Below are 129,498 nucleotides of genomic sequence, written 5' to 3' on the forward strand. Positions count from 1 at the left end.
TGAGCCCTCAGAACCAGCACTAAGGTGGACAGTAGTAGAGGGGGAAGCCTCTAGTGTGCCCAGGTGCTTCCTACGAAGGAACAAAGTGTGCTCTGAGCCAGACTGGCAAACCCTGGTGCTTCATCTCCCATGAACTCAGGGGTTTTCCAGCTGCAGCGAACACTGCTGCATCACACAGACCTTGAGTTTGTAAGAAGACGACTGCTGGTTGACATGAGGCCTAACCCATGAAGGCTGGGAAGAGGCGGCAGGCGTTTGCTGAAGGCAGTTATTCCAGGCTCTTCCGTGTTTTTGCTGGCCAAGAAGTAAACTATTTTGAGCCCTACAGTGGAAGAAATCTGGTCAGCCAACTGCAGAGCACAGCCTTCACTAAGGGCTTGTTTTTCTTCAGCTTTTACTTGAAGGTTAATGTAGGATGGACTCCCAGATGGAGAACTCTTGGCTGTCCTACCATCAGCTCTGCCTTGCTCTGTGACAATCAACTTTCTCCAGATCAAGAGTAGGCAGGTACAAGTAATGGGCCCACAACGTTTGACCTCAACTGGTTTTTCTAAGTTATTTTGTACATTTTCAGCAGCGAAACCAAACTGGGTCCATATATTTTTCTCCACTCTCCCTCATTTCTGTCACCTTTTGGCTTCCTGGTTACTAGCTCAGATGCCCATCCACCTGGCTCGTAATCTTATCCATGCCCATGGTTTCAACTCTCACCTAAAGCTAGTGAGTCCCAAGTCTATACATTCAGCTCAAATCTTCCTCTTAAGCTCCATATCTAATTGCCTCCTGGGCATAGTCCTCTGATGGTGCTTAAGCATTCCTAACTCAACACGTGGAAAAGTGAAAAAACAGAAACATGGGAGTCTCCTTTGATTTCTTCCCTCCTTCGCCCTTCCTCTTGGTTCTATTGTCCTAATATCTCTGACCAGTTTTTTGCTCTTCCTTTATTACTATTTATTTCAGGTCTCCCATTTTTTAAAACCTGAATTATGAAAACAATCTCCTAACTGTTCTTTCCAGCCCAAGCCATTCTCCGTAATCCTGCAAGCAGCAGCCTAAAAATGCAATTTAATTATGTCATTCCCTAAATGGTTTCCTTTATAACCCGATTAAAGTTCAACACTCTTATCATAGTGTACAAGTACCACTCCCCAACTCTCATGTTCCAGCTATAATAAATTTCTGGGTTATCCTAAACTGGTCGAATCTTCCTCTTCTGAAGCTAGTTAATTATTTTTGTCATTTAAGTTATCTTAGGACTTCCTCCTTCAGGATCCCTCAATTTGAGAATAACTGACACTCCTTGTTCTCTTAATACCCTGTTCATCCCTCTATCATAATGTTTATCACACTGTAAGCTGTAAGTTACTTCTCTGAATTCTTTTCATATTTCCATGACTTAGCACAGTGCTGGATGTTCAGTAAATATTAGCTGTGAATAGATTTTGTGCTGCATTTCAAGGCTAAGGTTTACTTTGTAGCACTTGCTGAAGTATGGTTATGAAAGGAAAAGGAAGATGGAATAATATTGCATCTGGGGGGAAACTGAGTCCGCTGAAGTTGCTTTCAGAATTGTGGGGATTCAGTACATGTTTGTAGGCTGAGGCAAAGGGGGCAGTGGAAAGAGTGAGCTTGAGGATGTAGGAGAGGGGATAGAAATAAGGTCACTTGGAAAGGAGAAAACGTTTTCACCAAGTTTTCCTTAAAATAATTTTAATAATTTCCACAAGGTATTCATCTCATCAGGGCTGAGCTCAATTTATCTCAAAATAACGTTCCTGATCAGTCATACATGGTACATGTTTACTTATTAAACAGGACCTTCATCTTTCTCTGGGTCCTGGAGGGAGATGAATAAGATGTATACTTGGTAGAAGTTAAGAATTAAAAGTTTACTAGCAAAAACCTGGAACTGTATCACAATCAATGCTACTAGAATGGCTTCTTTGTTTTCAAAGTACACACCTGGGATATGATGAATTTTGGAAAGGGCTTGACGCTTAAGATGAATGTTTTAAATATATATACGCACTAAGCAGTGAATTGCTGTTTTTCATGATTTTTAAATGTAGCATTCTATTAGTCAAATATTCTGGTTTTAATAGCTATTTAATTATACAATCTGATTTATTAATTAAAATAATAGGGACTTCCCTGGTGGTCCAGTGGTTAAGACTCTGCACTCCCCATGCAGGGGTCCCGGGTTCGATCCCTGGTCAGGGAACTAGAACCCACATGCAACAGTGAAAAGATCCCGCACGTGGCAACGAAGATCCCGTGTATGGCAACTAAGACCCGGGGCAGCCAAATAAATAAATAAATATTAAAAAAAATAATAAAGCACGGGTGTTAAAAATAGCTTATGTATGAATAAGAAGGGAGTTTTCAGGGCCTCAGTCATCACCATGAACTCCCACAAGCACTGATGGAGAACTAATTACTCTGTACAAAGTACGGTGCTTAGAGCTGAGCGGGACACAGATGTTTAAGATGTAGCTCCTGTGTTTTAGAAAGCATATTCACTACTAAAGAGTTCCAGTTAAATAAATGCATAAGTGATTATTGAAAGTTGATGTTGAAGGTAGTTTCTAAATACTTAGAACGCTATCTGGTTCAAATATAGTAGCATATTTTTCACTAATTGTATTATTGATATTATTTAGGTACTTTCTAAAAATAGGGTTATAGTTTATTTTTAAAACTTTCAACACCCTGAATAAAATTTTACCTTCAAAAAATATTTTAGGGCTTCCCTGGTGGCGCAGTGGTTGGGAGTCCGCCTGCCGATGCAGGGGACACGGGTTCATGCCCCGGTCCGGGAAGATCCCACATGCTGCGGAGCGGCTGGGCCCGTGAGCCATGGGCGCTGAGCCTGCGCGTCCGGAGCCTGTTCTCTGCAATGGGAGAGGCCACAACAGTGAGAGGCCCGCGTACAGCTTAAAAAAAAAAAAAAAAAAAAAAAAAAAAAAAAAATATATATATATATATATATATATATATATATATATATATATATATAATGTGCCAAGCCCTGTTCTAAATACTTTATGGTGGCTTTTATTATCATCCTATTGTACAGTTGAGGAAACTGAAACACAGAGAGAAGAGTAATTTGCCCAAGTGTAGAGCTGTGACCCTTACACAGGTATTTCACTGCAAAGGTCTTTTAATTTTTAATTAAAATTTTTTTTGACTAGGTAAGACATTCACACGTTTAAAAATAAAAGTGTGTATATAAAGGAAGTTGATGTTACACATATTTTACTTTCTGTTTTCCATTCTGATAAAGCTCTCTTATCTTCTTTTCACTTCCTTTTAATTCTTTCTTAATTATCAAAACTGTATGTGCTTCAAAAAAGACTATAGTGCCTACGCAGAGTGCTTTGCCCCTAGCAGCACTTATCATGTATTTGTTGAACCGAAATGAACATCTTGTCCAGTTTTGACTCTGTGTGGTTGGCAATTGGCTGAATTGCAAAGTCAAAGACACATGAGGAGAGAATATTGCTGAGTACTGCAGCTGCAAGAATCTCTTTTAAAAACCTGAAGTCTGTTACATAAATTATGTACTCTTTAGACTCTTTCCCACATTCATTTATACAATTGATCATTGAAACCACTTTAGAAATATGTGTATCAAATATTTAGCACATTTTAAAGCTTCCTTAATAACAACCCTAATAAGTGGATCCAATTACGTGTTTATTTACTACAAACACCTATGAATAACAGATAACCTAATTATAGTTTATTACTACCTCTGAATCATTCCAATGAAAATATTTTCTCTCACAGAGTTCATATTGCTTTGGTGTATGAGTATCGAAAGCAGCAGATTGTTTTCCATGATCGTAGGTTTTAAATATTTACCTGCTTGTGCTGCATAATTTAGCACACTGGAGTTGGAAAGCAGTTTGTATGGCAGCTGATGCCATGCCAATGTTAGAGAATATAATTTCCCTGTGTGACTTCTACGTGAAGTTGTAAAAATGGAAATTATTCTACTGTTTTACTAACCAATTAAAATTTGTTTTTACTGTAAATCCATAGGCTACCAATGTTTGTGGTATACATACAGTTTTATTTTGTATAATTACCATGTAGTTTATTTAAAGAACCAAAGCATTGTTTCTCGCATCCTGTTAATGTATGATATTAAAAATAAAATACATTCATTCTTGTAATCCGAGTCTTTATGAAAGTAACAAAAAAGCATCCAGACAGCTTGTTAAATGCATATTATCTGTCCTAAGAAATCAAAACGGAGTTCTGTATTTTAAAATATGGAACCACTGGCTATCCAATCAGGCAAGAAAACAGTTATTTTGTTTGCTCACCCTAAAAAGTGTTACATCTTGCTATATCCTTTGTGTGATAGGTTACTTGGTGGCCCTACTGCATAACAGAAAATAAATACTTGCAGTTACCTGTTTTTGTGAGAATAATAATAAAAATAAGATAATTCAAACCATTAAACACATAAAAAAATTGAAAACCCTTTTCAAATCTACTTTTCAACTTTTCAACTCTGCATTCTGAAAGATTTTCTTTCCCTTGTGGTTTCATAGTCTGCTACTACAGACTGTTAATTTTTCTCTTCTCGTTTTTATTGTAATTTCCTATTCAATTCGGGAGCACATTTGGTAGCCCTTGTTCCAGCACAACCTTGCAGTACTGCAAAAACGACGCAGGATTACACTTTGCAATAATTTAGTATTTCTCTCAACACCCCTTATGAATGAGGATAAAAATTTTCATTTCATAAAAAGCCTTTGCAGACTGTCCTGTTTCAATTCTGGGAAATAATCTGAACGTGGAAAATGAACTCACATATTCCTTGATATTTAATACCTTCACAAAAGGAAAGGAGGGAATACTGGTATTTTTACCAAAGTGGGTCTTGGTAGAAAGGTCTACATTAATCTAAAGGATTTAATGAATCCTCTGAAATCGCCTTTGAGGTCTGCAGGTGTCAGGGGCAGAGTGAAGAATAAGGGGGGCAGTGCATGCTGGATCTTGTAGTTCCCGCGCTGGAGGAGAGGGAGTGTTGCATGGCAAGATGGGAGTTGAAGTCCAATTGTTCAGCAGGAAGTCATGGCAGGAATAATGTAGTTTGTCTATCGGAGACACCGCTTATAGATGGATACTTTCTCTTGGTTCTGCTCTTGCTATATTGGTGACTTACAGTCTGAGGCGGCAAACAGGACGAAAAAAAGGAAAAAAGGATGAAGTAAACGGACCGGGGGCTTGTAGGCCGCTACTACTGCTGCTGCCAATCAATAGGCGTTAGTGCCCCGGAAGTGGCTGACCTACTGGGTTTGAAGGGGGGTGGGGCGTTTCTCTTACTACGGTGGCCGGGGAGCTCGAGGTGCGTGTAGCTGCGGCGCTGAGGTCGGGGTGTCTGCGTGTGTGTCGGCTGCTTTTGTGGCGGCTGCTGGTGGAGCTGGAACATTTCCCGGTTGGTGGCTCCTGCACATTGTTTACATTTCTCCAGTTCTGTTTTCGGTTTTTCGGTGAGGGGTCGACTTGAGGTTCCTCTGACTCCGCTAGCTTCAGAGAAGGTTGGGACTTAGTGTCTCTGGTCCTTCCAAATGACCGGGTTTCTTGGCGGGCCCCTGCCCTCAGTGGAGACCCAGTAGCCAACCGTTTAGGCTCTCTGAGGGTTTTGGCGCCTCCCTCATCTCTGTTTCTGGTGTAATTTGTTTTCTGACTCCTTGCCCTTCCTGGGCTCCAGAGCTAACGAACTGTAAGCCTTCCTGTGGGCAGCTGTTCCCCCTCTCCTAGAGGCTTTTCTTACGTGTTTCAGGCAGGATCTCTCGTCCCCTAAGTTATTGCATCCATTTAACTCCTTCCCTATTTCTCTCCGTTAAAAAAATAACAGAAAAGAGAAAAAAAAAATCCCCCCAAATCAGATTCTCAAGGTCTCTATCTTCTCATTCTTAACTCCTTTATCCCTTTTTAGGCCTTTGTTACTGCTTCAGACTCTTAACACATTTGCCTGAATATCTTAATGCTTTTCCATTCAGACATTAACGTTTAATCACTTTATTTGTTTCTTACTCATCCTCAACTCTTCGACTTCCATCCACATGTCCGGGCTTTTTAGGTTGGATGTTCAAACACATTCTTATGATGACTGGTGAATACGAGAGACGTCAACGAACAGCCAAGCATGACTCTGCTTATGAAGTTTATACTTAAGATCTATTTGGCTTACATTTTTGTTTTGTATTGATTATTTTCCCACAAGGGGTTCACTGCTACCCTGTGGTTAGAGGAGAATACCTCGTCCTACAGCTCTTCGTATCTGAATTACTTAGATGGGATTTTTTTCCCTTCTCCTACTCGAAACATATGTCCCCAGTAGAATTTTTGCAATGATTTTGTGTCAGTTAATAGCAGATAGACACAAGGGAATGCTCTTTCGTCCTTGGTTGTTTATGATTTGTAATTAGATTGTGAGTCATTGAAAGTACACAGAGGGATTAGAAAAGCTTTGAAAGGTAAAGTCTGTGTGTGTACCAATTTACAAGTAAATAAAGTGTCTTCCCTGAACAAGGGAGAGTTTCTAATTAGTCGAATAATCTGATGGTGTATTAAATTAATTCTCAGTTCTTTCACTGTAAAATTTTGGGACGTGTTTAAAGTTAAAAAGTAGCCAACATGAGAACTTTTATAGTTTAGTAAAAAGAGTTTAAAAACCATTTAAGTGATGCTCCTTTTTCTGTAAAATGGAATACAAATATATTGAAAAGTTTATTTGTTGTGATTGTTTATGAGATATTTCTATATATATTTTAATTTATTTTATTTATTTAGTTTTGGCTGCGTTGGGTGTTCGTTTCTGTGTGCCGGCTTTCTCTAGTTGCGGTGAGCGGGGGCTACTCTTTGTTGCGGTGCGCGGGCTTCTCATTGCGGTGGCTTCTTGTTGCAGAGCATGGGCTCTAGGCACGCGGGCTTCAGTAGTTGTGGCTCGCGGGCTCTAGAGCACAGGCTCAGTAGTTGTGGCGCATGGGCTTATTTGCTCTGCGGCATGTGGGATCTTCCCGGACCAGGGCTCGAACCCGTGTCCCCTGCATTGGCAGGCGGATTCTTAACCACTGCGCTGCCAGGGAAGCCCCTTCTACATAATTTGATAGATCTGGTAAAATAGCATTGTTTACTATTCAGTAATGTTTTGTAGCCAGAAATTTTTGTACTTCTTGTCTTTCTGGGGACCATGTAACTTAAATAACTTGGCAGCTTTCTTCTATTCTGAGTATTTTACTATTCTAATAGCAAAATTATTGTTCTTCTTTAGGAGTCAAATATAATCTCTATGTCAGTAAAATATAAATATTAATACATGTACCCAGTCTAAATTAGGTTATTCCTAATTAGTCAGAAATGGTTTTAGCCATGTTTAAGAGTGGGGCTAAATGTATAATATTTCAGAATTAATTCACTCATGAAATTCTTTATTGGATAAATGATATGAGGCTAAACATTACTCAAATTTTTTATATTTTTCCTGAGATTTTATTCATTTAGTAGGCATTTATTAAATCCTTTTTACTATTTAACTTTTGTCACAGTATCATCAAAACATTTATTGAGAACATCCTCTTGTCCTCAGCTCTGTACCAGATGCTTTAAAGCAAGGGTCCCCAACCCCCGAGCCACGGACTGGTACTGGTCTTCGGCCTGTTAGGAACGGGGCTGCCCAGCAGGAGGTGAGTGGTGGGCGAGCGAAGCTTCATCTGCCACTTCTCATCACTTGCATTACCACCTGAACCATATTCCCCTCCTCACGAAACTGGTTCCTGGTGCCAAAAAGTTTGGGGACCGCTGCTTTAAAGCATTATTGCATTAAATCATTATACCAACTCATTGAGCTGCTGAGTATTATTTACATTTAGCAGATGAAGAAACTGAAGCTCAAAGAATTCAAGTAATTTAGTCCAGTTCCTTTTGACTCTTCCCACTTACTACAGTTGCAAAGATTTGTTCACTACTCTGGAATATATAAAGAGCATTAATTCAATAAATACTTGCTAAGCAGCTATTACATAGCAGATAGTCTTCTAGGTGCTGGGAATATAACAGTGAACAAGAGACAAAAGTCCCTGCTCTTAGGGAGCTTACACTCTATCAGAATGTTTGACATGTAGACCTTGCCTTCAAGAAACAAAATATAGCCAGTATGCGTTTGGTTTTATGTGTTTTAGAATGTTAAGGTTGAAAAGAGAGATTATTAACCAGGGACTATTTCATGAAGAAGATGAGATTTGATCTAGAACTAAAATAGTATAAATTTGGTAGGTAGAAATTGGGAGGAAAGTAATTCCAGTTTGAGGCATAAAATGAGCAAAATTCTAAATTGTAGGAGAGAGAGATTAGTGGGAGGGACAGTTAACTGGATTGCTTTGTATCTTCATTTCTTTGCATATAGGTGGGCAGTGTCGGCTGAATTTGAAACAAATGTTTAAATGAATGAAGCTGTGGCAAGAGCTCAGATACCAGGCGATGAGGAATTAGACAGATCTAGTGTTATTATTGTGGGATTTAAAGAAAAGAATTAATTGGATAACTGTTGGTGAAAGAACCAGTAAGCAGTTAATTATTGAATGTTGGGAGTGGCGTGGTGGCCAAAGGAGAAGGGAGGCTAGCCTACCATGTTTGAACTGAGTGGGTCAGTTGTATTGTAGATTTACCTGTGATGAGGGTTTTTTGTTTGTTTGTTTATTTTATTCCAAGATGCGCCATTATTTTATGAACTGCCGTGAAAGAAAAAAAATATTGCCCATTAAACATAAAAAGATTGTCAACTGTAAGGTGTATTCAGTTTCAGAGTTTAAAATGTAAAAATGTGTGATCTAGAAATGATGAAATAAGGTACTCCTTATGATGGTTCGTGAGCCTTGTAACTACTTAATTTTTTTGGACTGTTTATAAATGTTTGTAATCTTTGACATGCATTCAATCATTTAGCGTTTATTTATTTACTAGGCACGCTTCTAGGCCACAGTGATATAGTGATGAGTAAATGCAGTCTCTACCTCATAGAACTTATGAGGGGAGGCAGACATAAATCAAATATTCCATCAAAGAAATGTAAAGTTGCAACTATTGTAAGTTCTATGAAAAAGGACTTGATGTTATACAGAAGAAAAACTGTTTACAGAGGAGATAAGAGTGTGGATGAGGAGAGGCCAGATGAGAGATGGTGATATCTTAGACAAGGTGGTGGTGAAGACAGGTAAAAGTGGATGGGTTTTAGAGATGTTTAGGAGGTAGAACTGGGTGATGAATTGGATATGAGGAATGAGGGAGAGAAAGGTGCCATCAGCCACCACTAGCATTTTGGCTTATGTAACTGGATGGATTGTGGTACAGTTCATTGAGGTAGAGAACATTGTAAGATGACTGGGTTTGGGGGGACATGCTTTGTTTGTTAATATTTTTTCACCGTGGCATCAGTGTTCAAGGTTTATGTCTTAATTATTCTTTTTTTCCTTTTATGTCATTGTTTAAGTTAAGTATGTTTGAGGAATGCTGTACCTGAAATAAGTTTTTTCAGTATTTTTTCCCTTGAGTGGGCAGGGATAAGGGTCTAGATGAAGGCTTTTGGAAATATGTTGGTATTTGTTTTGAATTTATATGTAACATATTCAACCATATATATGAATAGGTAACTGAGTAATACAGCTCTATATCATTTTTATTTGCACTTGGGATTTGGCAGTAAATTGGGCATCTGGTTAAATTCTAACTTCATTCAGTTGGTGTATGTGTAGATATAAATGTGTATTAGGGAAAAAAGACATGCTTATGATTTTCTTTGAAATAACTCCATTGTGTAGTTTTTGGTAGATATTGAATTAATACAGTCAGTTATTATTTAAATTTTACATTTCAAAGTAAAGCAGTAGAGGGTACAGAGCAAAAGACTTGGGCTTGGAGTCAAATTGCCTGGATTCAAGGTGTGTTTTGCTATTTAGTAGCAGTATGGTCTTGCAAAAGTTATTTAGCCTTTGTTATTTTTTAAATCTATAAAATGAGGATAATAATAGTACCTGCCTTATAGAGTTGTTGTGAGGATTAAATGAGATGGTACGTGTTCATAGGTTTACAAAATTCCTGGTACAGAGTTTGTTTATTATTATTGTTATCATTATTATTATTATAGTGATGTGGTGTCTGGGATCATCTGTACTTCTGTAACAACATTTTAATTTAGAGTTCCTTTTAACTAATAGATCTTGATTGGGGAAAAAATCATTTGGCAGTCATATTTGGATTTGGAGAAAATATTATACAAGACAGCTTTTGTTTATTCACAATTGTCCTAGGTGAGTCAGCACATGTCATCTTTCACAGAATTCTCATCAGAGATTATGGTTAGTCTACAGCTATAATTGGAAGTTAATGATGGATTGGCTTATAATTACTTATTATTTGTTAGGATTATTACTTTTATTTTTAGTCCAACCTGTCTGAACTTTGTACTGGCTTTTAGGTCTTATGGATAGGGTGAAGAAGTAGTTAAACGTTATAAAGTCTGATCAGCTGCTCTAAAGTCGATTTAATTTCCATCCTACTTTTTTCCCCAACTTTTTTTCTTTTGAAAGTTTCAAACCTATACAAAAAAGTTTAAAGAGTAGTACAACAAATACCTGTATATCCTTTACCTAGACTCACTAGTTGTTAACATTATGCTTCTTTTGCTTTTTTGCTTTTTCTCTAACACACACACACACACACACACACAAATGCACACATTTTTTTTTCCTTGCTGAAGCATTTGAAAGTAAGGGGAGACATCATGGTACTTTATTCTAAATACTTCATCATGCATCGCCTAAGAACTAGGACATCCTCCTACATAAACATAATGCCATTAGCATACCCAAATAATTTAATTTTGATATGATAATATTATCTAATGTATAGGCCATATGAAAAAATTCAGATATACGCAGATGTTCCAGTAATGTCTCTTGTAGCTTTTTAGGAAAAAAACACTGAATTGAGTAAGAGATTTCATTGAATTGTATTTGGTTGTCCTGTCTCTCTGTTTTCTTTTATCTAGAACAATCCTCACCTTTTCTTTTTCCTCCTATCTTCCTTCCTTTTTTTTTTTCTTGGTGTTTCAAGACATTGACATTTTTGAAAAGTTTAGGCCAGTTGTTTTGTAGAATGCCTCACAAAATGAATTTGATTGTTTCTTCACAGTTTCAGGCTAAATAGTTTTTTTTCAAGACTGTTACATGGTAGTTATTGTAAACTTTCCATTTGATCACATCAAGAGTAATGTAATGATAATTTGTCCATTTATTGGTGATGTTAAGGTTGATCACTTAGGTTAACCAGACTCCTACATTTTAAAGGTGTCTTTTCCCTTTTATACTTAACTATTAATCTGTGGAGGTGATACTTTATCATTAGATTTTCTGTTTTCCAACAATTTTTTTTCTATACGGTGGTTTTAGTAGCCATTGATGAACCTTGCTTGAATCAATCATTGCATTGGTTGTTGCCAAATAATGGTTTTCCAGTTCTCTCAATCCTTCTACATATGTTTGCTGGCTATTTTCTTTAAAGAAGAGATATTCCTCCTCTCTCTTTTTATTTTATTTTAAAGGAAGATACAAAAAAATATATATATTTATTTATTTGGCTGCATTGGGTCTTAGTTGCGGTGTGTGGGCTCTTTGTTGAGACATGTGCGCTTCTCTCTAGTTGTGGCGCGTGGGCTCCAGAGCGCACGGGCTTAGCTGCCCGGCGGCCTCTGGGATCTTAGTTCCCTGACCAGGGATTGAACCCTCGTCCCCTGCACTGGAAGGCAGATTCTTAACCACTGGAACACCAAGGAAGTCCCTCTCCTTTTATTTTAGTACCTCTATGTACCCAAGGATTCCTTTTTAAAAAATGTATCCAATGTGATGATCTGTTACCATTATTCTTTTTTTTTTTTTTTTTTGTGGTACGCGGGCCTCTTACTGTTGTGGCCTCTCCCGTTGCGGAGCACAGGCTCCGGACGTGCAGGCTCAGCGGCCATGGCTCAGGGGCCCAGCTGCTCCGCGGCACGTGGGATCTCCCCAGACCGGGGCTCGAACCCCTGTCCCCTGCATCGGCAGGCGGACTCTCAACCACTGCGCCACCAGGGAAGCCCCCATTATTCTTTTTGATGACTGAATTATCTCAGACTTGTTTAGTCCCTTCAAACTAGTTCCTGTGGCCTTTGCATATGTTCACATTGGTATTTGGGCACCTTCTTACTTCTTTGTACAATAAGGTGTTCCAGGCTCACCTTGTATATTCTACTTGGAATCAACTATTTTACAGTGGAGCCCTCGTTCATTTTAGTGGAAAATGGTACTTAGAAACCAAAATTTGGGCATTGAATATACTCACTACTACTACTGTTGTTGCTTCTAGGCCCTTTAAGTGGTTACACACATACACACACATTTTTTAAAAGAAATCATGAATTTATAGGATACCTTCAATTCAAGTTCAGAACCACAGAGTTCAATTTTACCTTTCCTCAGTTCATATTTGTATCTCCCTTTTCCTACAGGGAGAATTCTGATTCTCAACCATATTAATATATTTACTCATTTAATCTGCCCTACACACACATATGATAGTTTTGGAATTGCTATATACTGATACTCCCTCCTGCAACAGATTTACCAAGTAAAGATTTCTTTGCCACTTTATGTCCTTATAATATATCCCACTAAAGATATATAGTCAAAGAAAGCAGGTGTTCAAAGGTATTTGAATTATTTCTTCTGTGATTATGTTATCAATTTAAAATATAGTTAAGTTCCTACTAAACTACTTTTTAATAGACTTTCTGTAAAATCGGTTATCTGTAAAACTACTAAAGTAGACATAATAATTTAAAACTTTATCATAATATATAGTAATAGGGAGCTCTAGGATAGTTATATCAGATAGAGAATATGCAGTTTTTATCTTTATAAGGCTTTAAATTTGTAGCTCTTTTTTCAAATTGATATAATTTTTTATTATTTAAAATTAGAAATGATGAGATAAATGACATCAAACAATTCCATTTGTAAGCCAAAACAATTATGTTTGTGAACATTTTAAACAGTGCTCTTCTTTTGACTGATGATACAATTCAAGCATTCATCTTTAACAATAGACATAATTGTTTAGGGTACTTTAACTCATTCCTAAAAAATATGGCTAGTGTTTTCCTGTTTTGACACCCAGAATAGAAAGATTTATGTTATTTGTATGTCCTTGTCCTTTGTATTTGAAGAATGCCAGTTATGACTGTGTTACCCTGTGATTTTTTTTCATGTGTGAATGTTCTCATTGGAAATGGAAAAATATTTCTCTTAATTATTATAGCATTTTTTATTTTTGTTGTGAGACATAACCACATTCAATCTTGAGTTCTGGTTAGTTATAAACATATTGCTTATTAGAATGCAAGGTTAATGGGGACAGGAACCGGGTTTCATGGCTTATTATATTTCCCATAGTGCCTTATAGAAGTAAGTACTCCAATACTTGATGAATGAATAAATGTGATACTTTGTGTTTAAATGACATATAATACTAGTCTCAATAATATGGATGCACCTTTTTGTTGACAAAAGTATCTAATGGAATGGAACTTGGAAAAGGTCTTATTGGTATTTACTTGTTACAAATCTTAAAGTCACTGTGTCTCACACTGAATTCCTCATCTTCCCTGAGCCTTTTCCTCTTGGGTTCCCTTTTTCTGTTAAAGGTATCATTATCCTCTGAGACATCAGACCTGAAATTTCAGTCACTTTATTCTGTCTCCTGTATGTGGGCATATGAGCATTCATATATTTATATGATGTTGCTATCGTCTCAGCTTGTTGCTTATATCTCCTTATTCCTTACTCCCTTACCAGCACTCTGATTGAGGCACTCATTACCACTCATAACAATCTTCTGACTAATTGAAAGAATTAAGAATATTTAATGTGGAAAAGAGATGATGGGATGGGGTGAAGAGCAGGAAATATGTCTTTGAATATCTGATGGACTATCAAATGGAAGAGGGATTGATTTCAGAGAGCACAGCCAGGACCAGCTACTAGAAATTAGAAGGACATAGACTTTTGGTTCCATATGTCTTTCAAGCACGTGTAGGTGTTTAAAATTAGCTGATAACATGCAGTTGTATGGATACTCTAGAGCAGTTATGTTAGTAGAAAAAAAATAGTTTAAGTATTATCAGGCTTTTAAACTTGTAGCTGTATATTCAGCTCAATACAAAGCTCATTATATACTGAGCTCCCTGTTTTAGGAGTGTTCACTCAGAGGCTGGGTAAATGCACTTGGCTAAGATGTTGTAAAGGAAATCTTGCTGCTATATGGGTGGATGAACTGATTAGCGATTAGTGAGCCTGAACCAGAGAGCAGATCATATTCCTAGGGATAGGAGTGATTTTTTGTTTTTGTCTTTTGCTTTTTAAACTTAACACATTTTCTTTCACTGCTCCTCCCCATCCAAGCAGTGCAAGTTAGGAGAGATTACTGGTAGATTGGAGTGTATTGTGTAGGAAGATGGTCAAGAACTATTAATAGTACTACTTAATAGTTACTAGATGCTTTTAAGTTCCCTTTTTATCCTAAGATTCTGACATCCTTCAGTTCTTAGAGAGGTTAAGTTTATATTATTGATTAAATGATTTAACTCACTATGTTATTTCTTATATGTAGACTGTGTACTTAATAGCTTGCAAAGTTGCACTTTAAAGTATGGAGGCTGCAAACATTCATATTTATCTTGGCCTCATCAGAGGTTACTAAAGTACTGACAGAGTTCTAGAGTATCCATACAACTACATGATTAAAATTTATTTATCAAACTATAGTCAATATTATGTTCTTCTTAGAGGTAAGATCAAGGAATGTTTAAGACAGCCTAGATAACATTAATAGTTCCTATTGTACCCTTGAACCATTTAGGTTGGTTATGGTGATGACTTTACAGTCTATGAACATGTAATACTCAGTGCTGCATATGTGGAGATGTTTGCCTGTAGGAACTTGATACAAGTCATATGTCAGGATAAGTGTCTATTCAGTACTTAGGTTTTTCCATATAAGTTTCATTTTAGATTTAAGAGAACACCACCTAAGTAGTATCTTTTATTTATGTCATCATTATGAAGTAGCTCTGCATTGATTTAGTGTCTTTAACTGGAGGATGCAATCCTAAAGAGTTCTAAGAATGTTTATAAGATGTATCCTTTAGGCAAAACTACCAAGCCAGTTTCTGGATGTGCGTGTCTTACCCTTATTATGTTGCTTGTCCCTTTTTTCAATCTTTTTGTCTTTATCTCTTACTGCCATCTACGTTGCCTAACTGTTAGCTCTGAAAGAGGGCAATCCAAGTAAATATTTCTAGTGCTCTCCCTATCTTCATATTTGCTACTTAAAAAAAGCATGCTGGGTTTACAAACTGAACATTTTTAGACAAGTTCAGGGCACGAAGATAGAAGACTGGCAAGTATAGGAAAAGCAAAGGAATAGAAATGGATACAATAGTTGACGTTTCTGTAAACAAAAAACTGAGATGGAGAAAAGAAATAAGAGAGCAGAAATGACAGACCAACATATTGAGAGACATTCAAGGTCAGACAAGAGATTGATATTTGTTACTAAAAATGCAAGCAGGTAGAAAAGGTTACAGTAGATGAAAAACTTCCTCACAGTTCAATTTATTTGATGGCGTAGCTAAAAGCACATCAAATATTCGAAATCAATATCTATATTTCTTTTGCTGCAGAATACCATTTGGGGAAGATGCCCAACGATACACAAATCCTGGAATTCTGCAGTGTTTTTACTGGTTGTGCTGCGTGACTGAGATATATTCTGTAGAATCAGTCCCCTATAGTTCTGTCAGGAGTTTTTACTGGCTTTAAATCCTCAGTGGATAAAATATTCTATTTATTGCCATATGGGGGAGGCTGATTATCCTTATCTGCTCTTCAAGGACATCGATTTGAGTACCTTTTACATTTATCAATTTATAATTTATCGACTATCTTAATGTGTGGTTGTGGTTAGAAAAGTGACTCTCTAAAAATGACATTTGGGTCTCAACCGATGATTTTCATATCAAATGTTGTAGTTCTGTCTTCCAAAACAGCTCTGTTTAGTCTTCACTCTGCACTTAAAATCATTAACAATAAAGTTGAGGAATGAACCTCATCTAGTGGCTTTATCTATGTTTACTGAGGTAAAGAGTTTTCTCCTCTTTAATGCTATTATTTTTAAATTAAAAATGGAATCGTCAGAATGTAAACAGCAAACAGAAATATGGAAATGGTGGATGATAAAATTTGTTGTAGTATGCGTTAGTGAAGAATGTCTACTTGAAAAAGTGTTACCAATTTCTCTAAAGTTTTCAGAAATAAACCATAAATCCCTTCTAAAAAGTATTTGGAAATTGTGGAGAATGTTATTTGGGTGGTTTTTTAGACTGAGGCTCTGACAACACTACATAAAATAACCAAGAGTTTTGGTGTATCTTTTTTTTTTTTTTCCTGGAGCAGTCAAACCATGTATTTTAGGTATCACAGGAGATTGAAATATACTGGATAATGGGTAAATCATCTCTTCACTTTATAATTGATAGACTAGCGAATTTTAATTCATTTTTAATTTTTTTTAAATCAGGAAAGCTTTTGGAAAGGAAATTTGTAGGTGAGGATAGTTTAGAATTGTGGTTTCTTCATTTGTATTTTTTTTTTATAGTTAAACTAAAAGTACTGTTTGTCTTGCCTTTCCCTGACTTTTCTCACACAAACAAAAAGGAAAAATTTTTTTCTTCATTGATTTTTTAAATTATTATATACATTTTCTTCGAGCTTTATTGAGATATAATTGACACACAGCACTGTATAAGTTTAAGATGTACAGCATAATGATTTGACTTACATACATCATGAAATGATTATCACAATAAGTTGAGCGATCATCTGTCATCTCATATAGATACAAAATTAAAGAAATAGAAAAAAAATTTTTTTTCTTGTGAAGAGAGCTCAGGAGTCACTCTCTTAAGTTTCATATATAACATACAGCAGTGCTAATTATATTTATCATGTTAATTACATCTCTAGTACTTATTTATCTTACAACTGGAAGTTTGCAACTTTTTTTTTTTTAAATAACTGGAAGTTTGTACCTTTTGACTACCTTCATCCAACTCCCCCTCTGCCAACCAGAAATCTGATGTCTTTTTCTATGAGTTTGTTTGTTTTTGAAGTATAATTGACCTAAACACTGTTAGTTCCTATTAACATAGTGATTTGGTATTTTTATACATTTTAAAATGATCACCACAATTAGTCTAGTTACAGTATGTCACCATCCAAAGATATTATGTAATTATTAACTATATTCCCTATTCATACCTGAGACTTATCTAAAGAAAATATTTTAGTAGACTGAATGGATGCAAGTATTAATTTATGCTTTTTCCTCTTTCCAGATCTCACCACATTTATTTTTAGGAGAAAAAAAAATTATGAGTTAATAAGGGGTAGCCTCCAAGTCATTTTACTCAGCTAAAGCTGTTCTGGGGAATTACATTGAGGAAGTTAAGTTTTGTAAATGACTAAATAGCTGAATCTGATGTCTTTGAGAAACACAAGAATAATGTTGTTTATCTTAAAAAGGAAAAAAGCACTTTGTCTCAGCATTTTTATCTTTCTCATAGGCTGTTTAGGAACTTTGTAATAGAATGTCTTCTCTGTAGATTTCTTAGTTGAGCAGTTTAAGTTGTTTTTGTTAGAATTTAACATAACCTGGACACATTTGTAATTTCCTGTGTTAAGCTTTTCATTTGAGTGATTTATTTTTGAATAATTCTGTTATTATTTTAAAAGAGGCTCAATGTAAACAATTTAATAAAGAGAAGTACAAACAAGAAACTAGAAATGACATTGCATAATGTCAGCATAGAGTCTCAACATAAATCATACCTTGTTAAATAAAGCTTCTCCTAATGTTAAAAAAAATGATATTGCATCTCTTAGAGATTTCCACTTTTAACATTATGGGCTTCTTTTTTTTAGAATATTTATTGGAGTATAATTTTTTTATATTGCTGTGTTAATTTCTGCTGTATAACCAAGTGAATCAGCTATACGTATACTTATATCCCCATATACCCTCCCTCTTGTGCCTCCCTCCCAGCCTCCCTATCCCACCCCTCTAGGTGAACACAAAGCACCGAGCTGATCTCCCTGTGCTATGCAGCTGCTTCCCACTAGCTATCTATTTTACATTTGGTAGTGTATATATGTCAGTGCTACTCTCTCACTTTGTCCCAGCTTACCCTTCCCCCTCCCATGTCCTTAAGTCCATTCTCTATGTCTGCGTCTTTATTCCTGTCCTGCCCCTAGGTTCTTCAGAACCATTTTTTTTTTAAGATTCCATATATATGTGTTAGCATACGGTATTTGTTTGTTTCTTTCTGACTTACTTCACTCTGTATGACAGACTTTAGGTCCATCCACCTCACTACAAATAACTCAATTTCGTTTCCTTTTATGGCTGAGTAATATTCCATTGTATATATGTGCCACATCTTCTTTATCCATTCATCTGTTAATGGACACTTAGGTTGCTTCCATGTCCTGGTTATTGTAAATAGTACTGCAGTGAACATTGTGGTACATGACCCTTTTTGAGTTATGGTTTTCTCAGGGTATATGCCCAGTAGTGGGATTGCTGGGTTATGTGATAGTTCTATTTTTAGTTTTTTAGGGAACCTCCATACTGTTCTCCATGGTGGCTGTATCAATTTACATTCCCACCAACAGTGCAAGAGGGTTCCCTTTTCTCCACACCTCTCCAGCATTTATTGTTTGTAGATTTTTTTATGATGGCCATTCTGACTGGTGTGAGGTGATACCTCATTGTGGTTTTGATTTGCATTTCTCTAATGATTAGTGATGTTGAGCATCCTTTCATGTGTTTGTTGGCAATCTGTATATCTTCTTTGGAGAAATGTCTATTTAGGTCTTCTGCCCATTTTTGGATTGGGTTGTTTGTTTTTTTGATATTGAGCTGCATGAGCTGCTTGTATATTTTGGATATTAGTCCTTTGTCCATTGCTTCGTTTGCAAATATTTTCTCCCATTCTGAGGGTTGTCTTTTTGTCTTGTTTATGGTGTCCTTTGCTGTGCAAAAGCTTCTAAGTTTCATTAGGTCCCATTTGTTTATTTTTGTTTTTATTGTCCTATAGATTTTGGATTGTCGTGTTTTTGTTTCCATTTGTCTCCAGGTATTTTTTGATTTTTTCAGTGACCTCAAAGTCATGCTAGTAAACATTGGTTGTTTACTAGCATATTGCTTAGCTTCCATGTGTTTGTGCTTTTTTGCAGTATTTTTCTTGTAGTTGATTTCTAGTCTCATAGCATTCTGGTCAGAAAGGATTCATGATATAATTTGGATTTTATTAAATTTACTGAGACTTGTTTTGTGGCCTAGCGTTTGATCTATCCTGGAGAAAGTTCCATGTGCTTTTGTAAAGAATGTGTATTTGGCTGTTTTTGAATGGTATGTTCTCTATGTATCTCTGAAATGCATTTGATCTAATGTGTCATTTAAACCCCTTTTTCCAAATTGATTTTCTGTCTGGATGATTTTCAGTTCATGTAAGTAGGGTGTTAAAGTTCCCTACTATTGATGTTATTGTGTTACTTTCAGTTTCTTCATGTCTGTTAATATTTGCTTTATGTATTTAGGTGCTCATATGTTGTGTGCTTATATATTTACAACAGTTATATCTACTTCTTGGACTGATTCCTTGATCATTATGCAAGCTCCTTCTTTGTCTCTTGTAGTCTTTGTTAAAGTCTATTTTGTTTGATATAAGTGTTGCTATCCTGGCTTCCATGTCCATTTGCATAGAATACCTTTTTCCATCCCCTCATTTTCAGTCTGTGTCTTTAGATCTGAAGTGAGTTTCATGTAGGCTGCGTATGTATGGGTCTTGTTTTTGTATCCATTCAGCCACTCTCTGCCCTTGTTTGGAGTATTTAGTCCATTTACATTTAAAGTAATTATTGATAGCTATGTAATTTTTGCCATTGTGTTAACTGTTTTGGGTTGTTTGTGTAGTTCTTTTTGTTCCTTTCTTCTTCTTTTGCTCTTTTCCCTTGTAATTTGATGACTAGCTTTAGTGTTGTATTTGGATATATTTTTTTCTGTGTATCTATTGTAGTTTTTTGCTTGGTTATTACCATGAGGTTTATATATAGCAATCTCTATATATTTATATGATTGTTTTAAGTTGCTGATTTCTTAAGTTCAAACACATTTTAACAACCCTGAATTTTTTCTCCCCCCACCACATTTACTGTTTTTGACATCATATTTTACATCTTTTTGTTTTGTATATCCCTAACTAGTTATTGTGGATGTAGGTGGTTTTACTACTTTTGTCTTTTAACCTTCCTACTAACTTTGTACTTGGTTGGTTTACTACCTTTATTGTATATTTGGCTTTACCAATGAGACTTTCCTTTTGTAATTTTTATGTTTCTAGTTGTGGCCTTTCTTTTTCATTTAGAGAAGTCCCTTTAACAATTCCTGTAAAGCTGGTTTGGTTGAGCTGAGCTCTTTTGGCTTTTGCTTGTCTGTGAATCTTGATCTCTCCATCAAATCTGAGTGAAAGCCTTGCTGGGTAGAGTCTTCTTGGTTGTGGGTTTTTCCCTTTCATTACTTTAAATGTATTATGCTACTCCCTTTTGGCCTGCTGAGTTTCTGCTGAGAAGTCAGCTGATAGCCTAATGGGAGTTCCTTTGTAGCTTGTTGCTTCTTCCTTGGCTGTTTTTAATGTTCTCTTTATCTTTAATTTTTGCCAATTTAGTTACTATGTGTCTTGTTGTAGTCTTTTTTGGGTTGGTCTCATTTGGGACTCTCTCTGCTTCCTGGACCTGGACGTCTGTGTCTGTTTCATTTCCCAGTTTAGGCAAGTTTTCAACTGTTATGCCTTTCATACATTCTCTGCTTTTTATCTCTCTCTTCTTCTTCTGGGACTCCTGTAATGTGAATGTGAGTCATTGTGCAGAGGTCTCTTAAACTGTCCTTGTTTCTTTTTCCATTCAGGTTTAGTGATTTTCACTACTTTGTCTTCCAGTTCACTGATCCATTGCTTATATCATGCAGTCTTCTGTTGATTTCTTCTGTTGTATTTTTTATTTCAGTTACTGTATTTACCTCTGTTCGTTCTTCTTTGTATTTTCTTTTTTTTATTTGCATTATTTTTTTATTTATTTTTTTTTTACATCTTTATTGGAGTATAATTGCTTTACAATGGTGTGTTAGTTTCTGCTTTATAACAAAGTGAATCAGTTATACATATACATATGTTCCCATATCTCTTCCTTCTTGCGTCTCCCTCCCTCCCACCCTCACTATCCCACCCCTCTAGGTGGTCACAAAGCACCGAGCTGATCTCCCTGTGCTGTGCGGCTGCTTCCCACTAGCTATCTATTTTACATTTGGTAGTGTATATATGTCCATTTCTTTGTATTTTCTAACTCTTTGTTACAAACTTCTAACTTCTCTCTCTGTTCATCCAATCTTCTTCTGAGTTCTTTGAATATCTTTATGATCATTACCTTGACCACTTTATTGGTTAGATTGCTTATCTCTGCTTCCTTTAGTTCTTCTAAATTTTATCTTGTTACTTTATTTGCAAAATATTTCTCTGTTTTCTCATTTTGCCTAATTTGCTATTTTTATTTTTATGTATTTGGTAGGTTGGTTATGTTTCCAGCCTTGGAGAAGTGGCCTTGTGTAGGAGACATCCTATGCGTCCCAGCAGTGCACTCCCCTGTAGTTACTGGAGCTATATGGTCTAAGGGTGCCCCCTTTGTGGGCTGCATGGGTCCTTCTGTTGCAGTGAGCTGGCTACTGTGGTTGGTCTGGTAGGCATGACTGGTCCCCAATCTGTTTCTTTGTCAGGCCCTGTCTTGTGCAGAGGCTGTTGGCTCCTGGTTGGTGGGGCTGGGTCATGAGGCACCTGACTGCAGAGCCCCAGTGGGTCCTGGGGCTAGTGCTGTCCCACTGATGGGTGGGAACTGGGTTCTGCTGTGGGGCTGGGGGGTCCTGGATCTATTGTCAGCCTGCTGGTGGTCAGGTCCATTTTCTGGCATGGCTGGCTGCAGGGTCTGGGGTGTCCCAAAGCTGATTTTTTACCCACTTGTGTGTTGGGCCAGATCCTGGGGAGGCTGGCTCAGGGGCCCAGAGTATCCTAGAGCTGGTGTTGGCTTGCTGGTTGGCAGGGCCAGGACCCAGTGTGTCCTGTGGGTGGTGCTTTTCTGCTGGTTGGTGGGCTGTGTCCTGACATGACAGGCTGTGGGGCTGTGGTGGTCCTGGGTCTGGTATCTGCCCTCTGATGGGTGGGTCCATAGCCCATGGGATTCTGGTGCTGGTGCCCACCCACTAGTGTCTGAGGTCCTGGGGCTAGTGCCAGCCCACTGGTTGGTAGAGCTGAATCCTGGAATCTCTGGCTGTAGAGCCTGGGGATTACAGAGCTGGTAGCAGCCTGTTGGTGTGGGGGGTGGGGCGAGGCCCAGGTGGTCCTGGGGCTAGTGCCTGCTCATTGGTGGGTGAAGCTGGGTCTCAGGGTCTTTGGTTGTAGGGCCCTGGAGGTCCTGGAGTTGAGGTGTTGGCACACTCGTGGGTAAGGCCTGGGCCCAGGGAGTTCTGGGGCTGGTGACTGCCCACTAGTGGGTGGGGCCAGGCCCTGGGTTCTCTGGCTGCAAGGCCTGGTGGTTCCGAGGCTAGTGCCAGTGCACTGGTATGTGGGGCCAGGTCCTGGGCCCTCTTCTGTACAGCACGGGTCCTGTGGCAGCTGTGGGCTCGGGGGAGGGGGGTCTTAAGGTAGCTGGCCTGCTGGTGTGTGAGGCTGTGTCTCTGCCTGGCTAGTTGCATGGCCTTAGGAATCCCATTACAGGTGGTGACATGCTGGTGGGAGGGGCTTGGTTCCAGAGATAATAAGCGAGAGGGAGGAGTCCAAAATGGTACTTGACAGCACTGGGGTCCTCGCGGTAGAACAAGCTCCCCAAAATGGCTGCTGCCAGTGTGTATGTCCCCAGGGTGAGCTCCAGTTGCCTCCTGCCTCTGTGCCAAGATCAGCAGGTAGGTCTGACACAGACTCCTTTCAAATTACTGCTTTTGTTCTGGATCCCAGAGAGTGTGAGGTTTTGAGTGCGTCCTTTAAGAGTGGAGTCTCTATTTTGCACAGTCCTCTTTCTCTCCCGAAAGTAAGCCCTACTGGCTTCCCAAGCCAAATCTTTTTGGGGGCTTGTTTTCCTGGTGCAGGACCCCTGGGCTGGGGACCGCAGTGTGGGGCTTGGACCCCCTTGCTCCTTGGGGAGAAACCTCTACAACTGTAATTATCATTTTGTTCGTGGGTCACCCACCTTGGGGAATGGGTCTTTAGTGTACTAAGTCTCTGCCCCTCCTATCCATCTTGTATGTTTACTTCTTTATACCTTTAGTTGTAGAAGATCTTTTCTGTTGGTCTTCTGGTCTATAATCAATAGTTGCTCTGTAAATATTTGTAATTTTGGTATGCCTGTGGGAGGAGGTGAGCTCGGGGGTCTTCCTACTCCACTAAAGAGGCCGCCCAGATGCATCTCCTATGCATTGCTGAATTTGACTTACTAATATTTAGTTGAGGATTTTGCAGCTATGTTCATGAGAAATACTGGTCAGTAGTTTTCTTTTCTTGTAATGTCTTTGGTTTTGGTTTTAGGGTAATGCTGACTTCATAGAATGAGTTTGGAAGTATTCCCTTTGCTTCTATGTTCTGGAAGAAATTGTAGAGAATGGACATAACTTCTTTCTTAAATGTATGGTAGAACTCAGTGATGCCATCTGGGCTTGATGCTTTGTGTTTTAAAGGTTATGAATTATTGATTCACTTTAAAAAATAGATATAGCTGTATTCAGATTGTCTGTGTCTTCTTGTGTGACTTTTGGCAGACTGTCTTTCAAGGATTTGGTCCATTTCATCTGGGTTATCAAATTTGTGAGCATAGAGTTGTTGATAATATTTCTTATTGTTATTTTAATTTCTGTGGGAGCTGTGCTGATGCCTTCTCTCAGTTCTGGTATTAGTAATTTGTGTCTTCTCTCTTTTTTCTTAGCCTGGCTAGAGGCTTATAGGTTTTATTGATCTTTTCAAAGAAGCAGCTTTTGGTTTCATTGACTGGTTTCATTCAATCTCTATTGATTTTTTTTTCTGCCCTAATTTTTATTATTTCCTTTTTTCTGCTTACTTTAGATTTAATTTGCTCTTATTTTTCTGGTTTTCTAAGGTGGAAGCTTATGTTATTAATTTTATCTTTCTTTTCTAATATATGCATTCAGTGCTATAAATTTCTCTGTAGCCATGCATTTGTTGCATCCCACAAATTTTGATACTACTTTTTCATTTTCATTTAATTTAAAATACTTTTCAATTTCCCTTCTTTGACCCATGAGATTTGAGATTTCTTCTTTGACCCATGAGAGGTATGTTGTTTAAGCTCCAAGTATTTGGGGATTTTTAGGCTATCTTTTCATTTTTGATTTCTAGTTCAACTCCACCATGATAAGAGCAAACATTGTATGATTTTGATCCTTTTAAATTTGTTAAGGGGTGTTTTATGGCCCAGAATGTGGTCTATTTTGGTGAATATTCTATGTGAACCTGAGAAGAATGTGTAATCTGCTGTTGTTAGGTGAAGTAGTCTGTAGCTGTCTAGTCTGTAGCTGTTTTCCACCACCCCCCCCGACAAAGACCCCTTGGAGGGGTAGTCTGTAGCTGTTGATTGATGCTGCTTTTGAGCTCAGTTATGTCTTTACTGATTTTCTGCCTGCTGAATGTGTCCATTTCTGATAGAGAGGTGTTAAAGTCTCCAATTATAACAGTGGATTAATCTATTTCTTCTTACAGTTTGGCCTCACATATTTTGATGCTCTCTGGATATCTTTTTTTTAAAACTTTTTATTGGATATCTCTTTATGGTGATAAATATAGGTCATAATATGTATCATCAACAGATATTTGTGTCTACTAGCACTCCTGTGTGCTAGGTGTGAGGATACAGTAGTGAACAAGACACATTCTCTGCCCTCAAGGAATTTATTATCTGAGAAATAATTTTGTAAAATGCTTGTTACCTCAGGCTTTCCAATATCTCTTGTGAATATGAAAAAAATATTAAATTCCTTTAATGTGCATTACTTTGATCTAGTAAGGTTGAAAATATTTTCATATGTTTATTGGTCCTTTTCTTTCAGAATGCTTGTCTTTTTTTTCCATTTAGTTTTTTTTTTCTGATTGATTTTTAAGAGCTCTTTGTATATTATGGACATTAACGTTTTGTCTATACAATATGAATTGGATTTTTTTCTTAATTTATGAATTGCAAGTCAACCTTGTTAATGCTTTCTTTTTCTTCTTCCTGTACAGAAGTTTTCTTTTTTATGTGATTACATTTTCCTTTCTGATTTCTAGTATTGCATACCATGCTTAGAAAGGTCTTTTCTACAAGACTGTTAAAAACATTTAAATCAATACTTCCCTGTAGTATGTGCAAACATGCCATGTGTTTGCATTTGCATTTACTTCTGTGATTGGTCTAGAATTCATAATGTGTGAGGTAGCTTTATTTTAAAACTGGCTAGCTTATTATTCCAGTACTATTTACTAAATCAGCTATCTTTTCTCACTGATGTGAAATATCTCTTGTATCAGTGAATAAATTCTCAAATATATTTGGATTTATTTCTGTACTCCCTGTTATGTTTTACTCAGTGTCATCCTTTGCTAATAAGATCAATAAATTTAAGTATTACTAAACTTAATTACTGTAGTTTATAATGTGTTTTAATATGCAGTAAGGAAAATCCTTTCCTCATTAGGAATTTTTGGTTCCTTTTTAAAGTGTTTTAATTTATAGTACTTTCTAATATGGTTCGAGGGATCACCTTTCAAAATCATCTCTGCTCTAAAAAGTTAGGATTTTTAGAAACAGCCATTTAAATTTTCGATATGGAAATAAAGTGGGTTTCTATCTTTATAGAAGATTGGAATTCAATTTTAGTTATATGGAAAGTAACTATACTGAATTGTTAAACTAATAACAGCTGAGTTAATTTGACCTTATGATAATTTTATTCTTTTCGTGTACTCTATATAACAATGGCAATAAATGCATTCTTATAAAATAGTTGAGATGTTCCAAAAACATTTCAAATGTTTCAAGTTTGGGGTAAAATTACTCTGAGTAAATAACCTATAAGTAGCAGGAGTTTGAAGTAAAAATAACAGTAAAAGAATAATTTAACAATTTATTCCACTCTCAGTTCCTTGAGGTTAGTATATTTGTCTTATTAATTTCTGTATCTGTCACAGCATCTTACCTTGGTTATTTATTTAATTATTTATTTAGGAGTCTTTATCTAACACACAGACTTTCCCCATAGAAAATGTCTCATTTTGTCTTCATTTTCCCCCAGCACACTTGAAAGGCATGTTGACTTTCACACTGTTGCTAAGGGCTGTCCAGAGTGTTCCTGGTAGCTGGTATTGGGAACTCTTTGAACCAAGGTCCTCCCTGTGGCCTACTTTCTTTCTGACTTAGAAAGAAAATACATGCATGTACATTCTCTTATTTTATTTTTATTTTTTAATTTATTCATTTTTATTGAAGTATAGTTGATTTACAATGTTGTGTTATTTCAAGTTTACAGCAAAGTGATTCAGTTATACATACATACATAGGTCTATTTTTTTCAGATTGTTTTCCCTTATAGGTTATTACAAAATATTGAGTATAGTTCTCTGTGCTATATAGTAGGTCCTTGTTGGTTATCTCTTTTTTATAGACTGGTGTGTATATGTTAATTCCAAACTCCTACTTTATCCCTCCCCTGCCCCTTTCCTCTTTGGTAACCATAAGTTTGTTTTCTTTGTCTGTGGGTCTGTTTCTGTTCTTTATGTAAGTTCATTTGTATCATTTTTGTTTACATTGCACATATAAACAATATCATATGATGTTTGTTGGCTTGCTTCACTTCATATGATAATCTCTAGGTCCATCTATGTTGCTGCAAATGGCATTATTTCATTCTTTTTTATGGCTGAGTAATATTCCATTGTATATATGTATCACATCTTCTTTATCCATTTATCTGTCGATGGACATTTAGGTTGCTTCCATGTCTTGGCTATTGTAAATAGTGCTGCAGTAAACATTAGGGTGAATGTATCTTTCGAATTATTTTTGTCCCTATATATGCCCAAGAGTGATATTGCAGAATCATATGGTAGTTCTATTTTTGGTTTTAAAGAACCTCCAATCTCTTCAGTAAGTGGTGCTGGGAAAACTGGACAGCTACATGTAAAAGAATGAAATTAGAACACTCTCTAGCACCACACACAAAAGTAAACTCAAAATGGATTAAAGACCTAAATGTAGGACCGGATGCTATAAAACTCCTAGAGAAAAACATAGGCAGAGGGACTTCTCTGGTGGCGCAGCGGTTAAGAATCTGCCTGCCAATGCAGGGGACACAGGTTTGATCTTTCCAGGTCTGGGAAGATCCCACGTGCTGTGGAGCAACTAAACCCGTGTGCCACAACTACTGAGCCTGTGCTCTAGAGCCCGTAAGGCACAACTACTGAGCCCGCCTGCCACAACTACTGAAGTCTGCACGCTCTAGGGCCTGCGTGCTGCAACTACTGAAACCCATGTGCCTAGAGCCCGTGTTCTGCAACACGAGAAGCCACTACAATGAGAAGTCCGCGCACCACAAGGAAGAGTAGCCCCCACTTGCCAGAACTAGAGAAAGCCCATGTGCAGCAACAAAGACCCAATGCAGCCAAAAAATAAAGCAAAACAAAACAAAACAAACCCCCCCCCAAAAACATAGGCAGAACACTTTTTGACATAAATCGCAGCAATATCTTTTTGGATTTGTCTCCTAGAGTAATGGAGATAAAAACAAAAAGAAACAAATGGGATCTAATTAAATCAAAGTATTTGCATGCAAAGGAAACCATAAACAAAATGAAAAAACAACCTACAGATTGGGAGAAAATATTTGCAAATGATGTGACCGACAAGGGATTAATCTCTAAAATATACAAATAGCTCAATATAAAAAAAACAAATAACCCAATCAAAAAATGGGCAGAAAACCTAAATAGATATTTCTGTAAAGAAGACATACACATAGCCAAAAGGCACATGAAAAGATGTTTGACATTGCTAATTATTAGAGAAATGCAAATCAAAACTACAAATGAGGTATCACCTCACACTGGTCGGAATGGCCATCGTCCAAAAGTCTACAAACAATAAACACTGGAGAGGGTGTGGAGAAGAATGGACCCTCCTACACTGTTGGTGGGAATGTAAATTGGTGCAGCCACAATGGAGAACAGTATGGAAGTTCCTTACATTCTCTTATTTTAAACATTTTATATTTAGAAGATTCATGGTTGTTGGCTTTTTAAAAATAAAATTTATATATATATTTTTAATATCCATTTGGCTGTGCCGCATCTTAGTTGTGGCACACGGGATCTTCGTTGCGGCATTCGGGATCTTTTTAGTTGTGGCATGTGGGATCTTTAGTTGCATCATGTGGGCTCTTAGTTGTGGCATGCAGGATCTAGTTCCCTGACCAAGGATAGAACCAGGTCCCCCTGCATTGGGAGCTCGGAGTCTTAACCACTGGACCACCAGGGAAGTCCCTAAAAATAAACTTTTTAAATTCTAAAAATTATGTGTGTGCTTTGTATAAGATTTGGAAAAGGTGAGCGATAGTGATAAAAAAAATAGCCATATGCAATTTGTCAGGGAAACTACTGTGAGCAATTTGGTATACTTTTTTTTTACCCCTTCACCTCCCCCTCAGCCTCCAGATAGTATTGTGTGATACATAAAGTTTTAGATTTTGCATAGTTTCCCCATTTTCACAGACTTTTTGTAAGCATTTTTAATGGATATATAACCCATCATGTGGATGCACTATATATAATCACACATTTTATAAACTTTTCTCCTTTTTGCTTTTCCAAATTTTGTTAAATAATGCACTTTTGGGAGGAAATTTTTTTCTTTATTCTAGTTGTCAGGTAAAGAATTCTAATTACAGCAGGTAAGACTACTGCTTATGTTTCATAATTTATCAGTTCACTGATTCATTTAATAAACATTTTGAGAAACAGTTGTGTGCCAGGCAGAATTTAAGGACAATTGAAAAGTTTACTGTCTGGTGTAAGAGGCAGGTAAGAAGCAAGTTATTACAATACAGTGTGATGAGTGCTGTGATAGAGGAAGACATAGGCTCCTAAGGAGCTAAGAAGAGGGGCTTCTGTCTTAGTTTGAGGTTGGGAGGAGGGTAAAAATTTTACTAATCTTACCAGAGGAGGAGAAACTTAAGCTGGGTCTTAGGGACTCATGATAATAAGACAGTCAAAAAGTGAGGGTGAGCAGGAAGGCATTGTAGGTGGAGGGAAGAGCACATGCAAGGCATGGAGGTACTAGCATGTCAAGTTTAGGAAGCTTTAATATTAATATTAAAAATGGCTTTAGTATATAGTGCATGTGAGGGAGTGGCAAGAGAGAAAGCTGAGTAAGTGGGCAGATGTAATTTCATGAAGGGCTTTGAATATCATCCTCAAGGCTGGGGTGCCATCATGGTCGAGGCACAATCCTTGAGAAACATGTTTATAGTTCTAACTCTTCATTTGTACATCAGCCATTCTCCAATTAATAGCTCTCACCCAAACCTCACCTTTGAGCTCCAGAGCTATATATCCAACTGCCTTGTTGGCCTCTCTAGTATGTTTAGAATGTAAGTATCATGAAAGCAAGTATTTTACTCCCTTTGCCCTAAGCTATATCTGCACTACCTAGAACAGTGCCTGGCAATAATTTATTGAGTGATTAAATAAAAATGAATGATTCCCTACTATATCTCAGAGCCATCTCAAACTCCACATAAATCCAATTCATGATCTTCTCCCTCTAACCTGCCCTTCTCCTAATGTTCCCTATTTTTAAAAATAATTTTAAAAACATTTTATTTAGTTTTGGCTGTGTTGGGTCTTCTTTGCTGCACGCGGGCTTTCTCTAGTTGTGGTTGTGGGGCTACTGTTCGTTGCAGTGTGCAGGCTTCTCATTGCCATGGCTTCTCTTGTTGTGGAGCACAGGCTCTAGGTGCGTGGGCTTCAGTAGTTGTAGCACATGGGCTCAGTAGTTGTGGCTTGTGGGCTCTAGAGCGCAGGCTCAGTAGTTGTGGCATGTGAGCTTAGTTGCTCCGCAGCATGTGGGATCTTCCTGGACCAGGGATCGAACTGTATCCCCTGCTTTGGCAGGCGGATTCTTAACCACTGAGCCACCAGGGAAGTCCCCCTAATTTAATGCTCCCTATTTAAGTGATTGGCACCAACTATTTAATTTCACAAGCCAGAAACCTGGGTGTATCTTTGACATATTCCTCTTTCTCACCTTTCACATCCATTTTCTCACTGAGACCTAATGAATTCTTGACGTTTCTTCATATGTCCATTTCTCTCCATCTCCACTGCTCTAGTCCAAGCTACCATCTCTCTCCTCATCCTATACAATAGTAGTAAACTCTCACCCTTTACTCTTGTCCCTTTTCAATCTGTTCTCTGTGTTGGAGTCAAAAAAACCAAACCCACAGAATCTGATTCTGATATTCCTGTTTGGAACCAGTTGCTCTTTGGATAAAGAACAAAACCTTTAACCTGATCTACAAGGCCCTGTGTGCTCTGGCCACTGTCTAACCCAATAGCCACATCTCATGCCACTTTTTTGGATTCTGTTCTTAGTTACATTGGCTTTTTAAATTCTTCCAGTGGACCATGCTTTCTTCTGTCACAGTTATAATGTATAATTAGTAGCTTCTAATACATATTATAAAACGGAATGCCTATTGTCAGAGAAACAAATGTATCAATACCTTTGAGTTGATATTTATAACCCTGAAAGGATAATGTTCTGTGTGGCACTCTTTTCTTGAAAAAAAAACTGTCTGTGAATTATTTCAAATAAGCTCAAACATTTTCAGTTATAATTTGTTCCTCTTTCAGATTACAAATCACGTATCTCAGTTTTCCCTCAAGTAAGTTAAATACTTATAAACTACATTTATTCTTATTTTAAAGTAAGAAAACATTGTTTGGAAATTTAAGCCATTTGATTTTTTTAAAAAATGCTGCAGTAGGAAGCAAGGATGTATTGGAAATATAGGAAATGGCTTAATTAAAAAAAACAACTAGGCTTTATATGAAAGTAGTGACTTAATCAGTATAAGTGGAAGCCTCCATTCTGAAGATAGTTGCCATTTCTTATACGATTTCAAATCGCCTTCTCTGATTACAAATGAAATAAGTCTTGAATAGTCTCACCAAAACTGACTTGTGTTACTAAGTTATTGTTCTTAATTGTGAGTGTCTGGGGGAGTTTATTGTTTGGTTTTGTGTGATAATTTTTATTGTTGTATATAAAATATACAACAATAAAATACATTTTGTAATTAAAATATTTATAGAGTATATTGTATTCTATTCTGTAAAATGAAAAATTGATTTGCTCATTTCCAGTTCAAGTTGTATTTAATCACTTAAGTAACTTTAGCAGATAGTGCACCATATAATATGTACTCATTACTTATTTTTCTTTATCTTCTTTTCTTTATGTCAGAACAAAAGTCTAAACTTACAGAAGAATGCAATCAAGTGATGGCTTTTTCTTTAGAATCTGAATATGGAGGCCACAGGAACAGATGAAGTTGACAAGCTGAAAACTAAATTTATATCTGCTTGGAACAACATGAAATATAGTAAGTATCAAGATTTGAAAACTGTATAAATCCAAAGAAATATTTGAAGACATGTATTATCTCCCTTATTAAGTCACTGGCAATTGTTGAGATTCTCTTTGAATGAAATATTTCTGTAAGGAATGTAGATAAGAATACTACCTGAAGAAAGAGCCAAATACCATCATAAACATTACTTAGAAACACAGGCATATCATGTGGTCCTTTAAAAAAGAAAATTCCAAAGAAGATAGCATTTATTCAGGTGATAATAATACCTCAGGTTTTCAGACCCAGCATCAGGCAACCTCATGTGTGAACCAGGAAGCAAGCAAAATAGACCTCTGAACACACAAAGCAGACCATTTAAAGTTCACATGCTGATACGTATGACTTTCTTCTAGGAACACACTCAGATCCTTATTTTTAACTTAGTTACTCTTGGTTTGCATACAAATCCAATAAGGATCATATGGTGGTTTTGAAGCCCATTTAAGACTAGAAACAAATTGGAGATGAAAAATCCTTCAAAGATGGAGAAATACTCAGCAGAACCAGTTTCAACCAGAAGAAGTTCATATCCATAAGATAGGAATGATAAAATTTAGTAAAACCCCTTGACAGTGCAAATTTAAGTAAAACACAATTGGCTGTTGGCTCCTGGTTCACTGGAAGTCATGGCCAGCTAGCTATTTAGACAGTTAAAACTTGATAATAACTTGACATTGTATTTTGAAGATTATAGACATTAATTTTTTGAAAAATTGAGATTTAAATCATATACTACTAAAATTCACCTTTTTAAAGTGTATGATTCAGTGGTTTTTAGTACACTCACAGGAATGTACAACCATCATCACTATCTAATTCCAGAACATTTTCATCACCCCCAAAGGCTACCTTGTACCCATTAGCAACTACTCCCTATTCCTCCCCACCTCTCTCCAATCCCTGGCATCCACCAGTCTACTTTTTGCCTCTCTAGATTTGCCTATTCTGGACATTTCATATAAATGGTATCATATAACTTGTGGCCTTTTGTTTTTGACTCCTTTCACTTGACATAACGTTTTGAAAGTTAATTCATGTTGTAGCATGTATATATCAGTACTTCATTCTCTTATACGGCTAAATAATATTTCATTGTATGGATATATCACATTTTCTTTACCCACTCGTTAGTTGATAGATGTTAGGGTTGTTTCCACTTTTTGGCTATATGAATAATGCTGCTGTGAATATTGTATACAAGTTTTTGTGTAAACATATGTTTTCAGTTCTCTTCGGTATATACCTAGGAGTAGAATTGCTGGATCATACGTTTACCCTAAGTTTAACTTTTTAAGGAACTAGCAAACTGTTTTCCAAACTGTTTGCACCATTATACATTCCTACCAGAAATGTTTGAGGGTTTTGAATTTCTCCACATCGTCAGCAATACTTGTTAATGTCTATCTTTTTAATTAGACCCATTCTAGTGAGTGTGAAGTATCTCACTGTGAGTTTGATTTGCATTTCCTTGATGAACATATGAAGATAATCTTCTTTTTATGTATTTATTGGCAATTTGTATATATTCTTTCAAGAAACGTCCATTCAAATCTTTTGCATGTTTTAAAATTGGGTAGTCTTTTTATTATTGAGTTGTAAGAGTTCTTTGTATATTCTAGATAAAAATCCCTCAACAGATATATGATTTGCAAATATTTTCTCCCATTCTTGGATTGTCTTTTCACTTTCTTCATAGTGTCCATTGAAGCATAAAACTTACTTTTTGATGAGGTCCAGTTTACCTATTTTTTTTCCCTTTGTTGCTTGTACTTTTGATGTTGTATTTAAGAAACTGTTGCTTAAATCAAGGTCATGAAGATTTGCACCTATTCTTTAAAGAGTTTTTATCTTTTTAGCTCTGATATTTAGGTCTTTGATCCATTTCAAGTTAATTTTTGCATATGATGTTAGGTAGAGGTTCCATGTTATTCTTTGTATGTGGGTATCAGGTCTCAGCACCATTTGTTTAAAAGAATATTCTTTCTCCATTGACTGGTCTTGCCACACTTATCTAAAATCAGTTGACCATAGATGTAAGGGTTGATTTCTGGACTCTCAATTCTATTCCATTAATCTGTATGTTTGTTCTATGCCAGTAGAACATTCTCTTGATTACTTTAGCTTTTTGTAAAATTTGAAATTGGAAAGTATGATTCCTCCAACTTTGTTCTTCTTTTCCAAGATTGTTTTGACTGTTCTGGATTCCATGCATTTTCCATATGAATTTTTGATCCTCTTATCAATTTCTGCAAGAAATCCAGCTGGGATTTTTATATAGATTTTAGTGAAATCTGTAGATCAATTTTCAGAGTATTGACATATTAACAGAGTATTGCCATATTAAGTCTTCCAATCCATGGACATGGGATGTCTTTCCATTTATTTAGGTCTTTAATTTCTTTCAATGATGTTTTGTAGTTTTCTGTGTGTAAGTCTTGGCACTTCTTTTGTTAAAGTTATTCCTGAGTATTTTATTCTTTTCAATGCTATTTTAAAATGAATTTTCTTCATTTCATTTAGACTCTTCATTGCTAGTATATAGAAATACAATTGATTTGTGTGATTTGATCTTGTATCTTGTAAACTTGATAACCTCTTTTATTCTAATAATTTTTTGTGGATTCTTTAGGATTTTCTGTGTGTAAATCATGTCATCTGCAAACAGAGGCTTATGTTCTTTTTCAACCATTTAATTAGATGGATAGGTTATGTGATGAAGATTTCATTTATAAGGTCTGAACATTGTCATACAGGTACTCAACACATTTCAGCAGTAACCTAGGAATTGTTATTTAACCTGTTATTTACATATGTGTAGCTTTCCCTATCTAGATATTTAAGTGGGCATCATAACATTATGGTAATCCCTCTCTCTGAAGAACAGATTGTTCAGGGTAACTACATGTTCTAGATAGTTTTAAGTTATAGAGTAGTATTTTAGTTTTATTTTTATTGGTGAAAATTATTCTAAAATTTTGAATGTATTTTCATTGTTTAGAGTTTGTGTAGTATGGATGGTTTAAAAAGGATTAAAATCGATTGAGCACCCACTAGTATGTTGTACTTTATGTACCTTCTCATTTAAATTTCATCTTTCTGAGTTAGATATCTTTCTGAGATTTAAATCTAATATGTTTCTAAGGTATTCTTTTTTTGCAAATTAGAAAACTGAGATTAGGTGACATATTCAAGGTCATGTATCTAGGTAAGTCTTGAAACTTGTATTCAAACCCAGCCTCCCTTGCTCCCTATTCTTGCTGTTCTCTGAATGCACTGAACATAATTTAGGATTATTATTTTTTTTTTCTTTTTGTTTTTTTTTCTTTTTGAGGATTATTTTTTATCAATGTCAATATTATTATATAAAGATGGAACTAGAAATGGCATAGCACTTAAAATTTAAAATAACTGGACCTTACTTTCTTGAAAAAGTGTTTCATTTTTGCTCCCCCCCCCATATTTACATGACTTTATGAAGTATGTAAACTTGATTTCCTTTTTAAAATATTAAGAAGTAAATCATCCTTCTGGGTGTTTCTGTTCCTCCAGAAAATCATTATTATCTACTATTTCTATGCTCTTTGGTTTGTTTGCATCTTTTAAAGCCTGACTTGTGATTTTCAAATTGCTAACTTAATGGACTGTTGGTTTTTTGGTAACATTTTGTTTATGGTAGCTAGTCTCCAAAGACAGTCCTCAGTGAATCACATTTTGTATTGTCTCTTTTCTCATATGAATCTGGGCTGGCTTGTGTCTCATATCAACCAATAGAATGAGTTAGAAATGAAGCTATGTCAATTCCAGGCCTAGCCATTAAGAGACAACTTCTGCCTGCTGTGTGCACTATAACTCATTGCTCGTGTAAAATGTAGATCATTATAGAGGCTCAGGCTCTGACTTATCAGATTCACCTTTCTTTTCTTTCGGAAGGACTGGTGACTGGTAAGAGGGTATACAGGTAGAGGGTAAACCATAGGGAGAAAGGGAGAAGTTCTTCCTTAAAGGTTTTTTGTTTGTTAGTTTTTGAGGTTGTTTTTATGAAGTTCTTAGGATTTGCTTTGGAAACACTGCCTTTTGGGGAGAGGGGATTGTTATCGTTTTGGGGATTAGAATCATTCTAGTATGGTACTAATAATACTCCTATGAAACAATGTCTATAAAGCACCTGGCTTAGTTCCTAGTATAAAATAGATGGTCAGTAAATACTATTTTCCCATTGGTGTTCAGAGAAGAGAATGAGAGATAGGTGGGAAAAGGAAAAGATGTCTTAGAAGTGCGTGTTTGAGTCAGAAGAAGAAGATTTAAATGGATTTAAATGGGCTGATATTGGGGAGGATATTTTTGTTATGGAATAGTATGAACCAAATAGTAAAGTCCACTTTGAGTATAGATGAGAAGTAGTGGAAAAGATGACTGTAAAGGTAATTTGTATCATATTGTGGAAAGTCTTTAGTATCACAGAGAAGTTCATTATAAATCTGTTAGGTAATGAATCATTGAGGATGGTTTTTGAGCAGACAAGTTACCTAATCAAAGCTGAGCCACAGAGAGATTAATTTGGCAGGGATACGTGGCATATGCTAGAGTGGGGGAAAACTGATTACAGATAAGCCATTTTGGGGGAGTGTTGCAGTAATCCAAAGCCTGATTACTGTATTTGACTTTCCATTCTTTCTTTCTTTTTTTTTTTGGCTGCGTTGGGTCTTCGTTGCGGTGCTTGGGCTTCTCACTTGCAGTGGCTTCTCTTGGTGCAGAGCACGGGCTGTAGGCTTCAGTAGTTGCAGCATGCAGGCTCAGTAGTTGTGGCACACGAGCCCTAGAGCATGTGGGCTTCAGTAATTGTGGCACGTGGGCTCAGTAGTTGTGGTGCGCAGGCTCTAGGGTGCGTGGGCTTCAGTAGTTGTGGCACGCGGGCTCAGTGTTGTGGCTCACAGGCTCTGGAGCACAGGCTCAGTAGTTTTGGTGCACATGCTTAGTTGCTCTACAGCATGTGGGATCTTCCTGGGCCAGGGATCAAACTCGTGTCCCCTGCATTGGCAGGCAGATTCTTAACCACTGCAGTACTGGGGAAGTCCCTCCATTCTTTCTTTTTCACTACCAAACTCAGATACTTGCATGATTTTTATTATAAATACATATTTTAATTTACTTGTTCTTTATGCTTATTTGTATTATAGTACTTAAGGAAGCACTTTCATAAAAATCACTCATTTAAAATTTGGTAACAACTCTGTTAAATATAAATGTTGGTCTGCTTAAGTCTAGACCTAAGTCTCTTAACTCCCAATTTCAGATTCTTTTTATTTATATGTTCTTGCATTTTAGGAACTGCTTTTAAGTCTGCCATTAGCACTAAGGAATTTCATACACTTAGGAATATTCAGGAATGTAATGGGCAAGTGCTTTTCTCAGGAAATTGAGAACTATTAATGACATCATAAAAAACCAAAAGGATAGTTCCTTTTAGATATAGACAGTTTAGTAGGAAGAAAATTGGAAGAATTAGAGTTTGCAACTAAGAGTTGAAGATTGGGGATGGGAGATGGAAAATTGAGATGAAAATGTCTGAAAGCTTTATACATCACTTTCAGAAATCCTCATTTGGCTGAAATGATGGGGTAAAAACAAATTTCCCTAGGAAACTAAAGAGATCCACTTTTATCATAAGCATTAGTGTACTGTGTGATCTTTTTCCTAAATTACTTCACTGAAATATTCAAATACTTTAAACTTTTAAAATATCTAAAATGGAAGAAGATATAAGAAATTGGTAACATTTGTTGCCTTTGGGAAAAGAGGTTGGTGTCAGGGAAACTGGAGTAGAATTTGTACCTTTTAATTTTTATACCATAAGAACGTTGTGATCTGTTTGAAAATAAATTAAAACTAAAATTTTTTATCTGCCATGTTCTTTAAGTGGGCAGAATGTGGTTAAAATACTTGGCTTTATTTGAAAGTAGCATAAGTGGCCTGTATTTTCAGTTCATTGTCAAAATACTTTTGCTACACTTGTAAAATATGCACATCCATAATTGGGAATTGGTGATTTGAAATTAAATAAAAGAAAATGCTGCTGAACTTTTAGTCTGAAATCCTTTAATTGCAAAACTGTTTTTCTCTTTTTCTCATTTAGGTTGGGTGTTGAAAACAAAGACATATTTTAGTAGAAATTCCCCTGTATTATTGCTTGGAAAGTGTTACCATTTTAAATATGAAGGTAAGTGCTAAATTTGTAATCCATTTAAAAATCTTTGTAGAAATTCATTGTGTAATTGTTTTCATTATTTTATTTCCAGATTAACCTACTTTTGACATATTTCTTTTTGTTTTTTACTTCCAGTTATTTTTTTTGTGGTAAAATACACATATCGAAATTTACCATCTCAGTCATTTTTAAGTGTACGGTTCAGTGGTATTAAATACATTCATAATGTTGTGCTACCATCATCACCATTCATCTGTAGAACTCTTCATCTTGTAACACTGAAATTCTGTACCCATTAAACAATAACTCCTCATTCCTCCCTTCCCTTCAGCCCCTGGCAACCGCTGTTCTACTTTTTATGCCTATGTTTTGGCATATATCTTTTAAAAACCTGTATTTTATGTAACACATAAAATACTGCCATATGGTTTGGGTTTCTTGTGAATTCCTTGAAAATAAAGTTCATACCGTCATACACCATTTGTTATATCCCTCATAATTTTGGACTTACCGTATGAGTGCTAAGTAAATATTATTTGAATCAATATCTTAATATTCTTTATCAAGTTCTCTGATGATAATTTTAAAGTATATGATAATTTAAAGTATCACGTTAGTTAATGTAAAAAAATGGTAAGTTTTCCAATTCTTAAGGATGCTCCAATTTCTGAAATTATTTACTGTATTTGATGTTTCTGAATTTTCATATATGCTCATCATCCTTTCTGTAATTATCATATATTTTCTTTTAATAATGTATGTCCCCTATTGAGTGCCTACTATGTGTCAAGCATCATGCTAAACTCTTTGGGAAATGTATTTAATTCTCACAACAAGCCTACAAGGTAGATTTAAGTGTCCCTGTCCTATGTGCTTGAAAGCCAGAGTTTAGAGAAGTTAAATAATTTGTCCAAAATCACACAGGTATTAGATGACAGAGCTGAATTTAAACCAAGACTATGTTTCATTTTAATACTGGCATTCTTTGTACTATATGTCTTTGCTTGGTATTTTGTATGTATGAGTGTGTGTGTTTTGTGTGTGTTTGTGTGTGTGAGAGAGAGAGAGAGAGGAGAGGGGAAGAATGTATGTGACAGTATGTGATTATCAAGGCTTGTATTCATTTTTTGGTTGATCCTTTTTGGTCACATCAGCAATTGTCTAAAGCCTAAATGGTTTGTAATAGTAACAGCTGACATTTATTGAGTATTTATAATATGCCAGACAGGATTTTTAAGTAATTTACGTGTATTAACTCATTGAGTCCTCACAGTATTCTTGAAAGATGAGTAGGAAGTTGATGGATAAAGAAGGCATGCATTTTAGGTAAATAGAATGGCATGATGAAAGCAATAGCACTGAGATGTTAGACAGTATATTTAGGAAACATAAGTGTCCAGTGTAACTATGGTGGGAGAGAATTATGAAAAGGATCAAATTATGGAGGAGCATCTTGAATGCCGTGCTAAAGAGTTAGGTCATTTGTTTACAGGCAGAGGAGAGTATGGGCTTTGGGGTGAGACATATGTGGGTTTGAATTTTGGCTCCTTTGGCTGATTAGTTGTTATTTTTGGCAAGTTATGTAATTTCCCTAAGTATTAATGATACCTGTTTCATAGGCATTTAGTGATATGCCTCGTACATATAAGCATTCTAAATGATATTATTATTCATGATAAAAGGAATGTGAGAAAAAGTTATTAGAATTATTTTTAAGGATAGCATTATATATTTTTTGGAAGAAATACTTTGAGCAGTAAATGGATTCTTGGGGGTCCTCAACTCAAGAGATGAAAAGTAAATGATATAGGGGATACAAATGAGACAAATAGAAGACTGTTTTGTTTTGGACTAGGAGTAGGGATACAGGGAAAGACAAAGGTATGGGGCTCGGGAGGGAGAAAGGAGAGCGAGCCAGAAAGGTGGTTGGATTCTGCATGTCCACTGAGAAGTTTCCTTGTTGACGTGCTCTGGTCTTCAGTAAAGTCAGGTAAGTTTATGAAATGCTTGGTGTAGGAAAAGTTCTTTTGGAAAGGGGATGGATTTGGCATCTGGAATGAAAAAGGCATCTCATATCATTGTAGGAGTTAGAAGCGGGAGGGGAGGAAACGAGAGTTTAAGCTGTGTAGAATTAACAGAAATCTGGGGGGCTAGCTTTGAACTTCTACATGTCACAGAATTTTTGGTTCAAGCAAGTTTTCTAAGTTATCAGAGAGATAGGGGGTGGTGTACCCAGCTTCTTAACTACAATAGTTATTATTTTCCTAGGTTTTTGAACAACAAAATACCAGATTTCATTTAATTATTTTCAGTGATCATGTATTGAGAACATGCTAGCTAGGACATTGATCTTGCCCAGAAGGAGCAATGATAATCATAACTAAATACATGCTTTAGAAAAATAACTGATAGCAACGTAGAAGAACCATTGGAAGTCAGTTATCAGGCAAGATACGATGACTCTGATATAAGGCAGTGAAATGGAGAGGATTGACTTGAGTTTTTTTTTTTTTTTTTTTTTTTTGTGGTACGTGGGCCTCTCACTGTTGTGGCCTCTCCCATTGCGGAGCACAGGCTCCGGACGCACAGGCTCAGCAGCCATGGCTCACGGGCCCAGCTGCTCCATGGCACGTGGGATCCTCCCGGACTGGGGCACGAACCCGTGTCCCTGCACTGGCAGGCGGACTCTCAACCACTGCGCCACCAGGGAAGCCCCAGACTTGAGATATTTTAAGGTAGACTCGATAGCATCTGACAAATGATTGGATTTGAGGTCATGAGAGAGAGAAGATAAAGAATACTTAAAGACTACTATCTTGGATTATAGGTAGTGTTAGTAACCAAATGTGATATACTAGAGGAAGCGTGGATTTTGTGGGGACATGTAGTATTTGAAGTAGGCCATTCAGAAGTAAGCAGTCTGAATGAAGTAGGTGGTTTAGAATTGATTGGTTAGTTATTTTTATTTTCAAAGAGGTAGCATTTAAGGCTAATGAATAAGGTCACATTGATGGAAAGTATAGGTGGAGAAAATTCATCTTTAAGGATCTACTGATGAAGAAGAATCAGTGAATGAAATTGAGAAGGAGTAGGCAATATATAGGACAAAACCCATGATAGTATTTTATCATAGAGACTGAAGGAAAGAGATTTTCAGGAGAAAAGTTGGGACAAAGTGCCCAATGCTCAAAAGAGGTTAAGCAGGAAAAAACCTGATTAGAGGCTATAGGATTTGTCAATGAGAAATTGCTGATGACTTTTGAAAGATCAGTTTCACTGGAGTGGTAAGGATAGAAAAGTAAAAGCAGTAAAATTAACAGCAGCTCACCTGCATTTACTGAGTGTTGCTCTTTGTTATGCATTTATTTATTTATTTGGCTGCATTGGGTCTTCATTGCTATGCGTGGGGTTTCTCAAGTTGTGGCGAGCAGGGACTACTCTTTGTTGCAGTGTGCGGGCTTCTCATTGTGGTGGCTTCTCTTGTTGTGGAGCACGGGCTGTAGGCGCACGGGCTTCAGTAGTTGCGGTATGCAGACCCCATCGCACACGGGCTTCAGTAGTTGCAGTGCATGGGTTCAGTAGTTATGGCGCATGAGCTCTAGGGCACGCGGGTTTCTGTAGTTGTGGCATGACATTGTGGCTCGCGGGCTCTAGAGCACAGGCTCAGTAGTTGTGGCACATGGGCTTAGTTGCTCCACGGCATGTGGGAACTTCCCAGACCAGGTATTGAACCTGTGTCCCCTACATTAGCAGATGGATTCTTAACCACTGTGCCACCAGGGAATTCCCCAAAGCATATTCTTTTAAAGATTTATTGGTTATGATATCGGGGTAGAGAAGAACTGCTTTTATAACACATAAAAACACAGCCTGTATAGGAAAATATTGATGTATTTGACCAAATAAAAATTTAAAAATCTGCATCACGAAAGACACCATAAACAAAGTTTAGAAGCAAGTCAGAGAGAGAAGATATTTGTATACGCTCTCTCATTCTCTTTTTCTCTCTCTCTGTATTGGTATATGTATGTGTGTTTGTGTGTGTGTGTGTGTGTGTGTGTGTACATTGAAGATCTGTCTGTCCATCTCTTATCTCTTCATCTATATCTTAGACAAAGGATTAGTCTCCAAAATAATACGAAGCTACAAAATAATATGAAAAACATGGACAATTCAAAAAAAATGAGCCAAGGAAATGAACAGGTGCTTTTAAAGTAGAAACTTGAGTGGCCAAACATAAGAAAATATTCACCACAGTAATAAAGGGAGTGCAAATTAAAATGAGATACTGTTTCTTAGTTATCAAATTTGCAAAAATTTAAAAACTTGATGATATCAAATTTTAGCAAGGTTGTGAAGAAACAGGAACTCAAACACTGCTGATGGGAGGCAACTTGGTACAACCTCTTCATGAATTTGAAGGTACTTAGAAAAATTGGTAATACATAAACTTAGGATCTAGCAATTCTACCTTTTAAGTATTTACCCCAGAGAAGTTCTCTGTATATGTGTAGAACACTTGTACAAGGATGTTTATTGTAGCTTTGTTGAAATAACAAAAAATATTGGAAACAAGTGTGTGCTACTAGTGGATTAGATGAATAAGGTTATTCATTCATTCCAAAAGTATTTATTAAGAGCCTGTTATGTGCCAGGCACTGGGGTTACTGCTGAAAGTATTGCAGGCACAGTACTTACACTCAAGGAGCTTACAGTCCAGTAGATGAGAGACATTAAACAAATAATTACAAAATTATTAATTTCATTATGATATTCATGATAAAACAGAAGTATAGGTTCTTATAAACAGAGACCAAATTAGAAAGGATGTGATTGGATCAAATAAGCAGAAAGTCCATTTCAAAATAGCTTAAAAGCAGTAAGGGTATTTATTATCATTCACAAGTGGAAGTCCTGACATAGGGATGGCTCTAGGTTGGTTAATCAGTGCCTCTGTGACATCATCAAGGACCCATGTTCTGTCCATCTTCCTACTCTGCTAATCTCAGCATATTGGTCTTACCTTCATCTACCTCTCCTATAGTAACAAGTGCCTATCTTAGTACCATGATAAGACATATGGCAGATATGGCAGAATCCAGTGGAAGAAGGACTTTTTCTTCTTTGTTTTCTTTATTATAAATATGAATTTTTATTATTTTAATAATTTTATATTATTTAAAATCTTTACATTTTTAAAATTATGAATTACTCATATTACAGAGAAGACAAAAGCCTTGTGTATACACTTTCAAGAATAGTAATGAAATTTTATTAGACAAGAGAAGTACAACATTATGAATAAGTTTTAATCTACTTGTGCTTCTACCCAACTGTAGTCCTTCCCATGCCAAAAAACTCTACTATCCTAAAGTGGTGGAATTTAGTGTTTCCTGTTTTTGACCTTTTTGAAAATGAAATTGAACTATGTTTTTGCTTCTGTGACTTGCTTATGGCTTTTAAGGTTGTATTTTTTTTTATTTTTATTTTTTTGCTGTACGTGGGCCTCTCACTGTTGTGGCCTCTCCCGTTGCGGAGCACAGGCTCCGGACATGCAGGCTCAGCGGCCATGGCTCATGGGCGCAGCCGCTCCGCGGCATGTGGGATCTTCCTGGACTGGGGCACGAACCCGTGTCCCCTGCATCGGCAGGTGGACTCTCAACCACTGCGCCACCAGGGAAGCCCTTAAGGTTGTATTTTTAAGACTTGTCCATGTTCAGGAATAAAGACACAGACCTACTAGAGAATGGACTTGAGGATATGGAGAGGGGGAAGGGTAAGCTGTGACAAAGTGAGAGAGTGGCATGGACATATATACACTACCAAACGTAAAATAGGTAGCTAGTGGGAAGCAGCTGAAAGCACAGGGAGATCAGCTCGGTGCTTTGTGACCACCTAGAGGGGTGGGATAGGGAGGGAGGGAGGGAGGGAGACGCAAGAGGGAAGAGATACGGGAACATATGTATATGTATAACTGATTCACTTTGTTATAAAGCAGAAACACACCATTGTAAAGCAATTATACTCCAATAAAGATGTAAAAAAATAGTTGTCCGTGTTATGTGTAGGTTCTAGTTTATTTTTACTGCTGTATAATATTCTGTTGTATGAATTACCACAAATTTTTCATTCTACTATTGTTAGACATTTAGTTTGCTTTGGCTTTGCCTTTTTAAATAGTGTATAATAGTACATTCTTGTATTTTTGTAGAAATAAGACTGTATTCTCAGAAGTTTTTGAAATACGACATTTGCTGATTTAAAATATCTACATGCAGAATGAAGGGAATGAATCATTAGCCAGAAGAATATCATATTTCTGTTCTTATAATCCACTTTATAGATTCTCTTTTCTAATGAGTTAACCCCAAGCCACCTTCTTACACCTTTCTAGGAATTTTTTGGTATCCTCAGAGAGGGGGAGGCCTTTGTACTTAAAAGCATACAAATCTTAGTGAGTCAAGTATAATTCTGAAAACAGGAGGAATAACACTGAATAAGATCAAATATACATTTGAAAAGAGATTTAAATATACATTTTGAAAATAATAGGAGTCATAATAAGATAAGATAAAAGGGAATTAGAATATTTGTTCAGAAAAACAAAGGGATATGGCATGGTGGAGGTAACGTATTAAGGATTTTTTTTTGTTGTTAATGAAGTTTTAAAACTTTTGAAATATATGACATAAAGGTCTGTTGATTATGGGGGGCTAATTTTCTTTATTATTTCTCCTATTGTGGGTATACAAACCCATATTATGTAAAGGTTTATTAATCCTATAATTATGGTATGACTTTGGTGAATTTCTATTTCATAACACTTGTCCTAAGGTTATTGCCCTGTTTTGTCATGACTTTTTTATAGCTTCAGCAGAAATATAATATTCTGTTTATCGCATTTGAAATATTTTTTTTTTTTTTTCTTTTTGCTGTATGCGGGCCTCTCACTGTTGTGGCCTCTCCCGTTGCGGAGCACAGGCTCCGGATGCGCAGGCCCAGCGGCCATGGCTCACGGGCCCAGCCGCTCCGCGGCATATGGGATCCTCCCAGACCGGGGCACGAACCCGTATCCCCTGCATCGGCAGGCGGACTCTCAACCACTGCGCCACCAGGGAGGCCCTGAAATATTTTAATGGTAACCTTTTCTCTCTGTGTGTCATTATGTACTCACAGCTTTTTAGATTTACTGTGCATTGGTCAATCTCCACCAGATTTTCTCTTAGATGGTTCAGGACATGATGGGCCCAGAGACCGTTAAGGAAAAACTGTATCTGTGGTTATCTCTAGTATACCAGTTCTATCTTAGGGACCCAAATGATTTAACATGAATAACAGAGATAAGACTCTCTCCTTCTTAATTTTGGGGCTGAGGAGCATCTACAGACAATGATTCTAACCTATGGACAAAGAAACCCCAAAATAGTGCGTGGAAAAAAGGGAAAAAAAAAGCTTTTTAAGAAGTAGAGAGGGTAGCACAGAGGCTAGAAAATAATAAAAGATTTTTCTGCACTGAAACCAACCCAGGGTGGAGCTTTGCCTAGGGATCTCTTTATAGGACATAAAGGGCATGAAAGTAAGGTATCAAGGGGTCTTCCTTTGTCAGCTCTTGGTTCTTGTACTATCTCTACTATTTTCAGGGGTCTTTGTTATTCCACATGTTGCCAAGATTATGCCCAAATGTTGTGGAAATAAGATCCCACAATTTGGAATTTTTTGAAACATGACTTTTGCCATTTAGTAAGAAAGGGTGTGCAGGATGAAATCAATTATTTATAGGTATATTACTTAATTTGGAAATTTCCCAGATCTTGTTCTGTTATTGATTTTTAATTTAATTCCATTGTGGTCAGAGAAAATATTTTTATGACTAATCTCTTTGAAGTTATTGAGACTTGCTTTATGGTCTAAATATGGTATAACTTGGTAACTGTACTTTGTGATTCTGTTACTGGAATGTTCTATAAGGACAGTTAGGTCAAGTTGGTTGAGTTCAAGTCTTCTCTGTTCTTGCTCTGTCCTACTTGTTCTACCAATTTTTATGAGAGGGATATTGAAATCTCTGACTATAATTGTGGATTTGTTTATTTCTCCTTGCAATTCTATCAGTTTTTGCTTCTTCAACTTTGAAGCTTTGTTATTGGGTACATTAACATTTAGAGTTGTTATGGTCAGTTAATGAATTGACCCCTTTATAATTATAAAACCCTTCTTTATTCCTGGTCATATTTTTTTGGTCTGAAATCTACTTTGTCTGATATTAAGCTTTCTTTTGCTTAGGGTTATATGGTATATCTTTTTATGTTCTTTTACACTTAATCTATTTGTCTTTGTATTTAAAGTTTGTTTCCTGTAGGCAGTAAATTGTTGGGTCTTGCTTTTTTATACAATCTGATAATCTCTGCCTTTTAATTAAGTTGTTTAGACTACAGGCATACCTCGGAGATATTGTGGGTTTGGTTCCAGACCACGCAATAAAGCAAATATTTCAATAAAGTAAGTTGCACAAATTTTTTGGTTTCCCAGTGCATATGAAAGTTATGTTTATACTGTATTATAGTCTATTAAGTGTACAATAGCATTATGTCTAAAAAAATAATATATATACCTTAATTAAAAAATACTTTATGGCTAAAAAATGCTAATCATCATCTGACAACACAGGGTTACCACAAACCTTCAATTTGTAAAAAACGCAGTATTTGCAAAGCACAATAAAGTGAAGAACAAAAACAAGGTATGCCTGTATTCACATTTTATATGATTATTGATATAGTTACGTTTGTCTGTTATCTCACTATTTGGTTTCTATGTGTTAAATCTGCTCTTTGTTCCCTTTTCCCCTGCTTCTACCTTCTTTCAGATTGAATATTTTTTGATTTCTATGTTATCTCTGTTGGTTGATTAGCTGTAACTTTTTATTGTGTTATTTTACTGGGTTACTTTAAGGTTTTGGGGTATATCTTTAACTTATCACAGTTTACCTTCTAATGATATTATACCAACTCACATATAGTATAAGAACCTTAGAGTAGTGTACTTCACTTCCCTCCTCCTGGTCTTTATGCTACTGGTGTCATACATTTTATTTATTTGTATCTTATACATGCCATAATACATTGTTATTATTTTTGTTTAAACAGTCAATGTCAATTACTTAAGTCAATTACTTAAAGAGATTTAAGTAATAAGAAAAATAATACATTTGCTCATATAGTTATCATTTTTGGTGTTCTTCATTCCTTTGTGTGAATCCATATTTCCATCTGCTAAAATCCATTATTTTCCTGCTTGAAAGACTTATTTTAACATTTCTTATAGTGCGAGGTGTGCTGGTGATACGCTCCTTCAGCTTTTGTGTCTCTGAAAAAGGGTTTTGCTTTCATTTTTGAAAGATATTTTTGCTGGGTATAGAATTTTGGGTTGATGGTTTTTTTTCTTTCAGTAGCTTTAAAGATGTTGCCCTGCTATCTTCTTGTTTATTTTGTTTCCAGGGAGAAATCTGAGGTCATCCTTATCTTTCTGTGTACATAATGTGGCTTTTTTTTCTTGACTACTTTTAAGATTTTTTTTTATCACTAGTTTGGAACAATTTGATTATGATGTGAAGTATAGTTTTCTTCATATTTCTTGTGCTTGGGTTTTGTTGAATTTCTTGAACCTGTTGTTTCATAGTTTTCACCAATTTTGAATTTTTTCAGTCATTTTGTCTTCAGATATTTTTTCTGTCTTCCCCTCTCTTCCCTCTCCTTCTGGGTCTCCAATTGAACATATATTAGCATGAATGAAATTGTGCCACATCTCACGGATGTGCTTTTATTTTTTAAAAAATTCTTTTTCCTCTCTGTGTTTTAATTTGGATAGTTCCTATTGCTATGTCTTCAAGTTCACTAATCTTTTGATCTTTTCCTCAGCAATGTCTAATCTGCCATAAATCCTAGTCAGTATATTTTTCATCTTGGACACTGTAGTTTATATATCTGAAAGTTCCATTAAAAAAATCTTCCTTACTTATCTTCCTTACTTAATCTTCTTCTACTTATCTTTTTGAACATATGTAATATTGTAATAATTGTTTCAATGTACTTGTTTGCTAATTCTAGCATTTGTGTTAGTTTGGGTTCACTTTTGATTGGTTGAGTATTCTCATTTTGGCTTGTGTTTTCCTGCCTATTTGCATGCTTGATTGATTGCCAGACGTTGTGTTATTTACCTTGTTGGGAGCTGGATATTTTTTTATTCTGAGTATTGCATTGTGTGAATACGCCACACTTCATCCATTTTACTCTTGGTGGGCATTTGGATAGTTTTCAATTTTTGGCAATCGTTAAGAGCCCTGCTTGAATATTCTAGTACATGTGCTTTGGTGAATGAACATGTGTATGGATTTTCATTCAGTATGTATACCTGGGAATGTAATTGCTGGGTCATAGGGTATTCCTATGTTCAGCCTCAGTATATACTACCAAATAGTTTTATAAAACAGTTGTGCCAATTTGTATTTCTACCAGGTGTGTATGCAAATTCTGCTTGTTCTCTGCTCACCAGTACTTGGTATTTTTCCATGTTTATGAGAGCCACATTTTATTTTAATTTGCATTTGTCTAACTTAAGAAATTTAGCATATTTTCATAAATATTTTTCCACTTAAATATGTCTTCTATTAGATTATCTCTAGGTTTTCTTAATATATTCTGGATATGAATCCTTTTTTGGATATGTCTATAGGAAATGTTGTCTCCTACTCCATTACTTTTTCACTCAGTTTATCTTTTGAAGAGCACAGTTCTTAATTTTAATATAGTCTGGTTAACTTTTTTATCTTCTTAAATGGTTAGTACTTTTTGTGTTCTGTTTAGTAAATCTTCGCTCACTTTAGGACAAGATAGTCTCTCTAGTGTTTTGAAGCTATCATTTCTATGTTTTTTCTCTCTGGTTGCTTTTAAGATCAGCTCTTTGTCTTTCATGTGGATTTCACTTCATTCTACTCAGAATCATATATTTCTTAAAATCTGAGGAAATTTCAGCCACTTTTAATTATAGTTTTTCTCCATTCTTCTTGTTCTCTCCTTTTGCATCTCTGATAAGTCTTTCTGTTAGATTTTTTTTCATGTCTCTGAAATTCTTGTTTTTTATATTTTCTGTTATTTTTTCTCTCTGTGCTGTGTTCTGAGTAATTTCTTTAGTTTTTCTGGTTCCTTGATTGTCTTCTGAGCTTTGTATAATTTTCTATTTAACCTATACCAAATTTCTATTTTTATTTATTATATTTTTCATTTCTAGTAGTTTTATTTGGTTTTCCTTTACATGTGCCTGGTCAATTTTAATTGTTTTCTGTTATTTTTCCACCTTTCAGTACCCTTCTACTTTTTAAACATATGCATACTTATTTTATCCCATACCTGATAATTACAATAGTTGTACTCTTTCAGAGTTTATTTCTGCAGTTTGTTGTACTTCTGATTATTTCTCATATTAGCTTGTTTAATTGTGATTTTTTAAAAAAATTATTTATTTATTTTAGGCTGCATTGGGTCTTTGTTGCTGTGTGCAGGCTTTCTCTAGTTGCGGTATAATTGTGATTTTTGATTGCGATAAGCACCCTTCACTGAGCCCTCAATATTGCTAGCAGGTGTCTTCTATTTCCTTTATCAGCTTTCTTTCTCATTCTTTGTAGTGGTTCTTTCAGGCATTCTCACTCTTCATAAACCTCTGCTCAGAAGTTTTTTCCATCATAGAAAACAAAAGCAAAGCAAAACAAATATTTATTGTGTATCTACTATGGACTGAACTCTGTGTTAGGCGCTGAACATTCAGAGGTCTAGAAGATAAACATATTTCTTCTCCTCTAGAATACTTGAAATCTGGAGGGGGAGCAGATGTAGATAAAAAGCATTCTAGATATAATTAGTTAATACTGTGAAAAGGAAAGTCAGTCAAAAAGTGGAATAGCAGGAGTAGTATTATAGTGGAAAGTCAACAAGACAACAAAGTTCATTTAGTATGAACAGTTTCACAATAATATTTAGAGTAAATATTAAGAGGAGACTAGATCTTAAAAGGATAAGGAATTGATCACTTTGTCAAGATAGGAGATTAGAACTATGTGTTTGGCAAGCCTCAGGATGAGCTGTGAGAGTTATGTGTTATTATATCCAATTTCAAACAAATTTAAATGTCTCCAAAGTAGAAATTTTGGACTTATTTGTAGTGCCATATTCAGTTTTCAGGTATTTTTATTTTTATTTGGAATTAAATTCAAACGCTAATCTTCAGAGAAATTCATTGATAATAGAGGCTTGCCATGTATTCGTTTTTTTTTTCTTAACATCTTTATTGGAGTATAATTGCTTTACAATGTTGTGTTAGTTTCTGCTGTATAACAAAGTGAATCAGCTATATGTATACATATATCCCCACATCCCCTCCCTTTTGCGCCTCGCTCCCACCTTCTCTATCCCACCCCTCTAGGTGGTCACAAAGTACCAAGCTGATCTCCCTGTGCTATGCAGCTGCTTCCCACTATCTGTTTTATATTTGGTAGTGTATATATGTCAATGCCACTCTCTCACTTCATCCCAGCTTACCCTCCTCACCTGCCATGTCCTCAAGTTCATTCTCTTAGTCTGCATCTTTATTCCTGTCCTGCTCCTAGGTTCATCTGAACCATTTCTTTAGATTCCATACATATGTGTTAGCATATGGTATTTGTTTTTTTCTTTCTGACTTAGTTCACTCTGTATGACACACTTTAGGTCCATCCACTTCACTACAAATAACTCAATTTTGTTTCTTCTTATGGCTGAGTATATGTGCCACATCTTTTTTTTGTGTGTGTGTGGTACTTGGGCCTCTCACTGTTGTGGCCTCTCCCGCTGCGGAGCACAGGCTCCAGACACACAGGCCCAGCGGCCATGGCCCACGGACCCAGCTGCTCTGCGGAATCCAGGATCCTCCCGGACCAGGGCATGAACCCGTGTCCCCTGCATCGGCAGGCAGACTGTCAACCACTGCACCACCAGGGAAGCCCCTTTTTTAAATTTAATAAAAAAAAAATTTTTTCACATCTTTATCGGAGTATAATTGCTTTACACTGTTGTGTTAGTTTCTGCTGTCTAACAAAGTGAATCAGCTATACATATACATATATCCCCATATCTCCTCCCTCTTGCGTCCGCCTCCCACCCTCCCTATCCCACCCCTCTAGGTGGTCACAAAGCACCAAGCTGATCTCCTTGTGCTATGTGGTTGCTTCCCACTAGATATCTGTTTTACATTTGGTAGTATATATAAGTCCATGTCACTCTCTCACGTCATCCCAGCTTACCCTTCCCCCTCCCCGTATCCTCAAGTCCATTCTCTACTAGGTCTGTGTCTTTATTCCTGTCTGCCCCAGGTTCTTCATAACCTTTTTTTTTTTTTTTTTTTTTTTTTTAGATTCCATGTATATGTGTTAGCATATGGTATTTGTTTTTCTCTTTCTGACTTACTTCACTCTGTATGACAGGCTCTAGGTCCATCCAGCTCACTACGAAAAACTCAGTTTTGTTTCCTTTTATGGCTGAGTAATATTCCATTGTATATATGTGCCACATCTCCTTTATCCATTCATCTGGTGATGGACACTTAGGTTGCTTCCATGTCCTGGCTATTGTAAATAGAGCTGCAATGAACATTGTGGTACATGACTCTTTCTGAGTTATGGTTTTCTCAGGGTATATTCCCAGTAGTGGGATTGCTGGGTCATAGGGAAGTTCTATTTTTAATTTTTTAAGGAACCTCCATACTGTTCTCCATAGAGGCTGTATCAATTTACAATCCCACCAGCAGTTTAGGAGGGTTCCCTTTTCTCCACACCCTCTCCAGCATTTATTGTTTGTAGATTTTTTTGATGATGGCCATTCTGACCGGTGTGAGGTGATACCACATAGTGGTTTTGATTTGCATTTCTCTAATGATTAGTGATGTTGAGCATCCTTTCATGTGTTTGTTGGCAATCTGCATATCTTCTTTGGAGAAATGTCTGTTTAGGTCTACTGCCCATTTTTGGATTGGGTTGTTTGTTTTTTTTTTTTTTTTTTTTTTTTTTTTCTTCTTTTTGCGGTATGCGGGCCTCTCACTGCTGTGGCCTCCCCCGTTGCGGAGCACAGGCTCCGGATGCGCAGGCCCAGCGGCCATGGCTCATGGGCCCAGCCGCTCCGCGGCATATGGGATCCTCCCAGACCGGGGCACGAACCCGTATCCCCTGCATCGGCAGGCGGACTCTCAACCACTGCGCCACCAGGGAGGCCCTGTTTGTTTTTTTGATATTGAGCTGCATGAACTGCTTGTAAATTTTGGAGATTAATCCTTTGTCAGCAGCTTCGTTTGCAAATATTTTCTCCCATTCTGAGGGTAGTCTTTTCGTCTTGTTTATGGTGTCCTTTGCTGTTCAAAAGCTTTTAAGTTTCATTAGGTTCCATTTGTTTATTATTGTTTTTATTTATATTTCTCTAGGAGGTGGATCAAAAAGGATCTTGCTGTGATTTATGTCATAGAGTGTTCTGCCTATGTTTTCCTTTAAGAGTTTGATAGTGTCTGGCCTTACATTTAGGTCTTTAATCCGTTTTGAGTTTATTTTTGTGTATGGTGTTAAGGAGTGTTCTAATTTCATTCTTTTACATGTAGCTGTCCAGTTTTCCCAGCACCACTTATTGAAGAGGCTGTCTTTTCTCCATTGTATACTTTTGCCTCCTTTATCAAAGATAAGGTGACCATATGTGCGTGTGTCTATCTATGGGCTTTCTATCCTGTTCCATTGATCTGTATATCTGTTTTTGTGCCAGTACCGTATTAACTTGATTACCGTAGCTTTGTAGTATAGTCTGAAGTCCGGGAGCCTGATTCCTCCAGCTCCGTTTTTCTTTCTCAAGATTGCTTTGACTATTCGGAGTCTTTGTGTTTCCATACAAATTGTAAAATTTTTTGTTCTAGTTCTGTGAAAAATACCATTGGCAGTTTGATAGGGATTGCACTGAATCTGTAGATTGCTTTGGGTAGTATAGCCTTTTTCACAATGTTGACTCTTCCAATCCAAGAACAAGGTATATCTCTCCATCTCTTTGTATCATCTTTAATTTCTTTCATCAGTGTCTTATAGTTTTCTGCATACAGGTCTTTTGTCTTCTTAGGTTTATTTCTAGGTATTTTATTCTTTTTGCTGCAGTGGTAACTGGGAGTGTTTCCTTAATTTCTGTTTCAGATTTTTCATCATTACTGTATAGGAATGCAAGAGATTTCTGTGCATTAATTTTGTATCCTGCAATTTTACCAAATTCATTGATTAGCTCTAGTAGTTTTCTGCTAGCTTCTTTAGGGTTCTCTGTATAGTATCATGTCATCTGCCAACAGTGACAGTTTTACTTCTTTTCTGATTTGGATTCCATTTATTTCTTTCTTCTCTGATTGCAGTGGCTAAGACTTCCAAAACTATGTTGAATAATAGCAGTGAGAATGGGCAACCTTGTCTTCTTCCTGATCTAAGAGGAAATGCTTTCAGTTTTTCACCATTGAGAACGATGTTGGCTGTGGGTTTTTCACATATGGCCTTTATTATGTTGAAGTAGGTTCCCTCTATGCCCACTTCCTGGAGAGTTTTTATCATAAATGGGTGTTGAATTTTGTCAAAAGCTTTTTCTGTATCTATTGAGATGATCATATGGTTTTTCTCCTTCAATTTGTTAATATGGTGTATCACATTGATTGATTTGCGTATATTGAAGAATCTTTGCATTCCTGGGATAAACCCCACTTGATCATGGTGTATGATCCTTTTAATGTGCTGTTGGATTCTGTTTGCTAGAACTTTGTTGAAGATTTTTGCATCTGTATTCATCAGTGATATTGGCCTGTAGTTTTCTTTTTTTGTGACATCTTTGTCTGGTTTTGGTATCAGGGTGATGGTGGCATTGTAGAATGAGTTTGGGAGTGTTCCTCCCTCTGCTATATTTTAGAAGAGTTTGAGAGGGATCGGTGTTAGCTCTTCTCTAAGTGCTTGATAGATTTCACCTGTGAAGCCATCTGGTCTTGGGCTTCTGTTTGTTGGAACATTTTTAATCACAGTTTCAATTTCAGTGCTCGTGATTGGTCTGTTTATATTTTCTATTTCTTCCTGGTTCTGTCTGGGAAGGTTGTGCTTTTCTAAGAATTTGTCCATTTCTTCCAGGTTATCCATTTTATTGGCATGTAGTTCCTTGTAGTAATCTCTGCTGATCCTTTGTGTTTCTGCAGTGTCAATTGTTACTTCTCCTTTTTCATTTCTAATTGGATTGATTTGAGTCTTCTCCCTTTTTTTCTTGATGAGTCTGGCTAATGGTTTATCAATTTTGTTTATGTTCTCAAAGAAGCAGCTTTTAGTTTTATTGATCTTTGCTATTTTTTCCTTCATTTCTTTTCACTTATTTGTGATCTGATCTTTATGATTCCTTTCCTTCTGCTAACTTTCGGGGTTTTTTTTTCTTTCTCTAATTGCTTTAGGTGTAAGGTTATGTTGTTTATTTGAGATGTTTCTTGTTTCTTAAGGTAGGATTGTATTACTATAAACTTCGCTCTTAGAACTGCTTTTGCTGTATCCCATAGGTTTTGGGTCATCCTGTTTTCATTGTCATTTTTTTTTAGGTATTTTTTGATTTTCTCTTTGATCTCTTCAGTGATCTCTTGGTTATTAAGTAGTGTATTGTTTAGCCTCCATTTGTTTGTATATTTTACAGATTTTTTTCCTGTAATTGATATCTAGTCTCTTAGCATTGTGGTCGGAAAAGATACTTGATATGATTTCAATTTTCTTAAATTTACCAAGGCTTGATTTGTGACCCAAGATATGATCTATCCTGGATAATGTTCCATGAACACTTGAGAAGAAAGTGTATTCTGTTGTTTTTGGATGGAATGTCCTATAAATATCAATTAAGTCCATCTTGTTTATTAATGTATCACTTAAAGCTTGTGTTTCCTTATTTATTTTCATTTTGGATGATCTGTCCATTGGTGAAATTGGGGTGTTAAAGTCCCCTACTATGATTGTGTTACTGTCAATTTCCTCTTTTATGGCTCTTAGCAGTTGCCTTATGTACTGAGGTGCTCCTATGTTGGGTGCATAAATATTTACAATTGTTATATCTTCTTGGACTGATCCCTTGATCATTATGTAGTGCCCTTCTTTGTCTCTTGTAATAGTCTTTATTTAAAGTCTATTTTGTCTGATATGAGAATTGCTACTCCAGCTTTCTTTTGATTTCCATTTGCATGGAATATCTTTTTATATCTCCTTACTTTCAGTCTGCATGTGTCCCTAGGTCTGAAGTGGGTCTCTTGTAGACAGCATATGTATTGGTCTTGTTTTTGTATCTATTCAGTCAGTCTGTGTCTTTTGGTTGGAGCATTTAGTCCATTTACATTTAACGTACATTTACATTTACATTTATCAATATGTATGTTTCTGTTACCATTTTCTTAATTGTTTTCAGTTTGTTTTTGTAAGTCTTTTCCTTCTCTTGTGTTTCCTGCCTAGAGAGGTTCATTTACCGTTTGTTGTCAAGCTGGTTTGGTGGTGCTGAATTCTCTTAGCTTTTGCTTGTCTGTAAAGGTTGTAATTTCTCCATCGGATCTGAATGAAATCCTTGCGGGGTAGAGTAATCTTGGTTGTAGGTTTTTCCCTTTCATCACTTTAAATATGTCCTGCCACTCCCTTCTGCTTGCAGAGTTTCTGGTGAAAGATCAGCTGTTAACCTTATGTGGATTCCCTTGTATGTTATTTGTTGCTTTTCCCTTGCTGCTTTTAATAGTTTTTCTTTGTATTAGTTTTTGATAGTTTGATTAATATATATCTTGCTGTGTTTTTCCTTGTATTTATCCTGTATGGGACTCTCTGTGCTTCCTGGACTTGGGTGGCTATTTCCGTTCCCATGTTAGGGAAGTTTTCAACTATAATCTCTTTAAATATTTTCTCAGACTCTTTCTTTTTCTCTTCTTCTTCTGGGAGCCCTATACTTCAAATGTTGGTGCATTTAATGTTGTCCCAGGGGTCTCTGAGACTGTCCTCAATTCTTTTCATTTGTTTTTCTTTATTCTGTTCTGTGGCAGTTATTTCCATTATTTTATCTTCCAGGTCACTTATCTGTTCTTCTGCCTCAGTTATTCTGCTATTGATTCCTTCTAGAGAATTTTTAATTTCATTTACTGTGTTGTTCATCACAGTTTGTTTGCTCTTTAGTTCTTCTAGGTCCTTGTTAAACGTTTCTTATATTTTCTCTATTCTATTTCCAAGATTTTGGCTCATCTTTACTGTCATTATTCTGAATTCTTTTTCAGGTAGGCTGCCTGTTTCCTCTTCATTTGTTTGCTGTGGTGGGTTTTTACCTTGCTGCTTCATCTGCTGCATATTTCTGTCTTCTCATTTTGTTAACTTACTGTGTTTGGGGTCTCCTCTTCACAGGCTCTGGGTTCTTTGTTCCTGTTGTTTTTGGTGTCTGCCCGCAATGGGTGAGGTTGGTTCAGTGTGTTATGTAGGCTTCTTGGTGGAGGGGACTGGTGCCTGTGTTCTGGTAGGTGGGCCTGGATCTTCTGGCGGGCAGGGCTGTGTCTGGTGTTGTGTTTTGGCATGTCTGTGAACTTAGTATGAGTTTAGGCAGCCCTTATGCCAATGCGTGTGGTTGTTTTTTGTCTTACTAGTTGTTTGGCATGGGGAGTTCAGCACTGGAGCTTGCTGGCCATTCGGTGGATCTGGGTCTTAGCGTTGGGATGGAGATCTCTGGGAGAGCTCTCACCAATTGATATTATGTGGGGCTGGGAGGTCTCTGGAGGTCCAATGTCCTGGACTTGGCTCTCCCACCTTGGAGGCTCAGGCCTGATATCCAGCCAGAGCACCAAGACCCTGCCAGCCCCACGGCTTGGAAGAAAAGGAAGAAAAAAAGGAGGGGGGGAGGGAAAGAAACCAGATAGAATCCCAAACCAAATGGTAAAAGCAAAACTAGGCAAAATCACACAAAGTAACATACACACACACACTCATAAAAAGAAATAATAATAATAAAAGAATAGTCAGAACCCTAGGACAAATGGTAAAAGCAAACCTAAACAGACAAAACCACACAAAGAAACATATGCATACACACTCACAAAAAGAGAAACAAGGGGGGAAAAATAAATAAATTAATTAAAAAAAAAGAGAGCAACTAAACCATTAAACAAATTCACCAATGATAACAAGCACTAAAAACTAAACTGAGAGAAACGTAAAAACCAGAAACAAATCAGACGCAGAAAGCAAACCCCAAGTCTACAGTTGCTCCCAAAGTCCACTGCCTCAATTTTGGGAACATTCGTTATCTATTCAGGTATTTCACAGATGCAGGGTTCATCAGCTTGATTGTGGGGATTTAATCTGCTGCTCCTGAGGCTGCACAGAGAAATTTCCCTTTCTCTTCTTTGTTCGCACAGCTCCTGGGGTTCAGCTGTGGTTTTGGCCCCGCCTCTGCGTGTAGGTCACCCTCAGGCATCTGTTCCCTGCCCAGACAGGAGGGGTTTAAAGCAGCAACTGATTAGGAGTTTCTTGCTCACTCAGGCCAGGGAGAAAGAGGGTACAATAGTCATAATTGGGATGCGGGGCGAGCCTGCGGCGGCACAGACTGACATGACATTGAGGCACACCGTGTGTTCTCCCGGGGAAGTTGTCCTTGGATCTTGGGACCCTGGCAGTGGCCAGCTGCACAGGTTCCCGGGGGTGGTGTGTGTGTGGGTAGTGACTTGTGCTTGCACACAGGATTTTTGGCGGCAGCGGCGGCAGCATTAGCATTCCGAGCCCATCTCTGGGGTCCAAGCTGATAGCCGCAGCTTGCTCCCGTCTATGGAGCTCATTTAGGTGGTACTCTGCCTTCTGTGGGCACACAGTGAAGGAGTCCTCTCTCCTCATGCACCCCGAAACAATGGTCAATATATTGGTCAATAAAAACAATATATTTAAGAATTTTATATTCTTACTGTTTAGCTTGTTAGTTTTGATTTTATAATTTGAGTATAAGTATTCATGACAGTAAATACAACGTGCAATTTTATTTGATTTTAAGAACTAGTTATGTGATTACATACATTTTTACATATTGACAAATGTGATATTTTATTTGCAAATCTCATTTTAGAGAGCACTAATATATATATCCTGAGCCAAATGAGGCAATAAGAAAATATATTTTTATATTATGTCCTCATAAGAGAGTTGATTATATTCGGAATATAGGATATTATTATTAACAACAGTAGTACTGATAATGCCTTATATTAGTTAGCACCAGAGTGTACAGAACATTTCAGCATTCATTCTCATTTGATTTTCATAATAGCCTGAATAGGCAGAATATGAGACTTATCTTCATTTAAATTGAAAAAAAAGAATTAAAAAGATTGTGCTGTGCTCCATATGGAGAGTAATGGGAATATAGTACCATTATTGACATTTCTTTGCATTTATTTAGAGTATAGTTTATATTTTTATTTTGTAGATGAAAATGAACTGTTACCTGTAAGCTCAGGATGTACAATAGAAGATCATGTGATTGCGGGAAGTGTAGAAGAATTTCGTAAAGACTTCATTTCAAGAATATGGCTTACCTACAGGGAAGAGTTTCCTCCAATAGAAGGCTCAGCTTTGACAACGGACTGTGGTTGGGGCTGTACACTAAGAACTGGCCAGATGCTGTTGGCTCAAGGACTCGTACTACACTTCCTTGGTAGAGGTAAATCAAATCTCTGGTTTTGGGGGTTTTGTTATTGTTACTCTTTTTTAAATTTGAGCTCTAGCTTGCAAACTGAATAAAATTCCCTGATGTTAATTTCCTGAGCCCCCTATGTCTTTTAAAGTTGTAACTAATCTAGCATGTAACATCTTTGTTGGACTGGGCCATTCACCTTTCAAAATACAGATTAAACATAAGTATTATTCATGACTCCCACTATGAATTAATTAAGTTCAAATTTTAGTAGTCTGTGGATTTTTTGTTGCTGTTATCATTTAATTCTTTTTGATTGAACTCTGGATTATCTCCAGTTCAGTAAATTCTGGGCAGGTCAACAGCAGTGACTTTGAGCGGAAAATTATTGAGCAGTTAATGTTTTTACATTATTTAAATCTTAAGAAATTTTACAGTTTTATGCTTTAAAATTATTTTTATCTTTATAAATGTGATTATAATCAGTTAAATTGATTAGGGCATTTTCTTAATAAGGTCATCATGCTTAGACTTTTAGACTCTCAGAAATGTCATTGATACTAACTTACTTATATCTATTTTTTCCAATGTGCCACCTTTCTTACCATTTCTATTAGTTCATTTTTATATAATGTGTACATATGTAGGAGGATTTTAGTTGACCATTTTAGGCTATCATATCTGGTTATTACTAAGTGTCATTATATTTTTTTAAGTGTCAGTCAATTTTCTGCAATGCATGGCAAATATTTAATAACCTTTCTGTAGGGATTATTGATGAGATCATTTGGAGAGAATGTTTATTCAAGAGCAGTGTGGATATTGCAAGGAAAAGGAATTTTTCAGCTTTTTGTGGGATGATTTATTTATAGTCTCATGAAATCATGGACAAGAATTGGAATACTTTTCACACTCCTGACTAGGTCCCTGAATCTGTGACTCATTTTGTTAGCTTGAAATTGTATGAATGTTTGGGGACTGTTGTGTTATTGAAAACAGCGAGGTAGTGATATAATTGATTTCGGGGGGGATCTTTGATCTCTAATGACTTCTTTTATTAACTTCATTTACTAGCGAATTGATGTTACTCCCTAAATAATAAAGTTATTTTGAAAGGACTGAGAGAAAAAAACACCTTGTAAAGAAATATTAAACTTACAGGTCAAACTTCTATTTTAACGTCTAAGCAAAACAAAATCCACTTTCTGAAGTTAAACTCTCATAAATACTATGATTGTTAGTTGAATATGTTTATTGTGTCTTTGGGTAGTCAAGACTGGATGTCTGGTGAGCAGTACTGGTAATGGAATACAAAAGTCTTTATTCCACCTTAGCACTGTCAAAAAAAACAAAAGAAAGAAAAACATATTCCAGAATTGTCCATTTGTACCTAAGTTTACTATTTTTTCTCTTTCATTTCGGTAATTTTTTCCTGATTATATGTAATATATCCCCATTTAAAAAATTTTAGAAACTACAGAAAAGTCTGGAGAATAATATTTCAACTCAAAAGTAAAGATCATTGGTATATTGGCATGTTTCCTCTGCTTGTATGTTTGTTTTTTTACACAGCTTTATTTAGATATAATCAACATACCATGATTTCACTCATTTAAAGTGAACAACAATTCAGTGGTTTTTAGTATATTTACAGAGTTCTACAATTATCCCCATAATCTAATTTTAGGACATTTTCATCTTCCCCCAGAGAAACCTTATACCCATTAGCAGTCATTCCCAATAGCAACCATTAATCTACTTTCTGTCACTATAAATTTGCCTATTTCTGACTTTGCTATTTTAGTTTAGTAACCCATATGACTTTAAATGCTACATGCTTATTTTAGTAGAATTGTTAAAGTCTAACTATTTAAAAAATCTGAACACCTTGCTTTGGAACTGCTATAGCTTGGACCTGGCCTGATGCTTTGAACATTGAAAATTCAGACTCTGAATCATGGACTTCCAACACTGTAAAAAAATTTACTGCATCATTCGAAGCATCGCTTTCAGCGGAAAGAGAACTCAAAACCCCAACAATTTCTCTGAAGGAAACAATCGGGAGATATTCTGATGATCGTGAAATGCAAAATGAAATTTATCACAGGAAAATCATCTCTTGGTTTGGTGATTCCCCCTTGGCTCTCTTTGGTTTACATCAACTAATAGAATATGGAAAGAAGTCTGGGAAAAAAGCTGGAGATTGGTATGGACCAGCTGTGGTTGCTCACATTTTAAGGTAAAATTGTTTTAAAATCTTTCATCTTGTGACAGAGGTCCTCAGGCTCAGAGATAGTGATTTTTGCAGTACATATATATTATTGGAACTTTTAAAGTCTAACTGTATGAGAATATTCATAAAGTAGCTTTCATTTACTGTTAGGGAAAAAACAAGACATATTGTGACTCTAGTTACATTTAATTTATCTACTGACAAATTTTTCTTCTTTTGCTCATAGGTATAGATATCCAAGGTCTCTTTCTAACCAGGTTTTCATTAGACTACCTTATTGAAATGTTCTAAAAACTAACAACTCTTTCAACCTTGGAACATGCATAACATTATAGTTTTTTTTTTTTTAGTAGTGTAACCTGGAGGCTGTAATGTACTGATAGTGTAATGAAATGTCAAGAGCTAAAATTGATGTTTTCAGCATTTCTTTGCACACATCAAATTCTGGTGAATTGTAAATGTATGGGAGTATTAATGTTATAATTATATCATAGTAAAATAAAGTGTCTGTGACATTCAGAGTAAGAAAAAAGTCGGAAGTCAGATTTCACTATACCTCAGCTTTTTATGTGCAAATTATTTGGATACTACTTAAGTTTTTTAAAAAATTGTCATATTTATTGTGTCCCACTATTATTATTAACTGAATCATTAATATTGTCATCCAAGTACAGCATGTTATAGTAAATTTAGTCTATTTAGAATAATATACAAAATCCAAATTAGTACAAAGGGTGTTTTTGCTTATTAAGAGGCTTTTATATTTTATAGGTCAGTTGCTTATAGTTGAAAAAGTAGTTGCCTAATATTATTAAATGGATTGTTAATAATGTCAAGTCCAGCTTGGTATGATATGTATAAAAACATAGTCATAAAAGCATGGTTTCTACTCTTCAAGATATTATGTTCTGTATCCCAGGGATCAGAACACTTTTTCTATAAAAGGCCTAATGGTAAATAGTTTAGGCTTTGCAGGCTATATAAGGGCTCTATTGCTCATTTAGCTCTTTTTTTTCTTTTTTTGTTTTACAGTCGTTGAAAACTGTAAAAACCATTCTTAGCTTGCAGGCTGTACAAAAACAGGCCACAGGTCATGCTTGAACTATGGGCCATAGTTTTCCCATCCCTCTTTTATATTAACACATACAAACATGCATAATAAGGCATGTTAAGTTAAAAAATTATAAAGATACAGTTAAATAAAAGTATTTTTCCACAATTTGTGTAATTTCCTTTTACATATATTGTTGTGATTTTTTTTTCACTTCATGTGCACCATTGAGTATATTATACTCACTTGGAAATATTTTTCAATTTGCAGTTTTGCTTATAGAATTCTAAGACTTGAAAGTAGGAAATTCATTTGTTCAGGTCATATAGGTTTTTGAATGAAGGAAAAAAGTCATGCTATTGTTTAAAGAAAAGAAAAAATCTTTCATAAATGTACCAGAGGACAATCATACTTTGATAGTCAGTAATGTAAGTTAATATGAAGCAAACCTTGAAGCATATTGTAATACCACTGGTTAGAAAACATTTAATATAGCCAGGTGAGTTTGAGAGAAATTCTTTTTTGGGGGGCAGCGTGGGGTTCACACCTTTGTACCCAAGAATTTTAAAATATGTTTTTTAAACTTATGTTTTAATGTTTTTGGAGTAATTTAGTATAATATTCTACTTTGAAAAAATTGATTTTTGATACCATTCAGATGATAGTTTTGAAAGCAGACACTATAGGGTAAATAGGAAAGTCAAGAAAATGATGGCTTTCTTTTCCCTTAAATTAAATCTTTTGTTATTAACTGGAAATGTTAGTTAGGGTTTTAAAGGATAATGCTTGTTACTTTCTTAGAAAAGCAGTTGAAGAAGCAAGACACCCAGATTTACAAGGAATAACTATTTACGTTGCGCAAGATTGTACAGGTGAGGAATGTATTATATAATTCTACTTTTTATCCATTTATTTGGTCAGACCTTTTTAAAAATTTAGGTATAATTGATATATAACATTATGTTAGTTTCAGATGTATAACATAATGATTCAGTATTTGTATATATTGTGAATGATCGCCATAATTAGTCTAGTTAGCATCCGTCACCATACATAGTTAGAAAATTTTTTTTCTTGTGATGAGAACTTTCAAATATACAATACAGTATTATATAGATACAGAACTATATTCCAGTATTCCAGTTCTATATTCCAGAACTATATATCCAGTATTATACAGGACACAAAACTATAGTGCCCATCCCCATGCTGTACATTATCTCCTTATGACTTATTTATCTTATAGCTGGCAGTTGTACCTTTTAGTGCCCTTCACCCATTGTGTCCCCCCATCCCACTTCTGCCAGCCATCAGTCTGTTCTGTGTATCTGTGAGCTTGGTGTTTTGTTTATTCATTTTGTTCTGCTTTTTAGAGTCCACATATAAGTGAGATCATACAGTATGTGTCTTTCTCTGTCTGACTTATTCCACTTAGCATAATGCCCTCAGGGTCTATCCATGTTGTCACAAATGGCAAGATTTCATTCTTTTTTATGGCTAAATAATATTCCACTGTATATATGTACCACATTTTCTTTATCCATTATCCATTGATGGGCACTTAGGTTGTTTCAATATTTTGGCTATTGTAAGTAATGCTGCAGTGATTAAAGAGGTGCATTTATCTTTTTGAGATAGTGGTTTTGTTTTCTTCAGATAAATACCCAGAAGTTGAATTGCTGGATCACATTGTAGTTCTATTTTTAATTTTTTGAGGAGCCACTGTACTGTTTTCCTTAGTGGCTGCACCAACTTACATTCTCAACAACAGTGCACAAGGGTTCCCTTTGCTCCATATCTTCAACAACATTTGTTGTTTCTTATCTTTTTGATAATAACCATTCTAACACATGTGAGATGATATCTTGTGGTTTGATTTGCATTTCTCTGATGATTAGTGATGTTGAGCACCTTTTCATGTACCTGTTGGCCATTTGTATGGCTTCTTTGGAAAAATATCTCTTCAGATCTGCCCATTTTTTTAATTGGATTATTTGTTTTTTTGATGTTGAATTATGTGAGTTATTTGTATATTTTGCATATTAACCCCTTATCAGATATATGATTGCAAATATTTCTTCTATTTGGTAAGTTACCTTTCCATTTTGTTGATGGTTTTCTTTGCTGTACAGAAGCTTTTTAGTTTGATGTATTCTCATTTGTTTATTTTTGCTTTTGTTGCCTTGTGGTGTCAAATTAAAAAAATTATCACCAAGACCAATGTCAAGGAGCTTTCCGCCTGTTTTCTTCTAGGAGTTTGTGGTTTCAGGTCTTGTGTTCAAATCTTTGTTGATCAATTTTGATTTAATTATTGTGTATGGTATAAGATAGTGGTCCAATTTTATTCTTTTGCATGTGGCTGTCCAGTTTTCCCAATACCATTTATAATTAGATTTTTCATAAGTATTTAGCTTATCCCAATTATACTGTAAATGATGAAAGTAGAGACCACCATGTTTTACACATTTTTGTTCCTACATTGCACCCTGTATAGGCACTGATTAAATATTTCCTGATTGAATATATACTATGAATTATTAGTTACAATATTAAAATAAGTTCTTAAGAAAAATTTCAGTATTTAAAATGACTACTTAAAAAAGATAGGTGGGAAAATTTAACATAGGTATATACTTGGGGTGCATGTCTGCCATGTCTCATCTCATTGGGGATGTGTTCCAAGGAAGGAAAATTCTCTGTTTGATTTGTTTCTCACTAGTCAGTCCTTCAGTAAATCATCTGATCATGATGCAGCTATTGTCCAGAATGTTGCTTTGTTTTATTGTTATGGGTATTCTGTTTAATGACCAGTATCTATAGTAATTTTGAAACTCTATTGGGGATAAAATAGAGACCTTAATTTCCTAATAAAATAAAAGTGCCTTCAAAATAAACCACCTCATGTTGTTTATTTTTTACCGAAATGCTGTTAAGAGGATAAAATATGTTAATGTTTGGGGAAAGTTAAATATGCTTCAATTATGTTTAATATAAGGGTATTTACAAAATGCTTGAGATTACCCTGGTAACTGACTAATGTTTATAGTGTGGATATAATCGTTACCAAATACACGTGCATTTTGTTCGGCCTTTTGTTAAGGTTAATTGGATTTTTAAGAAAGAGTGATAAGCCATGATTATAGCCATATGAACATGAAAGTTTTAAGTTTTCAGATGAGTGTGTGAATTTTGCAGGTACTGTATTTGTTTTTCAGGTAGGAAATCTTGCAAGTAAACTGTACTGTGTTAAGAGTTCTAATTAAGTCAGAGGATGTGCTTAAACAATTAGTCATTAAATAATTTATGAATTTGCCTTTTGTGCTTTTATTGATATCAATCAGCCTTGGTCTTATGCGTTACATATTGTTAGTTAATTAAAGAACACAAAGCTACTCAATATCTAAGTGGTTTGTGTAACTGGAAGTAGATCTTAAAATTTTGAACACTGATGTTTAAAATTCTAAAGGGAGAGTTTATATTACTGTAGTGCATTTTGATAGATTGTGAGGTTAGGAACTAGGTGAAGCCAGAGTCTATTAATAATTCCCCTCCACACCCCCATCTTCATCAGTGTTTTTAAAAGCTCCACTTTCTAGTCATTTTCTCTTCCTCTCATTCTGTCTTCTCTTCCTTTGTAATTGCATATTTTTCCATGCCTTTCAGTAGTTAGGACTGTGCTCTATATACTAGGACTTCTAAACCTGCATTTCTAGTGCTACTTGTATTAATATGAGGTAACTTGTATTTTCTGCTGTCCTTCAAATATTTCCATCTGGATGTTCTACAAACACTTCAAATTCAGCGTGTTTAAGGTTAAACCTGTCATTCCCCTCTACACCACTCCTTCCTTGCTTTCTATTTTCTCTTCACTAATAGTATCATGTCCACGTGTGTGCGTACTTATTCTTGACTCTTTTTTCATTGCTTATATCTAGTTAGTCAACCAAAGCTTAACAAATTATACTTTAAAAAATGCATCTGAAATCTGCTCTCTCTTCTTCACTCTCATTGATTTAGGTCAGACCCTTATCTCTAACTTGGACTTTAACTTGATTTCCCTTTCTTTTCTTTCTCTCATTCATCTGATCAAAAGAAATTGATCATGTCCCTTAATTTAAAACCAATGACTGTCTATTAACTCTAGTCTCAAGTTATTGTAGCATGTAAAGCACATGAAGTTCTTTACCATTTGTCTTGACCTACATTTCCAGCATCACCTCTCAACACTGTCTTCCATGCTGATACACCAAAGTACCATCAACCTGCAAGCCATTCCTTGGGCATACTATCATTATCTTTTTTCCATGTCTTTGCTGATATTATTGCCTCTGCTTAGAATGCCCCTTATTATTAAAATGCCTTTTGTTAACTCTTACTCATTCTTTATGAACACGCTCGAAGGTACACCTTTGGTGAAGCCTTTACCAACTCCCACCAGGTAGAATTAGTTTATTATTCTGTGTTCTGTAACATTTTGGAAATACCTCTATTAAATATTGTGCTTGTAATTCACTTTTAATATCACCGTGTGCTTATCTGTATCTCCTTGGTAGGTCAATGATTATTAAGGTAGCAGGGGTAGGGGAAAGGTACCAGAACCATTTGGTTGGCAATCACTGCTGTGGTGAGCCTGTGTTATGGAATTGGATTATTTCATAGCCCTTACATATGTTGAAAGTGAAGGGAAAATACCAAAACAATTGAGCCAGACACTGTGAAGTAAGGATCTTATTTGCTTTTATATTTCTGTGGCATAGAAAACTTCAGTAAATAGTTGGCTGTCAATCAATGTGTGTTGAATTAGAGTGAAGGGTAAGAAGCATTTGATAAGGAAGAACTTGTTGTATATGCTAGTGGAAATACTATTGCTAGTGGAAAGTGGAAGATAGGGATGGTCACGTGTGCACTGCCTCAGAAAAGTGAGAGAATTTGAAGGTTTATAATTAGAAGGCTTTACTGAGTAGTTTAGCAAAAATAAGATGACAGAATTGAAACATGGAAAGAACTGTTTTTCCATTTTTGTGGCTTCGGTTTAGACTGACTATGGGGGATAGGGAAGTGGGTAAACAGGAGACTATGATAGCTCATAATCTAAATTTGGAATTTAGGGAGGAACTGGGACCGCAGTGGCAGAATTTGTTAATCAGCTAACTGTGGAAGAGTAAAAGAGTTTGCTGACAGGGAGTATGGGTGTAAAGTAAGTTTTGAATAAAACTATTTTTTTTGTTGAACAAAACAAAATAAAGTTTTGTCTGTATTTGCTTCCACCAAATCCACCCATTTTCTCTTGAACTATCCACTTAGGCTCTCATACCCATCACTCTACCAAAACTACTCTTGTCAATAATTTAATCTCACTAAATCCAGTTGTCACTTCTCAGTCTTTACCTCACAATCTGTCAGCAGCATTTGACACTGTTGACTTCTCCCCGACTCCTTGTAATGTTTTGTTTACTTAGTTTCCAGAGCACTACTCTTCAGGTTTTCCTTTTACCATTGTGTCTGCTCCTTCACGGTCTCCTGTGCGGATTCTTCCTTATCCCCCTATGTCTAAAGTACTTGGTGTGTTGTGCTACGTCTTTAGATCTCAACTTTTTTTTCTGTGTATACAGATTTGGATTTACCCAGTCTCATAGCTTTACAGGACCGTCTGGGTCCTGTCAATTCCCCAATTTATAGCTCCATCCCAGACCTGTTCCCAAGTGCAGGCTTTTATGTCCTTACCTGCCTACTCATCCTCCTTGCTTGCATGTCTAATAGATATCTCAAACTTAGCATGTCTGAAACTGAATTCCCACTCCTCCTTTCTATATTTTCCCTTCCTACAGTCTTCTATGTCTTTGTAAATGGCAGCCCGCCTACTCTGTTTGCTTATATGAAAACCACTCAACCACTCATCTTTGACTCCTTTTTTCCTCTCACATCTTATGTTTAATGTATTAGGGAGTTCTTCATTTTCAACTGATCAGTTTTCACCACTTGCACATGATCATCCCATGACCGTTCCATATCTTGACAATTACTGCCTTTGTTCAAGCCACCATCATCTCTTGCTGGGTTCCTGCAGTGGCTTTCTAACTTCTCTATGCTTCAGCCCTTGCCCTCTGCAGTCTGTTAGCACAGGAACCAGACTGGTAAAGTATAAATCAGAGCATGACGTTCCTTTCCTAAAAAAACTCTTCAGCGGCTTCCCATCTCCCTCAAAGTAAAGACTGAAGATTTTGTTAATGGCTTTTAAGATTTCCCACAATCTGTCTTCGTTCTCTCCCCATCTGTAACTTTATCTCCTAACCTCATTTTCTACTATTGTACCCCTTGCTCACTTCCCTGCAGAGGCACTGCTCTCTTGTTCCTGGAACAAGCTGGCAGTGCTTCTGCTTTAAGACATTTGCACTTGCTGATCTTTCTATGTGGAATCTCTTCCCCCCAGGTATCTGCATTTCTTGGTTTCTTTCTTTCTTTAAGTCGTGACTTCCCTACCACCTCATTTTAAATTGCACCCCTTCTCTACATTTCTTATCCATCTTTTTCTCCCTTGTTTTTCTTGAAAGCACCTATCATCATCTGACATATCTTATATTTTACTTATTTATTGTCTACTTCCCTGTTAGATGGTATGCCTTATGAGGGCAGGGGTTTTTCTCCATTTTGCTCACTGCTGAGGACCCAGTGCCATATAGTAGTTATTTGATAAATATCTGTTGAATGCATAAATGAGGTAGGTATTTTTTAACTCATTGAGACATTGTTAGTGATGTCAGAGATCATATGACTGGCCATTGTGGGGGGGAAATTAGGGTACAAATGTTTCTGAAAATCATTTTTATAAAATTTAATACATATTAATTGTGTTTTTCTCAGTTTACAGTTCTGATGTAATTGATAAACAGTGCACTTCCATGGCCTCTGATAATACAGATGACAAAGCTGTTATTATTCTAGTTCCTGTTAGACTTGGTGGAGAAAGAACCAATGCCGACTATTTAGATTTTGTAAAGGTATGAAATAAGAGCTAAAATTTTTTGAAGGCAATGCTGGCTGTTATGAAAAATAGAGAGGGTTTGCAATCTTTTTTCTATGAAATGGGTAGTGATGATTTTATAGTTGTAGATTGTAAAGTTTGACATTAGAGATCTTAAATTTCAGTATTACAAGATCAGATGTGATTTGAAGAGTAAGGTGTTCTATGACAAAATAAAAAGGCTTTTAATCTTTGCAGCTAATCAAGGGGATACAGTGCAGCAATAATCATAGTCTGAAATATGTCTACAGTTCCCATCATCCTTATTTGTGATTTTTAAAAATATGTACCTTTGTTTATTCATAAAACCCACATTAAACTATATCTAGGTAATTATTGAAACAAAATGAGTTTTTTTTTATTGCTGCTGCATTATCTCTTAGTTTGTTTCCGGTGCTACCATAAGGTCCATCAGTAGGTAGAATACTTATTTATATAGAACTAAATGATGAAGATAGTATGGGGAGCTTCCAACTTTGTTTTCTTCATATTAACCAGTTAAAAATCTGTTCTATTTCAGAACACATAATTCTTATTTCCAAAAGAACCTGTCTAATTAGGTTATCTTGTCACAAAACTTTAACTTTTGAAATACTTAGTTTCTAGTTGAGAGTATAGTATTTATATTATTTTCATAGTTTTAATAAAATCAAGACCAGAGATAGAATTCCTCTTTGAATGGAGTGTTATGGCATATAGTAATCTTGAAATAAAGTTTAGATTTGTTCCCCACATGAAGCATTAACCCCATATTGTGGTCCCTATGTATATAGGTAGAATATATATCCTCATGCTAGACTGTACCAATTCTAAAAACCTAGAGCAGTTATTTTCAGTATGTGGTATATGGAAGTCTAGCTGGTATATTGGCTTTTCCTAATCGTTACTAAACTGTTGCAGTCATACTTGTTACTATTAATACCAGTACTATAACCAATAATGTATACATACCCTAGATAAAAGGGGGGTTTTGATTTCTAACATGTGGACTTAGTAGAATTATTGGTGGAATGTGAGAAGATATGAACCATTTCATCTAGTGGATCCACAGAGGGTTTTGAGACTTCTCGCATGTTGTCATGTCTCTGTTGGTTGTAACCAAATCTGAAATGAATTCCCCTGCCTCCTCTACTACCATGAGAAGATCAGAAATTGAGGCAGTCTCAGAACTGACTCTTTTGCCAGACCCCCACTCCTGGTGAAATGGACTGCAGATAGCTTTGAGGCATGCTTCATCTGGCTGAGAGCTTTGCTGTTTGGTGGTGTTGATAAAAGTTATCAGATGGCAGGACTGCTTAACGCTGTTGAGTGATTCACTGAAGTCTGCATTGTAGTGAAACAAACCATGGTTAGCTGTTAAAGTGATCCTTAGTACCTAGCATATAGGAGCTGCTCAGCAAATATTTGTTAACTCCCATTTTGTATAACACTTTTAATACAGATTTATCTCATTTTACCCTCATACTAGCTAGGAACTGGATTGTCTTTATAAAACAGAAATGACAGAAGTTAAGTGATATGTTCAAATTCGGATAACAAACTGGTGACAGAGACCAGAACTTTTGTTGTTTTTCATATTTTCCCCTAAAGTATGGACTCTCTAAAATGTAACATTTCTTTGAGCTTCTACTAACTTAATTTATGCTACAGTCCCCTTTTAGAGTAGTGACTATTAATACATTTAAAATTTTCAACTCTCAGGTAAAAATGGCCGAAATGGCTGAGTGAAGTAGTGTTACGTTGTGCTTGGTCAGGGCGTGGTTGGGTCAGAAGCCAAAAGGAGAGCATGTAAAGAGTCATTCAGTTAGCAGTGAAAAAATAGTGTGTCTAATAGCCCTAAAAGAAAAGTAATCTTTCTCTTCCATTTCTGCTCCCTTTTCTTCTCCTCCTTCTCCACCTCCTCCTGTACCTCCATCACTGCCCCACTCACTGCCCCTCACTACACTTCTTCCTCCTCCTCCTTTGTCAGCAGCTGTATTTTTTCCTACCAAACCATTGTGCATTACACTCTCTAAAAGTCACCGTTCAATTCTAGTTTTAAAATTTATTGATTGAGGTAATTCCACAGTATTTCAGAGATGGTTACCATCTCCTGCTGCTTTCTGTGAGGAGAAAGAAATTTGGTGTGGTGCTTTATCAGCTCTTACCACAGGAAGTTTACTTATTTATTTATTTTTAAAAGGACCTGGAATGAGGAAAATCCAATATGTTCTCTTTCTTCAGCAAGACAAATTAGGACTTTCCTTTTTGACTGATTACTTCAGTCTTATTTATTGCTTCATGGATACAGCTCAATCAATTCTCACCACTAGATAACTGTGAAAAAGCTTTTTTAGGAACTGAAAAGTGTTTCAAGTTTCCAAAGATACAGCTTCTTATATGTAATGGCATTTTAGCTCCTAATCTACTTATAAGTGTTTATTGCTAAATCTGCTCTAATCTGTTGAAAAGGAAATATAGGTGTCAAGAACCAAAGTCTTTCTTCCATTACCTGAAATCATTCTTTTTCTGAAGCGAGTCTGTGATGATTCTTGTTATACATACATGTATTTTTTCTTTTTTTTCTTGGCTATGAGGGACTTAGAACTTTCACTTCCTCATGGGTCCCTGTATCAGAAACATTGTATTTCAGCTGATCAGATTGCCTCAGATTAAAGTAAGGCACTCTCTAATTGAGTTAAGGATTTTTATTTAGGGGGAAAGCAATAGAATGATAGAACTGTTAATAGAATGATAATAACAATAGAATAATAATAACGATTATTATCAAGTTTTTTGGTATAATTTCATCTTAATTTATTTTTTAGTTAGCTCTAAAATTTTAACTTTATATGCCTTCTCTGTTTCTGTAATTTCTTCAGTGCAGTTCTCCTTTCCAAAAAAACCTCTATGATATTTTCACAAGACTGAAAATATACAAAATTTACAGCCATTAAATATTATAATATAGATCTATATTTACTGATAGGAAAAGATGTTTATGAGATAATGAATGACAAAAGTTACAATAGCATATGTTGTATGATGCCATATATATAAAATTGTATTTATAAATCTATATGTGAATATATGTAATATAGACAGATGTCAAGAAGGTATTCTCCTAAATGTTAATAATGATGAGTGTTGGGGTTTTAGGAAATTTCTGTGTGTGTTTTTTCAATAACCACCACATATTATTTTTAAGAAAATAATTAAGTTTAAACAAAACTGTGGTTTGTTTACTTGTTAAAGGAAAAAAGCATTTGTTCATACAGTCTTTATTTTTGTATCTTCTAGATTTTGAAACATCCTCTCATTTAAGAGAAGGAAAGTTTATTGTTTAATATTTTGGGGGTTTATAACATATACTTTATCATTATTAGTGTTTTCTAACATAATATATGCTAAAATTAATGTAGAAACTATTGATAGGATATTAATTGATTCCACTGGACATGTTTTTAATTGACTCCACTCCATGGACATGTTTTTTTAAAAAGTATAGAATTATTTGGCCCAGCTTAAATAGAGTTCTGCTTAGAATAGATGCTGAGGGAAATATTAAACAATTTATTGAGGTATCACTGATATTTTATGATTAGTAAAATAAACTGAGTTTAAATACAGTAATAATTATTATTTTCCTTGGATTAAATTGTTTTCATTAGTCTTTATATTTATTCCAAATGAAGTAGCGTAAAAATTTTGTCATGAATGCCACTGATTAAAAATGGTTTTTAGTTTGTGATTCTAAGACTCAAGTTTCAGTGAAAACAGTAACAATGTCTAATAATTATTTCTAGCATTTCAAAAAACCTGATGAAAATACTACATTGATCACAGCAAGGCTGCACCAGCTAACTGAAAGGCCAAATGTTTTTACTTTGGCAGTCATTTTTATTGCCTTTCCATGGTTATGTTGTTTATAACTGGCACATAGTAATTGTTTAATGTTGTTGAATGGTTTAAAGAAAATGGAAGATAGTTTGGTGGACAAAAGGATTTCAGAACATGGGGAAAATGTAATAAAAATAAAACTGGTGGTGAAAAATTTGGGAACTACTACTAGTAGTAATACAAATTTGGTTGTTTTGAATAATTATCATTTGTCTCTTGACTCTAAATCTGAATTAATTTATTTTGGCAGGGTATTTTAAGCCTTGAATATTGTGTGGGTATCGTTGGTGGCAAACCTAAACAGTCATATTACTTTGCTGGATTTCAAGGTTAGTGATTTAGTAAAATATATTTCTTCTCTGTTTTCTTTTAAAAGTTGGAAAGTTAATATAGGATCATCTAGAAACAGGATGATTAACGGAGCAAAATGAGTACCTTATAAATTCATCAGTCCTACCATAGCCATTCATTTGTCATTTGGTCCAAAACATAATTGGATTCTGTAAAATGTATATTTAATTTCTGTTATTGCATAAACAAGGCATAATTTATTGGTTTTACTAAACTTTAGAAGACATTGCTGCCATATTCTGGCAGTTGCTATTTATATATTTACCTTTTACCAGTTTTAGTGATGCTAGTTGATGATAAAATGACAAGCAATATGTTCTTCCTGTCAGGATAAAGTAGTGCAATACATTTTTCATATGCAAACTGTAGAATATAATTGTGTGTTTGTGAAAGTAATTTTATCACCAAAAATTAAATGACAGTCTCATCACTTTATAAAAATTCTGCTTATACAAGCATATTTGATTATGCAAAAGTTAATCTGTCCTGTGCAAACCTATGTTTCAGTCAATGAATATCAGTCTGGCAAGCTGTTACTCCCAGATTTTTTTCAGCTATTCTACATAGAAATTGGATTGTAAGCAGTGTAATAATAAGGTGTTTTTTGAATTACTTGTCTTCTGTTTTGTCCTTGTAGATGACAGTTTGATTTACATGGATCCTCATTACTGCCAATCTTTTGTAGATGTCAGCATAAAGGATTTTCCTCTTGAGGTACTGTGGATAAAGAGCTGGTACTGTTTTCTTACCATATGAAGCAAATTCTAATTATTTAGAGATGTGCTAGGCAGCTACACTTTTATGGTATCACAGTTACAAGTTAATAATAAATATTTTACTGATTTATAAAACCATAATACAATGGTCAAAGGTTAAATAGTTCGTTGCTGAATTTTAATTTACAATACACTTTCTTCTTCATTTATCTTTGTCTCTAACTTGTTAGATACCCTAGCCCTACCAAAATTAATGATCAGGCCTCCAAGTAATTTTGTACATATACAGCTGAATAGTACTGAAGAATTTAAAATGTTAGGTATGTTTAAAAAAAAAGAAAGGGGGAAAAAAAGAAAAATAAAGAAGATGATGGAGTTGGGTTAGAGTGACAAAGTGATTGAAGGAGCCTGCAAAATTATTTTGCTTTAAGTATAGTAATTAAGTCTTAGCCTCTAGTTAAGTTTTCACGAGTTTTAATTCGGTTTCTAGCATTTGTTTTAGCTTTGATTTCTTAAAGTCTTCCTTTCCTTTATGTTAATCTTTTTCTGGTCCAGCATTTAAAAAAAATTTTATTGCATTATAGTTGGTTTACAATGTTGAGTTAGTTTCAGGTATACAGCAAAGTGAATCAATTATACATGTGCAGCATTTTTTTTTCTTTTTTTTTTGCGGTACGTGGGCCTGTCACTGTTGTGGCCTCTCCCGTTGCGGAGCACAGGCTCTGGACGTGCAGGCTCAGCGGCCATGGCTCACAGGCCTAGCTGCTCTGCAGCATGTGGGATCTTCCCAGACCGGGGCACGAACCTGTGTCCCCTGCATCGGCAGGCAGACTCTCAAGCGCTGCACCACCAGGGAAGCCTCATGTGCAGCATTTTAATTCAGAAAATTTTGAGAGTGCATAAGTGAGACATGTTATTATTACATGGTTTTGGTTCTTGTTTTCCCAGGTGATGCTTTTACAGACTTTGAAAATAATCACTTGAGTGGCATGGATCACTGATTCTCAAGGGCTTGACAAGATGGAAATGTGGTTTAGTACTTTGTTTTAGTAAAAGCCTGCTAGCTAATATTAATACCTAATAAGTACTTAGGAGATAGATTATGAAAATGGATAAACCACAAGATTAAAAACTGGTTTTAAAAGATACATTATAAAACAGCTTAGCATTTTTTGTAGACTGTTACCTCAACTAAAGTACAAGCGTCTTGAGGCCAGAATCAGCTTTGCTTTCTACTTCCTTCCTTCATAATATTTTGCATGTAAGCTTTAATAAATATTTCTAGTTGGCTGATTGATACTGTAGGAGGAGGCACATAGAATTGTGCTACGTGAACTACACTGTAATTCTTTTGCTGCTGCGTTGTGGTCTTGTGGCACTGATTCCTATGTCTAAGTTACATTTCCAGTGTGTATGTGTCAAACTGACTCCTTAAAAAAGTAAACACTTGAGATTCAGATGGAAACTTGTTCACAGTATTTTAGTATTATCTAAAATAGGCAAATTAAAAGATTATTAGTGTTGGTTATTTTGGCCAGTAGAAAGATACTATTCTTCTGATATTTTGAGAGACTCTACAAAGATGCCAGGTCAGTGAATATCCTGGTTATGTCTACACAGTCAATATTAGGAAGGTCGCAGCTCATTATTGGGAGACTGTTGCAACACTTCATCACTTCAGTAAAAGTTTGAAGTGGGGTGAAAGTGAGAATGGAAAAGAAGAATTTATTTTAAGAGACTTTGTAAAGTAAAATTTGGTGAAATTAGATAACTTCTTGAATGCACAGAAGCATTTATTTCTTATACATTGAGACACCAAGAAAGTGGGTTTAAGATGAGCTTTAGCAGTGAGGGTCTGTTGAACTGTGGGTTCACATTGCTAGTGGTTAGGACAGGGCAGAGTTTCAATTGTTGGGATGAGAGGACTAGTGGATATACATTTTCTTATACATATTTATGAAGTGTGTGTGTGTGTGTATACATGCATTATGTGTGTGTATATATTTAATAAGTTAAGATTTCTTAAACCAAAGACTATTGCTTCATGCTATTTATGATATACTTTCAGAATGACTGATTCTATCTCTTTACAAATACTGAATCTATTCTATTATTAAGGTAATATTGTATTACCTTAATATTAATATTCTATTTAATAAGGTAAGAAAAACCTTATTATAGATATGTTAGTCTCTTCTGATTCCTGGGCCCCCAATTCCAAGTTTCAGATTTTAGGAGGTTATACAGTGGTGACTATTTTAATATATCCTAGTAAGTTCAGAGAATAGTGGCATTAAAGCTATTAGAATGATGTGATGTGATTATGTAGATAGATGAGTGAATTCATCGGTGAAAGATGTATGCTTTATGAATTACACATGTGAACTGCAGTTCGTAGGAGGTGCTTTTTAGTAAGGATATATTCTCTAATTAGTTATCTTAGGAAGCTTTATCTAAATCACCAGAATAACACAGCTAAACCTAAAAGTATTTATTTCAGTATTATTTGTATGTTTAGGTAATAGAATCCACTATTCCATATAATAAGCCTAGAACAGGCCTAGCATTTAGTAGGTGCCTAATATCTAACTGTTTGTTTAGGCAGTGAATAAACAGTGTGTTGAAAAATGAAATAAATGGGAATTGACTCACTCTGGCCAGTTCTTTCAGAAACATATTTTATTGTCACAGAAGTGTATCTCTTGATACTTGCTAAAATGTGTTTGTGAAGCAGAAGCTGCTACTCTTAGCAGTCATCAGAATTTTAAAAATTAAAAAAGAAATCTAAGTGCATAGCTCAGAGAATTATCGCAAAGTGAACATAGCTATGTAATGCCCCTTGGGAAAATATTTTAAAGTCTAACTTGTTTTACAGTAAACAGAAATGATTCTGAATTATAAATTAATGTTGGTTTGTTTCAGAATCTTCTTGGGTGAACAAAAGATTATAATTTAAATGGTATAAAATGCCTTTCTGTAATATGAGTCCTAGTACTCATGTAGGAACACCCAATAACAATTTCACTTTTCAGTCATCAGAGATTTATATCTGTGTTTTGGTGAATAATTTCAAAGTTCTTTGTAGGTATCAAAACAACTATGATTAACTAGTGTTTGTCATTATTATCTCTGATGATTGAGGCAATACAGTGAAATAGCACTAAGCCTATTCCGGTTTAGTCTCAATGGTTCTTACATGAAAACTTGAATCAATGTTTTAATATAATTTAGGGCACCCATGTAGACAGGTTAAAAAAATACTTTGTTGGACCGTACAAACTTTTGGTTCTTCTTTCTTATCCCCAAGTAGCAAAAGCTAAATAAACATTCCTTATTATTGGCTTTGGAAGGAGTTGGGCAAATGACTATTGTTAGATACCTTGTATGTAGAATAATTTTATTGTAACTATGACCTGGAACTGTCTGAGCCTTAAACAGTAATACTCCTGTATATTGTTAACTAACAAGTTTACCTAGCTTTTCTATGCCTTTCCAGATCTGTTTTTAGTATCTCTTTATAAATAAAACAGGTAAAACAATGTTAGAAAAAGTCCAACTAAGACAATACTTGTGTTGACTAGAACACTGGACGTTCCAGTTTAGCTAGGTTGGATCTCACTGTAAAGTAAGTGTTAGCTAAGCATTTCATAGAAGTCGTAGTTTTGAAAACACATTTGTTTGGTCTATGCTTACTAGAATGATGTTGGATTTGAATCTAGTATGTGACTGAACTGTCTGTAAGGGGAAAAAAAGCAGCTTGGAATGTATTCATTTTGCATATCCTCTGACGATAATATGGGATATTAATTGGATCACTAGGATGTATTTAAAGGGAGAGAAAAGAGTGATTTTGACTGATTCACCATGAACATAAATATGAAAGCTTATATTTTTCTGTGTTTTAATAGATAGTTTCAAGTTGAAATCCCTTAGTTTCAGGCATTAAATGTAGGGAAATTTTAAGTTTATGGGTTCATATCCAGCCTAGATTATTTCTTGAGCTTCTTCTTTAATTCAAAAATATAAAATATGCAATGAAAAATTTCCCATACCTGTCTCCCATCTGCCCAGTTTTCTTCCTCTCCTTAAACTTGTTAATTTTTGATAACTTTATGCAAATATAAGCAAATATGAATATATATATATACTTTTTATGGCCCTCCTTTTTAACATAAACTTTTTTTTATACATACAAAAAAAGATTTGGTAGCATCAATAATTTTTAAGGACAAGTGTCTAAGCATTCACGCAGTTAAAAAAAAAATCTTTTGAACAAAGTACCAGAGTGTAGTGGTAAAGAAAAAAAACATTGGAATGATTAGCTTTATATTCTGCCCTTTTCCTCCTTTTGCATTCTCTAAAGATACCAGACTCTACTAGTAGCCACAGCCTATTGACAAGAGTAGAGCATTTAGAGCAGTCTCCTTAGCTCATTTATATCTTTAGCACTGTGACCACTTGAGAAAAGTGAACTAAGGGACAGGAGGACTGGTAAGGAGAAGGGCAAGGACCGTAACAGAACAGTTTTCACCTGTATCCTGTGTGGGACTGAGCAAGAACTTGAGGTAAAGCTCAGTAGAAGAGTGGGTTGGGAGAATGTGTAATTATGTGCTAATTGTGTCAATTACTAAAACTTTCATGTTGATCTCTCTTCATATCATTATGGAACATTTTCATGAACCCGCGTATTTGTTTACAAAGTCTTCGTGTTCTTATTGAAAGGTTTATAAGCATTTAAAAAATCTCTAACCAAACAGACTTAATTACACTTTCTTAGAAATAGCTAACTTGATTCTAAACCTTGTACTAGCTTATTCATGTCTTTTTCAGAGACACATTTTTCTTCCCTTCTGCAAGTGTCAGAAATGCACACCACTTTTGACACACTTCCTTTCTTTTGCAGAATGGCACTAATGTTGCGTAAGGTGGAGATTTGGTGAATTGAATATACACAATGTTGGCGCTTACGTTTTACAGCTTTGGAGATTGGGAGGGATCATCTGCAGAGGAGAGACTAAAACACCATTTGAAAGCATGTTTGTAGTTTGGAGAAAAGCTAAATAGCAAATTTTAAATTAAGTAATATTTTTGTATACTTAAGTCCATCAAATAAAACTAAATTAATCCTAAAGAACTTTTAAAATTACAGACATTCCACTGCCCTTCTCCCAAAAAGATGTCATTTCGAAAAATGGATCCTAGCTGTACAATAGGATTTTACTGTCGAAATGTTCAGGACTTCAAACGCGCTTCTGAAGAAATCACTAAGGTACTTTTATTTTAAATATTATAATAATATTTGTAAATGACCTAATTTTTATTAGAGGTAGCCTATCAGAAGATAAAAATCTGTAGATTATGATTCGTTTATAAAATTTCCCCTTGAATGTTAATATTATTAAGAATATTTTGAACCAGAAAATACAACTATTTGGGGATTCCTAGCTTTTGAGGATGATGAAATCACTTAGTGACCAATTGAAAGTATTGCTTGCTCCACTAGGTGGCACTGTTGAAATAAAAATCTCTGCAAACTAGCCATGTGCAAGCAATTAGCTTATATTTTATTTGAAGAGGATTTTAAAAGGGCAATACCTTAGGGGGTAGAAAAAAATTAATGAAGTATTTGATCAAGCCAAATTGTGCATTATTTCTTGTTAGTCCAAGTGTTTTGATTTTTGTAAAGAGAAATGGTGTTTTTGGATTTCTCAGAACTGTTTTATCAAATGAGCTGTATTGTTACCTTCCAATAAACTTGTTTAATCTGATCTATTCTACTTATAGGATCTTGAAAATAAGTTTATTTAACTCCTCTTATTACCTTTAAACTTCTGCATTTTTCTGGCCCTTGAATACTGCTAAAACATTTATAGGGCCATAAACTCTGTCTATATTTAGTACTTTAGAAAGTAAAAAAATTACTTATTTAGGAAGTAAGCCTAATTGGATGGCTCTCTTTATTAATATCAATATTATAGGTTATCATTTTTTATGATTAGTAAAACTAAAACTAGAATCATTTTTGGGAATTCTTAACTTGAGCTCAGTTATAATATGTATACCTTATTACTGCTTTACTTCCAATTAATTTTATTCAGGAAAATGGACATAGTGGGTTGAAATTTTATTTTTATAATGTAAAAATAGAATGAAAAAAAAAAAAGTTTCATTTAAGTTAGGTTTAGTTTACTTGACCTGCCATGTAAAAGAGGAAATATAACAGGAACATGACAGAAAAATGAATGAGGAGAGGAGAAAATGAGATATGTGAGAACCTTTTCTTATTCCTCATTTCTCACAGTTGTTGTCTTTTCATCCTTCTTTTCAACCTGAAAGGCCAAGTGAACACAAGAAAATATGTTTTCTCTATTTTCCCCTCTTTTATTACTTGAAATTAGTATATACATTTGTATATTTTAGTTTGACAATTCTCTGGCTTTATAAAGTATCATGTATGTGCTAAAATATACAAATACAGATAGATATATGGTAATATAGATTGATGTTGATGAACATTTTCCATTAAAAAGGCCCATTTATGTTTCCATTAGTTTATTTTTTATCTAGGTTGAAATAAGTATATTTAGAACAGTGATGTAGTCTACCTCTGGAATAGAAAAAAGCCCAAATTACTGTTACCAAATTGAGAAAAACAATATTCATAAATGAGTTGCATGTTGATATTTTCTGATTAAAAACAGATAATTTTGTGGTTTTATACTAATAGTTTTTACACTGGAAAACTACTTAGAAGTTATTGCTCTTGATGCATCCAAGTAATATGCAGTATTAAAGCAATGAGAAACCATGTTGAAATATAATATGGAAGTACTGAGAATTTTGCCAGAGTCAATTAACTTTGCTTTAATTATACTGTTGTTCTTAAGTTAATAGCTTTTTGGTAACAGTATCAAAACCTCACTTTGTCAGTTAATAACTTGATCATTTACTTTTACTTGGAAGATTATAAGTTAAGCAATTTTCCTTCTTAAAAATGGAATTCAGCATTTTTAGTTAAACTGTTATTTTTTTCTTTGAAAATTGAAACATCTTAAATTATTTGTTTCTATATAGGATATATTTTCAGTTTTCTCATTTTGAAATTGAGGCCAGGTAGTCTAGATTCTCATGTTTAATTTGTAATGCTATGTGAATGAATATTCTAATGCTTATGCCACATGAGTTTTAAAATGTTAATAAAAATTGTTAAATTAATTCAGTGTTTAGCAGAGCTCAGTCCAGCAAGTATCTGAATAACTGTCATGTTGAAAACACAAAATGACCAAGGCTTTGCCCTCAAGTAGCATTTATAGTTCAGGAGGTGGAGTAAGACAAGTAGACATGTATTACATTGAATATGATAAGCATTCATACAGAAATAGAAATAAATTGATAGGGTAAAGAGGAGTGTTAAAATGAGAGAGATGTCATATCCAAGTCAAAGTTCTTTATTGTGATGGTGATATTTAATATGAGCCCTAAAGTGTAGGCTTAATTTCTGTTGGCTAAGGGAGAAGGGGGAGGGTATGTGAAGTAGAGGAGATAACAAGAGGAAAAGTATTGGAAAAGTAAAATGTAGAGCTTCTCTAGAGAATGGCAAATAGTCCAATTTGTTAGGTGCCATGGATACATATAGGGCACGATATTTTGTCCTCTGATTGCACGAATCAGAATCCCTAGAGGTATGGCCTGGGAGCCTCCATTTCTAACAAACTTCACAAGTAATCTTGTACACCAAATTTGAGAACCACTATTATAAGACAGTGCAACCTAAAGTGTGATACTTGATGTTTTTAGGTGACCCTGGGACAAATATTCTGATACTTATATATGTATATTCATATTAGAAAAGAATAGCTGGCTTATTAAACATGTGGTTTCCTACTTATCATTGACCTGTACAAGGCTACTGGGGTTAAAATTATGAAAAGAAAAATATTCATTAATTGTAATAGAGATGGCATATATAGTGAAAATAAGGAAGGAGGTATATAAATGTCCAAGGCTTGGGAAACACTGCTATAGGAGATAGTGAAGTATGAGGCTAGAAAAGGAGGTTGGAATAATATTGTGGAGAGTATTGAATGCCAGGCTGAAGAAGTTTGTACTTTGCAATATGTTCATTTTATTAAATTAGTTTTTAAAAATTTCAAGCATACAGAAATATAAAGTATAGAATAATAAATAGCCATGTGCTACCTCTAAGCTTAAGGGAGAAAAAAAATACCCCACGTATATAATTATATAATCTAAGTGTATTACCCTTCCCCAATCTTATTCCCTTATTTCCTTCCCAGTGGTAGCCACTATCTAAATTAGTGTAAATTAGTATACTTGATGTATCTGTAAACAACATACACTCTGTTTTTTTGTATGTTCTTAAACTTGTCATTAATTATATATTCATATAAAAATGTATGTATCATTTTGCAACTTGCTTTTTCATTTGATAGTGACTTGGAGATTACATCTATTCATGTTGGTCTAGCTTATTCATTTAAACTGCTAAATAGTAGTACATTTTACAGTATACTACATTTTAAAAAATGTATTTATTTCTTGAATTTTTTGAAGTATAGTTGATTTACAATGTTACATTAATTTCTGCTGTACAGTTGTACATATATATGTATATATATTCTTTTATACATGTATATTCTCAGTTGTACATATATATATTCTTTTTTGTATTATTTTCCATTATGGTTTATCACAGGATATTGAATATAGTTCCCTGTGCTATACAGTAGGACCCTGTTGTTTGTCTGTTTATTTATTTATTGAGGTACAGATGTTGAACATCTTTTCATGTACCTGTTGGCCAATCGATATGTCTTCTTTAAAGAAACAGCTATTTAGGTTTTCTCCCCATTTTTTGATTGGGTCGTTTGTTTTATTTGATACTGAGTTGTATGAGCTGTTTGTATATTTTAGATATTAACTCCTTGTCAGGTGCATTGTTTGCAAATATTTTCTCCCATTCTGTAGGTTGTCTTTTAATTTTGTTGATGGTTTCCTTTGCTGTGCAAAAGCTTATAAGTTTGTTTAGGTCCCATTTGTTTACTTTTGCTTTTATTTCTTTTGCCTTGGGAGACTGATCTAAGAAAATATTGCTATGATTTATGTTGAAGAATGTTTTGTCTATGTTCTCTTCTAGGAGTTTTATGGTGTCATGTCTGGTATTTAGATCTTTAAGACATTTTGATTTTGTTTTGTATATGGTTTGAGGAAGTGTTCTAATTTCACTGATTTATGTGAGGGTGTCCATCTTTCCCAGCACCACTTGCTGAAGAGATTGTCTTTTCTCCATTGTATATTCTTGCTTCCTTTGTTATAGATTAATTGACAGTAGGTGTGTGGGTTTACTTCTGGGCTCTCTATTCTGTTCCATCGATCTATGTGTCTGTTTTTGTGCCAATGCCATGCTGTTTTGATTACTGTAGCTTTGCAGTATTGTCTGAAGTCTGGGAGGGTTTTGCCTCCAGCTTTGTTCTTTTCCCTCAGGATTGCTTTGGCAACTCTGGGTCTTTTGTGGTTCCATATAAATTTTAGTATTATTTGTTTTAGTTTTGTGAAAAGTGTCTTGGATAATTTGATAGGGATTGCATTAAATCTGTAGATTGCTTTGAGTAGTACAGCCTTTTAACAATATTAATTCTTCCAATCCAACAGCATGAGATATCTTTCCATTTCTTTAAATCATCTTCAATTTCCTTTATCAATGTTTTATAGTTTTCAGTGTATAGGTCTTTCACCTAGGATGCTGCCATTTTAGATTAGCACTACAATTCATTTCCTTCTAATCTTTTTTCTTTATTTTTTTAATAATTGTATTTTTTCTTTTTTAAATTGAATTATAATTGACATACAATACTAGACTAGTTTCAATTATACAACATAGTGATTCAGTATTTTTACACATTATGAAGTGATCACCATGATAAGTCCAGTTACCATCTGTCACCATACAGAGTAATTAAAATATTATAGACTATATTCCCCATGCTGTACAATACGTCCCTGTGACTTTTTTATTTTATTTTATTTTATTTATTTATTTAAACATCTTTATTGGAGTATAATTGCTTTACAATGGTGTGTTAGTTTCTGCTTTATAACAAAGTGCATCAGTTATACATATACATATATCCCCCCATCTCTTCCCTCTTGCATCTCCCTCCCTCCCACCCTCCCTATCCCACACCTCTAGGTGGTCACAAAGCACCGAGCTGATCTCCCTGTGCTATGTGGCTGCTTCCCACTAGCTATTGTACATTTGGTAGTGTATATATGTCCATACCACTCTCTCGCTTTGTCCCAGCTTACCCTTCCCCCTCCCCGTATCCTCAAGTCCATTCTCTAGTAGGTCTGTGTCTTTATTCCTGTCTTGCCCCTAGTTCTTCATGACCTTTTTTTTTTTTTTTTTAGATTCCATATATATGTGTTAGCATACAGTATTTGTTTTTCTCTTTCTGACTTCACTCTATAAGACAGACTCTAGGTCCATCCACCTCACTACAAATACCTCAATTTCATTTCTTTATATGGCTGAGTAATATTCCATTGTATATATGTGCCACATCTTCTTTATCCATTCATCTGTTGATGGACACTTAGTTTGCTTCCATGTCCTGGCTGTTGTAAATAGAGCTGCAAGGAACATTGTGGTGCATGACTCTTTTTGAATTATGGTTTTCTCAGGGTATATGCCCAGTAGTGGGATTGCTGGGTCGTATGGTAGTTCTATTTGTAGTTTTTTAAGGAACCTCCATACTGCTCTCCATAGTGGCTCTATCAATTTACATTCCCACCAACAGTGCCAGAGGGTTCCCTTTTCTCCACACCCTCTCCAACATTTATTGTTTGTAGATTTTTTGATGATGGCCATTCTGACCGGTGTGAGATGGTATCTCATTGTAGTTTTGATTTGCATTTCTCTAACGATTAATGATGTTGAGCATTCTTTCATGTGTTTGTTGGCAATCTGTATATCTTCTTTGGAGAAATGTCTGTTTAGGTCTTCTGCCCATTTTTGGATTGGGTTGTTTGTTTTTTTGATATTGAGCTGCATGAGCTGCTTGTAAATTTTGGAGATTAATCCTTTGTCAGTTGCTTCATTTGCAAATATTTTCTCCCATTCTGAGGGTTGTCTTTTGGTCTTATTTATGGTTTCCTTTGCTGTGCAAAAGCTTCTAAGTTTCATTAGGTCCCATTTGTTTATTTTTGTTTTTATTTCCATTTCTCTCGGAGGTGGATCAAAAAGGACCTTGCTGTGATTTATGTCATAGAGTGTTCTGCCTATGTTTTCCTCTAAGAGGTTGATAGTGTCTGGCCTTATATTTAGGTCTTTAATCCATTTTGAGTTTATTTTTGTGTATGGTATTAGGAAGTGTTCTAATTTCATTCTTTTACATGTAGCTGTCCAGTTTTCCCAGCACCGCTTATTGAAGAGGCTCTCTTTTCTCCATTGTATATTCGTGCCTCCTTTATGAAAGATAAGGTGACCATAGGTGCATGGGTTTATCTCTGAGCTTTCTATCCTGTTCCATTGATCTATATTTCTGTTTTTGTGCCAGTACCATACGCTCTTGATTACTGTAGCTTTGTAGTATAGTCTGAAGTCAGGGAGCCTGATTCCACCAGCTCCGTTTTTCTTTCTCAATATTGCTTTTGTTATATGGGGTTTTCTGTGTTTCCATACAAATTGTGCGATTTTTTGTTCTTGTTCTGTGAAAAATGCCAGTGGTAGTTTGATGGGGATTGCATTGAATCTGTAGATTGCTTTGGGTCATATAGTCATTTTCACAATGTTGATTCTTTCAATCCAAGAACATGGTATATCTCTCCATCTCTTTGTATCATCTTTAATTTCTTTCATCAGTGTCTTATAATTTTCTGCATACAGGTCTTTTGTCTCCTTAGGTAGGTTTATTCCTGGATATTTTATTCTTTTTGTTGCAATGGTAAATGGGAGTGTTTTCTTAATTTCACTTTCAGATTTTTCATCATTAGTATATAGGAATGCAAGAGATTTCTGTGCATTAATTTTGTATCCTGCTACTTTACCAAATTCATTGATTAGCTCTAGTAGTTTTCTGGTGGCATCTTTAGGATTCTCTATAGTATCATGTCATCTGCAAACAATGACAATTTTATTTCTTCTTTTCCAATTTGTATTCCATTTGTTTCTTTTGCTTCTCTGATTGCCATGGCTATGACTTCCAAAACTATGCTGAATAATAGTGGCGAGAGTGGACATCCTTGTCTTGTTTCTGATCTTAGAGGAAATGCTTTCAGTTTTTCACCATTGAGAATGGTGTTTGCTGTGGGTTTGTAATATATGGCCTTTATTATGTTGAGGTAGGGTCCCTCTGTGCCCACTCCCTGGCGAGTTTTTAATCATAAATAGGTGTTGAATTTTGTGAAGAGCTTTTTCTGCATTTATTGAGATGATCATATGGTTTTTATTCTTTAGTTTGTTAATATTGGTGTATCACATTGATTTTTTTTAACATCTTTATTGGAGTATAACTGCTTTACAATTTTGTGTTAGTTTCTGCTGTATAACAAAGTGAATCAGCTATATCACATTGATTAATTTGCATATACTGAAGAATCCTTGCATTCCTGGGATAAATCCCACTATCATGGTGTATGATCCTTTTAATGTGCTGTTGGATTCTGTTTGCTATAATTTTGTTGAGGATTTTTGCATCTATATTCATCAGTGATATTGGCCTGTAGTTTTCTTTTTTTGTGACATCTTTGTCTGGTTTTGGTATCAGGGTGATGGTGGCCTCGTAGAATGAGTTTGGGAGTGTTCCTTCCTGTGCTATATTTTGGAAGAGTTTGAGAAAGATAGGTGTTAGCTCTCCTCTAAATGTTTGATAGAATTTGCCTGTGAAGCCATCTGGTCCTGGGCTTTTGTTTGTTGGAAGATTTTTAATCACAGTTTCAATTTCAGTGCTTGTGATTGGTCTGTTTATATTTTCTATTTCTTCCTGGTTCAGTCTGGTAAGGTTGTGCTTTTCTAAAAATTTGTCCATTTCTTCCAGGTTGTCCATTTTATTGGCATAGAGTTGCTTGTAGTAGTCTCTTATGATGCTTTTATTTCTTTGGGGTCCATTGTAACTTCTCCTTTTTCATTTCTCATTTTATTGATTTGAGTCCTCTCCCTCTTCTTCTTGATGAGTCTGGCTAAAGATTTATCAATTTTGTTTATCTTCTCAAAGAACCAGCTTTTAGTTTTATTGATCTTTGCTATTGTTTTGTTTGTTTCTATTTCATTTATTTCTGCTCTGAACTTTATGATTTCTTTCCTTCTGCTGACTTTGGGTTTTGTTTGTTCTTCTCTCTCTGATTCCTTTAGGTGTAAGTTTAGATTGTTTATTTGAGATTTTTCTTGTTTCCTGAGGTAGGATTTTATTGCTGTAAACTTCCCTCTTAGAACTTCCTTTGCTGCATCCCGTAGGTTTTGGATCATTGTGTTTTCATTGTCATTTGTCTCTAGGTACTTTCTGACTTCCTCTTTGATTTCTTCAGTGATCTCTTGGTTATTTAGTAATATATTGTTTAGCCTCCATGCGTTTGTGTTTTTTATGTTTTCTTCCCTGTAATTTATTTCTATTCTCATAGCATTGTGGTCAGAAAAGATGCTTGATAGATTTCAATTTTCTTAAATTTACCAAGACTTGATTTGTGACCCAAGATGTGATCTATCCTGGAGAATGTTCTGTGCGCACTTGAGACGAAAGTATAATCTGCTGTTTTCAGATGGAATGTCCTATAAATATCAATTAAATCTGTGTGGTCTGTTGTGTCATTTAAAGCTTGTGTTTTCTTATTTATTTTCTGTCTGGATGATCTGTGCACTGATGTAAGTGAGGTGTTAGATTATCCCACTATTACTGTGTTACTGTCAATTTCCTCTTTTATAGCTGTTAGCATTTGCCTTATGTATTGAGGTGCTCCTTTGTTGGGTGCATGTATATTTATAATTGTTATATATTCTTGGATTGATCCCTTGGTCATTACGTAGTATCCTTTCTTGTCTCTTGTAACATTCTTTATTTTAAAATCTATTTTGTCTGATATGAGTATTGCTACTCCAGCTTTCTTTTGATTTCCATTTGCATGGAAAATTTTTTCATCCTCTCACTTTCAGTCTGTATGTGTCCGTAGGTCTGCAGTGGGTCTCTAATAAACAGCATATATATGCGTCTTGTATTTGTATCTATTCAGCAAGCCTGTGTCTTTTGGTTGGAGCATTTAATCCATTCACATTTAAGGTAATTATCGACATGTATGTTCCTATTACCATTTTCTTAATTGTTTTGGGTTTCTTTTTGTAGTTCCTTTTCCTCTCTTGTGTTTCCCACTTAGAGAAGTTCCTTTAGCATTTGTTGTAGAGCTGGTTTGGTGGTGCTGAATCCTCTTAGCTTTTTCTTGTCTGTAAAGCTTTTGATTTCTCCATAGAATCTGAATGAGATCCTTGCCAGGTAGAGTAATCTTGGTTGTAGGTTCTTCCCTCTCATCTCTTTAAATATATCATGCCACTCCCTTCTGGCTTGTAGAGTTTCTGCTGAAAGATCAGCTGTTAACCTTATGGGAGTTCCCTTGTATGTTATTTGTTGTTTTTCCCTTGCTGCTTTCGATAATTTCTCTTTGTGTTTAATTTTTGCCAATTTGATAACTATGTGTCTTGGCGTGTTTCTCCTTGGGTTTATCCTGCCTGGAACTCTCTGCACTTCCTGGGCTTGGTGGCTGTTTCCTTTCCCATGTTAGGGAAGTTTTTGACTATAATCTCTTCAAATATTTTCTCTCGTCCTTTCTCTCTCTCTTCTTCTGGGACTCCTATAATGTGAATGTTAGTGCATTTAATGTTGTCCCAGAGGTTTCTTAGGCTGTCTTCATTTCTTTTCATTCTTTTTTCTTTATTCTGTTCTGTGGCAGTGAATTCCACCATTCCGTCTTCCAGGTCACTTATCCGTTCTTCTACCTCAGTTATTCTGCTATTGATTCCTTCTAGTGTATTTTTTATTTCAGATGTTGTATTGTTCAACTCTGTTTGTTTGTTCTTTAATTCTTGTAGGTCTTTGTTAAACATTTCTTGCATCTTCTCAATATTTGCCTCCATTTTTTTTCCAAGGTCTAGGACCATGTTCACTATCATTATTCTGAATTATTTTTCTGGAAGGTTACCCCTATCCACTTCATTTAGTTGTTTTTCTGGGGTTTTATCTTATTCCCTCATCTGGTACATAGTCCTCTGCCTTTTCATTTTGTCTATCTTTCTGTGAAAGTGGTTTTCATTCCACAGGCTGCAGGATTGTAGTTCAGTATTTATTATGTAATGTTAAAGGAAAAACAGGATAAACACTATATATAAAATTTAATTTCAGTTTTGTTAAAGTAATTTTAAACATGTACTTTAAAAAGTCTAGAAGGAAATACAGCAAAATATTAAATATTTCCCCAAGTTATTAAATGTCTTTCATTATCTTTATTTTGTATAATATCTCAATTGATATAATACCCCAAGTCATATAGATAACCTAATTTGGAATTTTTTGTGTGTAGATTTTATATTATCCATTATGGAGGGACCTTAATGTTTTGACAATGCATCCTATTTTGTAGTATAAAAAAGAAAACTAAACTTTTCCCTTCTAATAAAAGTTCAAATCAATGGTTATTCTTTAAAAAAAGTCTAAAGAATTCTTGATATGTTGCTTAGAGCTTTGAAAAGCATTTGAAAGGCATCTTGATTTTGAAAGAAAGGATGAAGAGATGATAATGTTAGCTCTGCGTGTTGAGTTGAAAATGATACAATGATACCTGCTTGTTAGATACTGGACTTTTATAAGTGATGTTAAATGAATATAAAATGGTAACAATTTTGGACTGTATTCCAGCCATTGGCTAGAGGTGAAAGATGATTGATCAGATGCTGGCCCCCTCTGTCTCTTACTTTTCATTTCCACATTTTTGCCCTTCTCTCTACCTTTTTTTTTTTTTTTAGAATGTAAGTTAAATAAATTTGAGAAGTGTAAAAAGTAGGAGCACAATATGAATTATAGGATCAATCATATTTCATCACATCTGGTTTTTTAAGTACTTGATTGTTTTTAAATGGTTCATTTCCACTCAGTTAGAAAATGGATTTTGTATTAACTGTCTCATTGAAATATTTTAAATTTAACATTGTATCTGTATCTTAGGGCTACATATTTATTTTAGCCAAGAGAATCTATAAATGTAATATATAAGAATTTGATGAGCCTTCAGTTGAATATCAACATTTGGGAGAATTTAGTTTTTACTGCTAAAATTATCCTTAAATTATATTTAATTGATCATGATTAATGATGTATAAGTACTATTGATATTTTTTCAGCATTCTTTGTAACTCACATAAACTTTTCAAAATCCTTCTTATAAGTCCTGGTTACCTATAGAAATGTTTATTTCTATAAAAACATCCTTCACTCAAAAATTTTTATTCACCTTAAAATGAAAATTGTTTTAATTTTTTAATAGACTTTGTTTAACAGAAATATTTAAATGGTTTAGAATGGGTTGTGGGCTTGTCAACGAATGCCAAATTGACAGAGGTTATATAAAGGTTGTCGGTGTTCTCACAAAATTCCAGGTATTACTTGTTTTACTTCTAAATTGTGTAATGTAACTTTAGAAGGTAATATGTAAAGTGTGGATTGTTACTGTGTATAAAAATACTGTTTTTCATCTTAACTAGATTATTGCAGAAATATATTTTTTTAATATAGAAATCTTTGAAAAGACCAAACTTGATTTTAAAAAATAACTTTTTATTGCTTTTGGTCATCCTAACATTTCTCTGAGATAAGGAGATTGGATAACTTTTGCCCAGTTTTATAGGTGATACTCAGTTAGAGTGATTTGTCAACGATCACATCAAAGTTAAGTTGTAGAAGTGAGATTAGAATGCACCTTTTGACTTAGTTTAATTTTTTTTTTCTGTGTTATGGTACTAAACAGTCATTTACAGTATTTTACCATAATCAGTGATACCATTTTGTTTTATTGTCTTTTACCACCAATAGAAGATAAATCTTAACTCACTAGTAAGCCTTCAAACGAATGTGATCAGAAGACTTTACTTTTGGGGGTTTTGGGTAGGAATGATAATATAGTTAATTTCTGATGGTCTAATCCTAATGGGGAAGTAGGTATTTAGCGATAAATAAACTATACAATGCTGATCAACTTTTGTCTTTTAGCCAGAACAGTAAAGCAGTAGCACTGGATAAATGTAAATGAGAGAAGCTAATAAGAGAAATTCAGGGCTAAAACATTAGATTTCATCATGTGGTCCTACTGTGCACTATTGCATCCAATAAGGGATTCTTCTGTTCTTTCTGTTACAGATGCTGAAAATTTCTTCTAAGGAGAAATATCCCTTATTTACTTTTGTAAATGGTCATTCCAGAGACTATGATTTTACATCTACTATAACCAATGAAAGAGACCTTTTCTCAGAGGATGAAAAGAAAAGATTAAAAAGATTTAGCACAGAAGAGTTTGTCTTGCTATAAAGATTAGCACATTTGTGCTTGATGAGAAGAAATCCTTTGAAGGAAGCAAAATGAAGAGAAGTATACTTGAAACTGGTTTATTTTCACAAATACCTTAATTTTATATGTTCTTTAAAAAAAGAACATTTGAAAATATACAAGTTTTAAAGATATTTTTTTGAAAAAGAAATGATTCATTGAATTTTGATTTCTAATAAAAAGTGATTCTGGCTGCATTCCTGTTTCCCTAAGATCTGCTAATGATAACTCTACCTTAACTGCAAGTCTTCCAGTCTTCAAGTTCTTCCACCTGGGTTCAGTATTCTCCTGAAGGTTTTGTGATATTGGGCCCCAAAGTAGGATCACCAAATAGTTTCAAAAGCTTCAGTTTATACTAATGACCAGAAGAGCAGAGAATGAATCTTCAGTGCTGCCTAAGCCTCCTGATACTAATGCAACCAAAGGATGCTTTTGGATGTATCTTGATATATTAAATAGTAATTTTTAGCTGTGATATGATACAATTACATAAGCAGAATTTTGAGTTAAGGTAATACTTAGCAATATGATTTTATAATGGCTCCTCATTTTGCTTGCTGTTGAGCCTTGTCTGAGGGGTGAAGGTAAAGTATTAGTTTTCCCCACTGATTTAAAGCTTATGTTATTAATAATAACTACATCCAACCTAACAGATTAAGGCAAAATTGTTTGTTTCCTATCTCAAAAATGAAATTTTATGGAAACTCTACTTATTATGCAGTTTTAAAATCTAAAGATAAGTACCAGGAAAGATATCAGTAGATGCTCATCCATGTGATTTTTGCTATTTGTATAAATCAGTGCACTGGTGTTTAGAAGCTGAGGCCATCTATAAGGTAAATCTGCCTTAAGTGTATTATGTATTACTTAAAGGCAAATTTGTGATATAAAAGTATGAGTTATTATTGAGCCAGGTTTATAAAATAAGTACTTTAATAAAGATGTAAGAACATAAAATGCCTTTGTTTTGGTTTTAATGAGATTATTTTAATCCTTTCATTTGAAAAATCATTGTCTCAAATGAATTCTGTTTATTTATAATGAAGGCAAATAATATTGTTGCTTTGAAAGCAAGTATTAACTTATTTTATGAGGCTTCCATGTTTCAGTGTGAAAAGGTGACTTATAAAGACATAAAATTGTGTATCATTTAAAGTCATTGATTTTTTTCCTTCAGGAAGCCTATTTGTTAGATTTAGAGTTACATGCAAAACTGAAAGAGGGTGGGCAGATAGATTGCTTTGGTATGCCTGATGAGAGAAATCAGGTTTGGCATTTCCTGGTGAAGGTAGTTTATTGAATTCAAAAAATAGTCAGTAATCTAAAATTTTCCTTTACCCTAAATGAAATCTGGACAAGTTAAGTATGGTACTGATTTTCGTAGAATGCGAAAGCAGTACAGGTACAACGAGAAGCCAGTGGTATGCCTGATTTTATACACTGAAGCTCCCTCGTCTAAAGTACTGCAATTTGTTGTTCCTATACACCTGCAGTAGTCACAGGATTCTACAACAAACACATCAAATGAGAGCACCATATCTTCAAACAAATCAGAACTGACTGTAAGTGTTCTCTTACAAGGACTATATACAAGCTTAGAATTACAGGATAGCATTCTGTTATTTTCACAGCATATTTGGGGATGAGACAAAATTACACCTGGACAAAGTTGAGGTGAGAGGAGGGAGAAACTTCCTTTACATTGCATTATATTGAAAATACTCAGAATATTGCACAGACAAGACAGGTCTTACAATACAATCATCCCCATGACTGAGAATAAATGGTTAGGATCAGAAATTATTACAATAATATGCATATAAAAAGTATTCAACAATATGTATGAATGAATGCATGCATTCATGAAAATTGAGAGATAGGCTGATGGATTTATCTTGCCTATTAATAATAAAAAAATCAGCTTCAGCCAAGGACCAGCCAGAAGTTGTGCTAATCTTTTATTGGAAAGACAGCAAACAAAACTACATCATTAGATTTAGAATAGAGGTTTCAGACTTTGTTTTGAACACAGATTTCATTTAAAGTTCTGACAGCCAGTAAACTCAGTCAATAAAGCTATTGGATGATCTCTTTCAGCCTGGAATAAAGGAAAGTAAAAAAGGACAAGATTCTAAGATGGGTGTTCTATTAGAATTATGATAGGAGGATCCTCCATTTGGACATCAATATTAAGATACTAGATTTTACCATTAACATTTCAGAAATGAATTAAAAAAATTTTTGATGTGAGTTTTTGGTGGCAAAGGTTTCTTTTCTCTCTTTTTCATAAAATTTGACACTTTGAATCCCCTTTTGTCAATGTATTAACCACCAGAAGGCAATCTAGAGAGTCATCATTTGGTGAATGACTGAATGAAAAGATCCTTTATAGTGTAAGTCTATGCAAAATAATTTCTCAGAGGTATCCATTTTTCTGTTTTTACGTTAAACCAACCCCATTGAATTTGTATTAGTGAGAAGACAACTTTAGAGGATTAAAAATTCTGTTAACCTTAGGATTTAGCATTGTCCAAGGGCAAATGTATCTAAAAATATATATGTTAATGTCATCTTATTTTTAGGAGAATGGAAACAAAATAGCAAAAATGACATCTGTATCGTCTGTCCAATTTTAGGTCAGAAATCTCTATTTTTTAGAGATCTCTTGTTACTTTCTCTTATTCCATGCCAGAAAGCACTGTATTTCTGGTCAAATCGTACTAATTGAGTCTTTTTTTTTCCTTTTCTCTGCTAATTTCTTTGCTACTAGAAGAAAGATTTATTTTCATGGTTTATCACAGGACACTTTCAGTAGCTTGCATTGTACATCTAAGTCTTGACTATATTTTCATACACAATCATAAAAACAGTATAAAGGATTTTCCAAAAACAGGACACAATAGGAAGAACAGATAATGAAAAAACACTTGAAAATATTAAATCACTATATGAATTCTATTGAAACAGACATAAGATGAGGAGGAGATTGAGAATTTAAAATAATAGTGAAATGAAGATATCCAGAATATATTGATAGAGACAATTTCTTAGAAAGGATAATGGATTATTATTTTCTATAAAAAGAAGAGCAAGTGTCTTTCAAAAAATTTTAGGAGAATAAATACTTAATCAGTAATATTTATTATAGCCTCACTATTGTCAATCAACCACAATTTAATAGTACTATATTCAGTTGAGCACTTAGACTGAATATCTTGAGGTACTGAATTGAAAAGGTGAAACATCCGACAAGGAAAAATTGGAAACATCCTATTGATTCTAAAATATAAATTGCCTATCATTTTATTTTTTTATTTTTTATTTTTTCCTATCATTTTATAGTTTGAATCTTAAGTCAGTTTAGAAATCTGAAGCATTTTTATGTGGTTTTCATGGTTATATAAAGACTTTCTCTTTGCCTATAAACTTTGGAAAATATTATATTTAGAGTCATTATTGCAGAAGTCCTCAGCATTATTGGTGGCAAGCAATGGCCCAAAACATTCACAACTACTATAAAGTTTCACTTATTTTCTCACAATAAGAAAAATATGCTAGGGACTTCCCTGGTGGACCAGTGGTTGAGACTTCGCCTTCCAATGCAGGGGGTGTGAGTTTGATCCCTGGTTGGGGAACTAGGATCCCACATGCCTCGGGGCCAAAAAACCAAAACATAAAAACAGAAGCAATATTGGAACAAATTCAATAAAGACTTTAAAAAAAAAAAGAAAAAGAAAAATATGCTAAAAGTGGAGAATACATGTTTGTATTAGGTAGAAAAATTAATTGTGCTACCTTCTAACCAATTCCTCCAGAAATTTAGAAACTCAAGTTTTCCCCTATTTTAAGTCAATAGTCCAGATACTGCTGTCATTCAAGAATGAATCACAAAAAAATTCTACAGAGAATTATCTTTCATTTATAATGTTATTGAAAATTAAGTTAATAAGTATAAATATAATACTTATATTTTATACTAAGACAATATAATAAGAATTGGGAATTCATGGGTTTTAAAAGAAGTTATTTTATAAGCAGGAAAGGTAAAGAAAGGAAAGTTAGAAGTCCAATAGAAGTCTGATAACAAATGGATGAGAGAATTATTGACAGCAAGTTTTGAGTGTGTCTAGGCAAATACACCATATCAAACTGACACAGGTAAAAAGTATGAATTTAAAAGGATTGAAGGCTGGGATGATTTAAATTAAAAATATATATATTTAATTTATTCCTTTTTTGGGGCTGCATTGGATCTTAGTTGTGGCATGTGGGATCTTTTGTTGCGGTGCGTGGGCCCCTCTCTAGTGCTGCACAGGCTTCTCTTTAGTTGTGGTGTGTGGGCCCCAGGGTTTGTGAGCTCCGGAACGCGTGGTCTCTGTAGTTTGTGGCACACAGGCTTATTTGCCCTGTGGCATGTGGGATCTTAGTTCCCCGACCAGGGATTGAACTTGCGTCCCCTGCATTGGAAGGTGGATTCTTTACCACTGGACCACCACGGAAGTCCCTGGGATGATTTAAAATTTGATGTAGGCATTGGAAGAAAGTAAATACTGACTGATACCAAAAGGTATGTGGCTGCCATGTTGCACACCTCCAGGGGGGCACTGTTTTCAGTGTAATATGAATGGCACTCCTGGAGTTGTACAATGTGGCATCCTTGTAGCTACTTGCTATTTATACAGCACTGTTCTGATCAATTCAGTTGTATCAAATTATAGCTAATGAATCTAAAATGGGGAATTAGATCTGGGATTAAGGAGACAATTAAGGAGTCCTGAGACTTGGATGATCCTATAATGGTGCAGGTCAGGAGAGTCCATAGTTAGGACTCTATCTAGTAAGTTACCAGGGAGTTTTAATGGAGAGATACACACATACATATTTAAGTTATTTCCAAGTTACTTTAACTAGATATCATAGAAAAAAGTCCACCCTACACCTCTGCTACCTCAACATAGTATTTTCACTTGTCTATATTGTCTTCTATTTTGTGTTTAATAGGTTGAATTTTGATTCTTATTTTTTAAATTTAACTGCATTCTATTTGATGGAGAGAGCCACCACTTACCAGTCTTTCAACTTTTGATTTGTGTAATGACATTGTCTCTCTGAGCATGTAGTCTTTCCTGTGCCTTTTATCTGGTTCCTAAACCTGATTCACTGTGCTTGGCCAGTTTTGTGGCTACCAGCCCATGTCTAGAGAGAGAGACCTAGAGAGAGACTCTTATTTTTGTACATAATATGTTCCTGTAAACACTTAAAACAGCTGAATGTGAAGGAACTGAGCCATAGATGCTTTCAAACAATATTTTAAGGAAGATTCTGTCCCAGAGAGTATAAAATATTATGGAAATATTAAAAACATTATAAAATTATTTTATTCATATAGTCTTGACATAATCTTATAGTACTAGCATCTCATAGATGTTCTTTATTTTTGTTCTTTTATAGTCAAACATACAGTTGATTGACTTAAAGTCCAGTGAGCATTTCATTGAGGCTGATGATTATTTCTATCTTTATATTAATTATACGAAATTTGAGACCTACATTTCTTACCGTGAGTTTTAGCACTTTCTTTTTTCTATTTTCCTGTCATGTTTACAAAATAAGGGGAAATGAAATATAAAATCCAATATTGTATAAGCTGCTACACAAAGATTGTGGTATTAGCTGGCACACAGCATCGGCTCAGAGCTCATAGTGCTTCTCTGTCAGCTGATGTTCCAAAGTCCAAGTTTTATAATATTAAAGGTCATTTAGGAGTATCAGATTATATGAAAGTCTAATGTCTTTTTGATTTATAGCCATCCTAGTGGGCATGAAGTGGTATCATGTTTTTTTTAAAAAAATAACTTTATTGAGATGTAATTCACCCTTTTCAAGTGTACAGTTCATTGGTTTTAGATATATTTGCAGAGTTATACAGTGATCACCACTCTCAAATTTCAGAATATTCTCATTACTCCAAAAAGAAACCCTGTACCTATTAACTAATTTACTTTCTGTTTGTGTGGATTTGCCTATTCCAGACATTTCATGTACATGGAATCATATAATATGTGGCCTTTGGTGGCTGACTCCTTTCACTTAACATAATGTTTTCAGATTTATCCACATTGTAGCATGTATCAGCACTTCATTCTTTTTTGTGGCCGAATAATATTTTATTAGATGGATATACTACATTTTGTTTATTTATCAGTTGATGGATATTTTGGTTGTTCCTACTTTTTGGCTATTACAAATAACACTTCTGTGAACACTTGTGTATATGATTTTATGTGGACATTTGTTTTCCTTTCTTCTGGGAATATGCCTAGGAATGGAATTGCTGGTCATATGGTAGCTCTGTGTTTAGCTAATTAAGGAACTGCCAAATTGTTTTCCAAAGTGGCTGCACCATTTTGCAATTCCATTAACAATGTATGAAGGTTCCAATTTTTCTACTTCCTCACCAACCCTTGTTATTGTCTTTAATTTTAACCATCCAATGTGTGTAAAATGGTACATTATTCTGGTTTTGATTTGCATTTTCTTAGTGACTAAGGATGTTTAGCATCTTTTCATATGCTTGTGGCCATTTGTATATCTTCTTTGGAGAAGTGTGTATTCAAGTCCTTTGATCGTTTTAAAATTCCTTATTTGTCTTTATATGTATTGAGTTATAAGAGTTCTTTGCATATTCTGAATACAAGTCCTTTATCAGATATACATGATTTAAGAACATTTTCTCCCATTCTGTGGATTTTTTTACTTTCTTGATGGTATCCTTTGAAACACCAATAAAGTCCAATTTATCTATTTTTTATTTGGTTGCTTGTGCTTTTGGTGTCATATTTAAGAAACCATTGCTTAATCCACTATCACAAAGATTTATGTACTTCTTTCTAAGAGTTTTATAGTTTTAGCTCTTACATTTAGGTTTTTAAATCCATTTTGAATTGATTTTTGTATATGGTGTGAGATAGGTGTCCAAATTCCTTCTTTTGCATGTGGACGTCCCGTTGTCCCAGCACCATTTCTTGAAAAGACTATTCTTTCCCCATTGAATGGTCTTGGCATTCTTATTGAAAATTAATTGACCATAAATGTAAGAGTTTATTTCTGGACTCTCAATTCTATTCCATTTATCTATATGTCTACCCTCATGCCATATGTATATGATGTATAGTTGATTTACAGTGTTGTGTTAGTTTCTGCTGTACAGCAAAGTGATTCAGTTATACATCTCTATACATTCTTTTTCATATTCTTTTCCATTATGGTTTATCACAGGATATTGAATATAGTTCTCTGTGCTGTACAGTAGGTCCTGTTTTTTATCCAGTACCATGCTATCTTGATTACTATAGCTTTGTAGTAAATTTTGAAATTGAGAAGTGAGTCCTCTAACTTTGTTCTTTTTCAAGATAATTTTGGCAATTCTGAATACCTTGTATTTTCATATTCATTTCAGCTTGTCAATTTCTGCAAAATTTTTCTTCTTTTTTTTTCAGTCTTTATTTTTAAAACATAAAGTGTTACTGAATTTCCACATAGTATGAAGTTGGCTCCAAACACCAAAGATTTGTTTGCAAAGGAATAAAACATGCAAAACATAGGTCGTATAGGTATGGTCATATTGTAAAAGAACATATCAAATTACACTAGATTACAGCCAGAACAAGTGTTTCAAAACTAAGACTTTACATATTCACTTAATACTGCTAGTTTGGAAAAAATTATGAATCCTTATACTTAGGGAAAAACAGATACTTAATTTCCCTGTCAAGCTCCAGTGTTCCACCGTGAAGATGGCATAAATGAACTGGTTAAACTATAGAGTCAGACTGGCTCTGCTCAAATTGTGACTTTAGCACTTACTAGCTATGTACATGGCCTTGAGCAAGTTACTTAATCTATCTATAAAATATGGGTAATAGTAACTATCACATCGGGCTATTGTGAGGATTAAGTGAGGAAACATGCAAAAACACTTAGAAATAACGCCTGGCACATAGTGAGTACTCAATAAGTGTTAGCCTTTAAAACTGTTGTCAAGATTTCATTCATCTCTGTCTTAAAATTTGAAAAGGCTTTAAGAGTAGGTTTTTTTGGTTTTTGTTTTTGGAACTGGCATTGAAGAACAAGAGTTAGAAAAGAAAAGAAAAAAAATCAAAACCCCTAAAACTTCTTAATTCCACTCCAATATTGAGTGTCTGTCAGGCTCTGTAGAATACCTTGAGGTAAAAAAGTGACACTTCTGTCAGGAAGCTTAGAAATTTACTTAAGGGTGGGGAAAATACACCAAAAGATGGTCACACTTTGTAGGGGAAGAGAAGAATTATAATAGAAATTCTATAAAATAAAATTGTATTTGGTTTCAAAAGAGAGCTCACATCTGGTTATGGAGATTAGGAATGTCTTCATGGAGGAGGTGTCATTTGAGATGAACCCTAAAAGTCTGGTATATAGGCAGTGGTGAAGTAAGTAGTGGGGCTAATAAGGAAACAGCACAAAGACTCAGAGACAGGGTCCGTGGACATGTTTTCTAAATGAAAATGGAGTTGGGGTGGGGGGTTATCCCCATAGGGCACGTTTGAGGTACATGTGGCTGCTTTTGGTTGTTCTACTGACCAGGGAGCACTGGTGGCATTTAGTGAGGGAATGATGATAATAAACATCCTGCAATGATGTGGATAGAAGAATAAATGATAAGAATGAAACATATGTCAAAGCTATATTACTGAGGATCTTGAGGGTCAGGCTGAAATTTACACTTAGGTAGGTAGATGCCTGGGAGGAGAGCCACAGGAGCAAGGATGTATGAAGGAAGAAACAAAGGGTATAGAAGTCAGAAGAACTGGGGTTTAGTTCTAACACTAAAACATGAAGATTTGGGCTTCCCTGGTGGCGCAGTGGTTGAGAGTCCGCCTGCCGATGCAGGGGACATGGGTTCATGCCCCGGTCTGGGAAGATCCCACATGCCGCGGGGTGGCTGGGCCCATGAGCCATGGCCGCTGAGCCTGTGCGTCTGGAGCCTGTAGTCCGCAACGGGAGAGGCCACGACAGTGAGAGGCCCGCGTACCACAAAAAACAAAACAAAACAAAACATGAAGATTTAAAATTGAAGAAGATTTCTCAAGGCCTATCCTTAGAGTCTGTTTTACTTTGATATAATTCTGTAGAGTCTATGGATGAACTTAGTGAATTTAGGTGGGGCTGAGGAACAGTAAGTCATTTAATGTAGAGGTTCTTAACCTGATGAATCCATGAGTAGAATTCAAGGGTCTGTGAACTTGGATGTGAAAAAAATTACATCTTTATTTTCACTAACATCTAACTAAAACATAGCATTTCCTTCCACTAAGAATGTAGGCAAAAAAGTATAGTAATATTAGCAGTACCTAGGACTTTGCAACTCATAGAAATCATAAATTCTTCCGTACCATGGTTAATGCGGTTATCTTGAAATATTTACACTGCCTTGAAATTATGGTAGGACTTGCTGCTAGGACTTACTAATGTGTTGATAAAGAAGCCAATATATTACTATATATCAAATTTTAAAATATTTTCATAACTATTCCCTTTGTAACCATGTGCCTTTCATGTACATTTTAAAATATTTTATTGAGAATGGGCCCATAGACTTTACCAGGCTCCCAAAGGCTTTAAAGTGGGGAAGTGGGAGAAACGGAATGACAGAAGGTCGTGAGGATGATAGGCAAGGCAGAAGTTCAGGCTGAAATCCGGAATTGGAGCATTTTTAGTGTTGAAGTAGATGGATGCACATCAGGAGGAGAGGGTGTGAGATGATGACAGAGCAGCACCTGGAAGCGGGAATGCAGAGCCACCCTCACCGCCCCCCCCCCCGAATGGGAGGGATTCAGATAGAGGGAGGAGTCTCTGCTGGTTGAGTTTAGATGGGAATCAGTATCGTCAGGGAAAGAAAAGTTGGAGTCAGTGTGAAGAGAAAGAGGGTTAATGATTGCAATGATGATAACAATTGCAACAGCTGCCATTTATTGGGTACTTACCAAGTATTTTATAAAAAACATTATTTCATTTAATCTACACAAAAATCCTGGGATATTAGTTATTTTTATCATCTTTTACAGATGAGGAAACTGACATTTCAGATACAGTAACTTGCCAGGTTAGCACAGTTGATAATTTGCAGATCTGGGATTTAAACCTCTCCTGATTCCAAAGCCTGTTCTAGTTTTCCCTGGAGGGTAGAGAGTTAGAGGCTCCAAAGGACCGAGAAGCAGGCGCTAGTGAAAATGGCACATAGAGTGGAGGAAGGCTGGGCTGGATGGGGATGAAAATGGGGCCAGCTGTCGAAGGGTAGCCTTTGACCTAATGTAGCCAGAATTTTGGAAAACTGGGAATAAAGACACAGGCAGTTTGAAGAGGTTGAAGAAGAGATGAGAGACACTTGACAGATTTGCCTTTGTTTTACTGGCGTTGAGAATCAGATTCCCGTTGTTTGAGAAACTGCTAAATAGATGGGAAGTTTTCGTAAGATGCTCCTTTTCTCTCTTCTCTTCAAGTAGTGCATCCTACTTACCCTGAGGTGAAGAGTCTGATCTTAGTAGCCTTATGAGGCGACAGTTTGAGCCCTCTCTTCTTTGCCTGGCCTTCAGACCCTAATTTTCCAGAGACCACAATTGAGAAAGACCTTTTGTTACTGTACAATAGGGGGAAAACTCCCAGTGGTAGAAAACAGACTGAGGACTTTGCAAAATATAGCAAGTTCATGTCTGCTAATATGTTAAGTTATTTGGCCTCCCTAGTTTAAGTAGTGATTTGTTGTTTTCATGCTAATACAAATTCTTGTATTAATAGGAGCATGGCCTGGGTTTCTTCATCCGCCTGGGAAAAAATTACTTGTTTGATGGTAAACAAAGAACAGAAGAATTGATTCACTGTCCTCATTTTAAAAAAAGATGGTATGAAGCAATAGTGGAATAATTTTAATTGTAACCCTCTAACACTTGCCATCAGTAAGATCATTTGTGTTCTGTTTTTAGGAAATGGAGTATTAAAGAGTACATAGTGCATTAGAAATGCAAAACATGACCACATGTTCTCAGGATTTTGTCAGTGTTACATGAAAGAGCACTTGTATTGGGATACTCAGCTCTGAGGGTATTCTCTGTTCAGTGTGTATTTACAGAGATGTATGAATATTTGATTAATGAGTCATGGTCTCTGGAGAAATTTAATAACTGTATTGCTGTACAAAGCCAGGCCCTTAACTGTTAACACAGCTGCCAATAGTGTCATTGACACTGCAACTCTTTCTGAATCTAATATATCTAATATATTCTGTGGAGTAAATTCCTTGGTCAAAAAAAGATCTGTGAGAGACATTATTCAGTTATCTGTTTTGAACTTTACTCAATTTAGAGGCTCTGATTTGTAAAGATTTTTCCAGTGAAAACAAGCAGTGATATGGAAACTTAAAAATGACCTATTTTAAATGATTACTTTTCCCAGAAATTAGTTGAAAAATCATTGATAAATAAAAAGTGGTTGATAATTCTCTGCAAGATTATCTGTTAGGGATTCAGCAATAATGTTGTCTTGCTTATCATATTAAGAAATATCCATAAGAAGTAGAAACGTGAGGTATACCTGTGATTTAGATATAGATCTCACATCTATTTGAATGCCATAATCTAAATTCATTATTAAACATAATTTAATCCTTCTTCAGGAATTATGGAAGGCTAATTTATCCCTTCATCTATTTTTTTGTTTGTTTTTAATATCTATGGAGAAATCAATTGTAACTTTCAAAGTTAGGTCGGTATTTTAGTATTGTTACCTCATTTAACTGCTTGGGTAACAGGGAGAAATGTCAAAAAAAGATAAATTTAGTGCAGGAGCTTTTGCTGGAAGCTGTAACTGCATGTTAGAATTATCCATGCTATGCAGAATTTCCTGCAACACTTCTCCTTAGGGCCACAATGCATTACAGCAGACATATAATGAAGCTGCTATAAAATCTCTGGTAATTAAGGGGGATTTGACAGTAATTGCAACAGTGAATCAACTTAATTATTACCTGCTTCAAAGAGAGCTAACCTGATGTTATAATCTAACCTTTTCTACTTTTAAAATGGGAGATTAAACAAGTATATGTAGCATTTAAGAATTAAATCTGTTGAGATAGAATTGCATTAATATACTTCTAATATACATTTTATGCACATGTACACATCCACTTCTCAAGAAGAACTAGCATTAGGCTGTCTGTGATCCTCTGAAGTTATTTGGTATACTCTGGAAATTGAAGCAAACCCACAATCTCTGAATGGAGTCCACTCCTCCTCAAGTCCAGAAAGGCCTTGATTATGGTTTGCCTGACTTCTGCAACATAAAGAAGGATGCTTTCTTAATATTAATATGTAAAGAAAAGAAACACCATTATTATTATTGTTGTTTGCATTTAGATAGACTAGCTCTTAGAATCTTAAAATCTCAAGAGCTACAAGCAAGCTGATATGAAAGTGACGATTTAGAATCAAATGAAAGCTCTTCTATAACTTGGTATATTCAACCCTGAGTACAAAGAACAAGACACCCAAGTTTCAGCCCGAGTTCTGTCTGTGGTAATGCTTCTTATAAACTCTATGCTCCTATTTCCTGTAGCCCGCTGTCTTCCTTCTCACAGGAGTGGGAATGGAGAAAGAGGAAAGTAGTCACTGTGATTTGGATGAGTTCATGTCATATACCACGTGCTATCAAGAACTTAGAACAATTAATACCAGGTTCCATATTTATGATTTGACACGCCCCACCCCCCAACTCTGGCAGATACCCCTCTCTTTTCTGCTTTTAAGTCTTATATCTTCATTGGCTTTAGCTTTACCTATAGCCATATTAATTCTCTGTAATTATAGGAAGATTGGAATTCAGTAGTTTTGTTTTGGAGTGTGAATCTTTTTGTATTTTGTGTCTGCCATATGTAGAGACCCAGTAAACTGACTCATTTCATAAGAGATGATCGATTAGGCATAGATCTGGTACAGTTTGGGATGGAATAATCTTATCCTCAATTACTGTTTGCCACACTAGAAGTAGGTTCATATGAAAATGAACCAGAATTGATTCTCCATCTGGGGCAGCAGGACCCCTGGGCAGGCTTTGATCATCGATCTTTGTAAGATTTCTTCTGGTATGTTGCAAATTCAGCCTGAAGGAAGGATTCCTTGAAGGAAGATTGAGAACATGTGTTATATACCTTGTTTTCTAATGTTGCTTCATACCACTAAGCAGATTGTTTCTCAATATAAGAAGCAAATAAGTATGGTCAATAATGAATAATGATTGGAAAATTAAGCAATGTGAGTTATAATTTCAATTTGGTCACTGATTGACTTGGGGAAAATTGTCTAGAACCTCTTTTCATTTTATTCCTCTACTAGACTGAATTTCAGCTACTCCACAGGAATCCCCTAAAACCCAGTCTGCTTGTTTGTTAGAAAACTTTTACCAAAGCAGAAGCTCACCTAAGGCGTGGCCTTTGTAAAGGTAGTTAGTACAGCTTCCAGAGGTATCTGTTTTGTGATCAGGGATCCTCCTATTCCACATGAGCCATGGTTGTCTTCAGTTCATGCTCAGAACTTTTAATTTACCAGGGATCAGTGATCTATGCAGGGTTTATCCCTCTGATTTTTATCTTTTAGATGGTTCATTCCTTGTTTTAATGAGCAGAGGAGGTTACAGGGCATGAAACTCAAACGAAATGATTTCTACTTGATAAACAATGTAACAAGGCCATGGAAAGAAGTTGGAACTGTTGGCCAGAGAAAAAATCCTTTACTTATACAACTTATCTATGTACTTGAGATAGAAAGGTGAACAAAACAGGCAAGGTTTCTGCTCTCATGGAGTTCACATTTAGTTGTAACTTCTATTTACTAAGTGCTTACTATTCTAGGCACTTTATACGTATTATCTCATTTTTATGCCATAGACAGAAATCTGTGCTTTATACGGAAGAAACTTGAGACTCAGAGAGATTAATCAAATTGCCCAAGGCTACCCAGCTGGTAAATGATTCATCCAGGATTCCACCCCAGATCTATTTGACTCCATAAATGGTTGAAACTGCTAAATTTTGGCATTGTATATAGAATTAATGAACCATGTTGTTCTTTTCCTAGATATTATAAGTTAAAACTAACTTTACCATATCTACCATGCCAAATATTTACTACAGTAATGCAATGAGGTAGAGAGCCCTAAGTTTTTTTTTTGCTTGTTTTTTAATTAGATGTATATGACACATTAATATCCTGTTTCTGACAAAACCCAGAAGTTAGCAAGGTTTCATGAAGACCTCCTGAAATACAACAGAATTTTCAGTGTCAGCATTTTCAGTGTCAGATATGACATAAGAATCAGTAAGTTTTGAAGCTGTTACCTTCCATGCAAAAGCTATTACCCTCTCTCAGTTCCTCTCAGATCTTTTCCACAAACAAAACATGTACTGACTTCTTATGAACTTTATGAAGAACAGGTATCCATTTAGAGAACTGCATTGTAAGACAAATTGTCATACTTCTTTGTTCTTATAGAATGATGGAGTAAAAAAAAATAGGGTTATGCTTTCTGAGAGAAAGTTAATTATACAATCACCTCAATTATTCAGGGGTAGAATATTAGATTAGGGATATATTCACTCCTGCCTTGGGCGATAGAGAAGGACTTTTTAGTTGACACTAACATGATTGCAATAAGGGATTACAAGTGAGCTGGCATCACCTGGAAAATGACATATATCTTAGAAAGGTGGCCAAGTTTGGGGGACCTTAAAGATTATCTAGTCCATTGTCTTCTTTTTACAGATGAGGAAACCAAGGCCGCCAAAGATAGAATTACTTGCCCAAGTTACACAGCTATGTAGGACAGAGCTCTAATTAGGATTCAGTTTGTTCTTTTTTTTTTTTTTTTTTTTTTTGTGGTACGCGGGCCTCTCACTGTTGTGGCCTCTCCCGTTGCGGAGCACAGGCTCCGGACGCACAGGCTCAGCGGCCATGGCTTACGGGCCCAGCCGCTCCGCGGCATGTGGGATCTTCCCGGACTGGGGCACGAACCCGTGTCTCCTGCATCGGCAGGCAGACTCTCAACCACTGCGCCACCCGGGAAGCCCCAGTTTGTTCTTTTAGCTGAGAGAAAATTCATTTTAAAGAGTTAATATTTGGTAGCTTTAATATAGATAGCAGAACATCTACTGATGTCTTTTTAAAAATCTACTCTTATTTAAGTAAATTGGGTCGTTCAGTTGACTTTCAAGACTAGAGTCCTGAAAAGGGATGGAGTTCTTGTTACAGAAGTTGCCTTTCCTTTGGTGTCCAATTTGAGCATTGATGTAGACTTGGGATAGTGAGTGAAACCATCAAGAGAGAAAATAGAAAACTAAGAGCAGAGGGAATCAGTCTGTGTTCTTTTTTTTAATTATTAATTATATTTATTTATCTTTGGCTGTGTTGGGTCTTCTTTGCTGTGCGTGGGCTTTCTCTAGTTGCGGCGAGTGGGGGCTACTCTTTGTTGCAGTGCATGGGCTTCTCATTGCAGTGGCTTCTCTTTTTATGGAGCAAGGGCTCTAGGTGCGTGGGCTTCAGTAGTTGTGGCACACAGGCTCAGTAGTTGTGGTGCACAGGCTTAGTTGCTCTGCAGCATGTGGGATCTTCCCGGACCAGAGATTGAACCCGTGTCCCCTGTACTGGCAGGCAGATCCTTAACCACTGTGCCACCAGGGAAGTCCCAGTCTGAGTTCCTTTTTAAAAAAAAATTCTACCCCTCCCTCCCAATTCATATCTTGGCTTTTTGTGTTATTGTTATTGAGTCACTTCTGCAAGAGGAATAGGAAAACAGGTGATGACTGCCAGTTGGCAAAACTTCAAAAGGAAGGTCAGGTGTGAGAAGAAAACGAATGGAGATTTCTAGTATAAAATCTGTTTCACTTATCTATTGCCATGTAACATATCACCTGAAAATGTCACAGCTTAACCCAAGAAGGATTTGTTTTTCCTCGTGGTTCTGTGGGTGGATTGAGTTCAGATATAAGGTTCTTCTGCTCCTCGTGATGAAGCTGTAGTCAGTCATGTCTTGGACTGGAACAGCCAAGATGGTGTTATCTTCCAAGACCACTCTCCAAGTAACCTCTCATCATTTGCTAGTCTAACCTGAACATTTTAGTGCATGGCAACTCCTAAGAGAGCACAAATGCAGTAGCTTCCAGGCCTTCAAAATGCTCATGCCGGGATCTTGCACAGTGTCACTTCTGCTAAATTCTGTTGAGCAAAAGCAACTCAAAAGCCCAGCCCAGATTCACAAGTAGAGGAAATACACTCCATTTACTGATGAGAGAAATGGCAAAGAATTTTGTGGTCATCTTTAATCCATTATCATCTCAATTTTTTAGAATCTCAATTTTTGTTTCTCAACCAATCTTATATCTTAACTTTCTTACCTTTTTAATGTCCATATCAAACATCCAACAAATGCCAGTATTTCCTTAGCCCAGGCAATAGCCTATATCTTTCCTCAATTTCCCCTAAAGACAAAGAAATTCACAGACATACACAACTCAGGAAAATGCTAGGATTATGACGTTGTGAAATTCTAGATTTCAGAGATTACAAAAATATCCCTGATTATCTGCATGAGATCTGAGGTGAATTTTCCAGCCCCTTTTTATTCTCTAGGGGTATAAAAAGAAGATTTCAAGTCCCAGGAAATTTAAGTTTTGTAATAAAAAGAAATATGAACATGTGAGAGTGAGCCAGAGGGAAAATTTTGGCTGGGAATTTAGATGTGTAATTTGGTTCAGCAAGAAGACCAAATCCATTTTCCCTTTGGCTGCTTCATTCTAATTTCTCTAATAGAGTCTGAATTTAGAGAATCATCTTCTCTGACTAGGTACTCCTCTGCCAGAACAACAGAAAGTGCCAAACTGACGTGGCAGTGATGGCCAACTTGACATGGAGACACTGGAAGAATAAGAATGAGGGATCCGCTTTGATTTCCCTAAACTTTATTTTTAAAAATACTTACAAAGGCGCTACGCACAAGCACTCAGGTCTGCTTTTCTGCTGAAAAGGCAGTGATTGCACTGCCAGAAGGGCCCTCTTACTGAAGCATGTAGACAATGGTGGGAATGGGTGTTATGGAGTGGATTACACTGTAAAGACAGCAATGTGATTTTAAATCCCCTTTTCCCTGAAGGCACCAGCAGAATCACCAAGAGGTAGCCTCTTCCCCCTCAAATGAGATACAGCAGTTTATCATGTCAGATTACGCCATGGAGGGTTAAGGCTCTCAGGCTTCTGGCTGTCAGGAACAGGATTTCATATTGGGACCCCTCAGGCCATATGGAGGAAGCCTAAAAAGTTCATTCTTCTTTTCCCATTGTCTAGCATCTTGCCTCCTTTTCCCATCCCAGTGTCCTCTTGACCAACCTTATAGTCCAAATCCAAATCATGTCTGTGAAATAAGCAGTGTAAGATTTTCCTCTTCTTAAGAGAGGGTTCCCAATTGTATCTGAATAAATTTAGTAAAAAGAAGTAATGGGTTTTTAATCTTAATTTATGAATTTTCATAAGCTTCCACAAACTTAGAAAACTATCTTTTAACACTTGGAACAATTCTGTGAAAAGAACCTAAAATTATTTCTGCCTAATAGAGAATAATCTATGGAGGCAGGATCATGAGACAAAAATATACATATGGAATTCTTTTGCAGAGCTACTATATTAAGATTCTGTTCACAGCTCTTATTAGAGTTCATCACCACCTATTTCAGATTTTGCTCATAGTAATTGTTTCATTGTAAAAATCTTTTGTGTCTGTTTTCTGAATTGCGATGTTGTCTATAAATATTTAGTGATAATTCATGATTGGATTGTATTTACCCCTGTAGTTATGTATTACAAATGAAACGGCAGCATCTGCTGAAATTAAAAGTGGCCACATTTTCACTGGAGCTTAATTAAATGCCAAAATTTATCTACATTAACAACAAAGTACTGAAATTTATTGATCAATTCACATGATATAAGTTGACAAATGGCTTAAGCAATTTCCATAATTTTCTACACGTGTTAAAATTTGTAATGAAAAAGAACACTATATTAACATTAAATGAGAAATGAAAGGGAGATTTTGTACTGGGACCAGTGCCCTGGAGCAGTGTACTTTGTTTTCCAGGCCCTGTCCAGGCTTGCTGTTTGAGCTGTGTACAGATGGGTCTCTGACAGTCCTACAGCTGTTCTCCTAATTGTCCATTAAGTGTTCTATTGATTCTCTGATTCAAAGTACATGTCTTTCAGCTCAAGCTATCCTGTGAAGTGGCAGACACATTCCTTGTAGAATGACAGAGCTCCTTGAAACCTAAAAATGTGGTCTGCCAGTTTCAATTGAGGATCCTGCTTTCAAAGGAAAAGGCTTGGTTAAAGGCGCTTTGTAATAGCTGGTTAGGTTTTATTTTCTAAACTTTTAGCATCAATCAATTAAAGCAGCAGTAGCATGAAGAGTTTTAATTCCTGGTTAAGCATGTACAGACTGCACCTGGCTGATTCAAGGTAGGGCGAGGGGATCAGTATTGGTAATAGAAGATCAGCCTTCTTTAGCTGTATGCAGATTTCTTCCCCCTGTGCACCTGACACGCGCAGTCATTTTCATTTGACTTGCAGGTTCACTTTTAGCATTTTTTTAAAAATTGAGATCATCTGCAATTCCAGATTATGCCAGTCAGAAGCCTGTTTAAAATCATCTTTCTTTAATCTGCAAAGAGAAAGATAAAATGCATATCTGTTCTGAGGACCATAAATCTTCAGAGAAACAAATAACCATAGATAAAACTGTACAAGTTATTTAGTTCTCCACTGGAAGAGGTTTATTAATGTAAAATTTCTAGTCCACCGTGTCATGATTTGGTTAGCACTCTGTATCTCATTTGCGCAATGGTACCTCAAGCAAAGAGCTGATCGCTTCAGAGTTTGAACTTTATCAGTTGTGTAGTTCAGTTGTAATCTAAATGCAAGGAATAAAACAAAAGCCACTCTCCAAAAATAGTCCAAAACTATGGTTTAGGTCACCCCCGATACTATTTGTTTCTTTTCTTAATGAGATGATATATCCTAATGTTTTTACCACTTCAGTTTAGCTGTTAATTGCTTTGTAATATATTATTTCAATAGAAAGCAGTCTTATTATCTAGTAATCTTTCAGCTATAAATGAACTGAACAAATAATGTTTGTGGCCTCCGGTGTATCAGTTTAATTAGGAGCTACCCCAATGGCCCTAATCATGGTTGAGGTTCTCTAGTGTGATTTTAGCTATTAAGTTTTGAGATTCAGCTAGATTTTCAAAGGGAAAAAAGACAGTCAAACACACATTTAAACGTGTTTAATGTGTTAAATACACATATTTAAATGTATAAAAATGAAAAATATAGATTATATTAAGGAAAATCACTTTAAAGGAGTGATTAACTAAAAACTGCTCTGTTTCTCACCATTAGCTGCTTGTTCTTTTTTTATGTCTCCTTTGTATCTTCTCACAAGGGCCCCTTTTGAAGAATACTCCCTTTTCTTTTCCTCTCATTATTGTTGGGTAAAGGAGCATGGCCACTAAACTAGTGTCCTCTTTGTCAAAAGCAAGTGATTTGTATCCTGATGCTCTGTCTGAAGTATGACTCTCTTTGCTGTGACCCTCCCAGTCTATAAGCCTCTACGTTGTAGCATCCTAAGTAGGAAGTGAGTGACCTGCAGTAAGAGTTGCTGAAACAGGGAGACAGAATTTAGATACTTAAAATTTTTTTCTAGTGTAATGTGTTTGGGATTTGGAAACATTAGGAGTTGTATAGTCGATTCGCTTTTAAAAATATTTGTTTTGAAATTACATAAAATACGTAAATGAATGAACTATATGGTACATACTCCAGAATCAAATCTGAATTTAGGGATTTATATTTTTTCAGAATATGGAAACTTCAAGCAAAATGTCCTTTTACCAAAGGATGATAAATCTTCCCTATCTGCTTTTTCTTGGGAAATAAGTGAAAAATCTATTTCTAACATAGTAATATAGTATATATTGATACCTGCAAAACATTATGTGAATCTAGTTAGACGCCAGCACTTTCAATTACACTGTTAGCCAGTTTTTAAAAAAGATTTTTAGAAGCTTTCAACTGTAGACTTTTGTCTTGTTGAATGAACTTCAGCTACACTAAATTTTAAGTAAATTTGTGATGACTGAGCAATATACATTGGCTGAGCTAGAATCCAATAACCCACAGGACAAATTAATTTTCAACAAAAAGGGCAGAAACCTCAAGTGCCATGAGTATATGGAGTCTCATTCTATCTCTCTGGAGCCATTTTTGCAAATCACTACAGCTATTCATAATCTAAATCAGTCTCCTTTAGCAGCAGAAAGATCTTTTTTCATGACAAAACAGAAGATGACATTCATTAGTGCCTAACTTGCATAAGCTACCTTAAATTTATTGGTGCTCTTCTACTTATCTGAGTAAGAATTCCTTTGTCTATAGCTATAGGAAAATTCCAGTTGTACTACTTAAAAATATAAAGTGTCACTTTTATCAGAACTTTTGGCAGTTTACTTTATTTTGGAAGTAAAACTGGTTGTTAAGGTTTTAAGACTTCCAATGGGCATTGTTTCAATCATATTTAATAGGTGCCTAGGACTGTAATAGGATCATGTATCAGATTCTCGGCTGCCAAAAAAAAAAAAAAATCCACATTTTCATCCGTGCACTGCTGGGGTGGCATGTGGGGGAACCAACCTTTGTGGGGGCGGATATGGCTAAATGCATCATCTTGCCTGCAGCTGCGGACAGACCTAAAGCCACCCAGCCTGTTTGCTCATTGTATTCAAGGATTATGTGTGATTTTAAAAGGGTCAAAATGCTTATATTATTTTGAGCTGTTCTAAGCCTTTTTACCTAGGAAAGAGCCCAGTCAGTGGGAAACTTAGTCTTATGTTTACAGTCTTCTGATTAGAACCCTTCTTTTGTTGCTCAGATTTTCTTTCCAGTTTATAAGAACCAGGCTTGGATCTGTCTGGAAAAATTAAGTTGTAGCTACATCATTAGGACCATGTTTTTTTTTTTTTTTGCTTTTTGTCCCCTCCCACCCCCATCCATGCTGGTTAAAAAGAAATAAGGAAAAGCTGAGTATACTTCAATTTTGCAATGATAGTTTTTGTTTTCTTCTGACAATCAGGTGCTTGGCCTGGTGAGACAGTGAGGAGAATTATCCAGCAAGAGTTATGTTGGCAGGGCAAAATGGCACCTTGGTGCATCTACGTAGAGCAGGAGAATGTGGGTATGGCCTTGATTGAACCTGACTTGGCTGTGGGTTTACAGTAAGGTAAGATAACCAGATCCTAACACTTCTTTTTCTGTGTCTACATAGCATCTCTAATGCCTGAATTCACATCTCCATCTGCTACTAGTCATCATTTATCACAGATGGTAACATTGAGGCAAGACTTGGATATGACCTGGAATGAAGGGAGAACTGAATAGTACCACAGGTGGTGTAGCCCACAAATTGGAAGACATCTTATACTTTAATTACAACAAAAATAAAGTTATTTTAACTATGGGAAATTTGGGATTTAAGGGAGACGAGAAAAGGGAGCTTAGGGATAGTTTCTAGTCACATATCTGCATGAGGATTTCAGAGGCTGATCTTTGCTGTCCTGGTTTTTCTCCTCCTTCACTGCTCCTTTTAAAGTTCCCCCTCATCTCTTTAATCTGTAAATGTTGGGGTGCCCTAGAGCTTAGTCCTCAGCCTTTTTTCTTCTCTTCTATGTTTATACCCCTTGATGATTTCCTCAAGTTTCATGACCTTAAATACCATCTATATGGTGCCTACTTCCAAATGTATAACTCCAGCTTGACTCTTTCCCTTAACTAGCTGCTTTACATCTCCAGTTGGATATCTAGGAGGCATCTCAAATGCAATACAATCAAAGTTAAACCCCTGATTTCTCCTCCCCATCCGGCCTGCCCCCCCCCCCCAAGAAAAATCTGCCTTCTTCACAGTCTTCTGTCTCAGTAAAGGGCAGTTCTAGCTACTCAGATGCTCAGGCCAAAACCCATGAAGTCACCCCTGATTCCTCTTTCTCTCTTTCTCATGCCTTGTATCAATTCCATCAACAAATCCTGCCATCTCTACTTAAATATACAGCTAGAAAAAATATATATATATATATATATATACATCTAGAAACCAGCCTCTCCTCAGCACTCCACTGCTACCGTCCTGTTCCAAGCCTCTGTCATTTCTCACCTGGATTATTGCAATAGCTTCTGTACTTAAGTTCTTGTCCCCCTATAGTCTATTCTCAACATAGCAAACAGAGCGATCTTTTAAAAACCATGTCAGGGACTTCCCTGGTGGTCCAGTGGCTAAGGCTCCATGCTCCCAATGCAGGGGGCACAGATTGGATCCCTGGTCAGGGAACTAGATCCCACATGCCACAACTAAGAGTTTGCATGCCACGACTAAAGATTCTGCATGCCACAACTAAAAAAACAAACAAAAAACATGTCAGAACCCTCAAATGGGGTCCCAGTCACTCAATATGGAAACCAGAGTCCTCATGATGACTAACAAGGTCCTTCATGTTCTGGTCCCCAGTTACCCTGCTGACCTTGTCTCCTCCAGCTCTGTCCATCGCTCACTCTTCCTCAGCCACATGGCCTCCTTGTCCCTCAAACATGCCAAGTAGGCTCCTGCCTTAGGTCTCTGTACTTGCTTTGCCCTCTGCCTAGAACTCCCTTCCCCAAGATATTCTCATGGCTTGTTTCCTTACCACTTTTAGGTATTTGCATGCATATCACCTTGACACCAGTATCTTCTTTGACCACCTCATTGATGACTGCACCCCCCTCACTGCCACATCCACATCAGGCTCTTCCTATTTCTGTTCTGTTTTACCTTTCTCCATAGCACTTGTCACCATCTGGCATTCTGTGTGTTTTATTTGCTTGTTTATTGTGTCTTCCCCTGTAGAATGTAAATTCCTAGGGACCAGGGGGTTTTGTATGTTTTGTTTACTTTTGGATTCCTAGCACCTGGTATAGTGCCTATAATATATTAGACCTCAATAAATATTTGTTGAATGCATAAAAGAAGGGCTTGGGGTAGTTCATAACACATAATGAGCACTCAATAGATGTTAACTATTATTTTAAAAGTTGTCATTGTGCATAGTATAGGATAACTATAAGCCAAGAGTCTACTTATACATATTAATGGCCCTATAACTTTGTATGGTAAAGCTCCACTATTATTTCACTTTAGCCTCAAAATATCTCTTCTGGAATATACCAGTGCTTAGCACCATGCTTTGTACACTCTCAGTAAATGTTTGATAAAATGAGTGGTTCAGTTTCTGAGTTGAGAATATCGTCTTTAGAAGGCCAAGACCAGAAACCCAGTGTTCTTTGGGACCAGCTTCCTGATTAAATCTTTTCAAAACAAAAGCAATAAGGGTAGCAGAAATTTAAAGGTTAGAATTTCCCCTTCTTCCATTCTAAGACTAAGTTCTTAGCCCTGGATCCTTTTTATTTAACTTAAAATTACTGGGCAGTTTCAATAGTTTCACTTTGTTTTTCATTGTAGAGCTTGGTGTCCATGTGTATTACAATACAAAGTCCAATATCATAGCAAATGATAAACATGTTCATGAAGATCCCTCTGTCAGGTCAGTTCAACAAATATAGAGATCTACTTACACTAAACTAAGTGCAAGGAATTTGTAGATGAATATTACTTGGTTCTGCCTTTGAGGAGCCTAAAAACAGTGGAGAAGACAGACATAACTAATTGTATTTCAATACAGCATAATAAATGCTGTGAGAGGACCATGTGCAGAGGTGTAGAGGTAGCAAGTAGGAAGGAATGATTAACTTTGGGAGATGGGGTGAGTTGGGGAGGAGATTAAAAGAAGGCTTCTTAAAGGTTATACCCAAGCAAAGCTTTTATGTACGAAAAAGTGTAAACATGAGTTATGGTGAGTAAGGTGGGGGCTGGAGAGGAAGAAGGCATCTCAGAAAGAGGGAACAGTGTGCGCAGGTGCAAAGCTGCATAACAGTATAGTATGCTCAGAAAAGTCACAAATAGTTTGGTATTACTGAAGCAGAAGGTGTGAGTGAGTGTGTGTGTATGTGTGTGTGTGGTGTGTAGGGTGTGGTGGCATGCGTGGAAAGTCATAGAATATGAGGCTGCAGGACTTTCCATGCAACATTAAGAGCTCCCATGTGGTCAGTGGGGAGCTATTCAAAACAGAAGCCAAGTTTAGCCAAGTTTAGCAGCCAAATCATTAGCACCTGCTGAGTTTCTGGTCACCAAAACCCCTGAACTAAGTCTTTTTTACCCTATCAGTCCTATTCAGTTCAACTGATTTTTAGAGCCCGCAAATGTGGAGAACCAGCTGGACTACACTATTTTATATGAGATATTTGAGCATCCACAGATTCTAGTAGCTGCGTGGGGTCCTGCAGTTAATCCCCTGCAGATACCAAGGGATGACTGTACTACCCACAAGAGCCTAGTGGTCCGGACGTGCGTTTTCATCAATGTAGCCTGAGGTTCGTAGGGTTTTTTTAGCAGCCAAATCATTAGCACCTGCTGAGTTTCTGGTCACCAAAACCCCTGAACTAAGTCTTTTTTACCCTATCAGTCCTATTCAGTTCAACTGATTTTTAGAATCTATGTGCAGGACTTACATATGTTCCTGTGAAACTTCACCTTCTTGGGTTTGTAGACTCAGAGTTTGTCTGTGATGAAAGTTTACTGATTCAAGACTCAAACAATCATAGTAACCACACTTTTAGTTTGATAAGTGTTCCTGGAGGTTAACCTCTAATTGCATCTCCCCTTCACCTTCGTCGGAGGCTTATATTCCTTTCTTGTCTCGACATTTTCCTGATCCCAGAGCAGCTCAGGAACTTTCACTGACAGTTTGTTCTACTGCAGCAGCTGATGTGGCTCCACACGTGTTGCCCCTTAGCCTCTGTTGTTGCTGCCACTGCCCTGCTCTCACTCCTGGTGAGGGCCGCTGACTTGGGTGTATCTTTGGAGTTTGTCACTCCGCTGTGCACTGCTCATTCCCACATGTTTGGTGACATTGTTACCATCCATTTTGCTTCTAGGCATGCTAGTCCTTCCTCTTCTCCAGCAGGCCCTGCGCTCAGACGGGGAAGACCTCCACCCCCAAGCATCACACTTCTTTAATTATATGCCACAGAGGAAGGCATACTTTCTGTGTGTGCATGCATGTGTGTATGTGTTTTAATACTCCCCATCAGTGTTACACACCCTATTTATTTCACCCTACCTTTAGGTTGTTGACAGGCTCCCTACCTCATCCCAGGATTCCTTCAGGGCTGAGACAGAAGACAATTCAAGTGGTAAGCAACAGTCATAAGCTCTGTTGAGGGCTTGGCATAGAGTCGTTGCTCAGTGCCCAGAGTATATCACCCCAAATCGTCACTTCCCACGAGTCCTCCACCAGTGCCCCTGGTTTGGACTGGTGCCCTTCCTCTAGCTATGGAAGATGAATTCCGCAACCCCCTCCTTTGTTCGCCCTTTCGGAGCCCTGCACGAGGAGTTGAAGAGCAACGTTTGTCCCCTAGAGTCAGGCCAAGAGTCTTTGTCTTGGAAGTAAAAGCAGATCCAACCTCTATACTCTCTTTTTGGACTTTCCCCTCTTCACACAAACACGGTTTGCTCTGGAGGCTCTAATTGGCTGAATTCTTTTTTTTTTTTAAACATCTTTATTGGAGTATAATTGCTTTACAATGGTATGTTAGTTTCTGCTTTATAACAAAGTGAATCAGCTATACATATACATATATCCCCGTATCTCCTCCCTCTTGCATCTCCCTCCCACCTTCCCTATCCCATCCCTCTAGGTGGTCACAAAGCACCGAGCTGATCTCCCTGTGCTATGCAGCTGCTTCCCACTAGCCATCTATTTTACATTTGGTAGTGTATATATGTCCATGCCACTCTCTCAACTAATTGGCTGAATTCTGAGGCAGATTCCCAGAAGGTTCACTGCTCCAGTCTGTGAGACTCATCATGTGTCTGTTATTGAATGTGTGTGTTTTATCCAGCCTAAGAAACTTGCGTTTGGAGGTTGGCCCTGACTGTAGCACCCTCTTCGCCTTGGCAGTTGTGACTTAACCTCCCGTAGCATAACTTCCCCTCTCTACAAAATGAGGAGGATGATACCCTTTATTTCCTCAAAGGGTTTCTTAAGAACCGAATGAAATACTCTATGCATTTTACAAGTTCTAAGGAACAATGCAGGTATTATTATTTACTAGAATTGTCCATGGTCCAAATCAGCTCTAAGAGTCTAACTCAGGCTGCTGGAAAACATGTGACCAATGGGAGGAAGGAAGCTAGTCCCTTGGGGGCTACAAAACTGTCACAGGGTCAGAATCTCCAAATTTTAGAGTAGATGGGGCCTAACAGATCACTTGATCCAACGCCCTCACTTTGCTGAAAAATCAGACAAGAGAGGAGCAGGGGACTTGCCTTGAGATTTGCATGGGTCAGAGGATCCGCAGAGAAGTAACAATCCTCAAAGCTGGAGAAGGCGAGAGGCCAGCCAGCAATCGGGAAATGTGCCCAGCCTCTCCCAAGGTCAGGGAAACTATCGATCTTTCTAGCAGGTGGATGGTTTTTTAACTGCTTTCCTTACCTTGAGAGCTTCCTCTGGCTCACAGGCTCCTCGAAGACCCACCTGTGTCCTTTTAGAGATTGGCTTTCCCAAGTAAGCATAACCGTGCTGTCTCTCAGCTGCGCTGCTGCATAGTGGATGAGGGCTCCACTCTGGATCAGCCGGAGACTCCAGTGCCAAGCCTCTGATACATAGTGTGGGGACTGCAGGGCATCCAAGTTGCAGCAGGAACAAGAAGAGCTTGTGGCCTCGGGCTTCTAAGCTGCCCCTCAACCCACACTTCAAAGAAAGTTATTACACAAGAGTTAGACTAAATCAAACCAAACTGCAATGTTTGCGTACTGTGGCCCATTTTCAGATCTCACTGTGTCTCACCACTTGTCCCTCAGAAACCTAGCTGGGAGTAGAACAAAAGGACCCAATGATAATTTAGTTGCAGGTCTTTAAAAATGAGCCCAACTGATTTATTTTGAAATTTCAGTTAAGCATGATGTCAAGAAAATCTCTCTGGCTATTTATCATCTTTTTTTCCTCTTGTATAGTCTGAATAGGCAGGATAAAATTAGAAACTGGCTATTCACATGCTTCCAGCTTTTGTTGTAGGCAGATGTTGTTACTAGAATATCAGAATGTTAAGATGTTTTGATGATCATTCTCTGCCAAAAAATACTCATCGTAGCAAGAAAGGTCTTTACTATGCCATTTACTTTCTTTATTAGCAGTGTTATACAGGTGCTGTAGGAAGAGGTACAATAAATGGTCTAAAGATATATATTTCACTTTGGTGAGAACTGCTACTCCCATTTTTCCAAATCACCACAACCTGAAAGCATGAAAAATGGCATTTTTCTTTTGTAGCTTTGAACAGTGGATATAAGATCTGTACGTTTTTTGAATCATCAAAGAGATAAAGCTTATATTCATTGTTGTCTAGTGTTCGGCATATTTTGTAGGATGGTTTAGAAAACTTTGTATGGTACATATGGTACACCTTTCATTTAATCTAGTAATTGAACCATTAAAACCCATACCTCCTAGCCATTCTCCATACATTCGTTATGTGCAACAGGGATGCTTCTAGACACTCTTTTAGTTCCAACTATGAATCACTGCAGTGTCTCAGAATCGTGGAGGGTTGGAGCTGGGAGAGATCTCCCAGCGGCATGAGGAAGGAAACTGAGACCACAAAGACAGGTAATTTACCCAAGGCTGCACAGACAGTTACTCAGAACCATGGCTAGGATTCAGGTTGGATGCTCTCTGCTTCCATCCCATATGTGGCACCTCGCTTATTAGATCAAGGATGACAGACTGGAAAACCAAAATCGAAGAATTTTATGTGAGCAGAGACAAGAGTGAACTTTTAAATCGCAAACCCAAAGGCCAATATGTTAAAAAAAAAAGTCAAACCAAGCATCCAGCCCAAAAGGGGGAATGAGAGGCTGCAAAGCCCAGGGAAAAGTTATGACCTGGGTCCGAAGAGAAGAGGAGATGGGGACTTTTTGGCTTCCGTTGACTAGACACATCTGTGGTGCAAGAACGGAATATTTTCATGGTTCCCTTTCCATATCTCTTTTTATTGTTCCAATATTTGTGCACCGTCCTTAGATTTTGACTTGCTTTGTTTTGGAAAAGTTAAAGACTGAGATGCCGCTAAAGAGATTCTCATCCTCCGCTCTGGTCAGCAGCCTGCCCCTTTCCGTAGGTGCTGCCACACTTATCTTCTGAGCCGGAACATTAATCAGTCCATCACCCAGTCTTTACTCAAACTTAGCCCCAGATACAAAGAGTATCACGTAGTCACTGCTCTCAAGGAGATCATAATCTGTTTTGGAGGTTTCAGAGGATATTATTGGAAGAGTCAAAGAAATATCTGATTATCAGAGGGTTCCACAACTCAGAGAGGTTGATTAATCGGTCCAGTTGGAGAGACGAGACTAATTTACAGAATCAGCCAAATAAGAACAGTATATGATATTCAATACATTTGTGAGATCAAGGTGGGTCAGCTTCCCAGACAGCTTCCAGAATGAGGTGGGGTTTTTAGGTGTGTCTTGAAGGGGAGAAGATGTCTGGATAGGTAGAAAGGAAAGGGCAAGTGTGCCTGACTGGGAGAATACAGTGGATTGGAAACTAAAATGTATTAAGCAGAATGCATATACATTAGGCACCTTATTACATATGATCTCATTTAATCTTCACAACAAGACAGTGAAGTGAAGATTATCCTCTCCATGTTACAGGTGAAAACAGATCCAGGAAGGTTAGGTGCCTTGTATACAATTGGGAGATTGGCAAAGCCATATTAAGAACCCCAATCATTTCGTCACGGATATGAAATGTATAGTATGGGGAATATAGCCAATAATTTTGTTATATCTTTGTATGGTGACAGATGGTAACTAGACTTGTCATGGTGATCATTTAGAAATGTATAGAAATATTGAAGCACTATGTTGTGTAACATGAACTAACATAGTTTGTAGGTCAATTATATTTCAAAAACAAACAAACTCACAGAAAAAGAGATCAGATTTATGGTTACCAGAGGCGGGGTATGGGGGTAGGAGAATTGGATGCAGGCAGTCAAAAAGTACAAAGTTCCAGTTATAAGATAAATAAGTACTAGGGATGTACTGTACAGCATGATAAAGATAATTAGCACTGCTGTATGGTGTATAGGAAAGTTGTTAAGAGAACAAATCCTAAGAGTTCTCATCACAAGGAACAAAATTGTTTTTCTTTTTCTTTAATTTTTCATCTTTATGAGATTACTGATATTCACTAAACCTCTGGGAATCATTTCATGATGTATGTAAAGTCAAATTATGCTGTACACCTTAAACTTTCACAGTGCTGTATGTCCATTATATCTCCATACAACTGGAAGCAGAAAAGTAGAACCCAGGCCATTTGATCTCAAAAGCTTCTTGCTGAGAAGCGGAGCTCATATGGTGACAGTAGAGCTAAATCCTGTCAAGTTACGATCATAACGAACCTTTATTGAGCACTTACTATGTGCCAGTCAGGATGTAAGCTCTTTATCTCATTTAATACTCAAAATAACCTTCTGGGAGGGTATTGTTGCTACGCTCACTTTACAGTTGAGGAACCTAAGGTTATAAGTAGTTTGTCAAGGGAATTCCCTGGTGGTCCAGTGGTTAGGACTCCATGCTCTCACTGCCAAAGGCCTGAGTTCAATCCCTGGATGGGGAACTAAGATCCCACAAGCCGCATGGTGCGGCCAAAAAAACAAAAATAGTTTATCAAGGTTCATACAGATAATGGGTGGCTGAATTGGAAAGATTTGAAATTCAGATCTAATCTGTTTGACTCCAGAGCCCCACTCTTGAAACATGCTAGAAAATTAGCACTTTGTGAGTGTTCACAGCGTGCCAGGCACTGTGCTGAGCACTTTATGTGCATCATCCCATTCAATTCCACAGAAACCCTGTGAAGGACATGCAATATTATTTTCTGTATTTTACAATGAGGAGCGAAGTCACGGGTGAACTGAAGCTCAGGAAGGTTTAGTAAGTAGTCCAAGGTCACAGTTTGGCAGGGCTGAAATCTAACCCAAGTCTTCTGGCTCTGCAACCTGGACTCAGAACTCCTGTGGTACAGTTTACCCAAACCAGGAATTCTGGGAGTGAAGGACTAAAGTCACTTCTCTTAACTATTCCCTCTCCTCCCACTGTATTTCTTATCTTCTCCTCAGTCATTATTTTTTCATGCCTTTTAGTGGCTCCCTTATTACTTCAGATTCTCATATACATTGGACCCAAATCACTATTTAAAGAAAGCCTGGGCTAAATGTTTTTTGTAATGTTATAAATGGAGGTAATGTGAGTAAGTCCTCATTTATTCATCAAACTTTTATTGAGCCCCTACTGAGGGCTGCTCAGGGTGCTGGGAATATAAAGACACAAAGAAAAAGTCCTTCTCGGTAAGCTGGGACAAAGTAAGAGAGTAGCATTGACATATATACACTACTAAATGTAAAATAGGTAGCTGGTGGGAAGCAGCCACATAGCACAGGGAGATCAGCTCGGTGCTTTGTGACCACCTAGAGGGGTGGGATAGGGAGGGTAGGAGGGAGGCTCCAGAGGGAGGGGATATAGGGTTATATGTACATGTATAGCTGATTTGCTTTGTAATACAGCAGAAACTAACACACCATTGTAAAGCAATTATATTCCAATAAAGATGTTAAAAGAAAAAAAGAAAAATTGCTTCTCTTCAGGGACTGCACAGTCTTGTGACAAGGATAGACACTAGGCCCATAGACAGTAACTGAAATACAGTGTGATAAATCGTGTGATAGAGGTAGGGACAGAGTAACGTCAGAACACAGAGAAGGGGCATCTGACTCAGGATGGGGTATTGGTGGGAGTTGGGGAAGGTGTCCCAGAGCAAGTGATGCTTCAAAAAACTGTTCTGTATCCAACAGGTTGTTTATGGCATTTTGAAGCCGTTAGTTCAAGATGGTCAATACAATGTCACTTAACTGCATTTTCTCTCTTTTACACACACACACACACGCACACGTGCGAGTCTTTCTCTCACACAACTTTTACTAGCTCATTGCACAATTTCTTTCTTTCTTTCTGTTATATTGAAGTATAATTGATTTACGTGTTAGTTTTTGGTGTACAGCAAAGTGATTCAGTTTTATATATATATATTTATATATATATAGTTTTTCATATGCTTTTCCATTTTGGCTTATTACAGGATATTGAATAGTTCCCTGTGCTATACGGTAGGACCTTTTTGTTTGTCGATCTTATATATAGTAGTTTGTTAATCTCAAACTCCTAATTTATCCCTCCCCCACCCTCTTTCCCCTTTGGTAACCATAAGTTTGTTTTCTATGTCTGTGAGTCTGTTTTTCACAATTGCTTTATTAAACTTATAAAGTCAACACAAAGACAGTGGTTTATGAAAACAACACGTAGGGCTTTTTTGCTGGTGATATCAGATGTGCTGTTCTTGAATAATTCCCTTATTTGAACAAAGCAGCAAGCTCGGTTGATGAAGCACTGAGTTGAGGGTATCTCTTTTTTTTTTTTTTTTGGCGGTACACGGGCCTCTCACTGTTGTGGCCTCTCCTGCTGCGGAGCACAGGCTCTGGATGCGCAGGCTCAGCGGCCATGGCTCACCCAGCCGCTCCGCGGCACGTGGGATCTTCCCGGACTGGGGCACGAACCCGTGTCCCCTGCATCGGCAGGCGGATTCTCAACCACTGCGCCACCAGGGAAGCCCGAGGTTATCTCTTATCACCTGTGAAGTTTAGACTGAGAGATACTTCCAAGTTCTTTCTGTATTTCTGCATTATTTAAAAATTTTTAAAAGTCAACTTTATTGCAATATAATTTACAGATAATAAAATTCAATTTTAAGGGTATAACTTGATGAGTTTTGACAAATGTATGCAATTGTGTAATTATCATTACAATCAAGATATAGAATATTTCCAAAACCTGAAACAGTACCCTGAAACAGTATCCAGTCACTGTATTCAGTCATAGCAAGAGCTGTAGCGGGTAACCGTTAAAGAAATTAAATGGCTGGAGAGAGGATGACCAATCTAAGGAACTAACATTTATTGAGCACTTTCTGGATGCTTAACCTAAGTACATACACAGATTTGTTTACACCCCCTATAAACCATGTGGGGGTTTTATCTCCATTCTACTGAAGAGGAAATTAAGGCTCAGAGAATTTAAATCACTTGCTCAAGGTCATTGAGCTAGAAGTGGTGGAGCCAGAATTCTACCCAGTTTATGTTTCCCACATTACCTTCTCACTGCTAATATATAGAGGAAAAGGTATAAAGAAATATGGGAATACTCAATGCTCTGTGGTGATCTAAATGGGAAGGAAAGCCAAAAAAGAGGGGATATATGTATATGTATAGCTTATTCACTTTGCTGTACAGTAGAAACTAACACAACATTGTAAAGCAACTATACTCCAATAAAAATTTTAAAAAAAGAAAAAGAAATATGGGAAGCCAAACACAGAAGACTAGATTCCATCTGATTCTATTCATATGAAATTCTAGAAAAGGTAAAACTAGTGATCGAAAGCAGATCATTGGTTATCAGGGGTGTGGGAAGAGGATTAACTGCAAAGGGGCACGAGGAAACTTTTTCAGTTTATGGAAATATTCTACATCTTGATCGTAGTTACACAATTATATACATTTACCAAAACTCATCAAAATGTATGCTTAAAGTTGAGTTTTATTATATGCAAATTATACCTCAATAAAGTAATTTAAAAAATCTAAAAAGAGGGCTTCCCTGGTGGTGCAGCGGTTGAGAGTCTGCCTGCCGATGCAGGGGATGCGGGTTCGTGCCCCGGTCCGGGAAGATCCCACATGCCGCGGAGCGGCTGGGCCCATGGGCTGTGGCCACTGAGCCTGCGTGTCCGGAGCCTGTGCTCCGCAACGGGAGAGGCCACAACAGTGAGAGGCCCGCGTACCACAAAAAAAAAAAAAAAAAAAAATCTAAAAAGAAAAAATATAGAAAGACCTTGGAAATATTTTTTGGTTTAAAAGTCACAACAAAATTGTCACCTTTAAAAATGTAACTTTTGCCATATTGAATAATGAAAGTATAGAAATATTTTTTATGAAATGATGCTAAAATTTTAAAAGGCTGACAAAATAAATCAGTGCTCATTATGACTTTGAAATTAAATCAGCAAACTGTTTTCTTGCATGAAATGAACAATTCAGTATATACATTTCTGAATCTGTTGCAAATGTCTGGTGTACAAGGGTCTGATTAAGCATGATCCAAAAAGAGCTTGCAAGTAGGACTGTTTACTAACATTTCAATTTCTGTGCCTCATTTATTAGACTTAGAATAAAAGGGCTGTTTGAGATTGTCTTTAACCTAGATGATATTTCCACTGAAGCAGCAAAATGGCTCTTAGTTGCTTAAGTGAAGAGAGCATGTTGATGTGTCCTTCTTTGGGCTAAGAGCTCAGAGCCTAAACCATTATGCTAATTCAAGCATTATATACACCAAAGTATTTATGGGACTGACACAAGTGATGTTGTAGGTAAAGGGCTGTGAAATGGTCTGTAAACAGAGAGAATTGATTTGAGGCCCAAAAGCAGTGCTGTTAAAAGTCACAGCCATTGAACAGCCAACCCTACAATTTCTATCCAGATTGTCAAACTGGGTCAGACAAGTGTCAGCAGGGCTGCCATTAGAGATCAGATGGGTGATTTAATAATATGTAAACGAGCCACATAAACAGGTAATTCTCATGGTAGAGGTCCATACCCACCGGGGTGTGTGTGTGTGTGTGTGTGTGTGTGTGTGTGTGTGTGTGTGTGTGTGAATTCTCATTATGGAAACTTCACAGTGCCATATTCAGTCAAATATCAATGCATTGGTTTTTGATAAAAGAAAAACTTCCAGCCAGTATAAGTTAGACAAGAGAGCAGCAATGCAACATAAAGACATCCAGGGAGAATGAATCTGTAATCATACGGGGAAGGAAGGACAATCATATCCATGCATTTGACCATCTAGACTTTGACATCATTTGTTTAAATGCATCTCTTTCTACAATAGGACTGTACATTTTTTGAGCCAACCTCAAAATAATTATGTAAGTCTCCTCATCATCCCCATTACCAGCATGCCTCACTTAGGACATCAAAAAAAATGGAATCAATTGTTTTAAAAACTAGGTGGACTTTGAGTTCAGATCCCTACTCTCCCACTTACTGACTTGGGGCAAGTTGTACAACCTCCCTGCACCTCAGTTTCTTCCTCTGTAAAATGGGGCATTGACCTCACAGGATTATTGTGGGGCTGAATACATATAAGAATACCTGGCACAAAGTAAGCATTCAAAAAAGGGTGAATATTACTGATACGTATTTGGCCTCATAAACTTTTTTTTTTTTTTTTTTTTTTGCGGTACGCGGGCCTCTCACTGTTGTGGCCTCTCCCGTTGCGGAGCACAGGCTCCGGACGCACAGGCTCAGCAGCCATGGCTCACAGGCCCAGCCGCTCCATGTGGGATCTTCCCGGACCGGGGCACGAACCCGTGTCACCTGCATCGGCAGGCGGACTCTCAACCACTGCGCCACCAGGGAAGCCCGGCCTCATAAAGTTTTGATTTATGCCTGATATAATTTCTGTGTCAGTTCAATTTTATTCTTTCTTGGGATTCACAGAGATTATTAACATTCTAGGGAGTTTATTGGATATATATGGTATTTTAAAAAAACAGCTCAAAGTATTCTCTCTTAAACTAGAAAATTCACTAAAGTGTATATTTTCTAACAGTGACAACAACAAACAGCTCACAGTTAACTCCTTTTAACTTTTCCTTTTTTCCCCAGTGAAGGTCCTCTGTCATAGGGTTAGGTTCTACACCAGGAGCACATCTTTCTCATTTGGTTTCAATGTTAGTGCAGCTTACAGAGGAGTTCTCCATGAGTGGAATAACAGTGACGTCCTGTGCTGATTGATGTGAATCAGTTAAATTCTTCAGGCCCCTCTCTTGGACAAGAACCTCTACAATGCTTTTCCTCTTATTAGATTGACATCTTATGTTAATTTGCTGCCATTCCAAGCAAAGCTTTTAGAGTATAGCTCTGCTTGTACTGGTTAACAGTTTTAATTTAAATATCATTTTCTGGGTATACACCTGCTCAGGAAATTTTGATAAATTTCAGAATTATGAGTCATTGTATTTAAAATGGCACAGTGTGAAATCAAGACATGGTTTAACCATCCTATGACTTAGCTGTTCTTGTAACTGTCTTCCTTGAGAATGTGCATTAATGAGAAGATAAGATTTTGATTTAATTTTAATCTGTTAGCTCATCAGTTCTAGGGGTAAATTGTATTATGGTATTTTCTGAGCACTTAACATGTGAGGTTCTAAAAAAAGGTTCTGTTTTAAAGTTTCTAACGTGCTACAAATGCATATTTTAGGAAATATTTTTAAATGTACACAAGACATCCCTTAATCATAGATGAAAGAATTTTCCCAATTTCTTTCTCAACATTTTTGAGCTAGAGGTTTCTTTGAAACTTTGAATATACACAGATTGTTTCAGAGATGCTGTTATTAATAGCTGGGGGGAAAAGCCAATAATAGGACCAGAGATGATTTCTAGAGGTTATTTTGTTTCAATCCTTTCCATAGGCAGGGCTATGTCCAATAATTTTGGACCAATAGGGAACTAGCTTATTTATAAAGGTATTTTAGAGATTTCACAGCCACACATAGTAACCCATTCAGAGATTCTATAATCCAGGCCAATAACTCTTCAATAAAGTTTAAACCAAATCAGAATGATCCCAAAGTACAGCTTTATAGATTGGGCCCCTTCTGTCCTCTAGGCAGTCAAAGAGACGTACAAACAGCTTGAACTGGTTCTCTGGTCCCCTTAGGTCACAGAGAAAAAGACTTTAAGTCTACGAGGGATGACAAATATCTTTCAGTGTGAGTGTCAATTCTCATGGATCAGTGGTAGTTGCCTGGAGCAAGGTGTTAGAGGACTTGAGGCTCTGTCCAGGATCAGCAGGAAATCGTGCCATGATCTATTAGCAATGCCTGCTATGGTGAAAGGGTGGAAGGTGGGAGCAGCTTTTTTGCTAAGACATGCCATTCTGAATTTGTATGTTGTATGTTCTTCCCTGTTGCTCATTTTTCTCAGTTGAAGTTACTTTAGCTAGCAAACCAGTATCAGTCTAGGTTCCTACAAAGTGGATGTGTTCTTCCACCTGCATCACATTTTAAATTTTTTTGTGTAGATTTGGAAAACATCCTGGGTGCTTTTTTTTCCCCAAAAAGATAAAGAATAAGAGTTTCTTCTGAAAGCCTGAAACTTTTACTTCACTGAACAAATATATGGAGTACCTACTATGTGCCAGTCATGTGCCAGGCATGTACCAGGCATGTATGGGTAAGCATGAATGGACTATTTTATTTGTTCAAAATATCTTTATTAAATAAGTTAAAACATAGGAACCCTCCCTAAAATGCCTAGAAATGTTTCATGCTCAATAAATATAAATTATCCTTTTAAAATATCTTTTACATGACGGATTCAGCCAAACATGTTTGGGCTCTCAGCATCCCTTTACCCCTCCGCCAAAAGGAAACATGGTAACAGCCTGACCTGGAAGTTAAGAGATCTGGTCTATGGTCCTGGTTCCATACTAACAAGCAGTGGGACCTTGAGCAAGTCCCTCCACTGGCCTGTGCCCCTGTTCCCCATCTGTAAAGGGGAACACCACTGACCCCCTGGAATCTTGTGTGGCTGGTCACATGGCAAAGGAAAGCACCTGGAGCAAAAAAATGTCTAATGCCAATGCTTTCTGTAACATCAGCATGGATTATTGTTTAAAACCAAACAAAGGAGAAGCACAGGGGCCAAGAGAGGTCACACCAAATATGATCTAAAAGCATATAAACATTACCTTTTATTATTTTTATTTTATTTTATTTTTATTTTTGCAGTACGCAGACCTCTCACTGTTGTGGCCTCTCCCGTTGCGGAACACAGGGTCCGGACGCGCAGGCTCAGCAGCCATGGCTCACGGGCCCAGCCACTCTGTGGCATGTGGGATCCTCCCGGACCGGGGCACGAACCCGGGTCCCCTGCATCGGCAGACGGACTCTCAACCACTGCACCACCAGGGAAGCCCTAAACATTACCTTTTAAAGTCTTGCAAATATTGGGAGGTAGGGGACAAAGATGTGGCCCAAGTCTGAATATATCAAGAGTGAAAGAGGCCTGCATTCTAATGTAGTTCTGGCACATCTGGCACTTCCCAAAGTTCTTTGGAAAGTTACTTAACCTCTTATAAACTTCCGTTTCCTTATCTATGCAATGGGAATAATCATAGCACCTAGCTCAGAGGGTTGTCTATTGGATTAAATGATGATACAAAAAGCTTAGTACACTGTCTGGAATATAACAATACTTAAATGAGTTTTAGCTAGGATCATATTGCTTGGCAATGCTATTTGGGTAACACACAGG

The 129,498-nt window shown here is 36.2% G+C and overlaps 1 protein-coding gene across 1 annotated transcript; it reads left to right on the forward strand.

The window, feature by feature from the left end:
- The first annotated feature begins 5,335 nt into the window (after positions 1-5,335).
- ATG4C (autophagy related 4C cysteine peptidase) lies at positions 5,336-92,684 on the forward strand. Its single transcript, XM_082613087.1, has 11 exons — positions 5,336-5,455; positions 31,770-31,908; positions 38,072-38,155; positions 58,678-58,911; positions 60,793-61,123; positions 62,970-63,040; positions 69,030-69,166; positions 73,319-73,397; positions 74,057-74,133; positions 79,285-79,404; positions 91,544-92,684. The coding sequence occupies exons 2-11, from the start codon at positions 31,833-31,835 to the stop codon at positions 91,709-91,711; spliced, it is 1,377 nt and encodes a 458-aa protein (XP_082469213.1). The 5' UTR covers positions 5,336-5,455; positions 31,770-31,832; the 3' UTR covers positions 91,712-92,684.
- Positions 92,685-129,498: the final 36,814 nt, after the last annotated feature.

The sequence above is a fragment of the Mesoplodon mirus genome, assembly GCF_964341445.2.
Source record: "Mesoplodon mirus genome assembly, chromosome: 3".
Taxonomy (NCBI): Eukaryota; Metazoa; Chordata; class Mammalia; order Artiodactyla; family Ziphiidae; genus Mesoplodon; species Mesoplodon mirus.

Excerpts from the sequence above, each read along its gene's own strand:
- ATG4C (XM_082613087.1), top strand. The coding sequence starts at position 31,833 with ATGGAGGCCACAGGAACAGATGAAGTTGACAAGCTGAAAACTAAATTT. Across the intron at positions 58,912-60,792 it reads ACTACACTTCCTTGGTAGAG|CTTGGACCTGGCCTGATGCT; the intron begins GTAAATCAAATC and ends GAACTGCTATAG. Across the intron at positions 74,134-79,284 it reads TAAAGGATTTTCCTCTTGAG|ACATTCCACTGCCCTTCTCC; the intron begins GTACTGTGGATA and ends TTAAAATTACAG.